The following is a 142500-nucleotide window of genomic DNA, read 5'->3' as shown; positions in this document are numbered from 1 at the left end:
CTTCTCACTGCTCCAACTAGGAATTTTCTAGTCCAACTAGCCCAGCAATTGGGAAATTACAATCAATCACACAGAGTCTAAAAGCAAAGAGCAAAGTTGAAACCTACGTAACAGATGGAGTTCATTAGATGCCACCTAAATACGATCAGTGAAGTAGCCAAACTTCGAGAGTTCAGGATTTCATCCCTATGTCAGGCAGCTTTTCCAGTTATTCACCATCCCTGTCCTCCTATAAGACTTAATCTCCAGTTGCTAGGATTGATGGCCTCAACGTTCACCCAAGATATTATATGAGAGTTTTTCATTGGACCCTCATGTCATACACACTACATAATCAACTTCTAACACATATTTGCAGGACTTATAATAGTTGATGGTTAATCTCCCCAGCACTGTTAGAATATCAACTGTTCTCCTCACCACCTCCAGTGACTGACTACAGTAACCACAGATGCTTCCCTCCTGGGTTGAGGGGGTGGTCATTTCAAAAGGTCGATGGTGTAAGGTTCTTAGTCACCCACAGTGGCTAGTCTTCATATCAGTATCTTGGAGATGAGGGCAGTCCATACACTATAGGCTTTTCAAGACTCCCTCCTTGAGGATGTAATCCCCATGTAGATGGAGAACATAGCAGTTGTCTGTTACATCAACAAGCGGGGGGGGGGGGGCTGCTCTTATGTGCTTTGCTGGGAAGCCATGTGGGTGTGGCAATGGACATAATCTTCCCATCACTTTCTTATAGCAAGGCATATTCCAGGGACTTCCAATGTTCTAACAGGCAAACTGAACAGGTCCATTCTCCTGCCTTACAAGCGGTCCCTCGGTCAGACAGTGGTAACGCAAATCTTCAGTCACCGGGGCCAACCTTGCTGCAGTCTTTTTGCTTCATACCTAAACCCCAAGGGCAGCAGTTATTTTGCCCTGATCCCTCCACAGAGCCAATCACTGGACGGTCTAGTCCATAACTGGCTTCCACGTCTTCTGTGTGCCTTTCCCCTCATACCCTTGATGACAGAATTTATTCAAAAGGGCAGAAGGTGGAAGGCCAGCATAATCCTCATTGTCTCCTTTTGGCAATGGCAAGTTTTGTTCCCTTTCCTTTGGCCTCATCTAATACATCCTCCCTGGATGTTGGACTACCATCCAGACCTCCTAAATCACCCATCCAGGCAGGCCCACTCAGATCTAACACCTTGAAGCTAACTGCATGATTCCTCCAATTCTAACAGTGGTCAGGGATGCCAGGCTGTCTTGTTCAGTGGTTCACATCTGATGAGTGTCACAAAAGTTATATACTAGAAATGCATATCTTAGTAAATGGAAAGGGTTTACTATTTAGGTATCTTCTAAATGATTAGATCCCTTTTCAGTACCTCTTCCATCTATCCTGGATTTTTTTGTCAGATCTTTTCCGAAAAGGCTGTGGCTTTTCAACAGTCAAGGTTCAGTTAGCATCCATTTCCAATTTCCACTTGGGATGCAAACACCCATTGCTTCTCTAAAAATTTCTGAAGCCTTTTTGAAGGGAACCTTCCTTTTAAGGCCTTCTGTTAGGGATCTGGTTCCTCCATGGGACATTACTGTCTTGCTTCATGCCTTAACTCAAGCCCTTTATCTTTCTTGGAAAAATCCTTTTGCTGTTGGAAGTTACTTCCACAAGGAGGATTTCAGAATTGCAAGCATTGTCCAGGAGGAATTGTTGTTCCAGGAGGCTTTTGGGTCTGGCTGAGGGTGACCCACCCCCCAACTGGCATGCTGATAAACCTTATTTCATGCCATGCATGGAAGGAGGAAGGTACCGTGAAGCCTGTCCCCAAGTGACCTGATGTAAGTTTAGCCTCCCCAAAGGACAGAGCACACAGGAACAAGGGGTTCTAAGTAGATGCCATGGTTATGGCAGCAACCACTAAGAAAGAGCTCACAGAGCTTATCTGTCCATCCTCCAACAAGGGAGTCTAGGGCTTTGGACAGATTTGGAAAGTGCGTTTATGCCTCAATTACCTTTGTCCTGCAATCATTGAGTTATTTGGCATGCTTAACTAAGTTGCAAAGAGATTTGACAAAAGAGATGTCCAAATCTCTTCCTGGGTCTATGTCTGTGGAGGACCAGAACAAGATTTCTTCACAACTGGCCACCCCTCAGTTCATATGTAATGTGTCCATGAAGCTGATATCCCATGCTACAGAAGGTACCTCATGGGTGGCAAGTTGATGCATAGGCATCAGGAGACAGGCTTGGTAGTGGTTGTGCCTGTGTGATTTTGGGAAGCCCTACAAGTCTATGCTCATGCTCCCTTTGATGGATCATCTTTTTTCTTCCCAAAGGTAAAGGAAATGCTCTCCAGGAGTGAGGAAAATGGAAAGACCTTGTCTGCCATTGGGATCTTTTTTCTACTCTTGAGACACTTTTCTCAGAATCAATGAGGAGGTACAAAGTTGTGATTTGCAAGTCCCAAGGTCCTTTCCAAAACTTATGAGATGCTTCCTTCAGAGGCAGAAGGGGGAATTCTAATTGAAGATGCTGCTCTCATGGCATAGTGGCCCACAGAACTATGGTTTTAGAGATTCTTTCTCAGATAAACCCTTTCTGCAATTCTGAAAGGTTGCCTGGCTGATATTTTCTGGAGGCAGGCTGGGGGGCACTTCTCTGCACCCAGAAGCCTAGGCATCCATCACAAGAGATACCTAGGTGCAGAGGATCATTTCCATAGGTCATTTCATACCATTTTCCCAACCCCCCCCCAAAAAAAAAAATAACAAGGAAGATACCCAGTGTACCACCCTGGTCACAGGGAGGTAGCAACTCTGGGAGTAAGAAAGCTTACTGGAAAAAAGAGTGCTTGCTAGATCTTCAGGATGCATACTATCACAGCAAAATGAGCAGGTGCTCTAGAATATATCTGCAATTCTGGCCAGGAGGCAGACAGTACCAGTTCAGAGCACTGCCCTTTGGCCTCACCAAAGCCTTCAGGATGTTCACCAAATGCATGACAGTGGTAGCAGCTCACTTAAGACTGCTAGGATTCTGAGTGTCTAGACTTGCCTGTGACTGCTCCTACCAGGCATTTTCTTGTACAAACAAGGGACTACTTGTTCCAGTTAGGTAACCATCTAGGTATCGCAGTCAACTACAACAAGTCACTACTCTCACTTGCACAGTATCTGGAGTTCATAGGTGCTTGTCTGGACACAGTCAGTCAGAAAGTCTCTTCCTTCATCTGGAGTACAAACCCTCAGATCCCAGGTAAGGGAAGTGATCTTGCATTCCACTCCACCTGCACAACTAGTCTTGAAAGCCTTAGGATCCAGGACAGCAGCAGTAACTCCAGTTCCATTAGCCAGATTTCAAATGTGTATTCTACAGTGGCCTCTGTCAGTACAGTGGTCTATTCTTATACACTCCAGGCAGGATTATACAAATATGCAAGGAACACCTCTGGTGGATCCTTTCAGATGAAGTTTCTCATGGACATCCATTTGTTCTCCCTCTGCCGGTAGCCATAGTAATCACAGACTTCTTCCAACTGGGATGGGGGGGACATTTTTTGGGAAGACAGTCCAAGGTATGTAGTCCTGGTCCCAGCAAGAGGCCAATTCATATATCAGTATGCTGGAGATAAAAGCCATGCTCCTAGCATTGCAGGCCTTTCATGATGCATTCCTGTCCAGAACAATTGCAGTCCAAATGTACATCTGTAGTCTAGTCTAGCACTTCAAACGGGGAAACCATATCTTAACCTCTATGTCACAAGGCAATAAAAGTGTGACAATGGGCGATCTCTTCCAGTCACTTTTTCATTGCAGATATATACTGGGGAAAACCACTGTGCTTGCAGACAAACTAAGCAGGTCCATTCTGATGCTTCATGAGTGGCCTCTCAATGTCAAAGTGGCAGAGAAAATTTTCTGTTGATGGCGCCAGCCATGCTGTAGTCTCTTCTCTTTCCCTGCAATAACAAGTGCAGCAAGTTCTTTGTCCTGATCCCTCCTCTGGGGGAGTTGCCAAAAGATGCTCTAGTTCACAGCTGGCCCTCTGGTCTCCTGTATGCTTATCCCTGATTAACTCTACTTCCCAAATTCCTACAGAAAGCTTACTAGTTGAAAAGCAGAGTTATCCTTATTGCATTTTTTGGCTTCATCAAATTTGTTTTTCCTTCCTGTGGCCTCATTTTCAATATCTGTCCTGGATACTGGACTCCAATCCAGACCTCCTGTGTTATCAGATGGGGATGACCCATCACGACATAACAGGACTCAAGTTAACCACATGGTTTCTCCAGTTCCAGCAATGACTAGACAGCCCAGGCTTTCCTCCCCTGTCCGATATATTGCCGTGTCTTTTCAAAAGGCTTCTACTAGGAAAATCTAGAAAAGTAAGCAAAAGAGATTTTCTATGTGGGCCCTTTTGAAGGATTTGGACAATTTTTCCGCCCCAGTCTCTGCTGTCCTAGAATTTTTAGCATCTCTCTTCATTGAAGGAATTAGTTTCCCAGCTATCACAGTTCAGTTGGCTGCCATTTCCAATTTTCATTCAGGTAAAAATTACTCTTCTTTGGCTTCTAAGTTGTGCAGGACTTTTCTGAAAGGCATCTTTTCACTTAAGTTCCCAGTCAGTGACCTTACTCCTCCACAGGATGTAACTACCTTACTTCAAAGTCTGACACAAAGTCCATTTGAACATTCAGCCAAGTCAGACCTTAAATTTTTGTCCTGGAAGACCTTCTTTCTAGTTGCTATTATGTCAGCTGGACAAGTATCTAAACTTGTTTCTTTCCTATTACGGATAGGGTTTCTTTATGTACAGATCCACCTTTTGTTTACCTAAGGTGGCTTCTGTGCCAAACATTAATCAGGTCATTAATCTCCTGGGTTTCTTCCCAAAATTTTCCATTAAAGGTGAATACATACTGCATATTTTGGATCTGCGCAGGCAACTTAAACTTTATCTTCATAGAACCAAACATTTTAGGAAATCTGAGCAATTGTGTGTAACCTTTTCACATAACAGATTCAGCATGGCAGTTTCCAAAGTGACTCTAGCCAAATGGTTGAGGTTTGTCTTTGCCTGAACCCACAAAAGCACATTCCATGAGGTTATGGCCACTTCTTCAGCTTTTTAATCAAGAGTTTTGATAGATGGCATTTGTGCAGCTGCCTCTTGGTCCAAAGCCCATACTTTTATTGCTCATTACAAATTGGATTTGATTTCTAGGAACAGAGCTGCTTTTGGCTCCACGGTACTCTGAAATATCTTTCAGTGAAGACCACACAAGGTTCATCTATCTTGGGACTCTGTCCCATCAGCTGAGGAATGAACAAAAATGACAACCTGAGATACAAATGTTATGTACTCACTATAACGATACATCTGTGTTGTCCATTTTCATCCTTCTTCAACTTCTCACCATCCTAACCTCCTTCCCTTTCTTCCTGGAGAATACCTAAGGGACATTTCTTGGGAACCAATTGTTTCTTCTTTATTTTGGAAATGGCCAGGGGCAATTACCACAAGCTTCCTCACAGACTGGATTTACTCATACAAGACCAGGGTTATTTGTTACATCCTGACCCCAAACAACTGCAACTGACTGCCTGGATGATAGTGTTAATACCTTTTAGGAACACTTTTTCTAAGAGTGTGCAGCAGGTATTAATAGAGGCAAGAAAATTTTCTTCTAGAAAATCATACATTAGTAAATGGGAAATGTTTTCTAGTTGGTGCCAAGAAAAGAATCAGCACTCATTCAGGGCTAGTGTTTCTCTTTTTTTTTGTGAATTACTGTCCTATGGTCTTACTCTTCATTCAGGTTTCATTTTTTGGCCATTTTAGCATGTCTGCCCACAGATCCCCTTTTTTAATGCAATCCCATGTGAAAATGTTTTTGAAAGGGCTGTTGCATGCAAAGCCTCATAGAAAACAGGTGGCTTCTCCTTGGGATCTTCTTGTGTTAGAAAAAATAATAACTGTGCCATCTGAAGCAGCTCATCAGGCTGACTTGAGATTCTTGACATGGAAAGTCTTACTTATTGCTCTGACCTCTGTAAGAAGAGTGTCTTAGTTGCAAGCTCTTATGTGAGGTTAGTTTCCACAAAGATAGGATTTATTTGAGAACTAATCATTCTTTTATGCCTAAGGTGGTATCCATCTCCCCATCTTCTGCCTAGAACCTAAAATGAGGGTGAAAGAATACTTCATATCTTGGATGTCCATGGACAACTTGGGTAGCTGACAGAACAAAATCTTTCAGAACTGTTGATCAATTTCTTATGAACTTAAGAATAAAGGACAACCAGTGTCAAAACAGACTATATGAAAATGGTTAACTCATGCTGTTACTTTGTTACTCCCACCACAACAAAACCATTCCAGGCAGGATCAAAGCTCATTCTACCTGGAACTTGGCTTCAGTTGTGGCTTTTGGAAAGGGTTGGATTCTAGAAGTACTCTAGAAGCAACAGTTTGGTCCTCTGTATCCTTCTCCAGATGTAGGACAGGCCGGGTCAGATGGAGGACCATTCTCCTGAGGCTTCTGGACCCTCATACTTCCTCCTTCTCCAAGTCCTCCAGAACCCTTATCCTTCCTCCTCCCAATCTATCTAAGCTATGGTAATCTACCCATATAGCTTAGTTTACTGCAACAGTGACCAATATGAAGAACACAGTATAGTTGTGCAAGTAACTTACCATAACAATAGACGTTTGAATGATCATTGCTGCAGTAGCTGCTTCCTTCCTCCACCCCCCCATTTGTATATGTTTTTATGCCAGGATTTTGATATTTATTTTTCTTTCCTTAGCATTGCCCTTCACATGGCTTTACCCTCCCTTTCTCTGGTGCCATGAAAGCTCTTAAGAGCTTGCCTGCAAACCTGACTTTTTGACTGCTCAACTTGAGCAAATTATTTGGGTTTGTGGAAGGTAGCCTGAAGCTGGCTTTCCTTTGTATGATATAACCCATATAGCTTAGGCTGCTTCAGTAGTATTCATTTGCGCATCTACTGTTATGGTAAGTTTACTTACACACAGCTATAAGGCAGCAAATCTTTGATTTTTACTTCCATCGATGCAGTTGTCTTCAGTACAGTGTAGAATTCTTCCAAGGTCGGGGGTGTATTTGAATTCCACTTTCTGGTTATGCATTTCCTAGATATAACAAATATTGTCCATAACAAATACATATTTGTCTTATTCAGGTAGGGACCTTCATTTACATTTAGTATAATCAATATTTTAGTTAAGGTAAAGGATTCATTAAATAAAGTTTGTAAAAAATGATTGATTCCATTCCAATATGATTTAATTTTATTACACTCATAAAAAATATGAATCCAGTCTGCTTTATTTGACTTTTCACACCTCCAGCAAAAACCATTTGTAGTAGTACTGATCTTTTTAATTCTATCTGGTCTTAAAAATGCTCTATGTAAGTATTTCCAGTTAAATATTTCCAGTACTGTGTGTTAGAGGTATAATTAACTGATAGTAAGATGTTAGTTTTAATTTCTTCTGTTAACTGCAATTGACCTTTTGTTAAGAACTGCCAGTATGATGGTTTGGGAATTGTTTTATATGTTATTAACTCTTTATATAGATTTGAAATGGAATTTTTCTTTTCACAACTATTATATATAAATTCATACAGAAAACTTCAGAGTTGGAATATCTTTAAATGAGGAATTATTAATTAATCTGCATAAATCTTGTGTACATCAAAATGTTTTGTAAGGTTAACCAGTCCTGTGTTGGAATATTGTAAGCAGTTTTTATCATATGTATATCTAAAACATTTAATTTATTTACACCACTGAAACCAGCATAAGAATCCATTTTGTTCCCAGGAGGTTATTGTTTCCCTATATATTGTGTGAGGAATGTTCTTAGTGATGGTAAATGGGTTTAAAAGGTCAAACCAAAGTTTTAGATCTATGCATTGATAAGTTTCCTAAAGGAATTGATGTAATGATTAATCAGTGTTGTTTTAGAAGGTTTTGTTATATTATATTGTATACTTATGTATAATATGTACCAGGGTTTGTTTGATTTGTCTACTATTAAATTGTTTTTAACAGATTAAATTCAATTGTTAATATAGCCATTGTTAATTCTTTCCAGTTGGCAAAATAATTTGGGTTTATCCAGTCTATTGTAGTTTTAAGCACAGATGCTTTTATATATGTTTCTATTTCTGGGAAGTTCAATCCTCCTTGTTTCCTGAGTCTAATGTGATGAGTTAGAGCTACTCTATTCTTTTTGGGATACCATAAAAATGTTATTAAACATGAGTTTATTTCTTTAAGAATGCATCTTTCAGAAATTAACTGTATTGCTAATGCTACATATAGTATTTTGGCAATAAGACCATTTTTATTAATTGCAATCTGTCTTCAAAAGTTAATATCATTTTGTTCCACTTTTCTATATATATTTTTATTGTTTCAATAATGTTTTTATAATTTATTAATATAGTTTTGTTTATATTTTTGCATAACACTATTCCTAAATGATTTAGCTTAAGTTCTTGTTTTCCTATGATGGATTTATCTGTAACTTGTAGTTCTTTTTTCTTATTTAAAAATAGAAATTTTGATTTTGATCTATTAAAGTGTAGACCTGAAATCTTATAAAATGTTTCCATTACTTCTAGCTCTCCTAATGACTCTCTGGAGTTTGATAGGGTTAATAAAATATCATCAGCAAAAAGCATTATTTTAGATATGTACTGGTCATAGACTTCTATTCCTTTTATTCTTTGATTATTGTGTATTATTTCTGCAAGTATTTCTATAGCCAAAGCAAATAAAATAGGACAAAGGGTGCATCATTTTTAGTACCTTTCGTTATATGGATAGATTCTGAGGTGAAAGGACCTACTTTAATGTAGGCTAGTTATTGATATATATGTTTTTTAGTAATAAGATGAAGGGAGGAGGAAATTCAAATAATGCTAAAGGTTTAAACAGATATTCCCAGTTGAGGGAATCAAAGGCTTTTTCTATGTCTAATCTGGTTACAAGTGTTTCTCTATCTTCTTTATTCACATAATCTATAAGAGTAAGTATCCTTTTAATATTATCATGTGTGCACCTGTTATATAAAAATCCAGTTTGATCATTATTAATTGTCTTTGAAAGTGGGATTTACATTCTGTTAGCTAGGATTGACATGAATATTTTGTAATCATTATTCAGTAATGATATAAGTCTGGATGAGGTGCAAAGGTCTGATGGTTTATTATATTTTAGAATTGGAGTTATGACAGAATATTTCCATGAGGGTGGTGTTTTTGTTTCTGACTGGACTTCTAGCAAAGTTTTATGAAAAAGGGAGATTACTGTTGAAAGGAAGAGTTTATAAATTTCTGTAATTATACCATCCATCCCTGGAGCTTTGTTATATTTACTTTCTTTTATCTTGTCAACAATTTCTTTGTAGGATATAGGTTTTTGTAGGTCTAGTTTTAAGTTTTCGGGATTTTTTTTTTATATTGATAAGGTTTGTATCTAAGTTTATTTGGTTGGTATCTAAATCTTCTTTTTTGAAGTGTTCCATATAATGGAACCAAAGTGCTTCAAGGATGTCTCCTATATCCGGTACTTTTTCCCTTTCTTTTCATGATATTTACTACTAATGTTATTTGCTTTACACTGTATTTTAATTCTTGTAGATAAGTTATGTAGATATCTGGGGGAGGTGGCTAATGAGTTTATTTTTAATTTTTCCAAGGCTAGACAAGTTTTGTGTATTAGAATTTCATTATATTTTTTATTTAATTCCTCTATTTCTTTTTTGACTTCTAGACAATTCTGATTTTTTTTAGATTTTGCTGTCAAGAGTCTGGTTTGCAAGTCTAATGATTCAGATTCCCACTCTCTAACTTGGTTTTTGTACCAGCTAAGGGTCTTGCCAAATAAATACACTTTTAATGAGTCCCAAACCATGACTGTACTGATTTCTGTTGTATTATTAATTTCAAGAAATACAAATTTCAAGAAAGAATTGTAGTTCTGACAACATCCAGGGTCTGAATTCATTTTCGTGATATATGATGGAATTCTAGTTGAGAGGATTAATGCTTCATTATCAGAAAGTCATGATCTGAGAAGGGGCATGGAAATATTGAGAAGTTGAAGATTTTTGTTTGTAAATCTTGGACTACGAATAATTTGTCTATTCTGGTTTGTGTTCCAAATCTATAGTCTTTGTGGGAAAATAATAAGGATTTATCATCTTTTACTTTAAAAGTGTCTACTAAATGAATTTAATCAGTCCATCTTTTTAAGGATTTTGAAATAGTTGGTGGTTTCAGAAGCTTCTAAGGTACAATTAAAAGTCTCCTCCCAATATAAGATTTCCTTTATAATCGGAAATAAAATATAGGTGTTTTTAACCGTTGCTGCTCCAGTTTCTGTGAACCAATATAGATTAGCTTAGGTCCATATTCTGTTATTAAATTTAATTATAACAAATGCTAGTAGACCTTCTTTGTCTTCATATTTATAAATAACTTTTAGAGTGATTATGTTTTTCTTCCAGAGAATTGATACTCCTTTTGTCTTTGTTCTATAGGAGGATTGAGCTAAGACTGTATAGTCCTTAGGGTTCCAAATAAAGCTATCATTATCATTAGTCTTAAAATGCATTTCCTAGAGAAATACTACTTGTGCCTTATTTAGATTTAAATATTTTAGTAAATTTGATCTTTTATTTGCATTATTTAAGCCATTAGTATTTAATGATAAGAATGTTAAATCCATTTCAAGTTATTGTTGGAAGAAACTTTTTGCTTCTTTTTTTTATTTTGATTATAGTAGTTATACCATATTCTCTGATAACACAATGTTATTTTTATGTGTGTAAACTTGGGAGTGTAATGTAATGTTCTTTCTTCTTTATATACAAGTAGGATAAAATTCTGGTCAGGCTTTAAAAAAGTACTTCTATAAAACATTAATTCTAAAGTATCAAATACAAGTAAATATGAATTTCCCATTAAACATGGAATGAAAGTCATTCTTAATCCAATAGATAAAGATAGATCTATTGGATTATCACTCATACCTTTAACCAACAATATCAACTGAGCTCCATATGTTAAATTATTATATGGAGATTTTTTTTAAAAGAGATATGAAATTCTATATTATTCTATTATTGTTCTTTAGTATTTTATATATACGATGGAATGTTAGTAGTGTAAACAGTTATTATGTTGAATTAGAAAATATCCAATATTTAGTTACCCTTAAGAGATCCCAAACATGTCAGATATGTCATTTTGGATAGATTAAATGCAACAGAGAAGCATACACTAATAAGCTAACAACAAACAGATTACTAAGATAATTTGACTAAAAGGACTCTACAGGAGACAATGAGTGATTACTAATGAAATATGAATTTACTGTAGGTGTACTATCTTCCTTTACTTTCCCACTCTTCAGCTCACCAACTTCAACTTACACTTATGAAAAGACATGGCTTATCAGTGGTATCCTGACTCTGAGTAGAGGTGCCCAACATTCTAGTGTGCAGTGCTTTTACATATTTATAGATTTACAAAGCAGAGTCTAAGAATGAACTATGATCACTCTGACAATTCCCATCCTGCATAGGGCACATCCTGCTTCCAGCATGGGTAATCACATCAGGTCTAGAATTAATGTGAAAGTACCTATATGGTAATCAAGACTTACCTTAGGTAAGTATTAATCAAATAATATTTAGAGCATCTTAGAGAGTTCTCGGGGCAGTTAGAATACTCTTAAGCCTCTAATCCCTTGACTAAAAAATAGAGATTTCCCTTCCCTTTCTTTCCTTTGTTTTAAATCAGTACTAATAAAAGAAATTCAGCAAACATAGGTAAACAGAAATAACATTCAGTAGTCTGTCTTGTACATGACTCGCAATCCAATAAACAAGCCAGTGACAAACATCACTTTAGTAAACATTATAAAGACAAATTAGAAATAATTTCCTAGATCTTTAAATTTTCTGATAAAGCAAAGTTAACAATAAGCTATTTTAACTAAAAGTATAAAGTATTTCAAATTTTCCTTGCATGTATACATTTCTACTTATATTGTAGAGTCAATAGCTGTCTTTGAAATATGTACAATACTTAACTTCTTCAAATCATTCCTTTTTCAATTTGGGTTTTGTTTTGTGAAAACAGCAACAATATTTCAAGGGCACAATTAATATTTAGACTGATGTTTCAAATAAATAACTTGTCAGTTGCCAACTGAGTTAGTTTAGAATGTATGGTTAGTGCAAATATAGCATGTTGCAAAAATATGTTTTTTTTTTTTGTGTGTGCAAGTGACATATATAATGTAGCAAATATAGATCAGATAGTGTATGGATTCAGGTTGTTAAAGTAAATTATGCTTATTAATGAGGCAGTTTCATTTAAATTCACAAGTAATTTGGGGACATTTCAGTTGAGTTTCCAGGAATGTGTAGTCCAATGTGAGTAATTGAGTCCACTTTCCCTCATAAACATATGTCACAATTCATTAAACTAAGCAGAGTCTAACATCTGTCTAATAATCATTATAAAGACAAAGAATAGTAATTTCCTAGCTCTTCAAACTTCCTGATATCGCAAAATGTTGACAGTAAGCTATTTTAACTGGAAGACTAAAACATTTCAATACTTCATTGTGAATATATATTTTTACTTTTACTGCAGTGTCAAGAACTGTCTTTGAAATCTATGCATTACTTCACTTCTTTCAAGTCATTCATTTTACAGTTCAGATTATATTTTGTCAAAATGTCAATAGCATTTCAAGGGCACATTTAATATTTAAACTGATATTTTAAATGAATAAGCTATCAGTTACCAAGTGAGTTTGTACAGAGTGTGAGGTAACTGCAAAGATAACATGCTGCAAAAAGTAATATGTATCTGTTCATATGCTCTAGAGACTGCCAATTTCAAGTAACATATAAAATGTAACTTTTACAGTGCAGATAGCTTGTAAAATCAGCATGTTAAACTGAGTATTATACCATGACCACCCCCAAAACGTGCACGCTGATTGGCCAGCGTGCCCATTGTAAATCGAGTTATACTAATGGAAAAAGGTCCGGTCGCCCGGACTTTTTTCCATTAGTATAAATCGTTTTTTTAAAACACTGTCTCGCTATGTTAAACCCATTTAACATAGCGAGACAGTGTTTTAAAAAAAAGCAATGGAGAAAGCAAGATCTCCGTTGCTTTTTTTAGTGTTTCGCTATGTTAAATGAGTTTAACATGGCGAGACAGTTTAAAATAAGCAACGGACATCTCCGTTGCTTATTTTAAAACTGTCTCGCTATGTTAAACTCATTTAACATAGCTATAAAAGCAACGGAGATCTTGCTTTCTCCGTTGCTTTGCCCACAGCTCTGATGTACTGCGCGGATGCCAGACATCTGCGGAAGGGCAGTAAACAGGCATTATACTATGCCATTATTTAAGAAAAGTAACAGTTTCTTTTCTTAAATAATGTCATATAATAGCAATAACCACTTCTGGGTGTGGGTAATGCTAAATTTACCCACGGTTGGCTTTGTTTGGTTCCTCGGGCATCGCCCTCGGGACCAAACCACGCCAACCGTGGGTAAATTTAGCATTACCCACACCCAGGCGTGGGTTATTGCTATAATATTTTTAATCAAACAGCTACATTTAAGTGCACATGTAGTTTGGGAACATTCCAGAAATATGTAATCTTATGAGGATAAATCATAAAATATTTACAAATAGTCCTATTATGTATTTATTTTGCCTTGCTTAGGTTGTTTTTCATTTAAATAACTAAACAACATTATTTTTTCTTATTATTTGTTGTCTGTGAGGCTAAATGCACTTCGCAGGTTCACAGTGTCCTTAGAAACTACAGCAGTTGTTTATTGTTGCTATGGCAACGCAAATAGAATGTGAAGAAAGCTTCACTTCTCTTAACCAAAAGTACATTTTTCCCTCTTTTTTATGTATTTTTTAATACTAAAAGGAAATAATTCAAAGGACATATGTACATGAGTGGAACATTTCAGAGTTAATCACGAACATGTCCCCAATCCCAATAAGCATAACAGTGACTATCATTAATCTAATAAATATTGTAATAACAATTAAGTTCACTATTCCAATTAGTCTACCTTAAAACTAGATTATTTTAGACTATTATTTATCTATGTATAGATAGTGAGTTATTAAATATATACAGACTATATTAGTATAGTAAATAGGAGAGAATTTAGAAAGGGAGACAAGATGCAGTTAAAATAAACAATGAGAAAAGAGAAAAGAGAGAAAGAAAAGAGAAAATTAAGAGAAAATACACATATATTATGTATGTTGATTTACAGTATAAATATTTTATGTGCTATATAACCCTCCTTCTGTGAAAGAAAAGTACCCTGTTTTACATACCTGAGGTAATGTGAAAACTCTCACGTGTCACCTATTTTCAAAAAATATAGATAAAGATTCCAGTAGTTAGTTACCTTTGTTTTAAAATTCCAAGCAGTAAAATTGGTCCTTTAAAATAATGTTAAAACAATTCATATCATAGTAGATGCTTTGAGAGATTTGGCTGTAACAGTATCAGACTTTTGCTTCTTCTTTTTGACATCTGTCCAGACATTTGTTTCTTTTGTTCTCTTAAGAGAAGGTGACATCCAATCCATATCTTCTGGTAAAGTAATCACATTATTAGTTTTAATAAATGAAGAGGCTTGCTCTAAGTCAATAAAAGTCCTCATCTCGTTGGCATACAGTATTCTTATCTTAGCTGGATATGCAAGTTGTGCCTTGATGTTATTTTGTTTCAGAAACTTTATCATTGGCCACACTTTTTTCCTTTGTCCCATTATTCTAGATGAATAGTCATTATCAAATCTTATTAGGCTCTGTTTATATTTTAGAGGTGCCTTCCTCCAAGCAGATCTTAAAATCAGTTCCTTGCCCAAGTATGAAAGAAATTTGATAATTATTGACCTAGGAGGAGAGTGTGAGTTAGTGGCAGGTTTCCCAGGAGCACTGTGTGCCCTTTCAATGCCAAAGGAAAGTCCTTTTAAATTTAAAAAGTCAGGGATCCAGTTTGATAAAAAAGAAATAATATCCTCAACTTCTGTGTTTTTAGGTAATCCGAAAATCCAGATGTTATTATTTCTCCTCTCCCTATTTTCCAAGTCATCTACTTTATTAACCAACCAAGTGTTTTGTTTAAGAAGCAGTTCTTTCTGTGTTTCCTCTTCCTTAAGTCTGCTTTCTAAGTCATTTAGAGAAACCTCTATTTCTGTTATCTTTGTCTGGTATCGTAGCATTTCCTTGAGGGTGTCAGTCTGTTTTTGACTGCTTGTTTTAAGATTTTCTAGGTTCTCTTTAAAATCATCCATCTTCAAAGACAACTCGTGCAGGGCAGATGCCATCTGTTGTAGTTCCTTCTTTAAGGCAGCATCGTGGTGAGAATTCTTTGAGTTGCTCATTTTAACAAGTGAATATATCTCCAAACTTTTTAGGTTCATAGGTTGGTACTGGGCTATCTGCCCGAAGGCATATATTAGCCCAGCCACATTGTGCAGTATTCATCGTCCCTTTAGTAGTTACCTAGACCCTTGTACTAGCAGCTAGTACCCTTGGCCCTTATCTAGTAGTGCTATTGGTGTGATCCCTGGTGTGAACTTTCTGTTACCCATCCACACATCAAGGTTCCTCTTGAAGAGTGATAGTGAGGGACTCTGTCTTATGTAGATCAGGACCCTGTTCCATAGTAAGGGAAGTCTCTGCAAAGGGAATCTATCCCTCCAGCATGTTCTATTCATTGTTGTGTTGAGGTTTATATCCCTAGAACGTGTAGCTTGAGTAGATTTGGTTTTGCTAAGATGGAACATGTTCAACAATTCTGGGTTGGACATGGCTCTGTACGTTAGACAGAGATTGCGTCTGAGAAAGCGGTATGCAACAGAGAACAGTCTTAGCTTTTTCAGTCGTGCTGCATAGGCAACTGTTTGAGGCCAGTAATACTCTTGGTTAGGTACCTCTGTGTTCTCTCCAGCTGCTGTAGATGTCTACCCAGATACATTCCAATTGGTGCATTGTACTCAATAATGGGTCTGATGAGGGAAGAGTAGAGGGGCACCATTACATCCTTAGATCTTGATGCGAACCCTTTCGTGATCAGATGGGTCACACAGAAGGATTTTCTAACCACTCTGGCAATATGGTTATCAAAGGAAAGCTGACTATCTACTTGGGTCCCTAGATCCCTTATTTCTTCTTCAGATTTCAGGGGATTACCTCCTATGTTGAATTTTGCGGGTACTCTGTTTTTTCCAAAGGGGATTACTATGCATTTTTTTGCATTTAGCTTGAGACCATGGCTTTGACACCATGCATCAGTCTCATTTAGGCCCTTCTGGAAGATCTCCATGTCGGCCGGAGACTCTATTATAGCACCCATTTTTTAGTCGTTCGCAAACTTAGTCAGCCACAGCCCTTCCGTGCTTGCCTGTACTTCTGAGAAGTATATGCCAAACAGGAGGGGCCCCAGGACAGGAAATTATTTGTAAAACTTCACCAAAGTTTCTAATTATGTAAATTAGTCCTTTATCTATAAGATTTTATACTTTGAAGAAAAAAAAAATAATATTTTTCCTGTCTTATTTAACTAGTTATATGGAGCTCTAAAATACTGCTGCTTTCAGTTAGCCATTCAGGCTCTGCCCTCATGTGATCTTATTTTAATGTTCAAAGTTACCCTTTTACAGATAGTTGTAGCCTTAGCTGTATTGCCTTTATCTAATGCCATGACTGCTCTATCAGTGTAAAAGGACCACAAAACTCTGTGACTTACATCATCCTTCACAGACTAACAAGAAACATCAGTAAATAAAACTGTAATAAGCAACTTTTCCGTATACATGACTTCTGTTCTTATGGTTTGCAGATAAACTTCAGTGTTGAATAGATATGTGGACTACAGAATAAAATTGCCTCCTCTTATCCGACTATTTGTTTGTGACAGAAAACTTTCAAATCAATTGTTTGTAATGAAAGGTAGATATTTAATCAGTAAATATGTAGACTTACTATTAATACACTTAGAGTGAAATAGTACAAGTGTCACTTTAGGAGCTTAGAATGATAAAAACAACTATATCTGAGTGCTGTAAAGCACTGACATCACTATGCTTCTTTACTTTCATTTTAGTGCCTCTATTTGACTGTGGGAAAACCCAGGCTTCAGAATTGCTTCATGAAGCTAGGTGAAGAGTTCTAAAACAGAAAACAGTGTAATCAGCTTGCGATTCAGGTGGGAAACTAGAGAATGCAAGTGTGGTGTTTTTGATTCTCTGTGTGTTAACTCGAGCTTCCTGGCTTACTCTGTTCACTTTTATGAAATGTATTACCACAGATTTAAAAAAAACTTTCTTTAAGAAAACTATCATAAATACTGCAAAAATTACTGTACATCTTATAACAAAACAATTTGTGTGTAAATCATGTACTCTAAAAACTATTTATCTATATTAAACACATTATTAAAGCTTTGTTAGAAGAGAAGCAAGGCTATCAAGTATAAATATAAGTAAAGAGTCAATGCAACCAACATTCAAATGACACTTAGTATAATCTCCAACCCAACCCAAACACAACTATCTCCAGTTGTCATTCAATTTCTTAGTGTATATTAGGTAACCCATAAGCATTGTTAACAGGAATAACAGTTCCTATACTTATGACTGTATTGTATATTTGATTTAAGTATTAATGTTATTTATAAATTCAAAGTAGTAAAGATAAATTAATATGAGTTACCCTTCCCTGATGGTGTAGAGTACTGAAGATTTATGTTTCCCTATCCATAAACTGCAGGTGCTTAATAATGCAAAAACATTTTAACAAGAAAATAATGGAAGTCATTTGTCCTTCATTTTTTTTTTACTTTTCTTTCCTGTTGTCTCTCAATTATTCTTCTCAGCTTGACATTTGAAGCTAGGTCCCAAACAATCCATTTCTTCTGTTTGATCAAGGAAGTTGTTTTTAGAAAGGAAAGAAAAGAAATTGTAGTATCCAGGGTTTCAAAGCCTCTGGCGCCTTCCGGGAAAAAATGGAAAGTCTGGCTAGAAATAAAAGATGAAGTTTTAGTTGTTGTTGTTTAAGTTTCTTAATTTGTTGTAAACATTCCTTCCTTTTTGCTGCCACTGTAGAAGAGTAGCCATTATCAAACCTAATAAATGTTGTCATATTTAATTGGGGAATTGGTCCAAGCTGACTTCAGAACCAGTTATTTGTCCTGTGAAAAGAAACAATGAACTATGACAGATCTTGGTTTGGTTTTGTCCTTGTTGTACATGGTTGATTTAGTCAAAGACCGATGTGCCCTATCAATTCCATATGAAAAGGCTTCTTGCAGATTTAAAGCTTTGGGAAGCCAGGTTGTGAGGAAATTGGTCATGTTTTGAGCCTCCACATTTTTAGGTAAATCATAAATCCAAAGATTATTCCTGCTGGATCTGTTCTTGAGATCATCCACTTTATTTATTAAAGATGTATTTTGCTTCAAAAGAAATTCCACTTGTAGTTCTTGTTCTGTTAATCTCCCATCCAGGTCATTTAATGAGTTTTTCATCCTGGTTATTTGGATCTTTTTTTGCTGCATCATTTCTTTTAAAATCTCTATTTGTCTGGAGGTTTCTTCTTTGTACAAATCCAGTTTACTGTCCATTTTATCAAATTTTTTGGTTAGTTCAAGCATGTTGACTAATAAGGTTTGCAGGTCCTTCTTTCAAGACTGGTCTTGAAAGTGGTATTTTGAATTGCTCATCTTGTGACAGTATCAGTAGTCTTTCTGATGAAGTTTTTGGCAGAAATTTTGTTAAACACCTGCAATTTTTTCCACTAAAACAAAGCAGCGACATTTAAATATTATATCCTGTAATTTTTGTGAAGCAATTAGTCCTGGTTTTCAATTTTTCCTGTCAGTAAACAAAAAAGACTGTCAGAGCTCAAGAAAAGTGCTGCTAACTAGCCTGCATCTTGGCCATGCCCCCAGTTTGGTTTTATTCTTGAACATTATAAGGAAAATCGCTATTTTCACTTATCAAGTACAGAGTGGAAAAATCTCTGAGAATACATACATAAAGCTAGACTAACCAATGACATAATTGTGATTCCATCAACAGTGTATGCAGTCATTATTTTATAAAGTACAAAAACTAGAGTTTGACAGATTAGTTTTGTATGTTTTTAACAAGATGAGCTAATCTGTACATAAAATAACGCCAAATGAAAACCCTGTTTGTACATTAAAAAAATCCACACTGTAACCTTTACTCAAATTATGTTCATTTTAAATTCTATAATATTAAACTATTATTTGACTTAAACACACATATTGTATTGTGCCCATATTAATTTTTATTCTTTCCACAAGACCTTAGATATTGCATTGTGGGGGGATATCAGTGCTTTACTTATGGCAGTACTACTTGTTCTCTACTTCTTCTTTTACAGACTTGTCTAGGGTCCTCTGCCTTAGAGGTCTCATTCTCAATGACCTGTGAAGCAACTACTGGTCTCCACAGTGTTACCTTCCCCTCTCTGCAAGTTGAAAGTTGTTAGGGAGTCTTTGGGTATCAGGCCAGATTCTCTTGTGATTCAGCCTCTTCTGGGTGACTCTGCTGTGGCTGTTCTTAGTTCCTCTGACTGCTTACCTTCATCCCCAGCCCCTCTGGTGTTGGACCTGTAGCTGCTGTGGACTGGGGAGAGCCATGTCCTCTGCAGCTGTTAGGGATACCTTTGGTGGATAAGGAATAGACACTCTTGCCAGCCTCAGGGAAAGGGATGTGTGAAGACTGTCCACTGAGCAAGGATAGGGAACCTGAATCTAGGATGGTATGCCTTCTATGGATTTGTAATTTTCCTGGGAATTTCCAAGAAAAGGTAAATATAACGTAATATTACCTTCCCCTAATTCTATGCACAGGGAAGATTTGTTAAGGAGCTCATTTATGCATTTTTCTTGCATGGTATTTATTCAAGAAAGAAAGAAAAAAACATTTGCTCTCTTTCTGACTTGGATTTTCAGTCAGAAGAGCGGACATTGCAGGGAGAAGGTTATACTTCAGGAATTTCTTTTCAGTCTGAACAGTCCAATTCTGAGGAAAACATTGCTTCAGATTTCCATTTTGAAGATTTTATCTTTTTTCTGAGATTAAGAAGAAAAAGTTTTTCATTTGGAGCCGAATGACATTTCCTATTGCACATAAAATGTATTATAATTTGTTACACTCGGATATGCCTAAATCTGCAGCTGTTCCTCTTGTTTTGCCTGCTTTAGAGAATGTTGGTCTCACTGCTTCTGGTTTACCTAATAGTTAACCTTCTGCCCAAGAAAGACAGGATCCTATTCATTCAGCACATCCTATCTGAAATGTGGATCACCAAGCCACCACTCAGATAATCTCTGGCAGAATTAAAGCTCCAAACTTGACGGTCCTTTTAAGAATTCTTCCTTCCCATAATGCACCTGTCCCCTAGTTAGCTCAAATCTAGTTTGCTGCATTTGCAGTCTACTTCAGATCACACTGCTGATAATTCAGTTTTACGAGTTGGATTGCTTATGTACCTTCTTTTTTTAACAGAGCCATTTCTCTAGTTAGAATATACTTTTATTTCTCTCTCTACTCTTATTCTTTTATTTTCTCTCTCTTCTCTTATTATTTGTCTCCTTTATTTACATTTTTTCTGTTATGGCATTTGTAACAAAAGAAGGTACTGCCAGCACAGCTAGCTGGAATTTTGTAAATAATTACATGTCATTCTAGAACTGTATGTCATGTGTATATCAAACTGCTTTGTACAGATGTTTGTGTTGAAAATGTATTTGTAAAGTACTTGTGTTTGAAATGCATCCACAGTGTGCTCTACTGGAGAGAACAGAAATGTACATGCACTACTGTAACCGGTTAGATGCATGTTTTAACAGTGGAAATTGGAATACAGGAGTTTAACCTGAGTCCAGCAAGGTTTAGAAAAATATCAGAAATTAAATTACTTTATAGGCTAGGCCATAAATATGCTATCTCACAGATTCCAATGCAGCCAGAGACACAAAGTCTGTACTAGGAAGCTTTCTATATTGTCTTTGGGGTGAACCAATCACTACAGTGGAAGAATAGAGGTATGCAATTGTTTTATAATTTCCAGCACCTGGCAAAGATCTGACTGAAAGCCCTTGTGTGTGTATTTTTATGGATAGGTGCTAAATACTTCCAGCAATGGGAGTTTGCATGAGAACCAGAAGTCAGATGACCAGAAATTATGTCATTCTGCAGGCTATCCCAGCAGTAATATTTTAGATATTATTTTGAGAAGTCTCTTAGGGAGACAGAGCATTCTGTATTCTGTCTTGGACCTGACAATAAGAACCATTCACCACATCATCTGCCTTGCTCTATTGGTAAGTTATTAGGGTATCGTAATTCTCTTAGATACATTCAAGAACATAGTGAAGCTTAGTTTAGATATTGTTTTTCTTTATCTGATCCTGTTCTGCAATGTTGTTTTAAATATTTCCTGTGGTTTTGAACTCTGATGTCACTGTGAATATATACTTAGTATTTTCTTATTTATTATTAAATATATTTAAACCTTTCATTGTGACTGATCTTTGTAGAGATATTTAAGATTTTAGAGTACTTGCATATTTATTTGGTGACACTGGGTGGGCCACTCCTAACAGTCTTCCTATTTCTCAAAATACCATTTGTATTAATATTAATTTCACTCAGTGTATTGGGTACACTTGTAAGGGCCTTCAGGTAGCTGGCAGAAGTGTCTGGTGGCAGCCATAACTACCTTATAGTCTGGGAAGAAGGGGCATAGCTAGTAAACATGTGCCAGTCTTCCCATGTGTTTGTGTGTATATGCAAATCAAATCTCTAAGTGTGTGTGTGTCAGCTACTTGAGCAGAGATACAAAGCACTGGTTGGACAGAGAGAGTGCTGGAGGCCTTGTCTTGGACACTCAGCTGAGAACTCAACTTTATAGCTGTGCCAGTGGGCAGTCTTATTGGGGATCTGGAGAAAGAGGGAGGAACCAGCATGGGACTGACTATGGGGTGTGTGTGTGTGTGTGTGTGTGTGTGTGTGTGTGTGTGTGTGTGTGTGTGTGTGTGTGTGTGTGCTCTTAAGGGAAATTGCACTTGATACAGAGAGCTGCGTCTGGAAGTACTGTGTGTGTACCTGTTATTCTCCCAGTGAACGTCCCACCACAGGTGCCAGTGGTAAGGATTGAGGCTCCTTGATTACTGGCCCAGAGGTGGGATATCCACATCACATAGTGGTGGGTTGTCACAGCGTTCATCTTCATTTACCTTCTCATTCTTTTACTAAAGTTTTAGATAGTTAGCTAGTATGCACTTGTTAGTGTTATTTCAGAGTGTTAGTTATTAGATGCCAGTTAAAAGTTTGCTGTGCTGTTTAATCTTCAGTTTTTTTTTTCTGTTTCCAGTGTTGGATTCTTATATCTGTATGTATGTATATATATATATATATATATATATATATATATATATATGAGAGAGAAAGAGATTTTGCTTAGTATTCAGCATGTATTGCTGTGTTGTTGGCTTAAAGTTTCTATTCTGATATGGAGAAGCAGACATTTTCTTAAAAAGTATACTAAATGTGGGCATAAGATCCTACCTCAGTATCTTCTTGGTTTGTGTGTTCCATGCCTTGGATTTCCTCACCTCTCTATTTCCTGTGAGATCTGTACTTCTTTTGGACCCAGGGCATTAGCAGATCAGAGGAATAAGGTAATTGTTAAAGGCCTCTTCCTGCTGGATGCCGAGCCTTAAAAAACTAAAAAGTCCACAAACAAAATTTCAAAAAGTGAGGAGTCTGATCCAAAAAATAGGTCAGGCGAGTTTTGACTCTAGCTCCAAAGGTTCCTAGGCTCATGGAGCATAGGACAAACTTGCACCTACACTCTTCCTCTGGATCCAAAAGTGATGTGCGCAATTACAATTCAGTACACTCCTAAAAACCTGACATGACAAATTGGACTGTCCTTCTTCCAGACCTTTATCTGCCCTTCCAGTGTGATCATTCAGGGATTACAGGAGCACATCTACAGTGGATTTGGATTGCCGGATGCAGATGTTTCTCAAGACTCAGCTTGAGCTGGGATTTCCAAAATGGCTGCACACTGAGCAACAGCTTCATTTCAGCTCTCAACAGAAACTAAGAAATAAGGCCCAGTGGAACTGTCAGCTTGGGTAAAATTCAGTTACTAGCTAGTTAAGTACACTGTCTAGATGGTCAGCAAAGAATAAATTCAAAGAACCTGAAAGAAAATCAGCCAGAAAAGGTGAAGAGAGAACATTGGCTGAGAAGAATCCTGTATCTGTTAAGGAAAAAAGCAGTTTGTTCTTCGTATTTGGTACAAAATATAGCTTCCAGTAATTTAGAGGAAAGGAATAAGTCAAATGTATTCAATAAGTGATTAAAATAAATGAAACAGTGAAGGAATGTATAAACTGAAATAGCAAAACCCTGGAAATAGAAGATGGTTTAAGTAGCTATGCAGATGAGCTTTAAAAACTGCAAAAATCTGGAGCTAAAATGAATAAAAAGGCTGACTGAGTATGAGGCTTCTCAAAAAGAGCTGCTTAAAAAAAATCATAAATCAGAAGATAGCACACACACAGAGAAAAACTGATATTTTTTGCTATACCAGAGAAACTGGAAGGAACAGACTGCATTCACTTTATGAATGTACAAATAAGCAACTGGATTGGTGCTCCACAGCAAGATCTGTTAAGTGATCGGGAGCAATTGTGTATGTGCTTCAAATCTTGCAATGAGGAAGCAGCCAATATCTCCAAATTAGTAAATATGCAATCATGCCAGCAGAAAGAGTTGCTCCTGACAAAATTATGACAGAAGGGAAAATATTAAAAACTGGGGACAGCAGAGTGTTTGCGGAAAATGATTTACCAGACAGAACAGAAGTTTATCTATTTAATTTTTTTGCTTGTTTTCATTGAAGCAAAAAAAAAAGCCTTGAAAGATATGACATTAGTGTGAATGGAAATAAGAAGCAACTGCGTAATATATCAATCTACCAAACATTAATGTCTGCGTCCAAGCTAAAAGTTAGAAATATACAATCAAAAACACTACCATGTATAATAGTAGCAGCTTTCTGTTATAATGGTTAAGTTGTCCATATGATCATGGAATATTAAATGGCCTTACAGGAAGAGAAAGAGAGTACTGAATTATATTAAGAGATGTAGGGTACAAATAATGCTGCAGGAGCCAATCTGGAGATGTAGATTGCAAACCGCAATGTTTCAGAAGCCACATTTGGGTGGACATGAGCATGTTAATTGAATTTGACAATGCAATGATTTCAAGGTGGACATTCAACAGAATATCAGGAACAAAAGAAAATGGAGTAATAACACTGATTACTAGAGGGGCTCTAGCAATGACAGAAGGGGGGCAATGGTAGATTTCTAATAGCAAAGGGTTATTGGCAAGGGAGGAAGATGGCACTGGTAAGTATTTATGTTCCTGCTAAATCTAGTATTATGCAGGTTAAGAAAATTTTGGCAGAAGTAATCAGGTTTTAGTATGGAATATTTACATGTGAGGACCGGGATCTGATTTAAAATAGTGGGATGTGTCTGGGACCAGAAAAAGGAAAATATAACAAAAGGTTAGATTTCTGAAGAAATATATAAAAATGTTTGGTATGGAAGATGTGAATTCAGTAGTTGGAGCTTGGACAGAATTTACACATTATTCCCAAGGTGCAAGGAATGAGCTAGACTGGCACATATGTATTTAACTGAAAGCTTTGTCACATCCAGTAACTGTAGATCATGCACCAATAAAAATTAATATAAAGATGCAGAATAATGAAATAAAAATGGGACACTGGCACTTTCCCCACTTACCTGTCAAAAAACGAGAAATTTATGGAACAGTTAGTGGAAGTGATTTGAGAGCTATTCGGGAAGATAGAAATTGCTTCAGATGGAATAGCTAGTGACTGGGATAATGAAGTGTAATACATGATAGAAATTAGACAAAGAGATCTGGTTAAGGAGTAAATAGAATTACTTGGAGGGGCTGACAAAGATTAAAGTACTACCGAATTAAGGGAAGTTCACATAATACGATGCACAAATGCAGAGTAATAAAGAAAAATAATAAGGGAATATCTATATAATATGTATGAGTTTAGAAAGATTGCTGTTAAGCAATTATTTGTGATAACTCTAGAGCACAAAAACATTTAGCAGAATGACTTAGACAACAGAAAGTTAAAATGGTTGTTGGTAAACTTAGAGAGCCTATAACAAGAAAAAATAACCAGAGATTTTGTAAAGATACTAGAGATATTTCGGAAATTTTATGAAAATGTATATACCACAGAAAAATGTGTAAATAAATAATGAGCACAAATGGAAGCATTTATAGAACACTTAAGCCAAGGTTTGATGTAGATGAGGCTTGACAACTAGCAGTTAAGATAGGAGGGGATGAAATGATGAAATAAAAAACGGTGATGTATACTCAGTCTACAGGAAAGTTCCCAGGAATGGATGATATTCTTGTGAAAGTTTAGAAGTTGGGGCAAGAAATTGATAAAGATCTGGAATGCTTTGACAGTCTTTTAAAAAGGGGGTACCAATATATTTGGGGAAAATGTGGTTGCTGTATTACCCAAACATGGTAAAGATCATTTAGATCAAGGATCATATAGACACATTTCTATTTTAAACAGTGATTATACAATCTGTATGCCTAAAATGTGTATGCCTGTAATAAGAGAATGGCAAAGTGTTGCCAAAATAGTGTGTAGTGAAAATGTGGTTTTGTGGAGGGGAGGTAAACATTTGACAACACTAACAGAACAGTGATGATCCAGAGGGAATCAGAGAGTAAGGCATTCAGTACAGTCCACTTTGATTTAATGAGTAGGGCAATGGTAGTATTTATTTTCCCTGGTAAATTCAGAGGTCTTATGAAGGTTCAGATGCAAGAATAAGAGGGGGAGGGGCATTCTCTCTGAAAAGCTGTGTTTGTACAGAGGCACAAGGCATAGATTGATGTCTTCTTTCCCTTTTATTTTGCTATTACCAAGAATATATATGACTCATAAATTCAAGGATATAATCGGTATGGTAATCAAAGGTTAGTTTTATTCATAGATGACAACATTTTGTAAAAGGATTTCAGTGATATGGAATAATATTCTGAAGCAGTTTTAGGTCTTTTCAGGATACAAAATAAATGAGGATAAAGCAAATAATACAAAAGAAAAATATGAATCCACACAAGAATTGGTATGGTATTGCATATATTTATGGGGACATGACATGATATACTTAGATGCATGGATTAAAAAGGACTCTACTATGACAGTTATGGATATGCAGGAAGAGATTAAACAAAAGATAATACAAAAATCGTGAAACAGGAAAGCTACTGATTATGGATAGTAAGATACAGTCAGTGAAAACCTTGCCAGTCTATTTAGTTTTATGCACAGGTCAGGCATATTTTTATCAACCAGAGGGGAATTTGTGAACCACAATTAATAAGGAATTTAATTTATTTGCTAAAGAAAGATAGCAAGAGATGAGTGGGATAAGCTGATTTTCCCAATAGAATAAGGTGAGTTAGTATTACCTTATTTAAATGGATATTTTAGAGCTACATAATTAAGCCTCATATAACTTTCTGCTTCGGTTATGCGCAAGTCATGGTGGAAAAAGATGATGATAATGAAACATTGGTTGAGTTTGAGAAGTAAGGAGAGAGCAGGAGTTTGGATGTGGAGCTTTAAGCAGAATATCACCAGCTATACAAAATATTATATTCATAAAGGAGCAGAAGGTAATCTAAGAACTAGGCTGACACAGGAATGGAGAAATGAAATTTTACCAGTAGGGATGACTGCAAGTAGGGCTATGGAAAATAGGCAAGACAGTCTGGTATTTACTGGAAAAAATTAACAAAGGAACCAAGGTGTTAGGAGTAATGTTGATGGAAAGTTAACATAGTGGGAAGAAATTAAGCCAAAGTTTGTACTGCAGGTTAGATACTACTTTCCCTACTAGGGTTTGATAACAGAGCATAAGCAAAGAGAAAAGAGTGGGATTGTTAAATAAAAGACGCGTTCTGGTAGTATTTTCAGTTAAGTCTAGAACAGAAGTTGCTGTTAAAAAAGGAGAATTAGTAGGGCATACAAAACATTGCATGATAACTACAAGAATCAGTCAGAGGAGATTGGGAGGACAAAGCACAACACAAAGGAACAATGGAAGAGCATCTGTGTAGCTCCCAAGTATGCAACAAAGGTCACAAGTTTTACAATTTTTGCTTGGAAGTATCTGCATAGGTATTTTTATATCCCAAGCAGACTTAACATAATTTTCCTCCGGTAGTAAATGCTGCAGGTTCAATGGGAAAGAGAAAGGTAATTGCAATGAAGTTAAAAATTCAATCCAACAAACTCTCTTCAGGAACATCTAAAATTATGGTATGCATGGGACAACAAATAAATCCAAAGGAAAACAAATCCAGCATATCATTCAAATGAACAATAAATTACTTTATTCAAAACTCATAAACACAATGCTACTACCATAATGTCATAATGTATACCCCACAGAATATTTTGTCAGCAATGGGGGAGCAAAGGTAAGTAGTGAAATTATTCTTCCGAGCTGGGATACAGAATCTGATGCTCAGACATAGTAAGGCTTTATTAGGTTTAATGCTATTGGGTGCAAAAATAGCAATTACTAAAAATGGAAATAAAAAAAATAAACTGACTGTAACATACGTACTGAATATTGTAAAAAAAAAAGAAAAGAACGGAAGTGGGATTTTTAGAAAATGGAAGGAACAAATTACATAGAAATAACTGGAATTTATGGGAACAAAGCATGCAGAAAGTGTTCAGGAGGAGCAGAATTTAAGGAAAGATAGGAATTGAGCAACTTTTGCAATGTTGAAGTGAATGAAAATTGTTAAAATGTGTAATGCATGAAAATAATAAAATAACTACTGGTTCATAGGTCAGTACTACTTTAGGTGCCTTTGCAGGCCATTTGAAGCCTAGCCAATTTCCCTCTCAAATGTGAGAATCAAACCCTGTACTTTGTATCTGGGAGGTAAACATCTTAATCATTATGGTTTGTTTTCTGTTACTGTATGTGTACCAATGTCACCTTTTAATGTCATATTCAATAAAGATATGTAAAAAAAAAACTACCACCAGATCAAAGCAATGTGATACATGCCTCTTCAATGTAATATTAGTATTTACAGAAAGGTCATTATTAGTTTCCTTTTGTTTGCTAGAGCTGTCGGCTAGTTTTACGATGCATTCTTACCCATTCTTAACAAACAGGCTTCAGTCTATTAAATGTGAATAAAAGAATGCCCTCAGTCTTGAAATAAACATGATGACATCAACAAAGAGAATGCTTCTGAAAAAAATTACCAAGACAATAAATGTGCTGCATTCCGGGGAAATTTAACAAGCCACTATACTTACTATCAAAAGGTACTTCAGCAAACTCCAGACTTAACTCATTGGTTACCTAGGAGGTTTTGAAAGTGTACTGTTTAGTTTAGTCACCTTGGAAACCATTCCCTGTCTATTTTTAAATGTCACTGAAAAGTTCTCAATATTTTCAGCATGATTTTTCCATCCACCAATAAAAACTAATGCTATGTGGCAAGCGCATCCCCTTTACACTATAAATCACCTGTAGTGAAATTCACAATCATTATCTGTGCCACATATCCTGTTCTGTCACATCTGATGGCATTCCACAACAGTTTTTGATGACTGCCACTTCCTTATGCCAGCCTGTTACAGTTTTTTCAAAAATGTACAAAAGAATATTGTGGAAAGATCTGAGGTAAACTACAGACCTACTACCATTCTCTGTCTACTTTCAAGGATTTTGGAGAAAATCATCTGCAACTTAAATACCTAAGAATATAATTACTAGCACCACAGAGCATGACTGTAGAGTGTACCATGGGAAGTGCCCCTCTTATCACCACTATCGTTCTCTATTGTAAACCTTAACTCTGGAAACTTTACATGCGTTCTCTACCTGGATAATTCTATAAAGTCTTCAAAATTATTTATACCAACCTCTTAACAAAACAAACTGGAATCATGGTCTCACATTCTTTTGTGCATGTCTGAACTACTTCCCTCACAGAGTTCTGTTTCTGTGCTCTACCTTCTATATCCTCTGTGACCATGGGTGTGCCAACAAATGTGCTTTAAGATCTTTAATGTTAACAACCTTTGTTAATGACCTAACCAACAACTGTGACCCTTACGAATTAATAGATGATAACCACACTTCATTGCAAATACAATTTCCAGTGCTCAAACTTGCAAACAAGTTTCAACTTTTTAATTAAATGGCCCCATAATCCAAGCCTTTTCTTTAATAAACGCACACACATTAAAAAAATTTACAGTCACTCTTACTAATCGTGAAATAACATTGTTCACCATCAAAGTAGCTTTAAATCTATACTGATGACCTGGACAACAAAAAAATCATTGGGCTAATCCTGGACAATACATTTAATCTAGGCATACATATACACAAAAAACGCAATCTAATCAAAAGTTAAATATGCTTTACAGGGCTACCTCCTACAAGACACCAAAAAACAAGGCTAAAAAAACACTCATGATCAGCATTTACATCTCTCATTAGATCTTTTATTTATTTTTTTTTTTTGTAATTTCCACATAAATACCTTCAACAAGCATGAGTCCACTTGTAAAAGGCAACAACAACAACAACAAAAAACCTTATCACTGCTCATTTCTGGAATAGTTGGGTTGATTCATGCTAATGAGCACTCTCCCACTTCCAGCTAAAGTCTGCACACCTACCAAACTCAAACTCACTGATCTCTACCAGTTGTTTAAGTTGGTATGCACCTAAATGCTGTCCATGATTCTGCAATTTTGCCATGTTTAATGTCACAGAATTAATACATATATATTATCTATTCCATGATGTCAAACTCTGAAATTCTATCAATAGTAGGTCAAGAATACAATCTACTCAAAGTTCAAGGGGAGTTAAAAAAATAACATTTCTCAGTCATCCAGGACTTGCAGTACATTATAGCCTCTAACGATAAACTATGCAGTTCACCTTTAACAGATCAAAATATCTGTACAATACTAAGAGAAGGCTACATATTCTACTCCTCTATTATAAATAAAATTCTGTCCCTTTTCCTACTCATGCAGTCTATCCATTTCTTCCTTCTAGTGCATTTTGCATCACTCCACACTACCTTTCAGCTCAACTGCCTGTAAGTTCACATGTACTACATTCAATCTCTTTTTCTAATCATTTTACATCCCCTACAAGAAACACTAACCTTTATGAATACTATATTAGCCTCTTCATGCTTTTTCGTATACATTGCCAAGTTAGTTTCCTCATTGTTTTTCTACTACCAATATTCAAAAATATGTTATTTGTGGGGAAGCTTATGTTCTCATATGTTGCTGTCATCATCATCAACCTTTTCTTTCCTGATTGCCCTTAAACACCTGATATTCTATTACTGGTATTTAGTCAGCACCATTCCCATGTCATTCACTGCACTACTGTGCCTTACATTCTGTTTCTTTCTGGTACTTTAGTATGGAAAGTGAACATAGAAAGTTGGTGCAGCCATCATTACTGCAAAACAGCTGAAACTGTGATAATGGTTGTAACAGTAATCTTCATGGTATCATCATGATTTCATCATTACTGCACAACAGATGATATTTGTCAGAAAGATCTTGCTGAATGCAGATATGGTCCCACCTGCCAAAGCCCTATAAAATATTATGTTCTGTGTCACTGTAGTGTATAAATGCAAACTGATATAACTTCAGAATATTTTTATTTTCTCCCTGGGTCTTGAGTATTTAACTGTATGCTACTACAGCTATACATGCATCTTTAAGTCTGAAGTGCTTCTTAAATCCACACAGTATGTAGATCAGGTGTACTAGACATACTCCATCTTCATATGTGTGATCATCTACTACCTATTACGCTAGTGTCTTTTATACACATTTTAGCTTTTCACAACTAACACAGCTAACAGCCATGAACCTGATGTCATCCATTGTCATACATAACTACTTTATAGGTATTCTTGAATTTTTGTTTTAACCTGGGCCTCAAATAAAAATTGCCCCACTCTGACTTCCCCAGTCAACACACAAATTAAATAAAGGTGCTGTTCTTACCCAAAGCTTTGTCTATTGTAGTACCTAGCTTGTCTAAGTAGCTGCATAAGAGGGTGTGAAACCTGGTCAGCAATTTAGTTTTCCATCTGTGTTTACTTTCCTATAACCAGAAGACTACTTTTTTATTGCAGGTCAGCCAAATAGAGCTATCTTTGCAAATGGTGAATCTTGAGGAATACTGGTACAGGTTAGTGTACCTATGTTCTTGTTTTATTGATTCTAGCTAGGTATGACACCATCCTTCTGAGCAGAATACAGTAATTTAGAAGGGAAAATAGTAATGTAACTGAGTATAGAAAATGGCTACCACTTTTGTCACTTTGTGTTTCCTAGCCTAACTGAAGATAGGATTTATGAGTGTATGATATGAGGATGCATTAACAGTTCATTTACACCAAGCAAGTCAGGGTATATCCACCTTTGTACACCCTATGAAGTTTAAAGCATAGGCTATCTACATTCATTTGTGCAATTTGTAAGCCATGTGGGGTGTGGCCAAAAAATAGTGGGCTTTGTCAGCAGGTATAGTCTAGGTTTGAATGGATCTCTCCAGTTAATGGACAGGTGCAACTAAATAATCTATAGTAATTTTCTAGCAATACATTTTTGAGTGCACAAGGAAACTGTGGACTGTGTGAAAAGTGTAAGAGCTCAAAAGAATAATGATAATTGTAGTCACAAGGACACCTAAAGTATGGAAGAATGAAATGTGTCCAACTTTAGATATGTAGATCATGAAACAAACAAGAGTCGAGTCAGTAATGATAAACAGGAAGAGGAAATTAATTACTTTAAGTATTATGATAATGTTACTGATGACTGAATGAGTGGAAGGACATTGCTGCTGCACTGAGATGTCACTGTGACCAGTCATATCAGGTTACTGGGCAGAGCTGAGCAGCAGACACAGTTTTGGGTGGGATGAACGATCCTTATGTGCAATTTTTTAAGCCCATACTAAGAGCCCAGTGGCAATGACTTGGTCCCTAGAGAAATTACAGCCAGCAGGTAAGTAAACTATACAGTGGAGAGTAATCAATGTACATATTCCCTACTTGGGGTACCAACAGTCTTCAGGTAGGTCTTTAGATCACAAAGGGACTTCTAGGAACTTCCAGTCTAGGCTGGTAATGGTGTAAATGCAAAGTCTACACTCTCCACTGGTTGACTAAAAAGTTAAGTGCAAATCCTTGGGTACTCACCATATCTTGATTAGGGGCATTGTCTTGATTAGAGGCATTGGAATTAACTTTTCTAGAGTTGCCTGGGTCACTCTTGCTCACATGAGAAAGAAGAAAAAGTCTGGAGTTAAAAACTCAAACATGGTGAGAACCAGACTCCTGGGGCAGACAGATTTTGGAAGATGGCAGTCTGCTGCAGCATTGGTAATATAAGACAGTGTGAATAGTATTACTGAGAACACCTCTCAATTTCAGGAGATCATGTCACAGCTTGAGAAATCAAATTTATACCTTTGATTAATTTATGTAGACAACACACAACTTGATCTTGAAGGATTTGTCCTGTGGAGCTTTACATATCTTGACTTGGAGGCCAGTAACTTTTTCTACTCTTGAAGAAGCAAGAGACAAGATTAAGGGGGTGCTTCTGATTAACTCTGTAGAAGATGTAGAACATGCTGAGTAGTCTGTTTCATTGACCCTGCTATGTAGATGAAATTAAGTCTTTTGAGTGTCATTCTGATATATATACCCTTATCCACTGTTTAGAGGGAGGCTAAACAAGAGAGCTGCATCATCACCTAACACTGTCCACTGATAAAGATGACAAAGGGAACTATGCTTGTTGCAGACCAATATGTATAAATGCTAATTACCATTGGGGACTCTAGTTGACGTTTGGTGTTAATAGTAAAGGACTGATGCAACATAAAAGAGGTCAGGGGTTTTCTCCTGGTATATGTTAGTAAATAATTTATATGCTTATTTTGTACCGCAGCTAATATGCTGTTAATGTTTAGTTGTATTACTGTTATTGTAATTATTTCTGAAGACCCTGATATATGGTATTTTTAAATACAGATTGTCTATGTTTTACCAAAGTTTACTATACTGAGAATGCTTAGCTCTGTTGGTGTTGCTATTGAAATTACTTATGGTGACCTTAGCATTTGTGGAGGTCTACTCATGGGTCTCTACTGGGTTGTTGCTTAAAGATACGGAAAGGTCTTACTGATTTTTGATTGTATCCAATATAGAAATGGATTGTATTGGACTATATCTGCATCTATTAGATTACTGCTTTGACAGACTGGAAACTCACATTATTTTTATTTCTTTAAAGAAGCATTTACGTAATTGTCTAAAAGTGATTGTAAGAGCACAGATGCACTGAAAATCTAGGTGGAGTTTACAAACAAGTACTATATTAGCCACCATATTCTTCTCTCTCTCATTTCTGGTTTTGACTGAGAGGCAAGGAGTACATCTAACACAACAGACAGCTAGATGAGAGCCACCCTTACCTTTAGATGTTATTAAAAGGACAGTGAACCCACTGAAGTTTGTATCTTCATGGCCGTTTTTGTGGTAATTTCCTGTTAGATAATAGCTCTGCAATCTTAGCACAAGTGAGATATACCTCCTCTGTGGTAGTCTAATAGATGTTTATATAACTGGCAATATTTTGCAATTAATCTGTTGCCATAGCTATGTTCCACACAGAGTGATTGGTAAGTACTGGACAATCGGTTTCAGACCATTACAAGTCTAGCTAAAATCTCATATTCAGAAGTTCCCAGTCTCAAGGAAGGCAAAACAAGATAGACTAGGGGAGACTTTCAAGCTATCTATTCAGTTAACTAGGTTTTACCTTAAAGGTGGCAAAGGTACTATGCTGTGTGACATGTTGTGGAAGTTAGTTCCAGAAGTGAGGGATATGAATCTAGTTAGCTCCAGAAGTGAGGGATATGAATCTGTCATGCCAATGTGTCTTATTTATCTATTGAAACTATACATATTTAAAGTACCATTTGGAATGTGAAGGAATAAAAAGTCATTGAGGTTAGATCTTTCATTGCTTGAAATGCTAGACATGTCTCCAAAGAGGACTCTCTAAGTGACCGAGTACAAATATATTGTCCCATATACAGCTGTCCATTTTGCGCACGTGTCTTCTTGACAAACCTGATTTGGTCCAATTGGCTATACAACACGATAGCATTATTTTCACCCCTCTTTGTAGAAGTGATTATCCAAATTCAGTTAATATTCTGTACATATTTCATTTTACAGTGTTGAAGGAACAGGATAGCTATTGTTCTTTTCTACCGCCCTCCCACACATTCCTATATTTTCTCTTTGTTTTTCTTCCTGCCCCCCCTCCCCCCATTTCACCACATTCATATCTACCCCGTTTTAACACCTTAAATCTGGTCAAAAAATAGAACTGCACACAACACACATAAGTACCAATAATACCAGTGGAGCCCTTCACTTTTTGGCCTCTATGTTTGCGTGGAGTTTGGCATCGTGCATCAATGCCAAGCAAGGGTGAATGGTTCTTCTGTGATGTAGTTACCTCCGTGCAATGCTGCTTAAACATGCTGTGCTATGTCAACACACAGTGAATGTAGTGTGTAGTGTAAAGTATAATTTCATTGCATTATCACTACTTATGAAAAAGTATTAGATACGCCTGGATTCAAATCCTATATCATCTGAGCTCAAAAGGAAATGTGTTAATGCACTTACACCTGCTGCGACAAAGTCAGCTAAGCAGCAGGTGTGTTTCATACCCTCAATACTGAGAACTCTCAGAATTTTAGCAATGAGGTTTGCTTTTGCTCACTACTTAACTATGTGCAAACAGGGAAAGCAGTAGAAATGTGTATCTCGCATAAATGTCTTGTATACCATGCAAATCTTTAGAATGACAATACACATTCAAATTTTCCAGTACTTGTAGTAATGTGGACACCTGTATGCATACAGTTTGTAAAGCTGTCTCAAAGTATATCTGTATATTGGAAACACAACCACCAAATACTACACATCACGTACTCATCAATCTGTTAAAATGCAGAACTTTAATATTTTGACAGTTGGACATGGCTACCTATCTATTTCATGCAAGCCTCCTAACATCAATTCTCCAACATCCACTATAAGCTGTCCTGCAGCCTTGTAAAAGCCAGACTTGTGCTATAACACTTGTGTAAAGTACTGAGTTCTGTGTACTTGGATAGATAGGTGTTCTGTTCTCACTGCAGTCAGCTGGGAGGTGTGTGTGTGTGTGTGTGTCTGTGTAGTCAGAAGAGCATAAGTGTGTATCCTACAGTTACCACTTCAGTCCCACAATTTGCCAATAATTTGACACTTGCACATGCCTACACATCCACTTCATGCAGGCCTCCCAACATCTCTCCAACATCCACTGCTGATGTCATCTACCATAAGTTGTCCTGCAGCCTTGTAAAAGTCAGGCTTGTGCCATGGCCTTTGTGTAAAATACAGAGTTTTGTAGTCTGTGTACTTAGGTAGGGCTTCTGTTCTCACTGCAGTCAACTAGTGTGTGTGTGTGTGTGTGTGTGTGTGTGTGTGTGTGTGTGTCTGTACACTTGCTTGACACTAGAGAGAGCATTTTACACCAGCAAGTGGGACACTGCTATTACTATTTTCTCCTCACCAGACACTTCTATCATCATCATCATCATCATCATCACATATAAACAGTTGTCTGACACTCTCCAAGTCAGACTTGACCCGTGGTGCTTGCCTTAAATACAGAGTTCTGTAGTCTGTGTACTTAGATAGGTAGACGTTTCATTCTCACTGCAGTGAACTAGGATGTGTATATGTTTGTGCACTTGTTTGACATTAGAGGCAGCATTTTACATCAGCATCTGTGACACTCTCATTACCATTTTCCCCTCACCAGACACGCTGATGCCATCACCTATAAACTGTTGTCTGACAGTCTTCAAGTCAGACTTCAGCTGTGCTGCTTGCCTTAAATGCAGAGTTCTGTAGTCTGTCTATTTAGATAGGTAAGTGTTCTGTTCTCACTGCAGTTAACCGGTGTGTGTGTTTGTGCACTTGCTTTGACATTAGAGAGAGCATTTTACACCAGAATATGGGATACTGCTATTGCCATCTTCCTCACAACAGACTCTACTGATGTCATCAACTATAGCTGATTTGGGGATGTGCGGTATTCCCATCAGGGCAGGGTCAGAGACTGGCTTGTAAGCCAAGTACAAGTCACCTCATCCTATATGATTCAAATTACAGTGACAAGGTTTTCAGTCTATCCACATACATCATGGCATTGTTTGTAGGCCCTTTATTTTCTTGGAGAGAAACCATGTGGTCTCTCCAGCTGCTGCAGGTGTCTGGTGAGGTACATGCAAAAGGTAGCATTATACTCAGTGTTTTGATGAGGTTTGAGTACAGTGCTGTTATATCATCCTCAGATCTGGTTACGATGGCCTGACTTATGAGGTACATGATGTAGCCTTTCCATATCACCGTGGACAGTTGGTAGTCGTAGTTCAGATTGCTGTTTGTGTTCCCAGGTCTTCCACCACTGGGTTTCAGCATAGGGGGAGTGTTATCAATGATGTAAGTATCAGGGAATTCCACTTTGCAGAAGGCCAAAATAATGACACATTTTTGTGCTTGAGACCATGTGGCATTGGCACCAGTCATTTGTCTGTGTTATCTCCTCCTGTAGTATGTTAACATCATTGGTGGACTCGATGATTGCACCCAATATGCAAGAATCAGCAAACTTGGCCATATACTTTAGCCTGGCCTGCTGAGAAATAGATTCCAAATAGTAAAGGGCCCAGCACAGATCCTTGGGGTACGCCAATGGTGACAGCTCTACTGGTAGAGGGGTTCCTATTACCACATCGAAAACTGTAAATGTCGAACGGCCTAAAGGCTGAAAATGCTGAACCTCGATATGCTTTTTCTGAGATCACAGTACAGTGAAGATCGGAATATTTGCCCTTTCCTCACTGTAGTGCGATCTTGGAGTTGGTATATATATTTAGAGGGTGCAGCCCCTCCCCCATAATTGTGAGTTTGAGGACCGGCATTATCAGCCTTTAGGTCATTCAATATTTGCAGTTTCCGCTGTTGTAATATAGACCCTGGTAGAGGTTAATTCACCAACCTTCACAGTATGTGTTCTGTCCGTGAGCCAATCGGTTAACCACCTAATGATGTAAGGGTTAATACCCAGCTGGGAGAGTGTCCAAACTTTAGCCCAGATCAAGACAGGCAATATGCACTGTCTTACCTTCATCCAGGCCTATCACACAGAATCAGTAGGCTATGACAACATCGCAGCTTGCCTATAGCGTGAATCAGAACATACACCTACCCGACACAATTGGTTACACACTTCAACACATCCTCCAGATGGACTATGTTCCAGTTGAAGGATGTACATCAACATGCATCCATCTGAGTTGGGGGGGGGCAGTATCTGATGCATGCATGTATAGACATGTCCTCACTTTACTCATTTGTGAAGCAGACCAACATGTCATCATGTATGTTTTCTAAATGGACACTAATAATATCCCGTCTGTGTGCAACACACATGTGAGTTGTTAATGCTACATCCACCACACCAAGAATGGAGTACAATGCACCCTTTTTCATGTATCTCCCTACACATCTTCCAGTGATGTGTAACTGAAGTGTACCACCTTTGCCACAGTGAGCTGTCAAACATCTTATTGCTCATACCTAGGTATTCTTTTTGCTGCATAAACATTACTGTCTGATGGTGTGGAACCCCCCATCAAGGTGGTATACCAGATGCGTGTGTGATACCTTTTCTGGTGATGCACACAGTACATACATAGCTTGACGACATGGGTTACATTTGTGACAGTGTGAATCGTGCGCTCTCTCATATATATGCCATGCAAACCAGTCAACTAGCTTGTATTGATCATAATGTCACATACAAGTATAGCAGTGTCCCTCCCAACACCTCCAGCAGACGTTAGTGTCAGGAAGGTGTCCTTGATTACTTTCAGATTGCTGACATATCGTAATAGTTGTACAAGTGTGTTCATCCAGAGCAATCTATGATCACTAAGAATCACATATGTCAGAGGCATGGGATTACTGGTGGTGGTATTCTGATATTGTCCAGGAGTGTGTATGCTTCTTTTACTGTTGTCCATGAGCCTGTAACTGTGTCCCACTTGTTGGAGAACTCTGCTGACATTACAGTCATATTCAGGCAAAACAGTTTACACAGCTTCACCATATGCACCCAACCCCAATTGTATACAACATCCCTTTATAAATGTCCTCTCCATTGTTCATATCAGGATGCTTATATCACAAAGACATCTTACACATTATGTCACCTTGTCTAACAGTCACATAATATACATTTTCATTGTGCAATCTGTACTGTACCATGTAGATGTGTGATTAGTATTCCTGCTACAGCTGTCTTCCATTTAAATGCCCTCATCTGCTGTACATTACAATGTTTCACCTGTGCTATTTCCCTGTGTTCATTCCTGCAATTCATCCATGTGCCCCTATTCAATACACACACTTCCCCTGACTGTTTATTTTAAATGACAGTCTATGTACCCTTACAGATCAATTACACAACTTTTACAGAATGCCTGGAATGGGATTCCACAATACTCTGCCCTGTATATACTGTTCTGTACTGTGTTTGGGCCATATACATTGCTATATCATAAACTCTGGTAATCATTGTGGCATTCTGTCCAATCCTGCTAACCCAGTGTGCCGAGGTACACAAGTTTGCTACCCATGTTGCATTAAACGGTTTCCTGGCCAGCCATGAAACCTCGCTTGTTTATGTTTAAATACAGTGCTCTGCACGAATGCGTAATCACTGCTGTTGCTCACCCTGCAAACACGTAAACTCTGTGTAGGCTTCTCGCAAAGCCTCCACTGAGTTTGAGTCCTACTGTCTTTCTTTTTAAATGCATGTTACCGAGAGCCCTGTTTTTGGCTACTGCTCTTATGAGAACAGAAAGGGAAACACAGGATTCTGTTCAGGTTCGCTTTCTTCTGTTAGTAAGTTAACTGTTATAGGTATTTTCATCTCCCGTTTCCACAGTCATCCTTCATTACTTAGTGGCTAAAATCTTCTGACAGGATTCCATAGCATGCACTAAGTGTTATTTCATTCTAATTTCTACACACAGATTTCTTTTAACTTAATGGTGTTTTTCTGGCAAGATTCCATAATAGGTTACCTTTCTTCTTCTTCTTTTTTAATGTTCATTAAATCACATTTTAAACAATGACATAGGTACACTTATATTAATAGCAAAAATAAACCATAGTAACATTTTTTCATACAGTATACATTTTCTTTTTAATAATTATTCACTCCAACATTACATACACTGTGCAGCTTCTGCCTTCTCCTTAAGTCTTACTCCTCCTCCTGAACATTATTTTGCTTATATTGTTCCCACAAAGTCCAGTTATATATTTATTTTTTTTTGCTCTCCCTCCCACACATCATAGTTACCAGTCTGGCCCTCGTGCCCCTTCCCCACTGGGTCTGCCAGCTACTCCTTGCCCCCCCCCCAAGACTTAACTCTAGTAATTGCTGGGGGGGTTTACTTATTGACATAACCTTTGTTCTCCCCTTCCCTTATTTAGTGACTTGGTGGTCCAATCCAAGGTAGGCATGTGGTATATTGTCCAGGCTTCACAGTAGCTCAGACAAGCCTACTGCTACCCCATTGACCATTCCTCCTGGTGATGTCTCCAGTCTTCACTGGAGAGCATCAGCCAGAGGCACACCTATTTCCCCCTGCTGCTCTGTCAGTCACCCAAGACGCTAGTCGAAACCGGGTCATAATCAGGGTTTTGTCTCTGTACTCCACTGGAGCGGTATACAAATTCTATTTATTTTTGTAGTTCTCTCCCTCCCATTTCTGAAGATCATACCTTCAGTTCTTTTATCTCCATTAAAATATTCAGTATTTCAGTTGCAGTTGGTTTAGGTTTTGATTTCCATTTCCAAGTAATTGTAAACTTTCCAGTAATTTATGTCAGTGTAGTGATTCAACAGGTATCACGCTCACTGTTGTGCTGGGGGACAGGCTGTGGGTCCTATTCCCACTACAGGTGATTTGATTAATTTTCAAATTGCTGAGGCTGCAGTGCAGTAGTTGGGGGGGGGGGGTCTACTACTTTCCTGAGTGTGTCGACCTTCCAATGAGACATTAAGCAGATGTCTCATCTGCTTGAGTTGGTGGTTGCTCAACTAGATGTAAAAAGTTCCCATAGCACCTACTGAAGATAGTAACAGAAATTATCTAATGCCCAGCTAAACTTCCTCTAGTACTATGTCACTTCAAGTTTCCAATGAAAAAGGTTACTGGAACTAACAATCTATTCAGACACTGTGTCCCAGTTCAAAACATAAATAGATAAATAAATTAATGTTGTTTTTCTTTCGGCTTTTTCCGGTTGGGGGTCGCCACAACAGAACTCTGATCCGCTAATGATTGGCAGTAGATTTTTTACAAAGGCATGCTCATTCACGCATGTCTTTTGAACGCTACTCGACCATTGGGAGGTCATGCAGAATCCACACAGAAGGCGCTCCAGACGAGAATCGAGCGGGAGAACCTCTTGCTGTGAGGCGACAACACTACCGCTGCACCACCGTGGCTTAAATAAATTAATAATAACAAATAAATGAATAAAATTCCTTAATTAAAACATTTTGCTCCAGTGACACAAGAGTTCTTCTATCCCTTCTAGTCAAAGCCATACTTTTGTCCATTTTAAGTCTATTCACCAGTCCTTCCTCGGTGTCACAAATTGGTATTTTTTAACAATGTGCCAGGCTCGACCAGTTAACACTAAGAAATCTGGAGGAACAAAGGGCCACAGAAATATTAATTTTAGAAATTTGTTAGAATAACAAGTTTTGCATTATTATGCATTTACTGAAATATTTGAAGCCTGAAACACCAGTTAATTTGTGACTTCACTGCCCAGTGATTACCCAGAAAACCACATATTATATTCAAACTGACCAAAAATCTAGACATTTAAGAAGTATGGCCAGGCTGTTTTATCCCACAATTTTATAAGGTGTATATTCTGGGCAGACATTTTCTGACCAGCAGTGAAAAAAATAGTTAAAAATACGACAACATGCACCACAGAATACCTAAACCCTCGAGTTTCTGTCGGGTGACACTCAGACCCTCAACTACATAAAAGCTGTTTGACCCAGGCTCTGTAGGTTGACCAGTCTCAATCTGTGACCTGGTTCTCACCTAGTGAGAAGCCATAGAATGGGTCACAAACATGTATATTACAGCTACCAACTTTTCAGATCCCTTACCTGGGACATTTTTATGGAAACATGACATTCTGCAGGACAATCCATACTCACAACTAATCTAAATCCCATGGACTTCACCTTGTTGCCAGTAAATAAATAATCATCACTCTTATAGAATTTACGACATCTTTGATGTTCTCTCTCATATTAAGGTGTGCCATTGTCAAGTACAAACTATTTGTGTTATAGTATTAGAGGAAATGTGGGATTCACAGGACAGTTGCCATTTTATGTCTGCCTCCTTCCCCATCCCTATGCAAAAATAGAGACTGTCATGCAAAAAGAGGGAAGGCACTACCCAGGCATAGATGTGAAATTATACATTTCCTTACCACGATAGCTCTCGATTTCTTTGGTCAAGTATTCCAGATAGTGTCAGTGTCAAAATTAAGGGGGTACAAGCCCAAAAATCACTAAGTTTTAAATACTATTTCAATTCAATTAAAATGTTTTGCAATCAAAATGCAACTATGCAGAACAAAAGTATGAAACTCTGACGTCTAGTCTTGTTGACGAAACGATTTACCCGGAAAAAAAAATCAACATTTTAGAAAATAATTAAGACTGGTTAAAGGACAGTTGAGAGATTTGTCTCTTGCATAATCGCAGACTGGGTTAGTCTACTATTAAATGCTTACATTTCTTTTCGCTGTTAAAATCTCGTTTCTCCGCGTTGTCTTCCGGACGAGACGTAATGTGTACATAATGCTATCTAAAAGGGAGGAATCGGTGTGCCTTATTAAGAAAATTAATAACGTACACAACATGCTCCCTCCCACTAACACCTAACATGGCTAGAGTTGGGTAAAGTCCCACTAAGCAAAATAAACGTACAACTCCCCCCTTTCCCCCACCCACTTATAAAACTATTAACGCTTTTAAACTATAGCTTTGCTCATAAATCTTTCGATCCGTGTTGCTAAATAAACCAATGCACAAAAACTTTAAATAGTAGAGAAAACGGTGCATGTAAGGCCATTACATCATCAAACCTTCCTAGAGGGGGATATACTAATTTTAAGAATCAAATGGTGTGAATTTCCCAAGTCCTACGGACAACAAAAACTTACTGTGCTTGTTAATTATCATTCAGACCACCGAAATTGAAACATATACTACAAAGAAGATATCTAGTGATTTTCCCCACACAAATTTGATTGTGAAGTCCCCATACCGCTGCTTGAACTCGTCTGGTACGCCCCTTGGCCATGACGTTGTTCGTTCTACTGCTGAATGTCAGGAGCTGGGATTCGGAATCAGCTGAGTTGGTAACTTTTAGGACGTTTAATCTTAGTGGCTTGTTATTAGTATTTATCCAAAATCTCTTGTTTGATGTAGAAAATGGGCGAAGACCAATGAATGCAAACTATGTCTGAAAGGACGAACTGAAAGTCTGTGTTTTGTTGCTGAACTCTTCGACGGGCGGCTGTAGCAAATCGTAATTAATCGTCTGAGAAACATCGTAGTTTGAGCCCAATAGAACGATTAGGTTTACTGCCTGTGGGACCGTTTGAAAATCTTGCTCTTTATCCTTTTTTTTTTTTGCATTGGATCAGTTTGGACTGCAGGTGAGCTGATTTTGTTTTCCCAGCCCTTTTACTTCGCTGGTTGTTACCTTGTTATTTCTGATTTCGGTGACCTATTGTATTCCTACTGTTAAAGTTCAACACTTACAGTTTTTTTGGTAATATTGATTTTTTTTTCCCGGTGTGTTGAATCAGTGTAACTAAAAATGTGAAGTATTAGTGTAGTCCATAACCTAACTTGATAAAATAAATTGTTTATTTCAGTATTCTTTAATGCATTTTGTTTGGGTACAAAGTGGTGCCAAAGCGTAGCACAACGTTTTTCCTTTCTGCATTTTGATTCCGATAAAGCGTTAAGTTATGTACATAGTATGCACATGCTTAAAGTTGCATCTACACATTTAATGGCTTCGTTTCGTTAATTGCGACATAGAGCAGACGCATCTCGGTAGTTACCCCTTTCCATCATCAGCCTCAATTTAAAGACGTAGAAAGTTTATTTTTTTTTTCTCATTTTAAACGTTTGTTTTATTTTATTTCTAGGTTCCACCGTGGACGTAATGGCTTCGATGTCGGAGGTAAATAGTAAGAATTTTCCAACTTTTGTTATATCTGGTAATGGGGGAGGGGTCTTGAGTATGGATTTTTATGAAGAGAAATGGAGACGCCGATAATTTTTTCTGTTGGTCAGTTAGAAAGCAAATTAGAATATAGCCGTTTTAGCTCCTGTGTTGTGTTAAGGAGAGTAATTGTGTGGATTTACTTATTCGTTAGCTTAACACGAGGAGAGGGCTCCCTTGAAAGGAAAGCTTAACTGTCGGTAAAGAGGAAAGCAGTGGGTTTGAGGGTTCTGTAGAGTATGCTGTTTGTGTGCGCGTGTGTATGTATGTGTATATATAATAAACTATATTTTACACATATATATATATATTGCTTTTGCTGTAGTGTAAATGTGTGATGGGTTGTTCGGGTCGACAGTGGTTGGGGATTTTTTTTTCGTTTTCTTCGATCAGTGTTATGTTGTGAAGACGGTGTTTATTTTTCCTTTTAATACAATTTTATGTTCTGCTTTCCCCTGTTCGTTGGTGGAATCGTTGCCTCGTTATTGCATCCGGCCTTTTGGTACCAGCGATGGCTTGTTCGGTATTTTGCTCCTCTTGGAGGCCATCTTGGTGAGGGGAACGTCAGGAGGAATTGACTTATTTTCTGTTATTGTGAATGCCAGCAAGTTTGTAAACTAATAATTTATACTCCTAGGTATCAAATTGGAGAAGGCCGGTTTTTGACGGCGATTATAAAATACCTGCATATTGGTGCTTAATCTATGCGCGTTCGTGATAGCCCGCATTTATTTATGCGTAATTGTAGTTTGAGTTCACATTTATTACCTTTCTCGGTTTTGGCTGATTTCAGACCATCTTTCTTGACCACAACTCGGGTTATTTGCAAGTGTGGTATGTTACTATAAGAGAAAAGTGCTTGCGCAAATTAGTCCTCCCTTTTTGGACTGAGGGCAGCTGAGGTTGTAGAGAGTTTAACTGGGTCGGACAGGATCCTCCTTCTCTAATATTCCTATCCTGGAAGGGTGGACAGATCCTGAACGGATTTGAAAAAAAAAGATCCTGAACGGATATGTGTTCAGGAGCATACATTAACCTGTCATGCTGCGTGTGTGCTGACTGTATGGAGAAGTAGAGGCTTAATAACAGAACCTGAAAACTGCACTTAACATTACTTCTGGTGGCCCTTTCTCAAAGACGCACCACCCTGGATTACCCAGCTGATACAAGTCATAGTGACGCTATAGCTGTACTTGTCCAATTCCATGGTGGGATGATTAAAGCCTAGCAGGTGTAAAGTAAGAGCAGGATTTAAACATAGGCGTGTGTGGTTAAGTCTATATTATGTAGATGGATGGGCGTGCGTGTGTGAGGTACAGAAGACTTTTTATGTTTTTTTTTTCTTTTCTAACTTTTTTATGACAGCTTGCAGTATCTTGGTAAGCAGAGAAGAGTTTGGGGTGAATTCTGGAGTATGTATTGGGAAAACTTCTTACCAGGGACATTTCTTATGTTGGGGGGGGTGCAAACCCCACAAGTTGTTGCTACTGTCGAGTGTTGTATTTAGGTATGTGGTCTACGCAGTTGAGTAGAAACTATAGTGAAGGGGGAGCAAAGTCACTGTTTCCTCTTTGTAAACCCAAATCGGGAAAAAAGTTGTTTGCATTTTGTTAGTGGGATCCCAGTGTGCCCGTTTTAAGAGGGCGCTAGAGACAACAGACTTTAGTGTATGCTATGACAGTAAATGTAGTTTTTGAAGTTGCAGAATGGCTGTAGTACAGTGCCATGTTTTCCTCAGAACCACGACTGGGTCAGCCTCTAATCAAACTAATCTCTTATGTGGGGGCAATCCACAACACCTATGATTTCAGTGGTCATGAGGGTTTCTGTACTCTAAGAAATGCAGTGACTTGTGAAGTCACATGGACAAAATGTAGATTTGATTCACTGAAAATGTATGCGGTGAGTCAAAGTATTGACTGAACATTTATCTTTGTTTTAGTAAAGGGTAAATACAATGAAAATATTTAGTGCTGTAATTTATTTTACTGTAACAATAACTGCTATTTAATTAGAATACATGCCATCTTAGATGGCACAGATGTGAGTACTGTATGTACTGTTCATCAGGAACTATGCTTGCATTAACCTTATTTTATACGTACAACTACATCTATTTCTTGTAATCATTTACTTTAATTTTTATTGTGGAGCTTTTCTCCCCGGGCCTCTGCTGAAAAAGGTTGTCCACGTCAGATTTTCATGGTCCACAAATATAAGTTAAAAAAAAATAGTGATGCATTTTATATTCAGAATAGTACTCAACGACTCTTCCTGAGGACCCAAACTGCTCCATGGACAGCCTGACTCTCTGCTTGCAAGTATTCCTGGTTCTGCTCTAGAACCTTGCCCCCAAAAGTTTATTCTTGGGTACCCCATAGAAGACACCTTGGTTTGCACCAGGAGCCTCCCTTCTAGAGCTTGGTATTGCGTAGAAGACATTAGACATCTGAACCACATGACATTGCTCTACATTGAGGGGAGCGTCAGTTGCACTCGGGTTGCTAAAATTCCCCATGCCACCCTGTTAATCTTTGTTTACTTTTTGGGTACGGGAAAAAAAAAAAGTGTAATCCATAGGACAACACACTTCAGTGCCATTCCTGCACCTGTCCAGTGGGGCAGTCTTCTGTCCTGCACCCTTACTAATGAACCAAAACCCCAGAATACATCAACTCCTTCAGTTGAGGTATGTGCTCCCATATTCTCTTCAAGGACTAGTCCATTCCCTTTTTCTGGGAGAGGTATTCATATCAGAGTTGTGGTTTTTATTTTTCTCTCCCGTGTGCTTCATGCACAGCAACAACATTGTTTCCTTGCATGCTGGATTTTGATCACCAAATCTGAGGCCAAGGTGATGTCTTAATTTGCAGGCAGCAAAGATGGCAGCTGTTTGGTCCCCTAATTAGGGGCTTCCTTGATGTCTGCTTTACATCCGTATCTTGGTCCATCAACAGAAGGGGACAAGGCAACTCTGTTAATGAATCTGGTAATGAAATCTTGGTGGGGGGCCTCTCTATTTCTTATTTAATCCTGACACAAGTCTTAACTGAAAATACGGAGTCCAGATGACAGTATTGCACTGGGACCCTGTACTGTATTAGCACTTTCACAAGACATTCAGGGATGTACAGTATGCACCTGTCACCCCGGGGATTCCGGATATTGGCTAAGGCTCTTGCCACCCCCATAGTGCCTTTTTTAGGCAAGGCTCAAATTCTAAACCTACCACCCTAGAAAACAAAAATGGGAAGAAACTGAGGGTAATGCTGCTCAATGCCAGAAGTCTAAATCTCAAAATGCATGCACTCGAGGCCCTTCTCGGTATGGAGAACATCTATGTCTGTGCTGTAACTGAAACCTGGTTCAAGGCTCCTGAGAGCACCCCGGCACTATTAGGTTTTACCTCATATCATGCGTTCCGGCCCCAAAACCCGGACCACACCACAAAAGGAGGGTGTATCCATATTCATAAAGGATACCCACACCTCCAGGTTGGTGGCAACGCACAAGCTTGGAAACCATCCAGGTGCAACTAACCATAGGCAAAACTGCTCTACAAATTGTAGCATGCTACAGGCCACCCTCTCAAACTCAGGAACCCCACACAGCCTTCCTGAAGACACTGGAGGGTATAAATGTATCTCCAAGCACCATCATATTGGGTGACTTCAACTACCCGAATATAGACTGGGAACATTACTCAAGCCCTAACTTTCTAGCCCAATGGTTCCTGGAGTTCATTAATTCAAATGCCATGGAACAGCTAGTCACTGTTCCCACGAGAGGAGAAAATATACTAGATCTCATCACAAACATGTGGACAAAATGCTCCACACAGGAAGTATTTCCCTCATTGGTGAGATCTGATCATAAACTAATCTCACTGGAAATCCACATCCCGCACCCACCCCAAACAAAAAAGACCACAGTGAAGAACTTCTCTAAAGCAAACTTCACACTAGTCAAGACTGGTTTGGTATCCTTCAAGGCCCCTGAGCCAGTGGAAACCACAACCCAAGCTGCGGAAGCCCTTACAAATGCCTTCTATGAACACCTCCAGGACTGCATGGATCAGGCAATCCCAAATAAAACCAAGACTCTTTCCACAAAGGGCAAACGTCCAGTCTGGTGGACCCCAGCCATTAACAAACTTTACAATAAGAGGAGAAAGCTATTGCATGATGGAACAAAATTCATAAAAGGGAAGTCGCCCCTGATCATTATTAGTAAAAAAAAAAAAAATACGAGCACTCATAAAATCAACTATGGCCAATTTTGAGAGAAAATTGCCATGGATTCCAAGGACAATCATAAGGCCTTTTTCAGCTATGTTAGGAACCTGGGTGGAAACTCCCAGATATGCTCAGAATTATTCCAAAATGATACAAAAATCACTGAACCCACAGACATTGCCAACATACTGGCAGACAGGTTCAGTGCAAACTTCCCCCCCCAAAGGAGAGATAACTATCCCAGCGGAGTGTAGCCTCCCAGACATCTCAATTGCGCAGGTGAAAGCTGCTCTCTCTAAAGCTAAAAACACAGCATCAATGGGACCGGATGGTGTCCCCAGCTGTGTGCTACACGAGCTAAATGAGGAATTAAACCCGCACATAAGGCAGCTGTTTAATCTCAGCCTTACCACAGGATACGTGCCCAAGGAGTGGTGTACGGCAACTGTGGTCCCACTCCACAAAGGCGGTGCCTCTACGGACCCTGGTAATTACCGCCCCATAAGCTTAACAAGTCTAGTCTGCAAAGCTATGGAGAGGATCATAATGGAGCTCATAAACAAAGATATAGGGGACTTGCAGACATTGGACCCGACCCAGTTCTGCTTCGTCAGGGGCATATCATGCCTTTTGAACTTGGTCGACTTCTTCGAAACAGTCACCAAGGCCATTGATGAGGGAAAGGCAGTCCATACAGCCTACCTTGACCTTGCAAAGGCTTTCGACACAATACCCCACTTGGGTATTGTAGAAAAACATACCAGCTTAAATGTAAACCCATATGTCACAAGATGGGTTGCAAACTGGCTTAAGGACAGAACCCACAGGGTTAGAGTTGCTGGCGCTTTGCAGACGACTGCAAACTGGGTGCCATAGTGGAAAGTGCATCGGACACGGATATCCTTCAGAAGGGACTCGCGGAAACGGATAGCTGGTGCCAGAGCCATGGCCTGAAGTTAAACGCCAAAAAAGGTATAGTAATAAACAAGGTAACCCCAAGCTACCATATAGGTGGCAATCCACTAAGCACAGAAGAGGTTATCAGGGACCTGGGGACCCAGGTTGACAGTGGCCTTTCTTTTGATACTCTCGTTGCTAAAGTGGTTAGAAAGACCTTCTACATTGCCCACCTGATCATGAAGGGATTCACATCCAGATCTAGTGAGGTCATTGTTCCCCTGTCCTCTTCACTTATCAGACCAATGATAGAGTACAATGCCCCATTCGGGATGTATCTCACCTGACATCTGCAGCAATTGGAGAGACCCCAAAAGGATAAAAGGACTCAAATCTGTCATATGCTGCCAGATTGAAGAAACTCCAGCTCTATTCAGTCGCATACCGTCTGCTCAGAGGTGACATGTGCCTGACATACAAGGCCATGTCCAACCCGGAATTAATGGACATGCTCCACCTCAAAAAATCCAAATCCACCAAAACCACTAGAGCAAACGACTTAAACCTTAGCACGGATATAAATAGGACGTGCTGGAGTGATAGATTTATCACTCGGAGACTCCCTATGCCGTGAAATAAAATCCCGGTCCATGTGAGGCAGAGCACCTCGCTGGCTCTGTTCAAGAGAAATCTTGACCTGTGGATGGGAGATCGTAGGTTTACCCCGGGGAATCATCTCTGTGTCACTGCTGGACAGAGGCACAACAAACTAATGGGTACAGTATTTTTTCATATAAGGGGTGACGTAATCCACAAAACTTTGGGCTAGGCTTATAAATGCCTTAGGGCAGATAGCCTAGTATAAACCTATGAACCTATGTACCTTTTAGATCAGTGAAGCACAACCATACTGAACGAGTACTCCCATGGTCCCTCCAGTATCTGTGCAAGGGCAGGTGGGTGTCCAGGAAAGAAATTGCTTTGTATGTTGTATCAAGTTTTCAGTTGTCATAACATTTCTCCTTCTTGGTACTGTGGTTTAGGCTTTCCTCAAGAGGCACAGGGGTGTGATCCCTCTAACTGGGAAACGCCTGGGACCAATACCTCGCTTTGTCAAGCTAGCTGTACAATTTCCACTTTAAAAATTGACTGTAAAACAGTATTCATTGTATTCATTCATTCATTATGGTTGATCTCTTCGGTTCTAGTGGCCTTGCCTCTACCAGATTGTGGTTTCTTCGTTGACCTAATATTCAGAAATGGACCCAGTTCTGTCAGTTTTTGGCACTGACCCCCCCCCCCCCCCCCCCAAATGAGAACTAGTTTCAGGAATTAACACTTTTTTTGTATTCACCACTTGACCTGTTAAGGTCAGCATTTCTGCGCCCTTATTTTACTTCATCTTTGTAACGCCATTTTTAAAATTCTCCTTAGACTTGCTAGGTTGTTCTCGTACACCTGTTTGCTTTGGTGGTTGACACAGTTGCTGCCTGTCTTGAGACTCTGCAGCTGTGGCATTACACAAAGCCTCTTAACTTGACTGCCTCTCTCATTGCTGGTGTCTACTAGTGGGTTCTTCTGGTACAGTTCTAGTGCATTGTGAACCTTTTGTTTCACAGCTCCTTGGTATTGAAACATTCGTTGTGGACTGCATTCCCTCCTTTCACCAGTATGTAGCTGATTTGTTGTTTGTGGCTGGTGTTTGCAGGATGCCATCACATATTTGGATTTCTGTTCTGTCCAGCTGCTGCCTCTGCTTTATACCATGTGTGGTGATAACTCTGCATTTTTGTTGACCTGCATCTAGATAATATGGATTAGGATCTTATGGCTGAGCCAATGAGTCAGTTATCAGCCTCTGGTTCAAATGCTTTGGTTAAATTTTATGAGCAGCCTGTGCATTATCATTGTTCATTACACCATGAACAGCACAGCATATAATGTAGAAGTTTATCAATGGCTTTTATTACCTGGTTCAGACAGTCTGCATCCATCTGTGTTTCTCCCATTGTCCAGGGAGGGGGGGCAAACCTGTATGTGTCTGTCAGTCTCCAAAATGTATTTGTTTTATTTCTTTATTTTACTTTTGATAACCGCGTTAGTCTGGCTGAGCTTTGGCTCATTTTCAGCAGAGACCCAGCGGGGGGGGAAGCTCCTCGGGGCTAGAAAACAATTTATTACATTTTTAGTAACATAGTAACAGTCAGCTTTAGGATCTTACAAGCAGATCCCTGGAGAGAGAAAAAGCTCTTCAGGCAATTCAGTTATACAGGGTATTGACAATTGGCAGACAAGTATGTGAGTTGTTACAAACAAGGTTTTAAACAATTAGAAGAAAATGTGACTAGTTACAATAAATTTAAGCTGCTTGGAGCAAAATGAGTTGGTAGTTAGGCAGATGCTTATTTAAAGTGGGTAGGATCTGGTTGTATAAGAGTTTGGAAACCAAGGAAAGTAAGACTGACTAGTAGGAGATGTAGGGGAGGTAGAGTATAGGGTACTTTTCCGTTAACTGGGCAACAGCTGTTTTCATCTAGTTACCAGTTTTGTCATAAGGGAAGTTGTCCATTGCCAATATTAGCAGAAATATCTAGTGTCAAAAGAGTCAACAGAACTGCAAATGAGACAGCATACAATTTTGGGGACGTCTGGGTTTTATGTTTTGTTTAAGCTTAGGCTTCCGGTTTCGCCTTCCACAGCCTGCAAATATAATTGTTTGTCTCGAAAAATTCATATATTGCTACGATGACATAGCTGTGAAGTTGTCCTCCCCAAAACGGGATGCAGTACATCTTATGGCGTGGAAAAAAAGCTATGGGCAAAAAGTGGGACACATTTTTTAAAATTATCGGGGCAACAAGTACTTCCTGGTTTGGTCTCCTTTACAGATGAGACATACCTCAGAACTCTCTGCTTTCAGCTCAAACCCCTCCCCATTCTCTACAACTGGCGGTTTTAGGAGAAAAGTGTGGTATTTCACATTTTATAAATAATGGCAAGCATTGCAGTTATACATTTGCTTTTTCTTCCGAATAATGCCTGGTAATTCACTTCGTATTAAACCCTGTTTGCATGCATTATTCCGAGTAAGACAAGTGTGTAAGTGAAATGATTGCAGTTTATTAAATGTGAATGTGATCGACCACACTTACTAAATTTCACATCAAAATAACTGTGCGTGTGGTACCCATTTCCGCAACAGCTGAACGAACAATGTTATAATGAGTGGTAGGATTCCAAACTATCATTATGACTGTTGCCCCGATAACGGAAAAGTACCGAGTATAGGAGACTAGACGGGTAGGTTGTTTTGAGACTAAGAATTAAGTGGTTGGAAATAGAGGAAGGGAAGAGGTAGATGAGGCAGGGGAGTAGTGTTAGAGATTGAGGTGGAGAAATAGGTGAAAGGATGGTGGTTTCAGGGTGCTTGGCTACAGTGGCAAGACCACTTTGTTTTTAGCTATTTCCTTGTGGCTAATTTGAAACCTTTGCTATGCTGGAGAGATTTTATTTCCAAAAGACTAGTTATTTGGCAGATTTAGGAGTATCTTGTACAGTGCTACCTCATCGACTCCAAGGTGGTGTACTCTTGACTGTGAATGTACATCACGCTCTTGTCAAAGTTTTTCTTTCATTTATGTATTATGTTCCTGTTTAAATACTAAGGTAGCTGTCTTCATGAGCCATTTTAATCCTAACATCATACCAACCCCAGTAAGTAGCAAGGGTGTGAATGGTGTAGTTAACTGTACATGCTGATAGAGGCTAACAGCCCTTGTGGGTCATAACTGATTTCCCTCAAAGATGAGATTTTCACCCTGTTAACTTCTGTGAGTTAAATGTCTTAACCACTATGCCACCCCATTTAATTTAATATCCATTGTACTGCTAAAGGTTTAGTGGTACTATTTCTGTCCCGAATTTACTTAATGCTTTAGTCATCTTTTACTTTCTGTTGCAAGTAACTTGTCCATTTTCAGCCATGCTTTTTTGAGAGAAAAAATAGCCTAATTGCCCCTTTATTGTTTTCAGTTGTGGGGTCTGCACCAGCAACTTTCTTATTTTACATATGTTTTTCCAGCTTTGTGTAGTAGGAATGTAGTCTTTTAATAAAAGTATGTTTTGATTCTTTTATACGGTTTCTAGAATACTTGTGTATTCTCCCCCTTTTCGAAGCTTTGCATTTTTTATACAGTTTGTGGTGGTGCCACGGTAGCGTTGTCGCCTCACAGTAAGACATTGTCCTGTTTGATTCTGAGCGTCTTCTGTGTGGAGACGTGTGTGAATGGGTGTACCTTCGTTGAAGGTTGTGCGTCAGAGCTGGCAAGTCTGCACGTAAAAAATCTGCTGCCAGTCATTAGTGGACCAAAGTTCTGCTGTGGCGACCCCTAACCGGGAACAGTTGAAAGATGCAACAACAGGTATAGGCTGCGCTTGCATTTTATTTTCCAAGCTTGCTTTTACTGTCTCCTAAGGTAACTGAATTTAATTTGTGCGTAATTTGATTTTTATTTTTTTGGGGAGGGGGGCATATCTTCAACCAGAGCTCTGTTGTACTTGTGTATTAGAATATCCCCATTTATCAAACTGTATTTTTGATCTCTTATCGGAGTGTTATTTTGTATGTTTGCAGTGTTCAGTACTTCATTTACGTCTAGTTTAATCTTTGATTTCCATGTTATGTAATTGCTGTTTTTCTCTGCTGATAATGGTAAACGCAAGGCTTTACTATTTCTTGATAATTCTAAAAGTAGACACCCGCTCCATAGTAATGTTCCTCCAGCAAATGTCAGGACAATTCTGCAGTGAGTTGTTTAAGCTCAGTTAACTCAAAATACTCCAAGAAAATGTTTCACTTCACATCTGCATTATCTGCCCTTCACTTAAGGAAATATCCTGTGAAATTTAATATGCTTGAAGTATATAAAAGTACTAGTCTTTACATTTCCATGCGAATACGTCAATATTCATGACTCATACCTAGTTTGACACATTCGTATTTTTGTTAGCCTCACCTCCCCTACAGAGTCTGAACATTTCCTTTGATTGCTCTTTTTATAGTTGTGTAACATTTTACGACCTTGTTAATTTTTCCTTCTCATTCCTTCTTTCTCTTGTGTGTATTCTGCCCATATGCCCAATATGGATGGTGTTCCTTGACTTTTTAGTTTCTGTAATCTCTTGCTTGTTTTCTGTACCCTTTGATTTTTTTTTTGTCAATTGGAGTACATACAGGATGATGCCACAGTGTGTGCAAAACATGATTAACTTTTAATAATTGGCTTAGTTTCTGGCGTTGATCTTAGGGCTTTCAAAATCTCAGCTTGGGGTACATGATCAATAGACCATGTTGCTTTGCCAAAGATGGCCTGCACCTGTCCCTTCTGGTCTTCTAGATTTTGGGCAAATCTTTGTACATCCCATTAGACTAGAGCCTTTTTTAGGCAATGCAAAAGTGCAAATCTACTGATTTGGCAAATACAACTCAAAGGAACCTAAAATGTGTTACTGCTCAGTCCTATGAGCCTTAACAGGAAACTCTACATTTTCTTCTTACTGTGGAAATTGTAGACGTCTGTGCCTTTATTGAGACATGGTTTAAAGCCGCAGAAAGTACTCTAGCACTGCCAGGCCACAGTACTTTTCATGCACTTAGACCATGAGCCCCACCGACTGAGACTAAAGGTGGAGGTGTCTCTTTACATTAACCAGTATTGAGATACATTTGAACAAGATGATGCCCTAAATGGTAACACTATTGCTTGCTAAGGTATGGAAGGGTACTATGTCACAAGACTCCCTCTTATCTAGATCTACTGGAGGCAGTCTCCATCCAGCCAGACACACTGTTTATTGGAGGCTTTTATTTACCCCTCTGTAGACTGTATACGATGCAGGCGCAATGTTTCCTTGTAAGCTCAAAGGCTTCCAGACAAGCGGGGAGGAGGGGGGCATAAAGAGGGCCCCTTTGGCTTTGCCTGCTGTATGAAAACAGTTTGTGTGCAAGCCTTTTATGGTGGTGGTGGTTGAGAACGAGAGTTTGCTTGCAGGTGATGTAACTTAACCCCCTCCTTACATTGTTTGTTTCAGACAGACTTTTCACAGTGTTGGATCTTGTATTGGGATGCAAGAGTCAAGGTAGTTTGACACTAAGCCATAGGATATTTGTGACTGACATTTGGGCCCATTGCTTTTACAACAGTGGATGCATACTGGGTATTTCCTGTTTGTCCCCCCCCCCCCCCCCCCCCCATTGATACAAGCTCGAACTGAAAGACGTACCTCTGTATGGCTTTCTGAATTTCATTGTGTCTGAATTTAATTCCTTATGTATTCTGTGTCTGGCTGCCAGGTTCTTAGTGCTGTGCAGCTCTTCTGTCATATAACTGATGTAGCCAGCTGATCCTTGGACTGCTTTTGGCTATGTAGCCAGCTGATCCTTGGACTGCTTTTGGCTATGAACTAAGCTGTAGTGCTTGGACAATATGTGTAGTCTATGCTCACTTCATTTGGAGTCATGGGAATTTGAGCAGTTTGTGTGCTGTTCATAGGTTCATACTAGGCTATCTGCCCGAGGGCATTTACAAGCCTAGCCCATAGTTTTGTGGCTTATGCCACCCCTTTAGTATGGGGAACTATACCCATTATTTTGCTGTGCCTCTGTCGAGCAGTGACACTGAGGTAATCCCTGGGGTATATCTGCGATCTCCCATCCATTGGTCAAGATTTCTCTTTAACAAGGCCAGCGAGGTGCTCTCCCTCACATATACCGGGATTTTATTCCACAGCATAGGGAGTCTTTGGGTGATGAATCTATCCCTCCAGCACGTCCTATTAATAGCCGTGTCGAGGTTTGTCTCCCGCCCTTGTGGCTCTGACGGATCTAGATTTTTTGAGGTGAAGCATATTCATCAAATCTGGGTTTGACATGGCCTTGTATGTTAGGCAAAGGTCACCTCTGAGCAAGCGTGCGACTGAATAGAGCTGGAGTTCTTTCAGTCGGGCAGCATAGGACAGATGTTTGAGACCCTTTATCCTTTTGGTGAGGAACTTTTGTGGCCTCTCCAGCTGCTGCAAGTGTCGGGTCAGATACATTCGAATGGGGCATTGTACTCAATCATTGGTCTGATGAGTGATGAGTATAGGGAGACTATGACCTCCCTTGATGTAGATGAGAATCCCTTCATGATAAGGTGGGCAATGTAGAAGGTCTTCCTAACTACTTTAGCTACATGGGTGTCGAATGACAGACTGCTATCAACCTGGGTCCCCAGGTCCCTGATAACTTCTTCTGTGCTCAGTGGATTGCCACCTATTTGGTAGCTAGGGGTAACCTTGTTTTTCCCGAAGGGTATGACTATGCATTTTTTGGCATTTAACTTTAGGCCATGGCTCTGGCACCAGTTATCCGTTTCTGTGAGACCCTTCTGAAGGATATCTGTGTCAGATGTGTTTTCTACTATGGCACCCAGTTTGCAGTCATCTGCAAACTTTGTCAGTCATAACCCTCCTGTGTTTGCTTGTACTTCGGAAAAGTAGATGCCAAACGAGAGTGGGCCCAGGACTGAGCCCTGTGGTACACCACTTGTGACAGGCTTTGAGTCTGACATGGCGCCAGCAACTCTGACCCTGTGGGTTCTGTCACTCAGCCAGTTTGCAACCCATCTTGTGATGTATGGGTTAACATTTAAGCTGATGAGTTTTTCAATGATACCCGAGTGGGGTATTGTATCACAGGCCTTCGCCAGATCGAGGTAGGCTGTATGGACTGCCTTTCCCTCATCAATGGCTTTGGTGACTGTTTCGAAAAAGTCAACCAAGTTTAGAAGGCATGATCTGCCTCTGACAAAGCCAAACTGGGATGGATCCAAAGTCTGCAAATTCCCTATGTCTTTATTTATGAGGTCCATTATGATCCTCTCCATGGCTTTGCAGATAAGGCTTGTCAAGCTAATGGGCCGGTAATTTCCAGGGTCTGTGGAGGCACCGCCTTTGTGAAGTGGGACCACAGTTGCAGTGCGCCACTCCCTGGGTACGTATCCAGAGGTAAGACTATGATTAAACAGTTGTCCTAGCTGTGAGTTTAATTCCTCGTTGAGTTTGTGGAGCACACAGCTGGGGACACCATCAGGTCCCATGGATGCTGTGTTTTTTTGCTTTGGAGAGAGCAGTTCTCACTTGGGCGTTGGAGATGTTTGGGGGGCTGCAATCGCTTGGTATAGATATCTCTCCTTTTGGGGGGGGGGAGAAGTTTGCACTGAACCTGTCAGCCAGTATGTTGGCAATGTCTGTAGGATCAGTAATCTTCACATCATTTTGAATTAGTTCTGAGCATATCTGGGAGTTTCCTCCCAGGTTTCTAACATAGCTAAAGAAGGCCTTATGATTGTCTTTTGAGTCTTTAGCTATTTTTCTCTCAAAATTTGCTTTGGATGATTTTATGAGAGCTCTTAGTTTTTACTTATAGTGATCAAGGGTGTCTTACCTTTTAAGGATTTTGCTCTATCTTGTAGTAGCTTCCTCCTTTTGTTGTAGAGTTTGTTTATGGCTGGGGTCCACCAGACTGGACGCTTGCCTTTGGTACAAAGAGTCTTTGTTTTGCTTGGGATTGCCTTATCCATGCAGTCCTGCAGGTGCTGGTAGAAGGCATTTGTAAGTGATTCAGCGGCTTGAGTACTGTTTTCCGCCGGCTTGGGGCCTTAAAGGAGACCACACTAGTCTTTAGAAGTGTGAAGTCGGCTTTCAAGAAGTTCTTTACTGTGGTCTTTTTTATTTCAGGTGGGGGTGGGATGAGGACCTCCAGCGAGATTAGTTTGTGATCTGATTTCACCAGTGAGGGGTATACTTCCGGTGTTGAACATTGTGCTCCCATGTTCGTGATGATGAGATCAAGTATGTTTTCTCCTCTTGTGGGGATGGTGACTAGTTGTTCCATGGCATTTGAGTTTATGAATTCCAGGAACTTTTGGGCTAGGGTGTTTGGGCTTGAGTAGTGTTCCCAGTCTATATTAGGGTAATTGAAGTCACCTAGTATGATGGTGTTTGGTGATACATTTATCCCCTCTAGTGTTTTCAGGAAGGCCATGTGAGGTTCCTGAGTTTGTGAGGGTGGCCTGTAACATGCTACAATTTGCAGAGCAGTTTTGCCAATGGTTAATTGCACCTGGATGGTCTCCGATGCATCGTGCGTTGCCACCAGTCTTGAGGTGTGGGTGTCCTTGATGAATATGGATATCCCCCCTCCTTTCTTGGTATTGTCCAGATTTTGGGGCCGGAACGCATGATAAGAGGTAAAACCTGATAGTGCTGGGGTGCTCTCAGGAGCCTTGAACCAGGTTTCTGTCACTGCACAGACATTGATGTTCTCCATACTGAGAAGGGCCTCGAGTGCGTGCATTTTGAGATTTAGACTTCTGGCATTGAGCAGCATTACCCTTAGTTTTTTTCCTGTTTTGTGTTCTAGGGTGGTAGGTTTAGAATTTGAGCCTTGCCTAAAAAAGGCACTATGGGGGTTGAAGAGCCTTTGCCAATATCCGGAATCCCAGGGGTGACAGGTGCAAGCCGTCCCTTGCGAAGCAGCGTGGCTTGTCCAGCATGTCATCCCAGGCAGACAGACATTGGATCCCCTTTGAATGACACCAGAGTTTAAGCCAATTGTTAAAGCTGATCATCTTATCTCTGTATTGTGGCATCATTCTTGGTGAAGGGTAGGATACTGCTCAAGGTCAGGGTCATACCTGCCTGGGCTACATAATCAGAGAGCTCCTCAATGTCTCTTTTCATGTAGTCCAAGGAGGTACGTCTCAGGTCATTTACACCAGCGTGGACAATGACTGAGTCATATTTGTACCTGCTGTTGAGAGACCTGAGTGCTTGCGTTATGTGGCGGATTCTAGCGCCAGACAGGCAGCTTACTGTGACCTTCTCCTTACTCAGTCTGGTGAGCGGGACGTCAGTGTGTCTGACTATGGAGTCACCAATGACTAGTGTGTCTGGCATTGTGTTCGGCCTTAAGGGCTGTGACTGTTTGACACTCTGACTGTGAGGTCTATGTGTTGCAGGTGTTGTGTTCTGACGTGGTTGTTGTTTGGGTGTCTGCTTTGGTGGCCTCTGCTGTTTTGGTAGATTTTTGATCAGAGCCGCCGAGTATGTCTTTGTGTGTTTATGTGTATGATTTGAGGTTGTGATGGTACTATGTGAGACTGGGTCTATAGTGTGTGTGGTAACCTTCTCCTCCTGACTGGTCTTGCCAGTCCTATGTTGAGAGAGCTCAGCCTCCAGTTTGGCCGTATAGTTGCATCTCTCGCATGTATTTGTGTTTTGTGGGAGGAGGAGAGGGTTGTCTGTGTACATGAGGCAATTGTAACATTGCCTCAATATACCCAGGTTCACCAGCTGAGCAGGAGAGGACACTAGCAACTGATCCCTTGACATGCTAGAAGGACTAGACAAAAAAAGATTCCGGGGGATGTGGGTGACCGAGAAATGGGGGTTTGCCTTTTTGGGGTGCTATCTATAAGAGTGCCATATCAAGGTAATAAGTACTGTAGGAGCAAGTGCTAGGTTTAACAGATAGAGTAAAGTCTACTTGGAGTCAAGTAGAGATGATCTTGGGTATTAGAGAAAGTGCTAGTAACAGGGATGCTTAAAGGTGAGATTGAAAAGAATGCACTCTGCAGTGTGCACTAGAGAAGTTAGATATGAAAGTAGGTAACTTGAGTTTTACCTGTTTAAAAAGTTAAGGTTTAGTGGAGAGTTACTATTTTTAAAACAGCAAGATGGACTGAAAGGGGTGGTTACTTTTGTATTTTGGTAGTATGAAATACTGTAGGATGGCCAATAAATTTAAATAATTGAAGGGGTGGGATTTCAAAAGTGATGGTTTTGTGATTACTCACATAAGCCAGTGAAAGTAGAGATTTTCTCTTCTGAATCTTGCATTTGAAGCACTGTATATTTTCCATTTGATAAACTGCCTTTTCGGCCATGTTTTCCCTTGCCTAGCTTTTTTTTTTTTTTTTTTGTCTGTGCACTGTGACTAGGAGAGCACTTGTGTTTTTGGGATTTTAGCAGTGTGTAGTAAATACTTGCTGCAGTTTAGTCTAGGTGTCTTTATTTAGGTATTCATTGAAATTTTCAGCCAGCATGAGGGTGTTCACTGATTTGTATGCCATGTTGGTTTTTAGTGCCTGTGTTTAGGTACACAACTTAGACTTCTGCAGCTACTATTTATTCAGAGGGACAGACTCCGGTTCTCTGTCACCAACCATGGTCAAGGCCACCATCTGCATTGTTGGCTAGCTGTGGTCATCGTGTTGTCTGTTTGATCCCTGCCTATCCTAGGAGGGAAGAAGCTGTGGCAGAGTATCCAGTTTGTTAGTTGGGCATCAGGTGGTGGACACTGCAGCAGTGTTCCTTGTTGGCATGTTTGCACTCTGAGCAGGTAGCTTAGGTGCATAAATGACCATGTTGCATTTTGCAGGGTTTGACGAGGCAACCTGACTGTCCACAGCATCCTTTTGCCTAAGATGGAAAGAATAGAAAGGGTGCCTGGTGGTACGAGTGTGAAAATAGCCAGGTTTCTCTTCAGTAACCCAGTGAAACAACTGTTTGCTTCAGAAATAATAGCCAAAAGGCCTTAAAATAGCTTTTGTCCAATTATTTTTACTGCTTGATGTTCATTCTGAATTTTTTTTTCAATGTGCTACCAATGTGTGTCTTTTTTTTTTTTTTTTCCCCAAATGCAGAACTATTGCGACTCAAATTTATGTGGGGAATAATATAGCAGAAGTGGTGCAGCACTTAACACTGCTGTTTTCCAGTTAGTTCACAACTGAGATGTCGTCTTGATAGTTTTCACTACCTTTAGCTTTTCCCGTTCTGAGATGCGTGTAAATTGGTTAATATTGATCAGTGTGTTTATATGTGGCTGGGGGGGGGGGTGCTGTGGTGGGTTGGTGTCTTTTTCTGTTTTTCCTGCCTTACACCCTTGGCTTGCATGAATAATTGTTTTCCTGCTATATCAAATGGATAAACCTGTTCGTCTGGATAGTTTTTTAATGTAATGGTCAAATTATTTGTTAGTGGGGAGAGCAAGTTAAAGTGGCATGCTGAGCCCCCCCTTTTTTGGTGGTGGGGCTCTTAAACTGCTTAGTCAGCAGTTTGTGTAAATGGGTGACAAGTTGCTACAAATTACTCTGGCACCATTTACCGCAGGATCTGTGGATTATCTTTAAGGCCAGGTACTTTCATATTGGGTGCATCTGCTAGGCAGATGGTGTACTAGAAAGTGGTGTTATGGCAACACAAGATTGTGGAAGACTACCAGATTTGTACAACCTCATATTCATCTGCAACCATGGTTTCACACGTGTGTTCAAGATGTCACCATGGAAAGAATGAGCTGTAGTCTTGGTTTATTTTTCTTCGTAGATGATTACCTTTTATTAATCAAGGAATTGCTTTATAGTAGTCTATCTTGAGTGCCTAATGTCGTGCATGATTTTGTGGGGTAACATCAGTAAGTTGAGAGTGAAAAATTGTTTGCAACACTGATAACACATGTCAGGCAGTTAATATAGTTATGCACGTTGCAACTGGCTTGAGCTAGCTACATCAGCAAATTTAACTTTGCTGTTTTTTCATAAATATTTTTTCTTGTTTTACTGAATGGCTAGTTGGTAGTATGCAACTTCTCATTGCATTGATTTTCAAAAATTGTGTTCTGTATTTAAGCTACTTTTCTGTTAATGTATTCTGCAGCCTAAAAGAAGTCGAACAGTGGAAGATTTCAATCAGTTTTGTACTTTTGTATTGGCATATGCAGGGTGCTCCTACCCTGATGAGCTGAGACAGGTAAGTGAATTTGCATTTACTTTCCCCATGTTCATTGGTATTAGAATCATTGTACTACTTTATATGTTGCAAGGTGGAACTGTCTGGAAATACAGTGCCTGTCACGTATGCACATAGGGATGCATCTACAAAGTTGTGGAAATTTTTGATGGCACTTTCTGTGGGGCCTGATTTGATACCTGTGGCTTTTGTAGTAAAACTTTTTTTCCCAGTGAGCAGGTTTTAGCAAGTGCTGTTTAAGCCAGTGTCCAGCGGTTGTGCTTTTATGAAGCGACATGCAAGACTGGTTCGGATCATGTTGCCCATGGTAATGCCAGGTGTTTGTAGCTGTTGATAATGTAACCTTGACAGAGGGATTGTATGTGGCACATCGAGTACGCCAGTCAAGGATGTTGGCATAAAAATGGCACACCTAATACTTGTCATTTTGCTAATTTACTTTGTTTGGTTTTCTTACACAAGTTTGCATTGGGTATCTAATAAAATGATTTTGGCTGTGGGTGACCCCCGAGAATTTCTTTGGCATTGTCTTCACCATACTGTTTTCTACTGCATCCTCTTTGCCTTGTGGTTCAGGTGGGATATTATGGTAAGGGCCGAGCATTTCCTTTTTGGAGTGGCATTTTGCAGTAAATGTGTTAATCGTCCCAACTTCCTTTAAGTAGCACTGTCTGGTATGACATTAGCATTCTGGTTGTTGTTTGGGCTTATCCTGCTTACTCTAGGCTTGCTGTCAAACCTGGGTGTGTTATTCTGAAGATGCATTGTCTTCAGTCTACCTTTCTGACATTTTAGTTTTTCCTGTTCCTTTTTTATTTTAACTCCGGTTTCATTTTTTTTTTTCAATTTATTTTGCATAAATATTCATGCCTGAACATGAAGTATTTTGATTTTTACGACTTTTGGAGGGGAACTGACAGCTACACAGGTGGAGGGAGATTGGGATGTTTCTGCAGTAGTGCCTCAAATCTAGAGATGGTGACTTTAACTGCCCAAGAAGCTGCAATGTCAGCAGCAAGATGCTTGGGGAAACTAGCAAGTACTTTTTGATGACTTGTAGCACATTTACTAATCCAGTGGATTTGATGGAAGTTTGTGGACTGGTCTGTAGTGGCATCAGCTGTCCAGTACTGCAGTTGCAACAAAGCATGGAACTGCCATCCACGCAGAGGGAATTCTAGGGTTTTTAGCTTACTGTTCCCCTTGCTCACTTGTTTGAGGTGTGTGTAATGGGCTTTTAAAAGGTATAGTCATTCCACAGTTTGAGATGCACTCGAGGCCCATTCCCCTCCTGAGGCGGCACTTCTGACATGATCCCTGGTCTGGATTCTCCCTGGTCTGGATTCTCCCTCTGAACACTTTCCTGCTTTTGCACTATACCCCTCCCAAAAGTCAAAGCCTCTTAATTCCTTCCCTCAGGTGTCTGAGTCACCTTTCCAGGATGCCTTGTACTGAATAGGGGAGACAGTCATATTTTTATACCTTCAGGACTCGCCCCTGGTTTCTTTGCAGACCTGCTTGCCCCTTCAGGGCATGATTCATTTGACCTAGTCATTCGTTTGGGTGAGAGTTGGGTTTATTTGTTGCATGGAGCCATCGTCCACATTGACTGGGGTTTTATTTAAAACTTTCATTCCCCATGAGCACATATTCATAGCACTTCAGTGAAGGATGTGCAGTGAGCGGCCTTCTGTAAGATGTCATGCTGTGTCATAGGCACTTGTCCATAGAAAGGGGGAATTTTTTCTGGACTGAAAGGGGTGGTTACTTTTGTATTTTGGTAGTATGAAATACTGTAGGATGGCCAATAAATTTAAATAATTGAAGGGGTGGGATTTCAAAAGTGATGGTTTTGTGATTACTCACATAAGCCAGTGAAAGTAGAGATTTTCTCTTCTGAATCTTGCATTTGAAGCACTGTATATTTTCCATTTGATAAACTGCCTTTTCGGCCATGTTTTCCCTTGCCTAGCTTTTTTTTTTTTTTTTTTGTCTGTGCACTGTGACTAGGAGAGCACTTGTGTTTTTGGGATTTTAGCAGTGTATAGTAAATACTTGCTGCAGTTTAGTCTAGGTGTCTTTATTTAGGTATTCATTGAAATTTTCAGCCAGCATGAGGGTGTTCACTGATTTGTATGCCATGTTGGTTTTTAGTGCCTGTGTTTAGGTACACAACTTAGACTTCTGCAGCTACTATTTATTCAGAGGGACAGACTCGGTTCTCTGTCACCAACCATGGTCAAGGCCACCATCTGCATTGTTGGCTAGCTGTGGTCATCGTGTTGTCTGTTTGATCCCTGCCTATCCTAGGAGGGAAGAAGCTGTGGCAGAGTATCCAGTTTGTTAGTTGGGCATCAGGTGGTGGACACTGCAGCAGTGTTCCTTGTTGGCATGTTTGCACTCTGAGCAGGTAGCTTAGGTGCATAAATGACCATGTTGCATTTTGCAGGGTTTGACGAGGCAACCTGACTGTCCACAGCATCCTTTTGCCTAAGATGGAAAGAATAGAAAGGGTGCCTGGTGGTGCAGTGTGAAAATAGCCAGGTTTCTCTTCAGTAACCCAGTGAAACAACTGTTTGCTTCAGAAATAATAGCCAAAAGGCCTTAAAATAGCTTTTGTCCAATTATTTTTACTGCTTGATGTTCATTCTGAATTTTTTTTTCAATGTGCTACCAATGTGTGTCTTTTTTTTTTTTTTTCCCCAAATGCAGAACTATTGCGACTCAAATTTATGTGGGGAATAATATAGCAGAAGTGGTGCAGCACTTAACACTGCTGTTTTCCAGTTAGTTCACAACTGAGATGTCGTCTTGATAGTTTTCACTACCTTTAGCTTTTCCCGTTCTGAGATGCGTGTAAATTGGTTAATATTGATCAGTGTGTTTATATGTGGCTGGGGGGGGGGGGTGCTGTGGTGGGTTGGTGTCTTTTTCTGTTTTTCCTGCCTTACACCCTTGGCTTGCATGAATAATTGTTTTCCTGCTATATCAAATGGATAAACCTGTTCGTCTGGATAGTTTTTTAATGTAATGGTCAAATTATTTGTTAGTGGGGAGAGCAAGTTAAAGTGGCATGCTGAGCCCCCCCTTTTTTGGTGGTGGGGCTCTTAAACTGCTTAGTCAGCAGTTTGTGTAAATGGGTGACAAGTTGCTACAAATTACTCTGGCACCATTTACCGCAGGATCTGTGGATTATCTTTAAGGCCAGGTACTTTCATATTGGGTGCATCTGCTAGGCAGATGGTGTACTAGAAAGTGGTGTTATGGCAACACAAGATTGTGGAAGACTACCAGATTTGTACAACCTCATATTCATCTGCAACCATGGTTTCACACGTGTGTTCAAGATGTCACCATGGAAAGAATGAGCTGTAGTCTTGGTTTATTTTTCTTCGTAGATGATTACCTTTTATTAATCAAGGAATTGCTTTATAGTAGTCTATCTTGAGTGCCTAATGTCGTGCATGATTTTGTGGGGTAACATCAGTAAGTTGAGAGTGAAAAATTGTTTGCAACACTGATAACACATGTCAGGCAGTTAATATAGTTATGCACGTTGCAACTGGCTTGAGCTAGCTACATCAGCAAATTTAACTTTGCTGTTTTTTCATAAATATTTTTTCTTGTTTTACTGAATGGCTAGTTGGTAGTATGCAACTTCTCATTGCATTGATTTTCAAAAATTGTGTTCTGTATTTAAGCTACTTTTCTGTTAATGTATTCTGCAGCCTAAAAGAAGTCGAACAGTGGAAGATTTCAATCAGTTTTGTACTTTTGTATTGGCATATGCAGGGTACGTTCCCTACCCTGATGAGCTGAGACAGGTAAGTGAATTTGCATTTACTTTCCCCATGTTCATTGGTATTAGAATCATTGTACTACTTTATATGTTGCAAGGTGGAACTGTCTGGAAATACAGTGCCTGTCACGTATGCACATAGGGATGCATCTACAAAGTTGTGGAAATTTTTGATGGCACTTTCTGTGGGGCCTGATTTGATACCTGTGGCTTTTGTAGTAAAACTTTTTTTCCCAGTGAGCAGGTTTTAGCAAGTGCTGTTTAAGCCAGTGTCCAGCGGTTGTGCTTTTATGAAGCGACATGCAAGACTGGTTCGGATCATGTTGCCCATGGTAATGCCAGGTGTTTGTAGCTGTTGATAATGTAACCTTGACAGAGGGATTGTATGTGGCACATCGAGTACGCCAGTCAAGGATGTTGGCATAAAAATGGCACACCTAATACTTGTCATTTTGCTAATTTACTTTGTTTGGTTTTCTTACACAAGTTTGCATTGGGTATCTAATAAAATGATTTTGGCTGTGGGTGACCCCCGAGAATTTCTTTGGCATTGTCTTCACCATACTGTTTTCTACTGCATCCTCTTTGCCTTGTGGTTCAGGTGGGATATTATGGTAAGGGCCGAGCATTTCCTTTTTGGAGTGGCATTTTGCAGTAAATGTGTTAATCGTCCCAACTTCCTTTAAGTAGCACTGTCTGGTATGACATTAGCATTCTGGTTGTTGTTTGGGCTTATCCTGCTTACTCTAGGCTTGCTGTCAAACCTGGGTGTGTTATTCTGAAGATGCATTGTCTTCAGTCTACCTTTCTGACATTTTAGTTTTTCCTGTTCCTTTTTTATTTTAACTCCGGTTTCATTTTTTTTTTTCAATTTATTTTGCATAAATATTCATGCCTGAACATGAAGTATTTTGATTTTTACGACTTTTGGAGGGGAACTGACAGCTACACAGGTGGAGGGAGATTGGGATGTTTCTGCAGTAGTGCCTCAAATCTAGAGATGGTGACTTTAACTGCCCAAGAAGCTGCAATGTCAGCAGCAAGATGCTTGGGGAAACTAGCAAGTACTTTTTGATGACTTGTAGCACATTTACTAATCCAGTGGATTTGATGGAAGTTTGTGGACTGGTCTGTAGTGGCATCAGCTGTCCAGTACTGCAGTTGCAACAAAGCATGGAACTGCCATCCACGCAGAGGGAATTCTAGGGTTTTTAGCTTACTGTTCCCCTTGCTCACTTGTTTGAGGTGTGTGTAATGGGCTTTTAAAAGGTATAGTCATTCCACAGTTTGAGATGCACTCGAGGCCCATTCCCCTCCTGAGGCGGCACTTCTGACATGATCCCTGGTCTGGATTCTCCTGGTCTGGATTCTCCTCTGAACACTTTCCTGCTTTTGCACTATACCCCTCCCAAAAGTCAAAGCCTCTTAATTCCTTCCCTCAGGTGTCTGAGTCACCTTTCCAGGATGCCTTGTACTGAATAGGGGAGACAGTCATATTTTTATACCTTCAGGACTCGCCCCTGGTTTCTTTGCAGACCTGCTTGCCCCTTCAGGGCATGATTCATTTGACCTAGTCATTCGTTTGGGTGAGAGTTGGGTTTATTTGTTGCATGGAGCCATCGTCCACATTGACTGGGGTTTTATTTAAAACTTTCATTCCCCATGAGCACATATTCATAGCACTTCAGTGAAGGATGTGCAGTGAGCGGCCTTCTGTAAGATGTCATGCTGTGTCATAGGCACTTGTCAGCCATTTGGGATGGTACATTCCATGCAATTTCATCTGTTCATTGGGAGTTGTAGTGCCAGATGTGTCCTAAAAGACAAACACCACTTCAAGCTTTTTATCATATACTTTGTCTAAGCTGTGGTAAGAGCTTTGTCCCCCAGTATTAGTGGAGCTGGTACAGGTTGCCCTAGTAAAGGATGTCTCTATTTCATTAAGCATGAGCTGTGCTGGTAAAGTGGAAGCATTTTCCACATCGGCTTTTGCTTTACAAACATTCTTTCTTTTTCTCTGCTGTAGCTGACTATCTCTTCTGGAGTCCCCCACAATCATCTCTTTTGTTGGTCACTTTCAGGTAGCCATATATGCATCTCCCTAGCATGGTTCCTTACCCTTCCCCAACTTTTGGAATTAGCATTTTGCTGAAAAAAATCACTAAGCTTGCATAATCTACAAAATTCATGGTAAAAGTCTTCCTTTCACCATGATGGTATATGTACACTCTGAATCTTGACTTTCAGGCATTGCCCATATCTGCTACTTTTGTGGTTTTCCCTAAAGATATGATGTCCTTACCTCAGGTAAGACCTCAGTATCATTGCCACTGAAGGGTGGCAACCCCATGGCAAAGGTAAGTAAAGTTCCAGTACCTCTGAGGGTCTGCAGCACCGTGGAGGTTGTATGTAGTGTCATACAAACTATAAAGCTAAACTATGCTGGTGGTGACATGGAAACCAAAAAATATCGAAGGCTCTTTATTCTAATCCAACATTACAGAGCTGGTGTGTGTAAATATATTTATAGAATCTTATTCAGAACAGTTTGGCTCCACAGATGGATGATAAATTGGCTTAAATTTAAGTTAAATTATTTTGAAAACCAAGCTATCCAACCAGGCACAGGGAGACGGATTTAGTAGTAATGACCAGCAAACACTTGAGTATGAACGTTTGCAGTACCATAGTCTATAGGTATTTTAAGTATAGTGCGAGTGCTCAAGATAAACCTCTCAAGGAAAAAGAGACTAGGACAAAGCCAGAGTCTAATAGATCCAAAAGTCCATTGGAAAATAATGGTGACTGTTACTTTGAATAAATTGTCATAACTGGAAAGGTTGGGACTTGAAACATGCCCCATCTGTAAACCTGCATGTGTTAACTACCTTTAACATGGTGATCAGCCTTCAATAGGGTTGTAAACAAAACCCTGATCAGTAAATTAGAACTAGGTATTGAACCCTGATCAGTAAATTAGAACTAGGTATTGATGTAATCCATCTTGATAAGATGGACAGTTGCATATCTTACAAATAGGATATTGCAAATATCGTACGACAGTTGAACAGGTGAAATTCTTGCACTGCAGTTGGGGTGTCCCACAGGGCTGTGTCTTAGGCCTGCACTTGTTTAGGTTGTATCTTTCAGGTCTAACTTTATCTCAGGTGTTTTACAGCGTGTATGCAGATGACTTAAAAATGGTAGGCTGATTACGTGTGTTTACAGATGGGGCATGTCTGGAGAAGAACTTTGCTGAATTGACCGTTTGGACACAAGGGTAATAATATGCTGACTTCTGAGTTATAATCAGATAATATTTGAACCTTTCTAGAACTTCCTTACTGTAAAATCTTCTGTTCTCATTTCCGTACAGCTTTTTATATGCTTCAGTATTTCTCAAATGCCATTGTTGGTATTCCTTTTTCATGTACTTGGTGGTACTTTTGCCATTGGGCCCATTGGTATTTTTTTTCTAGTGTTAAAATATTTAAAAAAGAAGCTTTTCATTTTTAATAATTGGACATAATTAGGAGGATACAAATATCAGAGAAACCTGATATCTCAGAGAAACCTATCAAAAAGTGTGTGTCCTTTGGCCATAAAATTTCAATTTTGGATGCTTACTCTGTATCTGTTGGTTAGGCCCATCTCGCCTAGATTTTGACTGAGGTATGCAAGGCCTTCAGTTCGCAGGCCTTAATAAACAGGAAGAAGTTGATTTTAAGATGTTTGCTACCCTCTAAAACTGCATTGACTTTTGGCTTGAAGGAGAATTTTGGTTACTATGGACTAAAAAAAAAGATCCCTTGATTGTCTAGTACTTTAGCTCGGGTAGCTGAATTTCCCCCTAAAAGTGGCTACAATTTTGGATCTGATATATTCAGATCTGAGTCATACGTAGGAGAAATCTTCTCATTGGATCCAATCACCTCCACTGCTTCCAGATTCAGTCTTCTCCCCTTTCTATCACCCTTTGTTTTGGGGGGGGGGGTGTGCTTTATTTATTTTTTAAATATTCACCAAGACGACACTCCAGATCATCTACAGCATCGGGTGTTTGATCTTTCCAAGAGTCTTGACAGGATGGTGAGGAAGTTTCTCTAAGCAGATTCAAATGCGAGTTCTTCCGGCTCAGACCACATCGGGTCTGGAGACCCTTGTCAGTAACATTATCCTGTTTATTGGCTCTTTCGATCTGACCTTTGGTTTTGGAGACATCTGGTCGGAAGATGCTGTTATCTTTGACTCCGGTGGTATCTCTTGAGTGGACCAATGCTGGGTAATTCGGAGCTGGATGACTGAGCCATAGCACTGGGTCTGGAGTGTTGGAGTTGACTCCTAAGCTCTTATAGCATCAGCCCTAGGTAGCTTTGCTTTGATTCCTTCCTCAAGTAGTCTCTCTGGGGTGGAGGAAGCTTACGGTCCATAAACATGCCTTATCGGTTCTATTGGTTTCTTCTCCGAAGCATTCTAAATTCTTCATCAGCCATGTTTCTTTTGACTGTATCCATAGGGCATGCCAATTAAAGACCAGTGTTTTGTCCTATTTAATTTTACTGCAGGTATTGCTCAGATGTAATGGAGTTGTGAAGGGGAGGTTTTGTACCATTCCTTCTGCTTGTCATACTGTCTGGCTTTTTCTTTTCTACTTCTATGGGGGGTACTTCAGAGTGCCAGGGAGTGTCTTGACAGTGCACTGCATTTGTATGCACCATTTGTCCTAGATTTGTCTGCTTCCTGCTTCATATGTAGTTTAGACATGTGGCCCTGCAAACCATTGAAAAGCCTAACCTAATATTTCATTTGCCTATGTGCACTCTTATTGAGTTACATAACCATAGGCAAAGGGAGACTGATGTAATAGAGTCCTGGAATGCAGACAACTGTTAATCTCTGTGCTAAATGCTAGAATGGTACAAGTGTTTCCTGCAGGTAGAGGCGAATTTTACAACCTGCAGGCATTGCACATTTCACAAAGTTTTGTTAAGACTCTTGTAGAGACGTGATTTGTGTATCAAAGTATAAATTCTGAGTTGCTTTGGAACGTAAAAGAATGGATGCGAACTGTTTGCGTGTAAGAAGACTGCAAGAGGCTAGAGGTTGCGTCATAAGATAATTGAACTTAACTGCCTTTCAAGAAGCCAGCTGCTCAAATAAATTTCTGGATTAGGTAGGTTTTTTTTTTTTTTTTTTTTCTCCTTGAGTAGCAGTTATACATGCAGCTCTACTCAAAGCATTTAATAAAATACAAACTTGGAACTAAATCATAAATATGAGGGCCTCTTGTTTTCAAGGCACTGTTTTCTGGGCTATAGCAAGGTGTTGGAAGTGTTTGGACAGATTTCCCCTGCATTTAAGGTGCATCATCTTAACCTTGGCACCCCTCTGCCCCAAGCAGTCTATGATCCCATTTGCTCCTCACTGGGGTGAAAACCATCACTGTCCCATTTATCCCTGTGCGCACCTCTCAACTGTTCAGATTTTTGCACCTCATTTTTGTTCTGTTCTGTGACCAGTACTCTAGGATGTTTATAAGGGCTTAGTGCCCTAAACCAACAAAATCCATAGCCTTAGTTTTCTGGCAAGTCAGAGGATTAAGTTACTAAATAATGATTGCCATTTGAGTTTCAGGTTTCACGTCATTCCGAAAATGTGTAATGGCAAATCTGTCAATCTAGCAAAGTTCTAAGTTTATAGGAGCAGTATTTTAAGTCTATCCCTTTTTTTGGCTTTGCCCTGATTTCTTGTGTTGAGATGTTTGTCCCTGTGAGGTGAGATCCAAATGCAGGGCAGTCTGTCCCTTTTTTTGGCTTTGCCCTGATTTCTTGTGTTGAGATGTTTGTCCCTGTGAGGTGAGATCCAAATGCAGGGCAGTCATCTGGTCCCTCCTGACCGTGAGAGCTCCTAACAGCCATTGGCTTCTTCCAAGGAATGCGGTCACTGCTGGTCTATGGGGAAAAGCACACAAGCTTCTCCTTTTGACTCTTCCTGACCCATGTGGCTGAGCCACTGCAGCATGATACTGTGTCCTCCTCAACTTCATGGGTTGCATTTCCTAATGCTCCCACTGGGTGTCATGAAGTGGTAGGTGGTTTTTGTGGCACACAATTTTGATAAGGTTGTCTTAAGTCTGGGTCTCATTAGCAGTTTGTAGTCTTAAACAGAGATTTACATATACCAGAAGGAAAGTATTTGAAGCCATGTCAGTGTTTTCCTTGACTTTGGCTAGAAGTGCTAGGCATATCCATGTCCAATGAGTAATGATGTGAAAGAGATGTGTAGATAATTGTTAGGTTTTATAATCTGGTTTTAATGTAAATGTGGACATAACTCAGCTGCATGAAGTCCTTAAAACAAGGTGGTGGCTTCTCAGTGCCATTCATATTTTTATTAAATTGTAGTCTGTAAAGTATGGGAATTTAATTGGCCTATCTGTTGTGGAGTTTTAAATGGTCCTTTCTAAAATTTTGTAGAGTACTTTTTTTTTTTTTTCCTGACTGTTTTTCTGTACTTCGAAGTTAAGTCTATATTTACTTTCAGAAGGCTTTTCACATCTATCTACGCTTTAGTAAGATTGCCAAACTCTCTCATTCTACATTAGTCACATCCATAATTGGCAGTTTTTTGGGGCCAAGTGCTGCTATGGCCAAGCAAAGTTGTGAAGTAATTCCTATAAATGCACCAGTTTCCGGACATTGGAGATAAAGGCTTAATGGAGTATGTTTTTTGAATTAAATGGCTTGTGCTTTTGACTAAAATGATAGCTTTCTGGCTGCACACAATTCAAAACTTGGTTTTAAAAGCATTTTTAAATCTGTAATTTTAAGAACTACAGTGCATGTCTACTTTTCATGTTTAATATGGGCTAATTATATGTCCTCAGTTTGCACAAAACTTGAACTGGGCCTTGTCCAGTTCCTTGCCATCCCTGGCTTGGTTTTGTTTTTAATAGCTTGTCACCTTCTCTGCATAGCATGAACCGTGGCCTCGCGCCAACCTCAGTCCTCGCAACAGTACTGGCAGCACACTCGATAGTGACAGTTGGGAGTCATCCCACTCTGTGGATTCTCATGGCTTGCACTGTGGGAAGAAAGTGAAAATCATCAAGCACAAAGCGGGAACAACACAAGGGAGGTCAAACAATCTGATAGGATGCCATAGTTTTCCTACTATGCCTCGTATACCCAAGAAGGACAAGAAAAATAAAAAGCAGTGTCTTAAAAGGCTGATCTTGCAAGCAGAAAAGAAAAAGAAGTCATCACTTTCTCACAGTTTTACGGAGTCAGGAGAGATGGTAAAACTTCCAAGTTTCCAGTTAGATCCCAAAGTGAGGATACCATCAGAACGGTTAGTGAGTACTCCCATCGATGTTTCTGTTGAAGCGAACTTTGGGTTGCACAGTTACAAAAATCCCCTGGTGGACTTTCAGCCTAGGTCACTGCTGGAGGACTTTACCAAGGTAGAGCAGTCGACAAGGACGGAGTTTAACACCACCGTGGATTTTACTGTGCAAGACTTGCCTGGTACTATACATGGTGATCAGCTGGAAGAAGAGTTGCGACAAGTAGTCAAGGGTGATATTCCTGTGAAGAAAGAAGAAAGGCTAGCAGATAGCTATAGTGAGCCATGGGAGATGGCAGAAAATTTAAGTCTAAGTCCAGGTAAGTGTGTGTGTGGTTGTTTTTATTTATTTTTTTTGTCTCCAAACCCTTCTCTGCTTGAAGTAGTTTGCAAATAAATGATATATTAATAAAATATGATACTGTAAACATGCTGCCAGTTGCTATTCAAGCCCTAAACTGGTGGCATTGGTATTGGGATGGGTTTTATACTGTATATTGTGATTGCTTTATTTTTATTTTATTTTTGAAAATTGACACACCCCTTTTAAAACGGCTTTTTGACTTCACTGGAAGCAGTCTTGTATTTAATATTAATTCTCTGTTATATCTTCAGATGGGGTGAAGGCAACAAAAGTGGTTAAAGATTATTTATTTTTTTAGCACATAAATTTGATACATCTCACACTAACTAAATAAAGCTTTTCTCATTTTCCCAAAAATCTGTGTATATGATGACCCATTTGCCTGAATCCATTTCCAAAGGGGTAGCAGTTTGTTTTTTTTGTCTAGTTAATGGTGTCTTGGCAAGCTGAACAGTAAAATGCATTTTGCTTGTGCATTTCTGTAACATTTTTGAAGGTTATATGCAGGTTTCTTTTACGAATGCATTGTGGCCGACAAGATGTGGAATTGGGGTCCTGCATCTTTAACTCAAGTTTTTGCACTTTTAGGTTTGACTAGAGAAGGTGTGCCACTGGCATTAGGCCTGCTTTCCCAGGCTGCCTTTTTTTTTTTGCCTGAAGGATTTGGTACAGAAAGAAAATCTGCCGCACTCTGCTTGTGGTGATTTAGAGTTTTGTTATGCCAATAATTTTCTTCAGCCTCCAAAAAAATTATATGCATCTTTCTTCCCATTCTTAAATTCTCTTTCTTCAGCCTGTTTCAGGTTTGCCTGATAGGCAAATTCTACTTGCTGCTGCTTAATGCTTCTGTTTGGAACTCCAGCTGGACACCTCATAGTGTTGGATTTGTTAGATTCTGTGACACAACCGGTGATTCCAAGAGTATTTTGCTTGCCCCAAAAAACTTTCAACTCCCCATGAAGCTGAGGAACATCATTCTGTCCCCTACCCCCATTAGTGCTACAACTTCTATGAGAGGTATGGATCGCATTTGTATTTAAAAAGAAAACTGTCTTCAGAATTGAATTTTTTTTGGAAAAGTTATGCACTTCTCAAATGCAGTCTCTCATTTAAGGGAAGGAAGGCCTATGAGAAAAGAGCTGTCTGATCGTTTTGATTTTAACCCCTCCCCATCTGTCATAATGAAGTGTTTTGAGTGAGTGCACCTCCTTTTTCTCCCCATTCCTGTTCTCCCATCCATTGATCACATAATCTTAGTCAATCTTGCATTCATTGCAGGGTGCCTACCCCTATTCTCCAGGCTTGTATGGCTGTGAGGGTCACTTGTTTCCACCTTGTACTTTAGCTGGAAAGGAGTATGCATCACCAGTGCCACTTCAAAGTGTTAGCCTTTTAGCTTCTTGCAAGCTTTGAGCTTGTTTGTACAAATATTGTTTCAGCTAACAAAGTCTCTGTGGTCAGTCCTACTTGTGTTAGCCTTACCAGTGGGCTGGGGGTTTCTGGACAATATGCACATTCCTTTGTCTGCCAGTGTTTGCCTACCAGGTCTTTTTTTTTTTATTCTAGCATCTCCCTGCAGGTGTTGAGAGAACAGAACCTGTTCTGAGTGTCTGGTGCCCCTCTTTTCCAGAGCACCCTTTGGGTATCTTGAGGTTGGTAGTTGGGGTAGGTCCAGTTATTTCGGCTGCTTTGAGTACTATTCCCATCCTGCTACCCCCCCCCCCCCCTCATGACAGCTGCTGGAATTTCCTGAGGTTGAACTTTGAGACATAGAAAGTGATTGTGTGAGAGGTGTGCACTATATTGCCTCAAGGTGTTTTTTTTTTTTTTCTTTTTCCTGTCCTGATGACTAAAACTGTGCTGCCTATCCTGTAGTCCCCCCCCCCCCCTCCCCTTCTGTAATGATCCTATGTATGACTTCTTAGTGAAGGCTTATGGTCTTCATCTTGGTGGTCCTGGTTTTATTTCTCCTGTGGGTGATGTCTTCAAAAACCTCAGCTGAAATAGCTTGGGAAATGACAGATTTTGTGACTTCAGTCAACTTTAAAAAAAAAATAATTTGGGAATACAAAGGCTGCCTTTTAGACCGTTCTTTCAGAGGGTGTTTCCTACTTGGTTCCGAACATATCTTTTAACCTCCAGAGGGGAAGAATCTAGTGCATTTGGGTAAAAATCATGGATACCCAAATGGAGTGAATTGTATATTTCGTGGGAGAGGTAGTTGTAATTACAATGGTAAGCAAGGGACAGTTAAGGACTACTTTCTTGCACCTAAAATGAATACTCAATGTGCCAGTTTGCTTATTCATTTTTGTGTTTGTTTTTTTAAATTTTTTTTCCCCGTGTTAAAACCTGAATAAAACCCTTGCAAAAGGGGACGGCAAAAAAGTCACCATTTTGCTCTCCTGCAGCATTTACTGTCTCTTGTTGATTGGGAGTTTCCATCTTGATCCAGAAACTAGTGTGCAAAGAGTTCATGTGAGCAAGTAAAAGAAGCTGCTAACATGCACTGGGAAATAATCAGAAGGCAAACTCTCTTTCAGTTATGGATTAAAAAAAAAAATCAAAGTGGGTGTCCTATTGGGTGCTAGAAAACAATGTGAAATTGAGAATTAGGGCCCTCAGCCTGCAATTTTATAGATATTTCTAGGCAGTTTAGTGTTGGGAGACTCAGTACCCATCCTGAGGCTTTGTACCCCCTTTCTCAAGGAGGACCAGGCAAATCGATCTTTAACTGTGTTGGGGACTCATTCAGACTTCCAGCTTCCATTTAAAGTATATTGGTAGTAGTTTGATCCACTGGCACCAAGGCACTGTATGATAAACCTGTCTCCCTTGTTTTACTGATCTGCTTGATTAAAGGGTTTGGTCTCGTTTCCATTGTTAATGCAAGTGTTAGACTTGTGAGGATACAGGAGAAACCTAGTCTCCTTGGTGTGGTAGCCTAAAGGCATAGGTCTCCAAGTCTGTAAGGCACTGAATAAAGGGGATATTGTCTCCAGTAGCCTTGTGTATTCAGGCCTGCAGTCCTAGTCTAGGATAGGAACCTCTGGCCTTTCTAATTTGATATGGCTAGTGAGTTACTTCTGAAAGTGGGCATTTTACTCAGACTGGCCTAATCCTTGCTGATTATGGGGGATTGATAACATTAGATCTAAATCTAAATTTTGTTAGGGTTTATTTGTAAGTAGGATTTCCTGAATTTGTAAGTAGGATTTCCTGAATGTTCTCACATGATCAAAATGTAGGGAGTTGTCAACCCAAGTTCCAAAGTCTCTGGATTTTTATTTTGTGGTGTCGTTGTAGTAGTACTGTATGCCAAGGGGAAGGGTTTCTTTCAGATGCAGTTGCACTGCATTTTTTTTTTTTTTTTTTTTTTTTAGGATGCCAAGACAGCATACATTTTGCAGTATTTGGCATTTAAATTGGAATATCCTAGCCTGGTATAAGACACTTGAGTGTTTGATTCTGAAGTTTTATTTGAGCATTTTAAAGGGCAGGCTAGAAATGAGTTAATCACAGAGGCTTAGTCTCCAGTTTTTATTCTCTGTAATATTCCTATGTTAGAATGCAGAGGCAGTGCCAAGTGTGTGTTTTGGCTCAACTCAGTGCAGCCAGAGGAAGCAGAGATCTGCCACTTATACTGGCTGAGGACATAGCAAGGTGAACTATTGCCCCCCAGTATATGCAGTCTGGTGCAATCTCTTTCAGCCAAGTTGTACAGTTAGTCATGGCCATTATAGCTGAAAGTTTTGGTCTGCTGTCTTATCCTTGTTCAGGTCTTTCTTTAGTCAGATGCTCTTTACTGGTAGAGTTGTTAAGCAAAGAAAGAGGAGCTTGGAATTCTCTGCAAAAATTCTCTGCAAAAGTAGCCATATGAAGTCCTTTAGAAAGGTGTAGTTTAGGCTATCTTCAGTGCCCCAGTTCTAAAGGGATAGGATCAGTCCTGAGTATTGTCATTTCTAAAGTCTTGAAGTGGTCACTGTAAAGGCCATGTTACTGTCTTTCCCATACTTTGGATAGGCTTTTAAAATGTGTAAGTAGCTGACCTTTGCATCAGGATTGCCAGGGGGTTACTCTGTATCCAATGTGTTAAGTTCATGTTCATTGTGTCAGCGGGTATTGGTATTTCTTTCCTTGGACAGGCTTGTAACTATTCTGATCCAATAATACCTTCCTGCAGTTTGTTCCTTTGCATGGTGGCGAATCTTGCAAAAACATGCCCTCTCCCACCTTTGGTTCTGGAGCACATTTGCTGTTCCTTTTAATACTAAGATTTGTTAGTGTCTTCCTCAGACCAGTTATAATTTTCTGAACTGGGGAGTCTGTGTTCTTTTATCCTCTCAACCCTGGTGGACTAAATGTCTCAAAGCCCTAAGGATGATGGCAGCATCATATGGTTTCATGTATCAACATGTTCTTCTCCAGCCTGTTTCTTTCCATGGTGTATTCTGTTTGTCTGGAGGGCTAGATCTTTCCTGTTGTAAAAAGTAGGGAAACCCTTTTCATGATTTGGGCTGATCAGGTGACCGTAATAACTGTCAGCTGTGGATTGAGAGTGACATTGCACTGTAAAAGGCTGGCCAAGGCACCAATCTCATTTCCTTAGGTTTCTGGGAAAATAGCGGTTCTGCTTATCCATGCAGGACTCGGCCAGGGAAAAAGCAGTAGATACATGAAACTGCATGCAGAAGACAAAATGCAGTATATACGTAGTATTTACAAAGTGAATGTCCTAGTTGGCTTGAGGATATAGAGGCAGTTAAATAACATTATGTACATTAGCGTGGCATGCTGAAAGAATCCAATCAAAAATTGCAAGGTATTCTGGCAAGAATAAGTTGTATGACCAGAATGATACCTGCTGTTAGAAGTCTTGCTTTTATTTGTGAATGGAAATTAAGTAAGAGGAATAGTAATTCCATGTGCTGTTTGGGATTTTGCACAGACTGCATGATGTCTAAATGAGGCATATGTAGTATGTATTGCATGAAACCTGTTACCCTTGGTATATTCAACTCAAAACAGCATTTTATACAGATACAGATGTGTTGAGTTCATATGTTTTTAAAACTTGAAAAGGATAGTTGCTCTTTGTCCTGCATCCTTTAGAGCTGGATTGACATTAAAGTCTGAAGATATTTCCTGATTAGGTGGAGTTTTGATTCAACGATGCTTGAACAAATAGATGTCTCAAGTAAAGGTAAATTCTAATTCTGGTAAATCAAGTAAGGGGAGGAGGGAGAGACGTTTTGGTCCTTGTGTCACAAGGCCATGCAGGTGTGACAGTGGGCAGCCCTGTCTGAGAGCTGCTTAGTGGTGAGACTCTCCTTGAGAGACCTGTTAGGGGGTGGGTCATGCCTTGCCAGCCTTCTGACTAGGAGGGACTTCTGGTACATAATTGCTTGTGACCAATACAGAGTGCTCAATATTCACTCTTAAGGCCTCCCTGTATTATCAGCAGAGGAATGTATCAGCTTGTCAGTGCCTCTTGTATCCTTTTTGCCTTGCTTCCTCTGATATGGTTTAGTCTAAAAAGCATTCACTTGAATGTGATTTTGTTACCAGTATGGGGGTTACACTCGTGTTCTCTGCTCTCTCTGTGCTGTCAGAAATTATTCTTGTGCCAGTTCTGTTAATGGTGCTTTTTGATGCTGCCCTTTTGTCTTGGTAGATTTTACTTGGTCATTTCTACCAAGATTTTTGGGATTCCAGGCTCTGTCAAACATCCCTACTGTTCTCCCACCACCACATGTTCACAAGACTAGTCTCTCGTGTTTTTGTTTGTTTTTTAGTTTTGTGACTGTACTTACTAAAAGTAAAGCAGTCTAGGCACTTCCAGGCCTCTTCTAACAGAGTTGAAATGTACGGTCTTTGGAAAATGTTTTGGTGTCCATTTTCCAAACCCACTTAATGGCAAGGTACCCAACAGTTCCTTTCTCTTGTTTTCTCAACTCTATCATCCTCCGAGGAGTGCTCAACAGTCCTTTGCACTTTCTGCTAGTGTATTGACCGGTGCACAGCTGCCTTCTATAAGAACACGTTTGTGTGATGGCAGTCTGGTCTTCAGTCAGCACCTTTGATGCTTCATTCTGAAAATTTCACCAGGTCATCTCTTGGAATGATTGTCAGATGTATGTTCTTGTAAAGTATCTACCGATGAGGGTTGGGTAGGGCTTTATCTTGAGATGCTGTTTGTGCGGTAGTTCTATTGCACCCACCTGAGGTTTACAGGGTCTGTCATTAAGTAAGTACCCATAGTTATTCTAGTTTTTACATCTCTAGACAGAGTTCTTGCATGTAGTGTGTGTGCTTGTTCCACAGTAATAAGAAAATAAAAACATGACATTGCAGTGTTGTACTTCATTTTTAAGCTTTTGTTTAATTTTGTAATTTACTCAAGGGCATCTTTAACTTTTACTTCTAGGAAAGTTTTGTCACTATTGCAGTATATGGGGCAGTGTTTTGTATCTTGTCTTAAAATGTTTATTTTAAGGGCATTTGTTTAAGTAGTTATACTTCAACATACAGTGACACATCATTCATCCCTTTATGCTGATGGCATTGCAAGGTGCAATTTCAACAGCTGAGAAACAGAACTGCCACTTCATTTACCACAAAATTTGAGTGGTGGGTTTGCGGGTGTTTACATGTTTACACACACCTGGATGATGGTGTTCTCTCTTCCAGTTTTATCTTCAGCCATGATGTGGGCCAAAGGCAAGCCAGACAGTGGCTGTGTTTATATTGGGTATGCACAAGGCTCACTTGTATTAATTTTTTTTATATAGGGTGTGTAGGTGTATTTATGGTGAACTGTTGGTAAAGCTAGTTCTAGTGTTTTGTACAGCATTATCTGATTTAGCATAATTGCTGATCAGATAACGTGCATAATCGTTGCTTAACCATACAACGTACACTTACCGGGTGCAGAAGTGGAGGTGGTAGTTAAATGGATCTTAAATATTACGCTGAGTAGACTCTAATAGCTAGACATGTTGTGAGGCTCTGAAGTTAAAATTTTGCTGACCTTATTTAACATGGCAAGGATTAATTTTGCTGAAACTGATGTCAGTAGTGGTGACTGTAAAGGGGGGAGAGGTTTGTAGCGTGTGTGCTTTGCTTTGGAGTTGGTATTCTAAAAGAGTTCAGTTTTAATGTTAAGATTTAGACGAAGGGGACAAGTTCAAATGGTTATAAAAAAAAATCCTTGGATTTTGGGTAGATTATAAGGGCTGGAAGATTGCGGTGATTTGGCAAAAGTGTATTCTATGCAGTGTTCGTTGCCTGGTTTAACACTTACTAATACATCAAGACAACAGCTTTTGACAAACTGACTATCTTTATGGATGTTGAAAGAGGCAGTGTACTTTCCCCAAGTACTATGAGTTGAGTTCTGCCAGGTCATAAATGATTTAAATTCTTGTGGAAGCAGAGAGATGCCAAAAGTCATGGATTTTTTGTCCTGAAGGCATTGACCATTAGTTGGTTGGCAAAAAAAAAGGGAGAGCAAGTACTATTTAAGACTTTCCTGTAGAATAATTGTTTAGGTTGGTTGAGGTGCTTGATAAAATTAGGTCAGCTGTGTAGAGTAGCATGTTTTTGAGGACAGTTGCATGGCATTGAGTTGATAAATTGTATGTTTGCATTTACCTTTTCAGTTTAACCAGGATAGCCTGAGCAATTACCCCTCCCTCTTCGGCAGAGTCCCAGGGAGAAAAGCAACATTGTGAAGTACAAGAATTGATATCTCATTGAATAATTTTACATTGTTTACATGCAACAGTTTTTGCTAATTGAGCAGCTGGCTTCTGATATTTGCTGAACATAGTGTACAAGATGAATATTGTGTAATTTCTGTATATATTTTAGTGAATGTGAAGACCAACTTTTTTTTTTTTTTTTTTTTATAATCCTGTATTTGGAAACTAAACAAAGTTAAGTGTGCAGAGGTGGTGTTGAAGATTATAGTAAGATGTTGAGTGGATAGGGTGTGCAAAGTGAAATCTGAAATTCATCAGACCTGTAGGGTGTGCAAAGTGAAATCTGAAATTCATCAGACCTGAAGGGGGTACAAGGATAAGAGACTAACAAGTATCACTTGTTTATCCTTTAAAAATCTAAAGCGTTTCATCCAGATGTCATGGGGGCGGTCCGTGTTTTGGTTATTGTAGGTAGAGCAGAAAGTGTGCCGTAGTGGTGGTTGGGGACTGAAGGATATTTGATGTAGGTCTGAGGTTTGTTGTCTCAGTGAGAGTATTGAGCAATGATGAGTTAGGCTTGAGCATTTTCTTTGGGGTGGTACATGATATTTGGTGCTGTTTCAAGTTCGGTGTAGTTGACTTGTGGATCATGCTGTTTCAGAAGCTGAAGGGCGGGTAGTAGGCCCTTTATGGTAAACTGTCTGCAAAGTTAGTGCTATTACAGGTTTGTTGTACCTTTTGCAGATTTTTTGATAGGTGCACCTTGAACCAAGGTGCTCTTTGCAAGAGTCTGGGGAGTAGAAATTACCGATTTTTAGTTAACTGACAAGTGTCTTGTTATATGTAAAGGATCAGTCTTTCAGTTCTGGCCATATTGTAATTTTTAATTTTGGCAGAATTTGATGTGAGATTTGTTAAGAGTTGGTGCTTGTTTTCACTGTTTAGGACTTGGGTAAGAATAGCATTTCTTTCATGGAATGTACATTATAACCAGCAAATAACTGATTTTAGTAAGCAAAGGTAAGTCTTGCATTCTGGGGTTGGGAGAGGGTGGGTACACTTTGCAGTTGTATGGTAATTTTTCTTCTGTAATGCAAAGTAACTACAGTAGTTTTGTTTCTTTTTTCCCCCCAGCCTCTCTGGATTTGGCACAGCCTTCATTGAACAGCGCTGGATCAGAAGGTAAGCAACTTCAAAGCTACACTTCAGCAGTTCATGTACTTGCAGTTTGTTGAAGGTTCACACCTGTAGGACTTGAACATGTCTTGGGTACTTCATGATCAGCAGTAAAACACGGAGTTTGCTTCCAAAGAATTTCCAGTTCTCCTTTGCAACACTAGCGCTTGAGACGCAGTCTTTGCATCTGGACGGTCTGCTCAATTCCTTGAATTTCGACTCTGAGAAGGGTAGTTAAAGCCCAGATAGTGATGAGCATCCCCCCCTTTAATTCTAGATTACAAAAGAATAGCCCTGATCATTACTCCTGCTTGCTCAGCTGTTTCTCACACACCCTATGTTCAGCACTAGTAGAGTAAAAGTTGATTGGGCTGAATTTTAGTTTCAGCAGTCCAGTCAGTGTTGAGATCAGTGCCTAGTGATTTGTAAATCCATGGTTCTCTGACAGCGGTAAGAATTCAGTGCCCTTATAATTGCTTTAGGTGTCTGCATTATTGGTGCTTTAGGTGTCTGCATTATTGGTGCATCTGGCTTAGTCACAGACCTCATACATCAACACGGGGGGGGGGGGGGTTGCACCAGTGTCATTGATGGGCTTTGCACAGGGAATCTTGATGGTATAGTTAGTACAAATGGAGAGCCCATCCTTTTGTACTCGACTGAACAGTCCCTGGATCAAACATTAAACATAAACTTCTTCCACAGACACCTATGGTGTTCTGGTGCTGTATCCCTTACATTTTCTAGCCAGGCAGAGCAGTAAAGATCACACTGCGTAATATGCACCTAGTTATCAAGTGTATGTACTTGCCTTCCTTTTCCTCGGTACACTTTTTGGGGAGGGGATCTTGAGTTTGACAGAGATACAGGAGGAGGAATTACAGACCCAAATATGGCTGATAAGTCACCCCTGATGTCCTCCTCATGAGATGATTAGGAAGCTATCGCCCTTGGAGAAATTCTGCAGGATGTTTTTTGGTGTCCCCACCTTCACTTTATGGTAGCTGGTGGTGGTTGTCATGCAGAGGATGAAGCAAATGTCTTGTGTAGCTCCCATTCCAAGAACAGCAGACGAGCCCCCACCCACAAAAAATGGAGTGTTGGACAAATACTCATGCCTTGACTGCGCCTCTAGTTGAGAAAAAAAAGGTGGGCAGGGGCATACTGTGGATCAGTGTTACTCAGCCCTTCTGATAAGGGGTCAAGGTGGTAAATCATTTTGGGAAGCACGTTATGCAGCCTCTACTTTTTTTCTTCATTTAGAGCAGTAGACTGTGACATGAACATTTTTCAGGATGACTTGGCTGAAGAGAGATGCCTCTTGTTGTAGAGCTGGTTGTACAATCATTTCTCAAAGCTTGAGTCCAACATAACAGCTTCTATGATACTGAACTTTACATGCTACAGGCATACAATGCAGTAGATCACCTATGGTTGTCAGGACTGGCATTTGTGGCCACATGTAGCTGCACCATTGTGATTTTGCTGGGAAATTAAAATGTCACCAGTACCCTCCTTTGTTGGTATTTGCCTTTTTGGTCCACAGGTGAAAAGCTGGAGCAAAGTGGACAGGAATGTAAGGTGGTCAAAGTAATTGGTATCATGTTTTCCACTTTGCAGTCCACTTTCTTATGCACTTGGGGGGGGGGGGCTGGTAAATCCATGCAACAAAGACAACAGCAAGGATTAATCCAGTGTTCTGACTAAAGTTAACACTGCTAATAAGGCAGATGGTAGTGGTAACCAGGAGCTTTGCAGCCCCTCCTGGGGGCCAGAGACATTCCCTGAGGGATTGCTAGACTATGCCACTCTGTAGGCAGTCTGATGTTGAATATTGCTTTTCTGTGCTGTAGAATATTGCTTTTCTGTGCTGCGGAAAGTGCTATACTTGTGGATTTGCTCCTGTGCAGTTGGCACATCTGGCAATGAGCACTTTTCAGTAGATATGAGTTTTACGGGATCAGGGTGGTAGCCTGAGGCCCCACCCTCCTCAGAGGGTGCACCACACTCGCATGCGCACACACACCTAGAGCCAGTTTAGTGTGTCCAATCCACCACCTGCGTGTCTTTGGAATGTGGAGGAAATTCACACGAATGTAGGGAGGACATGCAGACTCCACACAGAAGGCACCCCCAGTCGAGAATTGAACTGGCGGACCTCTTGCTGTGAGGTGACTACACTAACTGCTACACCACTGTGCTGCCCACTTTTCTAAGTTATGCACAGTTAATGATAGCAGTTTTATCAGGAATAGTAACTGCTAATGTTAAGCTGTAGTCCATTTAAATTGTTCCTGAAAGTATACCAGTGGAGCGTGTGAATTCTGAATTGGCTTTTAGAAGCATCTGATCCGAATTCTGTCTTTTGATAGCTTCCGCAAACTTATGAAATGTGGTGTAGTAGACCAGAAATTTTGCTAGTATTGTATTTAGGAAGCATGATTATATTGGTTAAAACAGAATTTGCAAACTAGTAACAGAAGATTGAAATATGTATGTGAAAATGTGGACATAACTGTGATGCAGAAAGAACTGCATTCTGTTATGTCCTGTAGCTCTGGGACCCTGTTTGTCATGGTGTAATCATTGACTAATGTTTTCAAGTTTAAAGAAATATGGGAGTTATGAGGGGGTGAAGGTTTAGCAAAGTATTCCTAATGTGGGGGTGAAGGTTTAGCCAGGTATTCCTAATAGAGGAAAAGACAAGGTTAACAAGAAGCTAGTGTTTCCCTGTGGTTGGAAGGGTTGGTTAAATTTTAAGTCGTCCTGCATTTTTTTTTTTTTTAAACCAGATGATGTTCGTGTTTCACTATTGCAGTCATCACACTTGGGTTATCTGCTTGCAGTAGCCCTCAGTTGGCCTGATTAACAAAGTCTTGGGTCCTGCGTTGGTTGCTGTCCCTCCTTCGTGACGTCAGGTCGTCTGGTATAAAACATGCAGCCGACGCCATTACTTCAGTCTTTCTTGCCGTGAGGTGGCCGAGGCAGAAGCAGTTTGCAAGTGCCAGTCAGCAGACTCCTGAAGTTTTCGAGTTTCGGAACCGAAGTCTTCGCTAAGTACCCCGTTGGAGAAACCTTTTCTTGATCTTAACCGATGTCAGTAAAAGTAAATAATTGCATTACTTGTGGAAAGCAAATACATCAAGGATTTTCATTAGTACTGTATTCCTTGCCTAGGCCCTGACCATGACGTACATCGCTGTCAATTTTGTGCCTTATTTAAACCACGAACTATCAGTCAGTATATTTTCGCTTCTAAATATTTTGGTGCTCTATTCACTTATCCTGATATGTCTTCGGTAAGCCATCCGACTACCGACGTTCTGAGAAAACACAAAGATAACGACAAGCCGCCTAGGTCCAAAGCTGCCGACGACAGTCGCCAGTTAGGTAGTCAGTGAGGTGCTTTAGCAGCCCCTGATACCTGCTACTTCAGATTTGCAGGCCTCTACTGAGACCCATTCGGACTCCGGTATGCCACAAGATGCTTCAACTATGGAACCTGTGGATGTCCATCCCTTGGATGGGTCCGGAGCCGCTGTGCAGGCACCAGCTTCTGAGTCTGTATTCAGGCCTAAAGACTTGCGTATTAAACAGACGCCATCTTCAAGGCCTAAAACTCGAACCATACCTAGAAAACTGATTCCAAGACCACATGGTCAGGCCTCTATGCCTAAAAAAAAAAAAAAAAAAACAAATAATGGCTGAGGACCTTATTACTTTTTAATCTGGGGAAGCCAGCCTTCCCCCTCTGAGACCTAGGACTGGGTTTGCTTATACTTTTGACTAGGATTCTGAATTTTCTGTTTCCTCTGACCAGGATTTACCTTTGTCTATTTATGAGAATTCTGATGCTAAGGACTCTATTCTCTCTGCTTCTCCCCGCAGAGGATTTCTCTTTTGGTGAAACCTTGCATACTCTCGGAGCATTTTCGTTGGGAAAGTCTGGATTTCTCTGATTCTAAAAAGTGGCTTAGAGATTTCTTACTCCTGCCCCAGCACAGGCCTTTAGCCAGACCTCCTGTACTAGACATTGTTGATGATGCCTTTTCGGAGTCTAGCTTGGCCCCTGGCGCTCTACCTCCTGCTCCCAGCAAACCTGATAAATATTATAGGGTAGTAAAGTCAGAACAAACCTCTGAACCGATAAAGGAACTAATGTAGCAAACGGCAAAATAGTGAAGAAAAAGGCAAACTGGTTCCAACACAGCACACACTCTAATAGCAACACAACAATGTAAGTGCTTTCACAGATTACATCCGCTTCCTCAGACCAAAATATTAAAACTCACGTCACATCTGTAAACATTCTAGCAGCCAATGAGGCACACTAATCACTGAACCAATTTAACACATTCATTGCCTTGTCTAAGCGGTGAAGAAACTAACATCAGTGTGTAAATCAGCACTATAAAACATACATTGCAACTCAAAAATTGCTGAGTACATAATTAAAACTGACTTGGTCCATCACATAAACATATATAAAAAAACTTTATGGTTTTTATTTTTTATATATATATGTATGTATGTGTGTGTGTGTGTGTGTATATATGTATATATGTATGTGTATATATATATATATATATATATATATATATATATATATATATATATATATATATATATATATATACACACACACACACACACACACACACACACACACACACACACACACACACGAAACCAAGGACATAAGCCTGGTACTACTTGGTCAATGTTTCAGTGCTCTAGCTTTTAAAAAGGGCTTCAGAGACACCTTGCTATTGAGACCTGGTGGTTTGTCAGCTTGATAATGTATAATCCACTTCTGTTCTACTGATTTCTGTCTCATTGATGTCACTACCTCGAATACTATCGTGTATGACTTCTTCTAGAACAAAAAAATTAAAATTATGTGCAGTGCCTTCTTCGCAACCTGCATGGCCAACGCACTTGTTTCCTTAGCATTCGTAATTTCTCTTAGGGGTTCTAAAATTCTCTCCTTGAAGGCTCCATTTGTTTAGCCTATATAGAATAAAAAAACAGTACAGAAACAAAAATATACAACATGCTCGGTATGGCAATCGGCATATAGAAATATATAAATGTTGATACATTTTAGAATTTATAATTGTTTGTGATAGACCAAAGTCAGTTTTAATTATGTACTCTGCCATTTTTGAGCTGCAGTGTATGTTTTTTATAGTTTTGCTGACTTGCACACTGACGTTGGTTTCTTCACTGCTTGGACAAGGCAATGAATGTGTTAAATTGGTTCAGTGATTTGTGTGCCTCATTGCTGCTAGAATGTTTAAAGATGTGACTTGAATTTTAATATTTTGGTGTCAGGAAGCAGATGTAATCTGTGAAAGCGCTTATCTTGTGTTGCTATTAAAGATTGCTGTGTTGGAACCAGTTTGCCTTTTTCTTCACTATTCAGATATTACAGGGTCCCTGACTCTCCAAGTTCCTTTTTAAAAATCTTATTGTGGATCCTGAGACCATTTCACAGGGACCCAAGGGCATTAAAGCTACTACTGCCAAAAATCCTACCCCCTCTGATAACGACTCCAGGGCGATGGATAGATGGGGTAAGAAGGTATACACTTCTGCAACTTATTAGGGCCTTAAACTGCCAGTTTCATATGTTACAGTATCAGCAGCGTTTTATTGGATTGTTTAAACAGAAAATGATTCCTGATTGTGCTGAAAATAAGGATTTACAGGATTTGTTACATTCAGCTAAACAGTTTGGAAAACATACTTTGCTGTGTGGTTTTGATTCACTAGAGGCATCTTGCAGGGCTGCTGCAACTGGGTCTGTACTTGTAAGGCATGCTTGGCTTAAGGAGCAATCCTTGCCAGTTCATGTTAATGCAAAATTACTGGATGCTCCCTTAAACCCAGGACCGCCTGTTTGGCAACAAGGCAGAAGTTCTTAATATGGAGGAAAAAGCTAAATCTATGCAAACTGTTAAAGATTTTTTACAAGTACAACCTCTCGGGTTTAGTAGGCATTGGCCTTCCAAGAATCTGTCCTTTCCTGCCTCTTTCTGACCTTCAGTCCAAACCCAGATCCAGCAGAGCTCCCAGGCTTCAGTCCCAGGGTATGCACAGGACTAAGTGGGGGGGCCTCCACCTCCAAATCTGGGAGTAATAAGACCCCCCCCCTATGGTAAACTGTCTCAATGACAATGACTTTTTAAAACTTCCAAGCACTTCTCAACTGACTGCCCCTTTGGGGGGAAAAGATTGCTCTTCATGCCAAGAACTGGGAACTCATTACCCAGGGCAAATGGGTTTTAAGTAGTGTCCCAGGTATACAGATTTCAGTTCCACGCGTTACCAACATCAAGCGGGTGGCCAGATTTGCCCCCCAAATCAATGGGCAGAGGCCCAAAAAAGTATTTTCTTTCTTGAGCATGGGGGCTATTCATTTGGTACCAGAAGAGGAAAAGGGAAAAGGTTTCTGCTCATGAATTTTCCTGGTACCCAGAAAAGACCATTCATGGCATCCTATCTTGGACCTGTCTAAACACCTTTTTGGTGATCCAAAATTCAAGATGCTGACTCTTCGCCAGTTGCTCCTTATGCTAGGCAAAGACGCTTGGTTGACAACACTGGATTTAAAGGAAGCATACCTGCACATCCCAATCAGGGAATCTTGCAGAAGATACCTACGCTTCAAAGCAGGCTTCGCACAGTATCAGTTCTCTGCACTCTGCCCTCCCCATAGGCTTATCTTCTGCACCCAGGGTATTCATAAAGTGCCTAGCTCCTGTCCTTGCATTGTGCAGGCAGAGAAATATTCATATATACCCATACCTGGATGATTGTCTAATTCAGGCAGAAAGCCAGGACATGCATTTGAATAATCTGGCCTTTTTACAAAGGGTAGTAACTTGCCTGGGGTACACCATAAATGAAAAGAAATCGCACCTGGTACCCTGTCAACAAATTAGATTCATGGGAGCAAGCTTGACTACAACTTCCCAGATGGCTTTCCTCACTCTGCAGAAACATTGATTTGACAACCTAGTTCAAACAAATGGCCATGAAAAAAACTGCTATCTGCAAGGCAGATACTACAAGCCTTGGGGTTCATGGCCTCCTGCATTCTTCTAATTCCATATGCAAGACTGCATATGAGGAAACTGCAGTGGTATGTAAAAAGCCTATGGTGTCATCATTCTCAGGATCTAGAAACTATGATTCCTGTCATACCTTGCCTACGCCTAGAGTTCCTTTGTTGGGGAGAGGCCTGCCACCAAAACAAGGGACTACCATTCACACTACCCCCTGCCGCCCTAACAGACGCATCAGACTATGCATGGGGGGGGGGGGGCTCACCTTGTAGGGAAGTGCATTCAGGGCAAATGGAACCCAAGTCAAATGCACCTGCATATCAATCAAAAAGAAATGTTAGCTGTACAGAATGCTCTAACTGCCTTCAAGGACCACATTCTTCCAGGACAGTTAATGGTAAAGACTGATAACACCACTGTTATGTGGTACATCAAGCAGGGGGGTATGCTTTCTTACCCCCTCTGCAGATTAGCCATGGCATTGTGGAACACAAGCCTGAGCTACCAAGTGAATCTACAAGCTCAATTCCTGCCAGGAAAACTAAATACACTAGCAGACGAACTAAGCAGAAACCTCCTGGACCCACATGAGTGGAAACTGGAACCAAGGATTTTCAACATGTTGACAAGCAAATGGGGGGAGCCCAGATATAGACCTGTTTGCCTCCTCCCAGAACTGTCAGTTGGACAAATTTTGCACAATAACTCCCCCACAGACAAGCATGGATAGTAGATGCTCTGTCCTTCAGCTGGAAATACCCATCCGTTTATGCCTTTTCTCCTCTGCCTCTGCTCTCTAAAGTACTACTAAAGATCAAACGAGACAAAGGATGATTTTGATTGCTCCAGTCTGGCCACGCCAACACTGGTACCCTCTCTTGCGCAGTGTCACTGTTGGCACCTGCATCAGACTCCTACCCTATCCTCTCAGCAGGAGAACCAGATTCTGCACCCTCAGCTTCAAACACTGAACCTATCAGCCTGGCTAATTTCCTAATCTCTCCTTTACCATCCCTCGGCAAACCAGTGATAGATATAATTTTAGAAGCTAGGAGGCCTTGTACTAGAAAATCTTATGCTGAAAAATGGATTCTGTGCCTGGAACTAATCCTAAGGGATGGGCACAGCAGTGCCCAATTTTCCTCCGATTTTCTAATACTTAACTGAGATACCTCACAAGAGCTTGTCTTTCTCCTCCAAAATTCACACCTCAGCCATTTCAGCTCATAACACAGAACCTCCCCTCTTTTTTTTTTTTTCTCCTCCACTGCTCAAGCAGTTCCTCAGAGGGGCCAAAAATTTACGACCGCACAGGAGAGCTCCTACTCCAGCCTGGGACCTTTAACTTTGTATTGGAGAAACTCACCCTTCCTCCCTTCGAGCCAGCTGCTACTGCAGACTTAAAATTCCTTTCTTGGAAAACAGCTTTCCTTTTAGCAATCACTTCAGCAAGAAAGGGTATCTGAATTAACAGGCCCTTATGGCAGTCCATTCATTTGCCAACCTTCTTTCCTTATCCACAGAACCAAAGGGGAACTGATACTGCATTCCTTAGATGTGCACAGACAGCTTAGATTCTACTTGGACAGACTAAAGGACTAAACCTCAAAGGAAATCTGAACAACTGCTGGTGGCATTTGCTGCAGGGGCAGAGGGAAAGGCTATTTCAAATCAAACCATTTCGAAATGGATAAGCCGTTGTATTAATTTCTGCTACAAGCACCATGGAAAACCTATCCCACAGGGGGATCAGACCCCACTCAACCAGGGCTGCATCTACCTCTACAGCCTTTCTGAGGCGTCCCTACCAGGGACATCCTAGAAGCTGCTACCTGGAGTTTTGTACATACTTTCACTAAGCATTTAACGTATGCCAATTTTCTCTAAATCCAGAGCTGGGTTTGCCAATGCAGTCTTGCAGGGCTTTATAGCTGGTCCTAATGCTATCTAAATTCCTCCTCCCATCCTTAGCTCTGGGAATCTACCCAAATGTCATGACTGCAACAGTGAAACATTAAGAACATAGTACAGTTGTGTACACTTACCATAAATGTAGATGTTCGAGTGTGTTTACTGTTGCAGTCCTGGTTACCCTCCCTCCAGCCCCCTTACTACTTTTGACTGTACCTCTACTCTACTATGCTCAAAAGCTTTTTGGTGTATTTGCTTTTTTGTTGGAGGTATAGCCTTGTATATTTGTAGATTTAATTGCTTCCCATTAGGGGGGCATCTGACGTCTGGGGCAAGAATAACTGATGTAATGGTGTCTGCTGCATGTTTTATACTCCTGACGTCACGGAAGAAGGGACAGCAACTGATGCAGGGCCCAAGACTTTTGTTAATCAGGTCGACTGAGGGCTACTGCAAGCAGAAAACCCAAATGTGATGACTGTAACAGTGAATGCACTCTAACATCTACATTTATGGTTAGTGTACACAACTGTACTTGTTAAAGTGCTGAAGGAAGTAGTCATTATAGAAACTGGATAGGGAGTGTGAGTTTAATCAAAAGGCAGCCAGCAAAGTGATAGTATGGAGAGACTTTGAGGCCAACTTCTGGTTAAGAATATGGTATGATAAATAGGAAAGTAATTTGCAGAAGGGATAGTTGGACCTCTTACTTGAATGGGTAAGAAAGAGGAACCTGAACAGTCTTAAGCTTGGTTGTTCCACTGTTGCAGTCATCACACTTGGTTATCTGCCTGCAGGTAGCCCTCAGTCAGTCTGAATACCAGAGTCTTGGATTTCTGTGTCAGTTGGCGCCTCTTCATGATGTCAGGGGTATAAAAACATGCAGCCGATGCCAATATCTCAGCTTTTCTTGCCATGCGGGTGCCCGAAGCAGAAGCAGTTTGCAAGTGCCGGTTGGCCACTACCTGAATTTTTCATTTTTAGAGTTTAAAACTTGAAGTCTTCTAAAGCTAAGTATCCCGTTGGGGATTCTCTCTTCTTGCTCTAACCGATGTCAGAAAAATGAACGATTGTCTTGCATGTGGAAAGCAAATACCTCACAGATTTTCATTCGTAATGCGTCACCTGTTTAGGCCCAGATCACGACGTTCCTCACTTGTCAGTTTTGTGTCTTGTTTAACTCCCGAACTATTCATTGTCGGGCTATGTTTGTCGCTAAATTCTTTTGCGCTCTTTCTCTGTATTCTGAAATGACTTCGATAAGCCATCTGACTACCGATCTTCCGAAAAAACGTAAGGATAAAGACAGAGACCGCATAGGTCCAAAACTGCCAATGATGCTTCAAGCTAGTCGCCAGTCCGCTGGTACTCGGTGAGGTGCCTTCATACCCCCTGATACCTGCTTCTACAGATTCACAGGCCTCTGCTGAGACCCATTCGGAGTCCTATATGCCATGAAATGCTTAGACTATGGAACCCTGCGGATGTCTCTACCTTGGATGGGTTTGGAGTTGCTGTGCAGGGACAGACTTCTTCGGGGTGTATACCGACCTTCCGATGTTCATATTAAACAGACTACTTTTGTTTCTGACCAAAACTACCGAGTTTCTCAGACCCAGAGTTCGCACTACGCTCCGAAAACTGACCAAAGCACATGTTCAAGCTCCCATGCCACAGAAACAAATGCTTAGAATGGCTGAAGACCTTATAACTCTGGAGGAAGCCAGCCTTCCCCCTCTAAAAGACAAATACTTTATTTCCCTTCTGATTCTACAGACCATGAGTCCGATTACTCTGATCCCTCTGATTACCAGGACATACCCTTATCTACCTATGGGATTCAGATGCAGAGGATTCCATTCCCTCTGCCTCCCTTGCAGAGTACTTTTTTCTTTTGGTGAAACCTTGCATACCTTAAGAGCATTTCTGCTGGGAATGCCAAGACTACCCACAGTCCAAAAAAGTGACTGAGAATTTTGACTTGCCTCAGCACAGGCCTCTAGCTATACCTCCTGTCCTGGATATTGTAGATGTCTTCATGGAATCAAGTCTTACTCATGATACTTTTTTACCACCAGCTCCTAGAAAGCCTGACTGGGTACTACAGGGTACCGGACTCTCTCAAATTTCTCTTTAAGAATCCCACTGTGGATCCAGAGACCATTTCCCAGGGACCTAAAGATATTAAGGCTACTACAGGCAAAAACCCTACCCCTTTGGACAGGGATTCTAGAGCTTTAGACAGATGGGGTAAGAAGGTATATACCTTTGCAGCTCTTGCAAGCCGGGCTCTAAATTGCCAGCTTCACATGTTGAAGTACCAGTGGCATACTATGGAACTAATTAAACAAAAAAAATGTTGTTGCTTCCAGATTTTGCAGAAAATAAAGATTTAAGAGTTAATGCGTTCTGCAAATCAGGTCAGTAAACATACTTTGCAGTGTATGGTTTTGATGCCTTGGAAGCATCTTGCAGGGCTGCTATCACTGGGTCTGTACTGAGAAGGCATGCTTGGCTGAAGGAACAAATCTTGCCAGACCATGTCAAAGCAAAATTACTAGGTGTTCCATTAAACCAGGAACATTTGTTTGGCACAAAAGCAGAAGTAGTTCTTAAAAAGATGGAGGAAAAAGCTAAATCATAAACTGTTAAAGATTTCTTACAGGTACAGCCACCTAGATTCAGTAGCATTGGCCTTCTAAAAACTGGTCCTTTCCAATCTCTCCCAGGCCTTCTCATTCAAAGTCCAGGGGAAACGGACTAACAAGGCTACAGTCTCTGGGTATGCAGAGATCTAAACAATGGAGTGCACCCCCCTCAAGAACAGGGAGTGGTAAGCCATCCCCTTATGGAGAAAGTTCACAATGACTTCCTTCCCAGCCATACCCAAATACTTGCACCCCTAGGAGGAAAACTCGCCCTGTATGCAAAAAACTGGATGTCCATTACCCAGGACCAATGGATTCTAAACATTGTATCCCAGGGATACAGATTCTATTTCCACTCACTGCCAACCCCAAGCGGGTTGCCAGACCTTCCTCCAAACTAGTGAGCAGAGGCTCAAAAGCAAGTACTTTCTCTTCTCATTATCAGGGCAATTCAACCTGTTCCAGTAGAGCAAAGGGGATGGTGTTTCTACTCCAGACTGTTCCTGGTGCTCAGAAAACAGTGCTCTTGGTGCCCTATCCTGTGTCTGCCCATTCTCTGCCCTATCCTGTGTCTGTCCATTCTCTGAAAACCTACTGGTTGGTCCCAAAATTCAGAATGCTTCCACTACAACATCTGCTTCCTGTGCTAACCAAGGACTCCTGACTAATCACCCTAGACTTAAAAGAAGCTTATCTTCACATCCCCATAAGGGAAACTTGCAGGAAATATCAACGTTTCAGGGCAGGCTCTATGCACAGTCAGTTCTCTGCACTTCCCTTTGGCTTATCTACTGCGCCCAGGGTATTCCCAAGTGCCTGGCTCAAGCCATTCCATACTGCAGGCAGAGAAATATTCAAATTTACCCATGCTTGGACTATTGCCTGATTCAGGCAGGCAGCCAGGAAATGCTACTTCAGCACCTGGCATTTGTAAAGAGTAACTTCTATGGGAGGTACACCATCAATGAAAAGAAATCGTATCTGGTGCCCAGCTGCCAAGCTATTGTATTCCTGGGAGCAAGCTTGACCACAACTTCCCAGATGGCATTCCTTACTCCAGAAAAGCAGGTTTATTTGACTGACTACTTTAAACTAATGGCCACCAAACCACAGCTATCTGCAAGAAAAATACTGCAAACCCTAGGGTTCATGGCCTTCTACTAATTCTATGTAAGGCTGCATATGAGGAAATGTCAATGGTACGTAGTCTCTCTGGTGCCAACATTCTTAGGACCTGGAAACATTTTCATTCTTTGTCTAAGGGCAGAGTTTATTTGGTGGGCAGAGTCTTGCAACCACAACAGGGGACTCCCTCTTACTCAACCCCTTGCCACCCAAAACCCTGACAACAGATGCATCAGACTATGCATGAGGGGCTCACATGGCAGGCAAATGGATCCCAGGACAAAGTCATCTGCATACCAATCAAAAAGAAATGTTAGCTGTGCAGAATGCTCTGACAGCCTTCAAATACCTTATCCTTCCAGGACAACTCTTGATAAAGACAGCACCACAGGTATTTGGTACATAAGCAGGGGGGAACTCATTCCTACCCACTCTGCAGGTTAGCCATTGCCCTGTGGAACACAGCCTTGAGCAACCAAGTGCACCTGCAAGCTCAGTTCCTGCCAGGCAAACAAAATTCACTGGCAGACTACTTAAGCAGAAATCTTCTGGACCCACACTAGTGGAAACGGGGAACCCAACTCCTTCAAACTTGTAACCCACAGGCACCAGAGGTGGACCTCTTTGCCTCCCTCCAAAACCGTCAACTGAGCAAATTCTGCACCAGAAATCCCCACAACCAAGCATGGAAAGTGGATGCCCTATCCTTTACATGGGAGAACCCCTCAATTTATGCCTTTCCCCTGTGCCTCTCCTCCAAAAGTACTACTCAAGATCAAACAGGACAGACCAAGGACAATCCTTATTGCATCAAACTGGCCATACCAGCACTGGTTCTCACTCCTATGCAGTCTGACAGCAGTGCCACCCTGGCACCTATATCAGACCCCCTGCCTGCTGTCCCAGCAGGAGGGACATTTTGCATCCTCAGCTGAAAACCCTGAACCTTGCAGCCTGGCTTATTCCCTGAATACTCCACCAGCAACCCTCTGCAAACAGGTGCTGGACATCATCCTTGAGGCCAGAAGGCCTAGTACTAGGATATCCTATTCAGAAAAGTGAAAAGATACTGTTCTTGGAGCCAGTCTCAAGGAAAGGATACAGCCATGCCCACCTTACCTCAAATGCTAGATTACCTAGCAGAGCTGCTTCACAAAGGCCTATCCTCATAAATTAAGATTCATGCCTCTGCCATCTCGGCTCATTATAATATTGAGCCACCTCTTTGTTCTCACCCTCTGGTCAAACAGTTCCTGAGGAGGAATGAACAATTTAAGACCCTCAAGGAGAGCTCCCACCCCTGCCTGGGATCTTAACTTTGTACTTGAAGCTCGCGCTCCCCCCTTTGAGCTTGCTGCTACAGCAGAGTTAAGATTCCTCTCTTGGAAAACAGCCTTATTTCTAGTTATCACTTCAGCAAGAAGAGTGTCGAGATACAGGCACTAATGGCTGTGGAACCCTTCATTATTTTCCATGCTGACAGGGTTTCTCTCCAGGAGTAACGCATCATTTATGCCCAAGGTAGTATCCAGTGTGGCTCTAAACCAATCCATCCATTTACCAAACTTTTTCCCTAATCCTCAGAATAAAGGGGAAAGGATCCTGCACTCCTTGGACGTGCACAGACAGCTCAGGTTCTACCTTGACTGAACTAAGCCTTTCAGAAAATCTGACCAGCTGGTAGTCAGCTTTGCTACAGGGGCAGAGGGGCAAGGCCATTTCAAAGCAAACCATTTCCAAATGGATAGCACACTGCATCCATTTCGGTTACAAACACCAGGAAAACCTACCCCACAGGGGATCAGAACTCCTTCCACTAGGGCTACTTAAGCCTCTACAGCATTTCTCTGGGTAGTCTCTACCAGGGACCTCCTGGAAGCTGCAACCTAGAGTTTTGTACACGCCTTCACGAAGCATTACCACTTGCCTGTCTTTTCTAAGTCCAAATCTGGATTTGCCACAGCAGTCTTACAAGGCCTGCTAGGCAGCCCTATTACTTCTTGACTACCTCCGCCCTTCCTCAGCTTTGGGAATCAACCCAAGTGTGATAACTGCAACAGTTAAATGCTAAGAACATAGTACAGTTGTGTACACTTACCCTAAATGTAGATGTTAGTGCATTAATTGTAGTCTTGGTTACCCTTCCTCCAGCCCCCTGACTTTTCTATGCTTTCTACCTATCCTCTTTTTAGCCATATCTTATGACTGTGGTATTTACTTTTTACTGGAGGTGTTCCACACCATGTAATTGCTTCCTATTTTGGGGGCTCGACATCTGGGGCAAGAAAAACTGATGTAATGGTGTCTGCTGCATGTTTTGTACCCCCTGACAATCTGATGTCATGGAAGAGGCGACGGTATCTGATGCAGAAATACCAAGACTCTGGTTTTCGTGCCAACTGAGGGCTACTTGCAGGCAGATGACCCAAGTGTGATGACTGCAACAGTGAATACACTCTAACCTCTACATTTATGGTAAGTGTACACAACTGTACTTTCCTGGTATATCACTGCCGAGAGAAAGTCCAAAATAGCAAGAATTTGAGGGAAAATGGTAAAACGACCAGTAAGGAAAAGAAAACCACCTTTACCTCTTATGAGAGAAAATTCCCCTAAATAGAGTGCAGTGGTCATCCTATTAATCAAGTAGGCCCACTAAAGGGCACAGTCCCTTTTCATGGTTGACCCAGGAGCATATGTTTTAACCTGTTAGTGCAAGCAGTCTGGCAAAGCCTAAAATGCGGGGACAAAGACCCAAAATTTAAGTATAGCTTTTATAAACTTAGAAAGTTGCTAGAATAATGCTTGTATTGGTGTGCATCTGAAACTTATGAAGTCTGTAACTCCTAAGTAGTTTGATTTCAGTGATTTGTCACATGTTGAACTAAAAATAAGGCAAAAATCTGGAGAGTTGGGTATTTTTGTGAGCAACGTCTAAATGACTTGCTGAAGGTCACACAGGCATACGTGGGCTGAAGGAATCAAACCCTGTAGCCTCAGCGTCCTTCGCAACTAATAAGATGGAGTGTAAAGCCTGTGCCGCATTGTGGGAGATGAAATCATGGCCTCCACTTAGTATCAGAATACTAAAGGAAAATGTTGCCTTGTGTGACCTCCAAATAAGCAATGTCCGTTTACAGACGGCTTAGTGGGAAGATGCTATCATTAAGTAGTGTTACTGAGAGCATAAGAGTAGAGATGAGTGAAAAGAATGCACCAGGCTCACTACTCATCCCTGCTTTGAGATTATAAGTTAGCTGCTATATAGGGTAGCCAAGGAGATGCAACTTAATATTGAGCCAGTTGTTTGCTCCAACAAGAAGACTTAAAATTAGCAGACAGCCACATACTGCACTGGTTGGTCTTTTAGGAATGAACAAGGGAAAAGCTTTTGCTAGATTTTATTGGTCTGGTAGCATGCCTTCAGACATTTTGCACAGCCTAACTGACAAGTGCCTCATTCCTGCCCAGATTGATTCCTGAGCTTTGGTGCTTTCATTTGAAACTGCTAGGGACATATGTATGTTGCCCTCAGACAGACTCGATTAATGCTTTACCTTAATTTTAATGTCTGTGTTACAAGAGTTAGAAGGAAAAGTCTGGGATCAGCTGCTGCTGTAACTTTTCTTTGCTGCAAGATGAACACCTCAAGTTTACACCATTTTTTTGCTGCATGACAGGCCTCTGAGGCTTGCAGGATAAAGCAGAACCACTACGTGAAGACTGAAATACTGTTGGTGAGCTAGGGCATTTTATAGTTCTGAGACCCTGTAAGAACTGCAACGCCTGTAATATGAATGTGCAACAGGAAATGATTCTTATAGTTCAGGCCAGCAGATAAAATACCTGCATTAGGACCCATTGCTAAAAAAAATAAAATCTCCTTGCACCTTCCAAGGCCCTTTTAAGTAAAGTGAATAAGCTGACAGCTGGGAAAATGGAAGCCAGAACAGTTGTACAGTGTGTGCTGTGAAACCATGGAAAAAGACATCCCATGGTGTGTGTTAGATGGGAAGTTATGGTTTCCATAGCATGTACTGAAATCAAGATGGGGAGGCACTGTCACAGAAATAAGAGAAAAAAATTGTGCTCAAGAATCAACTTTATCAGAGTTGCCTTGTACAGCCAATTTAATTCAGCACAACATAGAAACTAACTTTGAAAGTACAGTAAAACCATACCAGTTACCAGGATCCCAATACCAAGCAGTTAGGAATGAGGTACAAAACAATGGAACTTTTCAGGTTGTACAAGAAGTTCAGATTTAATACAATAGTCCCATTGTAGTGTTCCCAACCTGATGTGGGCTGTAAGGTTATGCAGTGCCCTTCAGGGAGTTGTAAGGTTATGCAGTGCCCTTCAGGGGGTAAACAGTATAGCTGTATTTGACTCCTGTTTGTCTTATTTTCTGCTTCAAGCAGGGATGACTGCTAACTAAGTGCAGGTTGGGTGTGGCAGAAGCCAGCTGTCAAGGTTTTTGTAGTAGTCCAAGGAATGATTACAGGTGAAGAAGCAGTGTAAAACTTGCCCATGCCAACCTCAGTCTTTTTTTTGGTGCCTGGCTAGTTATCAGTTTATTCCCAACTTTACATTTAAAACTTGCCAGCCACATACCTAACTGCCTAAAGGTAAGGCTCTGCTGATGGTGAAATGAACAAATAGAGGTAAAGCAGCTATTGAATATGCTGTGCTCAGACTCAGTAGTCTTTAGCATATGCAAATCATTCTGAGAAGGGTACAAATGAGTCTTGCTGTAGGTTTTAAATGGGGAGGAATATTTCATCTGCTGTGTTGGCAGAATATTGCTCAGACACAGCTCCACGTCGTCCTGTTCTGTCTTCCTGGCTACAGAGAACTGGAAAAAAGCGACTGCTTTCCTGATTAAGTATCCTGCTGTTTTTTTATATTTGTTTTACCTTCTACTGCTTACCTAGAGCAAGCTTTAACTGTTTTCATAGTTATTTACTGCATTTTTTATTATCTGAACTTAAAAGTACATTTTAGTCGAAATTAGTCTAATTCAAGTCAAAGTGTTTGTTTGCTGTTTAGTGGGCAGCCAAACAATTAAATTAAAGTGTGCTAGCCTGTACTACTGACTTATTGCCTTTTCCTGCATTTAGCGCGGAGTTGCCACTAGAGCACCATCGGGCAGTGTCGGTTAAACTATTTCTGGCTCCGTAAAGTCTGCTCTTCATTTTTTCCCTTAACTGCTATACTTGTAATCTAAACAGTCTATTCTCTATCTGTAAAGCTCAGCACTTGTTACTAAAGCATTTTTAGTCAGGTAAAGCACTTCTATATTATACAAAGTACTTCACTAGCTTAAAACCCCCTTGAGTACCCACTTCCCTATAGGTCCTTTCTGACTCTGCTACACAGCAAACATTTTCATTTCTTCTAGCATGTCAAAGGGTCAGTTGCTAGCATCCTCTCCTGCTCAGCTGGTGAATCTGGGAATATTGAGGCCATGTTACAATTGCCTCATGTACACAGACAACCCTCTCCTCCTCCCACAAAACACAAATACATGCGAGAGATGCAACTATATAGCCAAACTGGAGGCTGAGCTCTCTCAACTCAGGACTGGCAAAACCAGACAGAAGGAGAAGGTAACCACACACACCATAAACCCAGTCTCACACAGAACTATCAAAACTACAAATCAAACACATAAACACACAAAGACTCTGAGGCACTGATCAAAAATCTACCAAAACAGCAGAGGCTTCCAAAGCAGACTGCATTTTCGCCTGTTTATACAGTTCTGCATTCTATTTAAACTGTTTTTGTGTTGATTAACTGTTTTGCACTTTTAAAAAAGTTATTTGTTGCTTAATTTTACCTGTAGGCTAACACACTCAAGTGCGCTAGCCGTTTAAAAGCATTTATAGCATTTACTGTCTGTTTTTCCTCTGTTTTCTGCAAAAAAAAAAAAAAAAAAATCTTGTTTTCCCGCCTTACTGAACTAGAATAGTCCAGTCTTCAGAGTTTGCTGATCTCTGGGCTTTGGCTTTGTTCTTGTGCTATTCCATATCCTTATTTGGATAAAGGGAAGCTTCTTTGTTCACCAGTGGGAGTGGGGAGCACTGAGCAGCCTATTTGTCCCTAGAGCAGTGGTTCCAGCCAGAAACTTGTAGTCTATTGGCCATTTTGGGTCAATTCCTAGCTCTTTTCAACCCCCTGCTGTAAAGCCCGCTTTAGCATGGTTTGGCGCAGAGTTGCCCATAGAGCACCATCGGGCAGCGCCGGTTAAACTATTTCTGGCTCCGTAAAGTCTGCTCTTCAATTTTTCCCTTAGAACTTCTCTACTTGCTATCTAAACAGTCTATTCTCTATCTCAAAAGCTCAGCACTTGCTCCTAAAGCATTTTTATATAGGTAAAGTACTTGTATACTAAACAAAGTACTACATTAGCCTAGAATCCCCTTGAGTACCCATTTCCCTATAGGTCCCTTCTGACTCAGTTACACAGCAAACTTTTTCACTTTTTCTAGCATGTCGAAGGGTCAGTTGCTAGCGTCCTCTCCTGTTCAGCTGATGAATCTGGGCATCTTGAGGCAATGTTACAATTGCTTCATGTACACAAGACAACCCACTACTCCTCCCACAAAACACAAATACATGTGAGAGATGCAACTATATAGCCAAACTGGAGGCTGAGCTCTCAACTCAGGACTGGCAAGACCAGACAGGAGGAGAAGGAAACCACGCACACCACAAACCCAGTTTCACATAGAACTATCACAACTGCAAAACAAACACATAAACACACAAAGACATACTCGGAGGCACTGATCAAAAATCTACCAAAACTACAGAGGCCTCCAAAGCCGACACCCAAGCAACTGCCACCTCAAGACATAAGACATGCAACACACAGTTCTCAAAGTCAGTGTGCTAAACAGTCACAGCCCTTAAGGCCAAACACAATGCCAGACACACTTGTTATAGGTGACTCCATAGTCAGACACACTGACGTCCCACTCACCAGACTGAACAAGGAAAAGATCACAGTAAGCTGCCTGTCGGGCGCTAGAATCCGCCACATAACACAAGCACTCGGGTCACTCCACAGCAAGTACAAGTATGACTCAGTCATTGTCCATGCTGGTGTGAACGACCTGAGACGTACCTCCCTGGACTACATGAAGAGACCTAGAGGAGCTCTCAGATTATGTAGCCCAGGCCGGTATGACCCTGACCCTGAGCAGTATCCTACCCTCACCAAGAATGATGCCACAATACAGAGACAAAATGATCAGCTTTAATAATTGGCTTAATTACTGGTGTCATTCTAAGGGGATCCAATGCCTGGGATGACATGCTTGACGAGCCACGCTGCTTCGCAAGGGACGGCTTGCACCTGTCACCCCTGGGCTTCCGGATATTGGCAAAGGCTCTTGCCACCCCCATAGTGCCTTTTTTAGGCAAGGCTCAAATGATAACCCTACCACCCTAGAAAACAAAAATGGAGAAAAACTAAGGGTAATACTGCTCAATGCCAGTAGTCTAAACCTCAAGATGCATGCCCTTGAAGCCCTCCTCAGTATGGAGAACATCGATGTCTGTGCTGTGACTGAAACCTGGTTCAAGGCTCCTGAGAGCACCCCAGCACTATCAGGTTATACCTCATATCATGCGTTCTGGCCCCAAAATCCGGACCGAACCACAAAAGGAGGGGGGAGTATCCATATTCATAAAGGATACCCACACCTCCAGCTTAGTGGCAACACACGAAGCATCGGAGACCATCCAGGTGCAATTTACCATAGGTAAAACTGCCCTACAGTTTGTAACATGCTACAGACCACCTTCTCAAACTCAGGAAACCCACACAGCCTTCCTGAAGACACTGGAGAGTATGAATGTCTCTCCAAACACCATCATATTGGGTGACTTCAACTACCCAAACATAGACTGGGAACATTACTCAAGCCCCAACACCCTAGCCCAAAGGTTCCTTGAGTTCATAAACTCAAATGCTATGGAACAACTAGTCACCATTCCCACAAGAGGAGAAAATATACTAGACCTGATGATCACAAACATGGGGACAAAATGCTCCACACCGGAAGTATATCCCTCATTGGTGAGATCAGACCATAAATTAATCTCACTGGAGATCCACATCCCGCCCCCACCCCAGCAAAAAGACCACAGTGAAGAACTTCTCAAAAGCAAACTTCACACTTCTTAAGACTGGAGTGGTATCCTTAAAGGCCCCTGAGCCAGTGGAAACCACAACCCACGCTGCTGAAACCCTTACAAATGCCTTTTATGAGCACCTCCAGGAATGTATGGATCAAGCAATCCCTAATAAAATCAAGACCCTTTCCACCAAAGGCAGGCGCCCAGTCTGGTGGACCCCAGCCATAAACGAACCCTACAACAAGAGGAGAAAGCTACTACATGACAGAGCAAAATCCCTAAAAGGGAAGGCATCTCTGATCAATACTAGCAAAAAACTATGATCACTCATAAAATCATCCAAGGCCAACTTTGAGAGAAAAATCGCTAATGACACAAAAGACAATCGTAAAGCCATCTTTAGCTATGTTAGAAACCTGGGTGGAAACTCCCAGATATGCTCAGAATTAGTCCAAAATGATAAAAAAATCACTGAACCCACAGACATTGCCAACATACTGGCAGACAGGTTCAGTGCAAATTTCTCCCCTCCCTCCCCCCCCCCCCCAAAAGGAGAAATATCTATCTCACCAGAGTCTAGCCTCCCAAACATCTCAGATGCCCAGGTGAGAGCTGCGCTCTCTGAAGCAAAAAACACAGCATCAATGGGACCGGACTGTGTCCCCGGCTGTGTGCTACACAAACTCTATGAGGAACTAAACCCACACAAGGCTGCTGTTTAATCTTAGCCTTACTACAGGATACGTACCCAAAGAATGGTGTACGGCAACTGTGGTCCCACTCCACAAAGGTGGTGCTTCTACGGACCCTGGAAATTACAGCCCCATAAGCTTGACGAGCCTTGTCTGCAAAGCTATGGAGAGGATCATAATGGAACTCCTAAATAAAGACATTGGGGACCTACAGACACTGGATCCTACCCAATTTGGCTTTGTCAAGGGCAGATCCTGCCTTTTGAACTTGGTCGACTTTTTCGAAACTGTCACTAAGGCCGTTGAAGGTAGGGCAGTTCACACGGCCTACCTTGACCTAGCAAAAGCGTTAGACACACTACCCCACTCGGGCATCATAGAAAAGCTCACCAGCTTAGATGTAAACCCATATGTCACAAGATGGGTTGCAAACTGGCTCAAGGACAGAACACACAGGGTTAGAGTTGCTGAAAAACAAGGTAACCCCTAATTACCACATAGGTGGTAATCCATCAGGGACCTGGGGACCCAAGTTGACAGTAACCTCTCTTGACACTCACATTGCCAAAGTGGTTAGAAAGACCTTCTACATTGCCCACCTGATCATGAAAGGATTCACATCCAGATCAGGAGAGGTCATTGTACCCCTGTACTCTTCACTTATCAGACCAATGATTGAGTACAACGCCCCATTCGGAATGCACCTTACCCGACACCTGCAGCAGTTGGAAAGACCCCAAAAGTTCCTCACCAAAAGGATAAAGGGGCTCAAACATATGTCATACGATGCCCGACTGAAGAAACTCCAGCTCTATTCAGTCGCATACCGTCTGCTCAGAGGTGATCTGTGCCTGACATACAAGGCCATGTCCAACCCGGAATTAGTGGACATGCTTCACCTCAAAAAAATCCAAATCCACCAGAGCCACGAGAGCAAGAGACTTAAACCTCAACACGGATATAAATAGAACGTGCTGGAGGGACAGATTAATCACCCAGAGACTCCCTACACTATGGAACAGAATCCCAGTCCATGTGAGGCAGAGCCCCTCACTGACTCTGTTCAAGAGAAATCTTGAGTGGATGGGAGATCGTAGGTTTACCCCGGGAATCATCTCTGTATCACTGCTGGACAGAGGCACAGCAAACTAATGGGTATAGTATTCTCATCCTAAGGGGTGGGGAAAGCCACACACACACTCTGGCTAGGCTTATAAATGCCCTAGGGCAGATAGCCTAGTATGAACCTATGAACACCCAAACAACTGACACCTCATGACATAACACAAGCAACACATAGATCACAAAGTCTGTGTGCAAATCAGTCACAGCCCTTAAGGCCAAACACAATGCCAGACACACTTGTCATAGGTGACTCCATAGTCAGACACACTGACGTCCCACTCACCAGACTGAGCAAGGAGAGGGTCACAGTAAGCTGCCTGTTGGGTGCTAGAGTCCGCCACATAACACAAGCACTCAGGTCACTCCACAGCAAGTACAAGTATGACTCGGTCCTTGTCCATGCCGGTGTGAATGACCTGAGACGTACCTCCCTGGACTACATGAAGGAGCTCTGATTATGTAGCCCAGGCTGGTATGACCTGACCCTGAGCAGTATCCTACCTTCACAAAGAATGCCACAATACAGAGACAAAATGATCAGTTTTAATAATTGGCTTAATTTCTGGTGTCATTCTAAGGGGATCCAATGTCTGTCTGCCTGGAATGACATGCTTGACAAGCCACGCTGCTTCACAAGGGACTGCTTGCACCTGTCAACCCTGGGTTTCCGGATATTGGCAAAGGCTCTTGCCACCCCCATAGTGCCTTTTTTAGACAAGGCTTAAATTCTAAACCCACCGCTCTAGCAAACAATAATGGAAAAAAACTAAGGGTAATGCTGCTCAATGCCAGAAGTCTAAATCTCAAGATGCACGCCCTCGAAGCCCTCCTCAGTATGGAGAACATCGATGTCTGTGCTGTGACTGAAACCTGGTTCAAGGCTCCTGAGAGCACCCCGGCACTATCAGGTTTTACCTCATATCGTGCGTTCCGGCCCCAAAACCCAGACCATACCACAAAAGGAGGGGGTGTATCCATATTCATCAAGGATACCCACACCTCCAGGCTGGTGGCAACTCACGAAGCATCAGAAACCATTCAGGTGCAATTAACCATAGGCAAAACTGCTCTACAGTTTGTAGCATGTTACAGGCCACCCCCTCAAACTCGGGAACCCCACACAGCCTTCCTGAAGACACTGGAGAGTATAAATGTCTCTCCAAACACCATCATATTGGGTGACTTCAACTACCCAAACATAGACTGGGAACATTACTCAAGCCCCAGTACCCTAGCCCAAAGGTTCCTGGAGTTCATAAACTCATTCTATGGAACAACTTGTCACCATTCCCACAAGAGGTGAAAATATACTAGACCTGATCATCACAAACATGGGGACAAAATGCTCCACACCGGAAGTATATCCCTCATTGGTGAGATCAGACCATAAACTAATCTCACTGGAGATCCACATCCCGCCCCCACCCCCAAAAGACCACAGTGAAGAACTTCTCAAAAGCCAACTTCACACTAAGACTGGTGTGGTATCCTTCAAGGCCCCTGAGCCATTGGAAACCACAACCCACGCTGCTGAATCCCTTACAAATGCTTTCTACGAGCACCTCCAGGATTGCATGGATCAAGCAATCCCAAATAAAATCAAGACCCTTTCCAACAAAGGCAAGCGCCCGATCTGGTGGACCCCAGCCATAAACGAACTTTACAACAAGAGGAGAAAGCTACTACAAGATAGAGCAAAATCCCTAAAAGGGAAGACATCTCTGATCAATACTAGTAAAAAAAACTACGATCGCTCATAAAATCATCAAAGGCCAACTTTGAGAGAAAAATCGCCAAGGACTCAAAAGACAATCATAAGGCCTTAGAAATCTGGGTGGAAACTCCCAGATATGCTCAGAATTAGTCCAAAATGATATAAAAATCACTGAACCCACAGACATTGCAAACATACTGGCAGAGACAGGTTCAGTGAAAATTTCTCCCCCCCCCCAAAAGGAGAAATATCTATCCCAGCAGAGTGTAGCCTCCCAATCATCTCAAATGCCCAGGTGAGAGCTGCTCTCTAAAGCTAAAAACACAGCATCAATGGGACCGGATGGTGTCCCCGGCTGTGTGCTACACGAACTCGATGAGGAACTAAACCCACACATAAGGCTGCTGTTTAATCTTAGCCTTACCACAGGATACATACCCAAAGAGTGGCGTACGGCAGCTGTGGTCCCACTCCACAAAAGCGGTGCTTCTACGGACCCTGGTAATTGCCGCCCCATTAACAAGCCTGGTCTGCAAAGCTATGGAGAGGATCATAATGGAACTCGTATATAAAGACATAGGAGACCTACAGACATTGGATCCTACCCAATTCGGCTTTGTCAAGGGCAGATCATGCCTCTTGAACTTGGTCGACTTTTTTGAAACTGTCACCAAGGCCATTGATGAGGGTAAGGCAGTTCACACAGCCTACCTTGACCTTGCAAAAGCTTTCGACACAATACCCCACTCGGGTATCATAGAAAAGCTCACCAGCTTAAATGTAAACCCATATGTCACAAGATGGGTTGCAAACTGGCTCAAGGACAGAACCCACAGGGTTAGAGTTGCTGGTGCCATGTCAGACTCCAAGCCGGTCACAAGCGGTGTCCCACAGGGCTCAGTCCTGGGCCCCCTCTTGTTCGGCATCTACTTTTCAGAAGTGCAGGCAAACATAGGAGGATTGTGGCTGACAAAGTTTGCAGATGACTGCAAACTGGGCGCCATAGTTGAAAATCCATCAGACACAGATATCCTTCAGAGAGGTCTCATAGAAACGGATAACTGGTGCCAGAGCCATGGCCTTAAGCTAAACGCCAAAAAATGTATAGTCATACCCTTTGGTAAAAACAAGGTAACCCCAAGTTACCACATAGGTGGCAATCCATTAAGCACAGAAGAGGTGATCAGGGACCTGGGGACCCAAGTTGACAGTAACCTTTCTTTTGACACTCACATTGCCAAAGTGGTTAGGAGGACCTTCTACATTGCCCACCTGATTTATGAAGGGATTCACATCCCCAGATCAAGGGAGGTCATTGTTCCCCTGTACTCTTCACTTATCAGACCAATGTTTGAGTACAATGCCCCATTCGGAATGTATCTTACCTGACACCTGCAGCAATTGGAAAGACCCCAAAAGTTCCTCACCAAAAGGATAAAGGGGCTCAAAAATATGCCATATGCTGCCCGACTGAAGAAACTCCAGCTCTATTCAGTCGCATACCGTCTGCTCAGAGGTGACCTGTGCCTGACATAGAAGGCCATGTCCAACCCGGAATTAATGGACATGCTCCACCTCAAAAAATCCAAATCCACCAGAGCCACAAGAGCAAGAGACTTAAACCTCAACACGGATATAAATTGGACGTGCTGGAGGGACAGATTCATCACCCAGAGACTCCCTATGCTGTGGAACAGAATCCCGGTCCATGTGAGACAGAGCACCTCGCTGGCTCTGTTCAAGAGGAATCTTGACCAGTGGATGGGAGATCGTAGGTTTACCCCGGGGATCATCTCTGTATCACTGCTGGACAGAGGCACGGCAAACTAATGGGTATAGTATTCTTCAACCTAAGGGGTGGGGAAAGCCACACAACTCTGGCTAGGCTTATAAATGCCCTAGGGCAGATAGCTTAGTATGAACCTATGAGTATAGTGCTAAGAAGTGGTGCTTTGCTTTTGAAAGTATGTAGCCTTCTAAGTGGGCCTTCAGCATCCTTAAAATGCTACCTGTTGGACGGTGGTTTTACTGTACTTTGAGTTTGTATCTTTGAGCACTCCCACCTTCAGTTTACGTTTTATGCATTAGCTAGGCCACAGCAAACTGAAAAAAAGATGGTGTGTTTAGGCATACAAGCTATCTGCAAAGGCTTGAACAGATTCTGTGCAATGTAGGGGGCATCGAAGTGTAGAGGTGGGTTAGTCTCTAAATTTGGTAGCACCAAGATAGACAGCAAACATTTAACCAGAGGCAGCTAAAAACTGGCATAGTTGAGACCCAGTGCCATGCTGCTACTCAGATTTGTGACCTGCATATGTGAAGAGGGTCCTGGGAGAATCCTAGGGGTTGACATGTACCAAAGGAAGGCTGTGAGGGGAAGAAAATGAAAAGGCCACATGCCCACCCTAGTGGAACTACGAGGAGGTAGTTTGCTTATGAAGGAAGTGGAGAGAAGCCTACTGGAGAGACTTTTCCTTGAGGTCTGTGTAAATGCTGTTTGTTTTAGGCAGCGACTTTGCTAGATTCTACTGTGATGGGGATGCTGCAACTAATTGTAAAACATCGCATGCATTTTAAGCTTGTGTAAAGCTTGGAGTGTTGACCTATAGTGTGAGACTGAAACTGAATTATAAACTGCTTTGTCTGTTTTGTTCCTCTGTAGTGAGCAGTACTTCAAGCTGGTGAAAGCTGGCCCCGTTTTGTTTCAATTACAAAAGAATGCTGCAGCATGAGTTCTGTGATGTAAAAGTACAATCAGATGCTTGCATACATGTGTATAACCTGTAATGTGTATTATGTGCACACTTGCACGTGTGTGGATATATGCGTAATACATGCTCGTATGCATAGCTTTACTAAACTGAATAAGCCTAATTTGTGAAAGTGTCCTTCAGGAGTGACTTCAGAGCTCTGTCTGGTCAAATAATTTGCTCAAATTCATACAAGTCTAAGTGGAAATTAATGACATCAAACCTAGGCAGGGTGTGGCTTGCTAATGACATTTATATGCAGGCGTAAATTAGTATGTGTAAATTAATACGTGCACATGCAGGAACTGTTCATTTTAAGGGACAAGGGGTATTTCTGCTGCTTGTGAACACTACTTTTGTTGTGGGACATGGGTATGTGTGTAGGCAGTACTCAGTTTGAGAGAACTGGCGATGTTGGATCTTTGTGCAGACACACTCTTGTCATGGGATATGGAGAATTTGCACTGTTGTACATACTCTTTGAGGGCCATGGGAATATGCGCTACTTTGATGCCAGAGGGGAATTGCAGTCACAAGAGCTGCATGGCTTGGGAATAGTCCATGTGCTGATTACAGTTCCAATAGCTAGCATTAAGGCAGTGATGGGACGTATCTTGTTAAGAGGCCACTAGCCTAGTGGGACTAATCCAGTCAAATTAATTACCTGTGACTAGCTGTATTGGATGGACATGCTTCAAACTGTGCAGTTCTTTAATTTATGAATTTACATCATTCCTTAAGAACATTAACCAAAGTATGAAATGTATACAGATAAGTCTGGGGATTGTTTAATTGCATCAACAGGGTCTCGCATTTTGTCTGTAAGGCTGTATGTCTGCATCTAATGCAGAATGAGATTGGAGAAGCTAATGTGATTACTACAAGAGATCTGGAGGGGAACCCTTTAATACTGGGCTCAATACCTCCTTAGGTTGTGCAGTCAGCCTTGTACTTGTTTTGATGTACCTGTACTTGACACCATGTCATAACTTAAAAATAGCCCCTCTTTCAAGCCCACATTGTAAAAGCATTCGGTCCTACATCCTGAGCACCATGCCACTTGCCACTGGTATGCTAATGAAATAATTGACCATGGGTATGTGGTCTCTCTGGAATTTTAAAGCTTTGGCTAAGTCAGATTTGCTGTCTTAAGATGTCGCAGATGCCAAGAATCCCAAAATGTCGCAGATGCCAAGAATCCCAAAATGTCGCAGATGCCAAGAATCCCAAAATGTCGCAGATGCCAAGAATCCCGAAATGTCGCAGATGCCAATCACGAAATGTCACAGATGCCAAGAATCACAAAAAGTTAGCAAGTCTTTCTCTGAGTCCATAACAGTTCTTGTGTTATCTCATTAAACATTATGTACTGCTAGTTGGGGTGCAAGAAGGGAGTGGGAATTGTTGCAATTTCCTAGTCTTTCGACACCTCCCAGCACCACTAGATTACCTTTTGAAATTAATGACTTGGTCAGGTGGGGCTAAGTGCACCACTGCATTTTGTATAGTAATGTATTGCCCCACAGACTCCAAAGTACCTTGTCACTTCTGCAGTCTGCTCTTCCTCATGAGGCTGTAACATAAGCCATATTTGTCAGGTTAAGTAAAATAATGAATACTTGTTTTTCACTGTCCTCCTGTAACTCATGTTATGTGGGTTTAACTTGGAAAAAAACTCTATTCTAAACTGGATGTCTTACAGAAAATGAGTTGAAAGGTAGTTGACGTCCATTAATGTGCAGTCTGTAGGTAATGGACATTGCGCCTAGCTGAGCATTGCTATCTTTTTAGTTACTAAAGATTAATCAGGGGTCATTTTATATAGGACTGCTGCGCTGTTTAAGATTACTTTAGCATTGCTAATGTTACTAAAACAAAATAAAAGCAAGCAAGAACAGCTTGTGCCCTGCTGTGATTTACTGTAAAGGATAAATCCTTATGTACTGCCCTTTTTCAGTGTTTTTTGTCCTTAAGAGAAGGCTGTACTTTTTTGTGCTTTGTTTTGGGTTATTGGGTTCATTCTGTTGACATCACTGCAAAGTCTTTATAAAGTATTTCCTCCCACAGAGGCTTGCAAAGCTGGGGATGTTGACAGTGATTATCAGTTCATTACAAATTTTCAAAAATACAAAACATTTGTACAAGGCAGTGTAGAGAGGCTGCCCATGAAACCAGATCTTGTAGTAGCATATGTACTTTTTGCAGTATCTTCCAATTTTCTCATTGTACCCCACTCGTCTTTCAGTGCACTGTCTTATTCATGTCTCATAACTGCTGTCTGTAGTGGTGGCTTTTTATACAGTTCTGCCTTCTGCTGGTCATCTTGTATTTCTTGATGCAGCCTTTTAACTCCTCTGTTCATGCCATCCAGTACAATAAAATCGGTCATATTGTAACTGTTCTTTTGACACTTAGTTATTGGCCCTCCCTTCAGATGCTGTCCATGTCCTGTGCATTAGTGTGGAATGGGAGGTGGTCTGGTCAATGACTAAGCCAAAGACCAATTTTTGCCAAAGCTAAGCTGCTTTCCCTACCCCTCATCTTTTGTTCTGTAAACTAAACTGAGTTTTTGTGAATTCCGTAATGAGAAGGAAGACCTTGACCACAGTGCTGCTGAATCGCATATTAAATGTGATCTAGTTTATAAATTTTGTGCTGCAGTTAAAACTTGAACCAGGTGGTCTGTAATGGTAAAGGCAGTTTAGTACTGAAACTGCAAAATTTGAATTATGGTGGAAGGATTATAACAGTAGAAACGGCACCCTGAATTGTCACCAAATGTAGAAGAGTACCTTAAAGGTCGTAACTGATCTCTGGTATGACTTTGCAAAGAGCAGACAAATTTTGAGAACCTTCTTATAGGAGGGGATGAGTCCACTATATTTGGAGAAGGGTACACACTTAGTTTCATTCATTCTGAGCTGAATGGTGGTGGTGATCTTCGTGTTTCACTGTTGTAGTTATTACATTTGGGTAATCTGTTGGCAGGTTGCCCTCAAGTCGGCCTGAATATTAAAGTCTTGGGTCATGCGTCGGTTGCTGTCTCCTCTTCCATGACGTCAGGGGTATAAAACATGCAGCCGACACCAATTTCTTTACTCTTTCTTGGTGCCCGAAGCAGAAGCAGTTCGTAAGTGCCGGTCGTCAGACTCCTGAAATTTTTGCATTTTTTTTTTTGCATTAGTTTCAGAACCGAAGTCTTCAATTAAAGCTAAGTACCCATTGGGGAAACTTTTTTTCTTGCTCCTTACCGATGTCAGTAAAAGTTGTTAATTGCATTACTTGTGGGGAAGCAAATACCTCCATAAGGATTTTCATTTGTACTGTATTCCTTGCCTAGGCCCAGATCACAACATGCCTTGCTGTCAGTTTTGCGCTAGATTTAACCAATGCACTATTAAGTGTCTATCTTTGCACCAAAATATTTTGCAAACCGATTTAATTACCCTGAAATGTCATCCGATAGCAATCAGACTCCTGGAGTTCACAAAAAACGCAAAGAAAAGGACAGACAGACCGTTGAGGTCCAAAACCGATGAATAAGCTTCTCCTAAGTCAGTTGCTGGTTCACCAGTACTCTGTGAGGAATTTTGCAGCCCCTGATACCTGCTACCTTCGAGCCGCAGGCCTCTACCGAGACCTATGTGGAGTCCGGCATGCTGTGAGATTGAGTATTGTACCCGCGGATGTCTGTTCCCTCTGGGTCTGGAGCGGCTGAGCAGGCACTGGCTGCTGAGGGTATTTTCAGGCCTCAGCATTTATATATATATATATATATATATATATATATATATATATATATATATATATATATATATATATATATATATATATATATATATGTGTGTGTGTGTATATATATATATATATATATATATATATATATATATATATATATATATATATATATATATATATATATATATATATACACGCCAGCTTCAAAGACCAAAGCAACTTCTAAAGCTAAAATCTGAGGTATGAGCCATGTGTTCAGGCCTCTCTGCCCAAAAAATGATTATCAAAGTGGCTGAAGACTTAATTACCTTGATTTAGGGGTTCTCAACCCCCCCCCCCCCATAAGAGGCCTAGGCAAGACACTGATTATGAATCTTCAGGTCAAGTTTCTATTTCTTCTGATTCCTCTTCTGATCAAGATTTTTCTATACCACCCTATGAGGATTCAGATGCAGAGGAATCCATCCCATCTGCGTCTCCTCCTGAAGATTATTCTTTTGGCAAAACCTTGCATACTTTGGGTACATTTTCATTGGGAGAGTCAGGATCTCTCAGAATCAAAAAAAAGACTTGGGGATTTCCTTTTTCCACAGCATAGGCCTTTGGCCATACCTCCTGTATTAGACATTGTTGATTGTGTTTTCGGAATCGAGCATGGCTCCAGATTCCCTACCTCTGGGTCCTAGTAATTCAGACCGATATTACAGGGTTCCTGACTCCCAAAAATGTTTATTCAAAATCCTGTTGCTAACCCTGAAACTATCTCACAGGTCCCAAAGGTGTAAAGGCCTCAACAGCTAAGAATCCTACCCCCTCTGATAGAGATTACAGGGCGCTGGATAGATGGGGAAAGAAGGTTTATACGTCTACAACCTTGGCAATTAGGGCTTTAAACTGCCAGTTTCATATGCTTAAATATCAACAGCATGTTATGGGATTGTTGAAACAGAAAATGATGATTTCTGAATGTGTGGAAAAATTAAAGAATTACAGGAATTATTGCATGCAGCAGAACAGGTTGGAAAGCATACTTTGCAATGTGGTTTTGATTCCTTGGAGGCCTCCTACAGGGCCGCAGTTACTGGATCTGTGATTAGAAGGCATGCCTGGCTCAAGGAGCAAAATCTGCCTGATCATGTTAAAGCTAAATTGTTGGATGCACCTTTACAGCATGATACTCTGGTAATAAGGCAGAAGAGGTTTTAAAGAAAATGGAATACTAAGCTAAGTCTATGCAAACTATAAGACTTCTTACAAGTGTAGCCACCAAGATTCAGTAGACACTGGCCTACATAAAACTGGTCCTTTCCTGTGTCCGACAGAGCCGCATGGGGCAAATCCAGGCACTCAAAAGGCTCTAGATACCAATTCACAGGGTTCTTACAGGTCAAAGCAATGAGGTGCCTCTACCTCCAAATCGGGAGGAAACAAAGCACAACCCTACAGTAAACAGTCTCAATGACTTCCCTCTGCCATCACCAAGCACTTATCTTTTGGCAGCCCCCTTAGGTGCAAAATTAGTACTTCATGCTCAAAACTGGCAGTTAATAAACCAGTACAAGTGGGTATTAAACATAGTATCACAGGGATGCAGATTTCATTTCCATACCTTGCCACTTCCAAGCGGTTGGCCAGATTTGCCACAAAATCAATGGGCAGAGGCACAGAAACAAGTTACGTCCCCCATGGATATGGGGGCTATTCAACCAGTACCAGAAGAGGAAAAAGGGCAAGGGTTTTACTCTTACTGTTACTTGTACCCAGAAAAGACTCTGCCTGATGCCCAATACTGGATTTATCGATTTTTGAACACCACCTTGGACATCCCAAAATTCAAAATGCTGACTTTGCAACAGCTTCTGCCCATGCTGGGCAAGAGCGCTTGGGTAGTGACTCTAGACTTAAGAGGCATACCTGCATATCCCAATAAGGGAATTGTGCAGAAGATACCTCTGCTTCAAGGCTGGTTTTATGCATTACCAATTATCTGCACTGCCTTTCTGGCTTATCTACTTGCGCCCAGGGTCTTTGCAAAGTGCCTGGCACCAGTAATTGCATTTTGCAGACCAAGAAGCATACAAATATATCCTTACTTGGACGACTGTCTCACTCTCAAGCAGAAAACAAGGGCATTCTTCAACCTCTGGCGTTTGTAAAAAAAAAAAAAAAAAAAAAAAAAAGCTTCTAACATGCCTAGGGTACACAAACAAAAATATCACAACTGGTACCCTCTCAAAAGATTACATTCCTGGGTGCAAGCTTGAACACAACTGCCCAGATGGCTGGTAATATCTTTTGCCAGACAAACAAAGGCAACTGACTATTTATTTACTTCAAACAGATGGCAACAAAACCCAGTTATCTGCAAGACAAATTCTGCAGGCTTAGGGGTTCAAGGCATCCTGCATTCTAATTCCATATGCAAGGCTGCATATGAGGAAACTACAGTGGTATCTGAAAAGCTTATGGAGTCAGCATTGTCAGTCTGGAAACAATGATTCATCTCATTCCCTGCCTACAACGAGAGTTTCTTTGGTGGGCAGAGACATGTCACCAGAACATGGGACGGCCTTTCACTCTACCCCCTGCCACCCATACCCTAACTACAGACGCATCAGACTATGCTTGCGGGGGCCCACCTGGCTGGGAGATGCCTTCAGGGCATTTGGAGCCCAAAACAAATGCATCTGCATATCAACCAGAAAGAGATGTTGGTTGTTCAGAATGCCCTGACGGCCTTCAAGGACTTACTTCGTCCAGGACAACTACTGATAGACTGACAATACCACAGTTATGCGGTACATAAGCAGGGGGGTACACATTCCTACCCCCTTTGCAGACTAGCCATGGCATTGTGGGACACGTTGACTTACCAAGTACATCTTCAAGCTCAATTCCTGCCAGGAAAAGAAAATACTCTGGCAGATGACCTGAGCAGAAATCTTATGGACCCTCAAAGTGGAAACTGGATCCACAATTCTTCAGCATGATAATGGAGAAATGGGGAAGTCCGGACATAGATCTATTTGCCTCTCCCCAGAATTATCAACTGGACAAATTCTGCACAAGGACTGATCACAGACAAGCATGGAAAGTGGATGCCCTAGCCTCTTCTTCCCAAGGTCTTACTGAAGGTCAGACAAGAAAAAACAAAATGATCCTAATTGCCCTGGACTGGCCTCGCCAGCACTGGTGCCCAGTTCTAAGGAATAGGTCTCAACTCTCTCCTTGGTACTTGCATCAAATACCTCATCTACTGTCTCAGCGGAGCAGTCAAATTCTGCACAATCTGCTCCAAACCCTGAACCTGGCAGCATGGCTGATCATGTAATTATTCAAACACCTCTCAGTAAATTTGTGATGTCATTTTGGAAGCCAGAAGGCCTAGTACTAGAAAATATTATGCTGATAAAATGGAAGAGATTCTGTGCTTGGAACCAAGCACGAGGGATGGACACAGCAAAGCCAAATATTCCTCTAATTTTACAGTACTTGACTGAGTTGCTTGACAAGGGCCTATCTTTTCATCAATAAAAATCCATGCCACTGCCATCTCTGCTCATTACAACATAGAGGGCCAAAAATTTAAGGCCTCCCAGAAGATCACCAACTCTTGCATGGGACCTCAATTTTGTGTTGTAAAAGCTCATCCTGCCTCCATTTGAACCGGCAGTTACTGCGGATATAAAAGTTTTATCTTGGAAAATGGCTTTCCTTCTGGCAATCACTTCAGCAAGAAGGATTTCAGAACTACAGGCCCTCATGGCTGTGGAACCTTTTATTACATTTTACCCGGACAGGTTGTCCCTCGGGACCAATTCTTCTTTTATGTCTAAGGTGGTATCCAGTGTGGCTCTTAACCAAACTGTTCACCTGCCAACTTTTTACCCAAATCCGCAGAACAAGGGGGAGTGGATTCTGCATTCCTTGGACGTACACAGACAACTAAGATTCTACTTAAACAGGACCAAATCTCTAAGTCTGAGCAGCTACTGGTGGCATTTGTTGCAGGATCAGAGGGGAGGGCTATTTCAAAGCAGATCATTTAAAAGTGGATAAGCCACTGCATTCATTTCTATTTGCATCATGGTAAACCGGTGTCCAAGGGAATAGGATCACATTCCGCCAGGGCTGCATCTACCTCAGCAGCTTTTCTCAGAGGGGTGCCAACCAAAGACATTCTAGAAGCTGCTACTTGGAGCTCTTTTCATACTTTTACAAAGCATTATCATTTGCATCTCTAGTCCAGGGCAGGCTTTGCCACTGCAGTTCTGCAGGGCCTTGTAGCTGCTCCTAATGCTATTTAGTTCCAGCCACCCATCCATAGCTTTGGGATTCTTCCCAAATGTAATCACTGCAACAGTGAAACACGAAGAACATAGTACAGTTGTGTACACACAAATGTAGGTGTTAAGAGTGTGTTCACTGTTGCAGTCCGGGTTACCCACCTGCCATCCCCCTTTTTTCTAGAACTTCTCTTTCCTTCACTATATTCTACAGCCTTTGTGGTGTATTTGCTTTTAGATGAACATATTGTTCGTTACAATTTCAATTGCTTTTATTTATTTAATATATATATATTTTTTTCTCCCGTTTGGGGGGCACCTGACACCTGGAGCAAGAAAAAGTAAACAAAATGGCGTCGGCTGCATGTTTTATACCTCTGATGACCTGACGTCATGGAAGAGGAGACAGCAACCGACGCAGGACCCACAACTTTGATATTCAGGCCGACTGAGGGCAACCTGCCAGCAGATTACCTGAATGTAATGACTGCAACAGTGAATTAACATCTACATTTATGGTAAGTGTACACAACTGTAATTTTCTTACTTTCCACCACCCCCAGGACTATGCTTGATGGTTCTTCTACTAGGAGACCAACCTTCTTGAGCTAGGCAAGAGGCCTCGCATCACTTCCCTCCTGCCCAAGAATCTGTCTCCTCTCCATTCACTGCTAAGAGTTGGTGGCAGGGAGTACCCATTCAGTAGCTCCTCCCAAATCTTGCTAGCCCTGTTTCCCAAGGGAAAAGCATTGCCTGTGTATGCCTATCTTCTCTTGGCTACGTAGTGGATGCACTGACAGTGTAGGCTTAATCTCCACTAGGTTGAGTACCTAGTGTATCTGTGTACCATCTTTGTGGTGAGCTAGAGCTGCTTCCTACCATCCTCCCGAGTCAGCTCAAGGCAGCTAAGCAATTCACACTAGCTTTGCTTGTGCTACAAGTCAGGGCTCCTTCCTTCTCTGTCATAGGGCTGTTAACTGTTGGTAATGCTTTTACTGTTTAATTTTGAGAATATAGAAAGTGTTATGTGGCTAAGAAAAATCTTCATAGTTATAATACTAGCAGGTATTTTGAAGTTTAGTGTAAAGTTATGTAGATTTATTATCTTGGGTTATATGAGAGGTTTGTAAAGACTTAATTGTTCCTGTTTAGCCATGAGAAGTTCACAGTCTTCTCTGATAAGAGGGGCATCTTGAGTTGTAGGCTTGTTTTGCTGATAGTAAATGTGTAGCCAGTAAGCAGTAGTATAGTTTATGTAACTTCACTTAACTTTTGATCCCTACAACCTCTTCACATCCTTAAGATATACTGCTATCATTTTTCAGCATTTTCTCACCTCTTATGTTTCTGTCCACAGATTCGTGGGATTTGATCACTTGTTTTTGCATGAAGCCCTTCGCAGGACGTCCTATGATTGAATGCAATGAGTGTGAAACATGGATCCACTTGTCTTGTGCCAAGATCCGCAAGACCAATGTGCCAGATGTGTTTGTTTGCCAAAGGTGCAAGGACTCTAGGCAGGAGGTCCGAAGGTCAAATAGAGCACGTACAGGGCCTCATAAACGTTTCAGTGAATAGGGATGGTACTACTCTTAGAGGGAGGAATGGTACCCTAGAACTGGAAGAACAGAGTATTTGTCTGCCTTTGGTAAAAGTTGTATATAGTAAAACTGAGGAGCTTTGTAAATTATATTTCTAGAATTCTGTGTGTTGAAGGCTTCTGGAGGTTTCCTGGAGAAATTTGTTATTGCAACAGTTTTACTTTGCTCATTCAGACCTGTATGAATGGCTCGCATTTATGGATGTCATGTGACACTTGGTTGGATGCCTCTCCTACACCATTTTACTACATGTAAGCACAACCACAGTCCTCATTTTTCCAGCAGTGCAGGAGTTCTTTACTTAATGTAAGCTAGCTCAGTGTATATTAAGCCTGCAACTTTTGTTTCTGTTTTAAGTACATATCTTGATCTTTGAGTACTTCTCGTCCTCTCTGGTTTGACTGTATTGCAGTTTCTGGAAAAAAAAACTTTTTGAAGGCCAGTTCAGGCATTTTTAATTTAAATTGGGGTCTAAACAGCTTGTGTCCATTGCTGTGAACTGGAGTTGTTGTGGAAGTGTTTTGAATAACAGCTGAGCTCTGGTTAGGTAAGGCAACAACTTTGTTAGCCTCAAGACCGACTGCTTAGTGCCGTATAGGTTTTATGTCTGGCTAGCCTCTGCAGTTAGACTGAATGGTAAATGGCAATGTTTAATCACGTTTGAGCAAGGAGGGCAGTTTCATAAAAGCCTTCTGGAGAGTTTACCTCCCCCCGTTCCAGAATTCATTGACTTGATACATTGTAGCTTATAGTGTGAAAGGACTTAAGTTTGTGTCATGGGAAGGTGATGCTTTAACCTGTTTTTGTCTGGCTTCCATAAGGGCTGACCGAAACGAATGGCTGTTTTAATAAGTCATTTAAAAAGTGCCTTTGTTTGTTTTTACATCTTTGATAGTGCTTGCAGACTGGAAGTTAAAAGAATTTCTGTTGGTGCTCTGCATATTTGACTTCAGTACACACTCCTCTTTGTAAACAAATTAAATTTTTTTTTCGTAATTTAATGAATAAACCACTTTTGATGATAGGTGAGCAGCTTGTACTGTGGCAGTGTTTTAAATTGTTCAGTCGGAGGGGAATTTTGAGTTAAGTACCCCTTATTCTGCCTTCATCTTTGCCTCGTATTTTCCAAAAGTGTACACTCTGTAGCTGCTTCAATATTTTCAAGGTGTACTTTGTTGTATAAATTATTTTTGTTGCATTTGATCATTTTAGTATTGTAACCTGTTCAGCCATTGCACATTTGTAGTTCTGCTGCCATTTTGCGTTGTTGGGTTTTGTGAAATTAATTAGTGATGGACTTTCTAACCCATTTTTTAGCTCAGAATGTTTTATTCTAATGGAAAATGTTTTAGTGGGATTTGAAAATGTGGTTAAGATGCAGAATTCCTTAAATTATAATATAGCCTTTCAGCTTTGTGCTCTTTAAAGGTAGATTCTGCAGTCTAGCCAACATGACTGTGGCTGTCCAACTTGTACAGCAGCTCACTTTGCTGTCAGATTTTCCCTCCCTTAATCTTCATAGGAGGGTTCTAGGCTATTGGACCTAGGGCCTATATAAGCCTAGCCAAAAATGTACCCTGACTTGCACCACCCAAGAAAATTATTTTCCTGTGTGCCCCTGTCGAGCAGAGCCACAGAAGTGATCCCCGGGGTGCATTTCCTATCTCCCATCCAATCATCAAGATTTTTCTTGAGTGCTTATGAGGAGCTCTGTTTGACATAGGTAGTCTTTTCCAGAGTATGGGAAGTCTCTGGGACAAGAATCTATCCTTCCAGCATGTTCTGTTGTGGTGGCAAGGTTTAGGTCCCTAGAGCGTGTAGCTCGGAGGGATTGGAATTTAAGTGGAGCATGTCCAACAGCTCTGGGTTTGAGACTGCTTTGTATGTTGGGCAGAGATCGCCTCTGAGTAGGGGATATGCGACTGAGTAAAGCTGGAGTTTTTTGAGAAGGTCTGCATAGGGCATCTGTATGAGGCCAGTAATCCTCCTTTTGTGGGGTTTCTGTGGCCTTTCCAGTTGTAGATGTCTTGTGAGGTACATACCAAAAGGAGCGTTTTACTCTATAATGGGTCTATTGAGTGATGAGTAGAGGGGAACCATAAGCTCTTTTTTTTTTTTTTTTTTTTTTTTTTTTTTTTATGAGAAACTTTTTGTGATGGTGTGCCATGTAGAAGGATTGCCTCAACACTGTGGTGATGTGATTATCAAAGGAGAGACTGTTGTCCACCTGTCCCAAGGTGTCATCACATTTCCGGCGTTAAGTAGACTACCAGCTGTGTGGTAGTTCATGGGTACATAGTTTTTACCAAAGGGGATGACAATACACTTTTTGGCATTGAGCTTCAGGCCATGGCTTTGACACCAGGCATCTGTCTCAGTGAGGCCCTTTTGTAGTATGTCCACATCGTTGGGAGTTTCGATTACTGCTCCTAGTTTGCAGTCATCTGCAAACTGTTAGCCAAATACCTTCTGTGTTAGCCTGTACTTCAGAGAAGTAGATACCAAACAGGAGAGTACCCAGGACTGAACAGTGTGGTACTCCACTTGTCACTGGTTTGAAGTCTGATTTGGAGTCTGCTACTTTCACAGTGTGGGTTCTGTCTGTGAGCCAGTTGGCAACCCATCTTGTGACATACATATAGGGATTTATACCTAGTTTAGTGAGCTTATCTATAATTCCACAGTTGGGGGATGGTGTCGAAAGCCTTGGTGAGAGCTAGATAAGCTCTGTGAACCATCTTACCCTCATCTATGGCTTTGACTGCTTCATCAGGTTTAGGAGACATGATCTGCCTTTTACAAATCCGAAATGGGTAGGGTCCAGAGTTTGGAGATTACCAATGTCTTTGTTTGAGTTCCATAATTATACGTTCCATGGCCTTGCAGACCAGGCTCGTCAGGCTAATGGGGGGGAGGGGTGGTAGTTCTTGGGGTCCGTTGTGGCTCCCTCTTTGTGGAGTAGGATAACCGTCGCGGAGCGCCATTCAGTGGGCACACAGCCTGAGGTGAGGCTATGACTGAACATGGTACTTTGGCAGGGTGCCAGTTCATTCTGTTCGTGTAGAATGCAGCCTGGGATATTGTTAGGTCCCATGGATGCTGTGTTCTTGGCTTTGGAGAGTTGTTTTTTTTACCTGTGCAGCCATGATTACAGGAACTTTGCATTTTTCCGGTATAGAGATGGACCCTGTAGGGGGGGGGGGGTGAGAGGGGGGGTAGAGGGGGTAAAGTTAGCACTGAACTATCTGCCAGGATGTTGGCAATATCAGTTGGTGCTGTATATTTAGTGCCATTGTGCTGTAACTCGGAGCAGATCTGAGTGTTGCCATTGAGATTCTTGACATAGCTATATGTGGTTGTGTCTACTTTTTTTTTTTTAAGTTTCTTTCTTGTGTTGAGTTTGGCAGAGGACCACCAGATCTGCTACCTTTTTTTTGGAGGATAGCATCTTGGTTCCATTAGGGGGATAGCATGATCCATGCACTCGTGTAAGTGCTTATAAAGTGCATTTGTGTAGGATTCGTCAGTCGTACCTCTACTGTCTGTCTGCATGGGTGTCATGAAGTTTGCCACTTAAGTGAAGTTGGCCTTTAGAGTAGTTTTTTACAGTGGTTTCCCTAATTGGGGGTGGGGGCAGGATGTGGATGTCTAGGGTGATTAGCTTGTGGTCGTATCTGACCAATGAGAAATTGACCTCTGGTGTTGAGCATGTTGGTAATGACCAGGTCTAGGATATTGCTGCCCCTGGTGGGGGTGTAAATAAGTTGATCCAAGGCGTTGGAATTTGTGAATTCCAGAAAATGAGCAAAAGAGTTGGTGCATGAGTAGTTTTCCCAGTTAATGGTGGGGTAGTTGAAATCACCAATTATTAGGGTGTTAGGTTGTACCTTAATACTTTCCAGTGTATCAAGAAATGAGGGGTGGGAATCCTGGGTCATGGTGGGGGGGTCTGTAGCAAGCTACAATGTTAGTTGCACTTAGATAATCTGGGATGCATTATGCTGTGCAACTAGCCTGGAGGTGTGGCTATCCTTAATGAATATGGACACGCCTCCACCTTTAGTGCTTTGTTCCGGGTTAGGTGGCAGAAAGATGTGGAATGAATTATAGCCTGGAAATGCAGGGGTGCTCTCTGGAGCTTTGAACCAGGTCTCTGTCACGGCACATATGTCTTGTTCTCCATTTTAAGAAGTGCCTCGTGAGTGCATTTTGAGGTTTAGACTTCTAGCATTGAGTAGCATTACCCTCCGATTTTGCTTGCTTGCTTGTACCTGTTAGTGGTCAATCTGTCATTTGCACCTTGCCTAAAAAAGGCACTATAGGGGTGGCAAGAGTCTTAGCCAGTATCCGGAATACCAAGGACAACAGGTTTAAGCCATCTCTGGCAAAGCATCGTGGTCTGTCGATCATGTTGCCCCAGGCAGACAAATACTGGATCCCTTTAAAATGACACCAGAAGCTTAGCCAATTGTTGAAGTCTATCATTTTGTCCTTGTACTGTGGCATCATTCTGGGTGATGGCAGGATACTACTCAGGGCCAGGCACTTGTTTTCCTTTGGTTATGAAGGACTTGCATTTGTGGGTGTACATTTTAGTTTTGAGTAATTGCTTTAATAGTTTTTCACAAAGCAGTTTCCTCCCCCTGCTATATTTATATATGCTAAAATTATCCACATCTCCTATATTAAAGTGTACTTAAGGCAAGCAGCTTCTTTGTTGTAAAATAACCATTTAATTTTTCCATCTTTACATATGATGCAAACTGGTTTCATTTTTTGAAAGAAAGTAATGGCAAGGATTTTTGTGTATTTTATATATAGGCACATGTCCATCCTTGGGTGTTGAATTTTGTAAGTGCAAGTTTACAAATTGAAGCACAGTACAGTTTGGGATCCTTACCATCTTTTAAAAAAATGATTGATTTGTCTGAAAAGGGATCACTTGTCATTGATTCATATTGGTAGCATCTTTCAAGTTTCCCTTTTTGTGAAGAGGGATAGTATCAGTGTGGAGTCTATTCAGACTGGCTGTAGTGTCATTTAGGCTGTATTCCTCTGTATTATGAGACTCACATTTTTAACAAAGTGATTGCCCTCAACTTTGCATGTCGCAAAAGAAAACTTGGGAGAGGTTTTCTTCAAGAAAAAGGGCAGACTATTGTGAATGTGTCTAAGCATCTGCTGTATTCTCCAGTGTTTCTCTATATCGTAGGTTGTGGTAGTTGTTGGGTCATTCTTATTTTCTCAATCCTTTTTCACTTTTCTGGTCTTTTTACACACACTCTTTGAGCACTTTTCCCCCCTGTGCCTCTTCAGTTTTAGGTACCTGCGAATAAATTAAGAAGCTTAGTCTCTCACCTACCCCCAAAGCCAAGATTGTTTTGGCACCGTGATTTGTATTGCTGCTTCACAGCAAATGATTCTGCTTTGGTTCTTGGCTGGGGTGCCTTCTGCATGGAGTCAGCATGGTTTTTCTGTGGGTACTCTGGTTTCCTCCCACCTTCCAAGGATAATGCAGTAAGTGACCTACTATATTCCACATTGCTAGAGATATATGCGTGATCTGTGAGTGGGCTTTGTCATGATCCAATTTCAGTGCCTTGTGTTCAGTTTGCCCGTTTAGGCTCCAGAAGCCCTACAGCCCTTTCAACTGGAATGTCTATCATGTGATCATAGCTGCAACTTTTAGTTGTATCCTGCCCAGGATATAACAGCTGGCCAATTTCTGGAGTTTATGGGCACCTTCCAATCACCTAGCCAGACTGGGATGCCCTTCTCTAGGTCTGCTGCTTTAGAAATTTATTTTAAAAAAAATAAAGGCAAAAAGTTGGACCTTCCTTCATCTGTCTCTCTCTTTGACAGGAATGATTTATTGATCTTTTCTTAATGTTAAGTTCATGCTCTTAGACCTACAAGTTCTAATGTTACTGGTAACGGAAAAAGGAACTTCAGATTCTGAGGGTGTTTAAGACCATGCACAGAAACTGATTGTTAGGGGACAACAACTTATGTTTCACTGTTGCAGTCCTGACATGTGGGATTTCCTGCTGTGGAAGTCCTTGGCAAGCCCGACTACCAGAGTAAAAATATCCCTCCTCCAAAGGCTGGCAGACTCCCTACCCTGACATCTGTACGCTTTGGTGTAAATGATGCCTACTGGCACCATAACATAAGTAGTTTCTTACTGTCTGCACCCAAAGCAAAGCAATGTTTGTGTCGGTCCGCACCCGAGAGAAGTCTTCTTAAAGCTAAATACCCCGTCTGAGAGTGCTTTCTTGCTTTAATTTGTCCCAGATAAGGTTAACAACGGTCTTCCCTGTGGTAAGCAAATCCCACACAGACTTTTTTTTACGTTGTCACCTGTCTAGGTCCAGATCATGACATCCCTAGTTGCTGTTTTTTGCCAATTTCATTTCAAGGATAATCTGGTGTAGGGCCGAAATCTTAGCTAGGTATCTTAGTCTGAGGTTAAGCTCCTTAAGTGTAGGAAAAACAAGGAAAAAGACCCCAGGCTGAGGGCCTGGATGGCATTCACCATCTGTCAGTCCCCTAAGGCTCATTATCTCTGAGGAAGGCGAAGCAGTTATGCAGATCCATTCTGTGGCCAAGGTGGTGGCTTGTGGCCCTGAGACAGTTACGGAGTCTGACATGCTGTCTGGTCCCTCAACTTCTATACATGCATTGATTTTCAGTTCATCAGCCTGGTCTGGAGTCACTCAGCAGACTTTGGCTTTTGACGAGCAATCTTGTACCAGCGGCATTCCTTTGAGGAGTCGGCCTGCATCAATTCTGACTTGCAGAGAGACTGATATCAGGATTGCAGATGTACCTAGGCCCAAAGCCCCTGCTAAGAAGGGTTCTACCTCTGGTCCTGTGCCTAGGCTTACAGGCAGGTTATCAGCAAGACCTGGACAGGTTAGCTGAGGACCTTATCTCCTTAGAGCTAGGCAATGCCCTTGGAGTATTCCTCAGGAGTAAAGGAAGAGGAATCCTGCTCTTGAAGCTTTCTCTGAACATCCTGATTTGGATGAGGATTCTGACCAGGCAGATTAAGTCCTTCCTTACTACTTTTGAAAATTTAGATTCTGAGAAGCCTTCAGCTGCACCTCCTGAAGACATCACTTTTTGGGAAATGCACTATGCTATTAGGGAATATTGCCAGTGGGAGGCATAGGAATACCCACAATCTAAAGAGGGTTAGGGGGATGTTCATTGTGTTTCACTGTTGCAGTCATTACACTTGGGTTATCCTGCTGGCAGGCTACCCGCAGTCTGCCTGAATTCCAAAGTCCTGGTCTGGCATCGGTTGCTGTTGCCTCTTCTGTTGTCAGTGCGCCAGGGGTATACAAGATGCAGCCGACGCCATTTTCTTCAGTCGTTCTTGTCGTGCGGTGCCCGAAGCAAAAACAGTTAGTGCTGGTCGGCTGACTCCTGAGATTTTTGAATTTGAATTTCAGATCCGAAGTCTTCAATAAAGCCAAGTACCCCGTTGGGGAAACTTTTTCTTGCTCCAGACCGATGTCAGTAAAAGTTAACAATTGTATATCTTGAAAACAAATGCCTCATAAGGATTTTCATTCTTACTGTATTCCTTGGCTAGGCCCTGAACACGACGTTGCTAGTTGTCTGTTTTGTGCTAGATTCAACCAACGCACTAAGCGTCTGTTCGATTTTGCTTTACGTTACTTTGACCGAAGGTTTAACTGTCATGCCGTCGGAACAACTGACTACGAGTCCATAAAAAGCACATGGACAAAGAAAGGCTGGCATCAGAGGTCCAAAACTGACTAAGCCTCTTATAGGCCAGTCGCCGGTTTTCAGTGAGGCGCTTTCGCAGCCCCTGACACCCGCTACCTCAGAGCCCCAGGCCGCCTCCAACTTCCACGAGGAGACTGGTAGGCCTCTGGAAACAAGGTATTGGGCCTACGGAATCAATTCCCTCAGATGGTTCCGGAGCCGCTGAGCAGGCATCTGCTTCTGAGGGGTAGTTTCAGACCTACACAGCTTACTATCAAGACCTCTTCAACAGCCAAGGCAAACGCCTTTTAAAAGCAAACAAGTACAGCATTCTCCTGGACAGTCATCCATGTCAAAGAAGCAGATGCTCAAAATGGCAGAGGACCTAATTACTTTGATCAGGGGCTCCCATCCCCCCACTGATAAAAGGCCTAGGCAAGACACTGACTATGACTCCTCTGACCAGGTTTCTATTTCTTCTGACTCCTCTTCAGAACAGGAATAGTCTCTCCCTCCCTATGAGGACTCTGATGCTGAAGAATCTATCCCTTCAGCCTCTCCTCCTGAGGACTATTCTTTTGGGGAAACCCTGCACACCATGCGGTAACATTTCCATTGGGAGAGCCAGGATTATTCAGAATCCAAGAAAAGGCTCAGAGACTTTCTTTTATTGCCTCAGCACAGGCCTCTTGCTATCCCCCCCCCCCTGTACTAGATATTGTTGATGTTTTTTCTGAATCCAGTTTGACTCCTGATTCTGTACCCCCTGCATCAGTTAAGCCAGATAGGTAGTACAGGGTTCCAGATTCTCATAAATTTCTTTATAAAAAAAAATCCTGCTGCTGATCCAGAAACTATTTCTCAGGGTCCCAAAGGCATCAAGGCTTCCACTGCAAAAAAACCCTGTCCCCTCTGATAGGGATTCCAGAGCTCTGGACAGATGGAGGAAAAAAGTTTACACCTCTGCTACTTAGCTGTAAGGGCTTTAAACTGCCAGATGTCCTTCATGGATGCATCTGCAGTCATAACAAGTGGGTTGTCCTGTCGTCAGGCAGCCCTGCAGTCGGCCGGATTCCAAAGTCCGGGTCCGGCTTCGACTGATGTCGCACTCCACCCGACGTCATCTCTGTTGGTCTTCGGGTATAAAAGCATCAGCCGACGCCATTTTCCTCAGTCTTTCTTGCCGCGTGGCGCCCGAAGCAGAAGCTGTTCGCAAGTGCCGGTCGGTCGGATCCAGAGATTACTTCTACCGAATACTACTTCGAAGACTTCTAAAGCTAAGTACCCCGTTGGGGACTCTTTCTTGCCTCAGCCGATGTCAGAAAAAGTTAACAATTGTTTAACCTGTGGGAAACAAATACCTCATAAAGATTTCCACTCTTACTGTCTGCCTTGTTTAGGCCCAGCCCACGACGTAGCAGCCTGTTCGGCCTGTGCCTCCTTCAACCGACGAACGCTTAGACGTCGGTCGGAGTTTGCAGAACAGTTTTTCGGTACTGATTTTGCGTACATTATGCCGTCGGATCCTCCGACTACCCAAAAAACGCAAAGATAAAGACAGACTCTCGCGGTCCGCGGTTTTGGCCGAAACCACGGTAAAGCAAACCGCGAGTGTCTCGGTTTCGGCCGAAACCGAGAACTGATCAAAGTACAGCTGAACCTATTCTTACAACTGAGGCCCCTGCTACAACTCTTGAATCGACCTCAGAAATGTTACCCACTACGGTGGTTAACTTATCAGACACCATCCCCTTGGATGTCTCTACCCCAGCACGTGGTGCTGCTAGGCCTCCAGCAGCCATGTCCATTAAGGCCTTCGCCAGGGCTAAAGCAGCCAAGACTACTAAATCAGTGCCTGTTAAACCCCCCACATCCAGGCCCTCTTCTAGTTCTCAAATGCTTTCTTTGGCAGAAGATTTAATTTCTTTAATTAGAGGATCTCAATCTCACCCAGACAGGGCCTCTCAGCCCCCAGAGAAGAGACCTAGGGCAGAGCCCCTTGAGCCAGTGTCTTCTGATGATTCTGCTGATGAATCAGACATTACTGACCAGCCAGAGGCTCCCTTCTCCAATTTTGAAGATTCAGATGCTGAAGAATCCATTCCAGCTGCTTCCCCACCAGAAGAATTCTCCTTTGGGGAAACCTTGCATGCCATGAGAACAGTTCCAATGGCAGCAACAGGATTTTTCAGACTCCAGAAAAGACTTAGGACCTTTCTGCACCTCCCACAGCACAGGCCCTTAGCTATACCTCCTGTTCTCTCTGTGGTGGATGATGCTTTCAATGATGTTTGCTCCGCTCCAGATTCTTTACCCCCAGCCCCTGCCAAACCAGACAGATTTTACAGGGTGCCAGATACTCATCGCCACCTTTACAAGGCCCCACTTGCAGACCCAGAAACTATATCCCAGGGTCCCAAGGCAGTAGCCGCGACCACAACTAAAAACCCTATTCCTTCTGAAAGGGAAGCAAGGTCATTAGACAGATGCGGTAAAAAGGTCTACACTTCAGCTACTCTCTCAGCTAGAGCTTTAAACTGTCAGTTTCACATGATACAATACCAAGAGTTTATGCTTGATCAGTTAACTAAAAAACTAACCACTGATGAATCTCTTGATAAGAAATATGTATTAGAGATGGTAAATAACATACAACAGGTTAGCAACCATTCCTTAAAATGTGGCTATGATGCACTGGAGGCTTCATTTAGATCAGCCATGACAGGCACAGTGATAAGAAGGCATGCATGGCTAAAGGAACAAGCTTTACCGGATCATGTTAAAGCTAAGTTGCTAGATGCTCCTATGGACAAGACAAGTTTGGTACACCTGCCCAGCAGGTTATGAAGAAAATGGAAGAAAAGGCAAAATCTGTTCAAACTGTTAAAGATTTCTTGCAGGTTCAACCCCCAAGGTTTAGCAGGAACTGGCCTGCCAAAAATTGGTCCTTTCCTGACTCCACAAAATTTCAAAGGGGCAGGAATAGACGTTCCAGAGACAGAAACCAATCCAGAGGAGGTGCCTACAGAGGATGACAGTGGCAAGGTAACAGAGGCACAGACGCAGCCACTGCCACTACATCAGCACAACCACAGTGACAAAATCCTAACTCCGCCTACCAGGGAACAAATAGCAGCTCCTCTAGGCGGAAAGTTAACCTTATTGCCAAAGAACTGGCACTACATAACAAAAGACAAGTGGATTTTACAAACCATAGATCAAGGTTACCGGTTCCACTTCCACACTTTACCAGTCAAAAGAGGAATGCCAAATCTACCTCCAAATCAAAAAACAGAGGCTCTACGCCAGATAATGGAGTTAGCAAACATGAGAGCTGTGGAAAGAGTGCCAACAGCAGAACAAGGAAAGGGGTTCTATTCCAGACTATTCCTAGTTCCAAGAAAGGAAAAAAGTTGGAGACCAATTCTCGACCTGTCCACCTTAAATACATACATCATTGTCCCAAAATTCAAAATGCTGACCCTACAGCAACTTCTTCCCATGCTGGGCAAGGAGTCTTGGCTGGTAACTCTAGATCTCAAGGAGGCATACCTGCACGTCCCCATTCGACCAATCTGCAGAAGATACCTCAGATTTCTTGCAGGATCAGAGCACTATCAATTCTCAGCATTGCCCTTTGGCTTATCTACTGCGCCCAGAGTATTCACAAAATGCCTGGCATCAGTAATCGCCCATTGCAGACTACAGGGAATTCAGATTTACCCATACCTGGACGACTGCCTACTACAAGGGACAACAAAAGCAAGCTGACAACAGATTTACAAAGGGTCATTTACTTGCTACAAGGACTGGGATACACAGTCAATTTACAAAAGTCAAGGCTGATACCATCCCAAACAAGGACATTCTTGGGCGGAATTGGACACAGTACAACAAATGGCATTCCTGACTACAGAAAAACAAAAGAACTTCCTCTTTACTTCTTGGCACTAACAAAACTGAACAAGTTAACAGCAAGAAAATTTCTGCAGGCCTTGGGCTTCATGGCATCATGCATAATCTTGGTCCCATTTGCCAGACTACATATGAGGAAACTACAGTGGTACCTAAAGAATTTATGGTCCCAACACAGACAGTCTAGAAACAGAAATCCCACTAATTCCATGCTTAAAACAGGAGTTCCTATGGTGGGCTCAGGCATGCCAGTCAAACCCAGGCCTACCCTTTCGCAGATGTCAACCAAGCCAGACCATCACAGACGCTTCAGACCTAGGATGGGGGGCCCACATGCTGGACAAATGCGTGCAAGGATTGTGGACACAGGATCAACTTCACCTGCACATCAATCTAAAAGAAATGCTGGCAGTAAAACTGGCAATCCAAAAGTTCAAACCATTCCTCAGAGGGCCACTTGATGATAAGGACAGACAACACCACAGTCATGTGGTACATCAACAAACAGGGAGGCACTCATTCATACCCCCTATGCAGAATGACCTTGGAGCTGTGGACCCTGGCACTCAGCTACAACATTCAGTTACAGGCAATGTTTGTACCGGGGAAAGACAATACTCTAGCAGACATATTAAGCAGAACCACTTCGGATGCCCACGAATGGAAGCTGCACCCGGACATCTTCAAGACCATCTCAAAGAAATGGGGAATGCCACAGATAGACCTATTCGCATCACCTCTCAATCACCAGCTCAAAAAATTCTGCACAAGGACATTCTACCCACTAGCATGGAAAGTGGACTCACTCTCCTTCAACTGGAAAGGCCTAACAGCATATGCATTCCCACCTCTTCCTTTGATACACAAGGTACTAAAAATCAAGGAAGAACGTCCAAGGATAATCCTGATAGCCCCAAACTGGCCAAGACAACACTGGTACCCACTACTGAAGAGCATGTCTCGGAACAATATGTGGCCAATACCCCTGATGCCTTTGATATTAACTCAGAACAACTACAGCATCATACATCCAAACCTAAAAACGCTGCAACTGACTGCATGGAACATCACATAGCAGCAGCTAATCCAGAACTTTCCCAAAGAGTTAAAGACATTATTCTTGAAGCACGCAGACCTTCAACAAGAAGGAACTATGCTGGAAAATGGAAAAGGTTTGTCATTTGGAGTACGAAAGAGGAAAAGATGTGTCAAACATAGATATGCCTAACATTCTGGAGTATCTGGCGAACTTCTTCATTCAGGCCTGTCCTACTCCTCCATCAAGATACATGCATCAGCTATTTCAGCAGAATACAGCTTTGATCCACCTGTTTTTTCGCACCCTTTGCTCAGGCAGTTCCTCAGAGGAATCAAGAATGTAAAACCTCCAAGGAAACCACCATTACCAGCCTGGGATTTAAACTTTGTGCTAGAAAAGTTGACACTATCACCCTTTGAACCAGCAGCAACAGCAGACCTACAACACCTGTCATGGAAAACTGCTTTCCTACTGGCAATTACTTCAGCAAGGAGGGTTTCAGAACTACAGGCCTTAATGGCAGTGCAACCCTTCCTAATCTTCCACCAAGATAGTGTCCATGAGAACTAATCCTACATTTATGCCCAAGGTGGTATCCAGAGTATCTTTAAACCAGGCAATCCACCTACCTACCTTCTTTCCCAACCCACAAAACAGAGGGGAAAGAATACTGCATACCTTGGATGTACATAAGACAGCTACGCTACTACTTGGACAGAACAAAAAATAGCAGAAAGACTGACCAACTTTTTGTAGCCTATGCAACAGGAAGGGAAGGAAAAGCTATTTCCAAACAGACAATCTCCAAATGGATAGGAAATTGCATACGATACTGTTACTCCTTCCATGGAAAACCAATTCCACAGAACATAAGACCTCATTCTACAAGGGCAACAGCCACTACCACAGCCTTCTTACGAGGAGTGGCAACCAAAGACATTATTGAGGCGGCTACTTGGACCTCCGTGCATACATTTGCCAAGCATTATAATTTGCCTCTATATTCCAGATCCCGAGCAGGGTTTGCCACTGCTGTACTGCAAGGGATCCTAAACACACCATAATCTACTTTTATCCTCCTCCCCTAGTTGGCTATGGTATTCTACCCACTTGTTATGACTGCAGATGCATCCATGAAGGACATAGTACAGTTTTGTACCTACCATAAATGTAGATGTCCGAACTGGATAGCATCTGCAGTCAGGATTACCCTCCCTCCTTCCCCTCTGTGGTACTCCTAGGGTGTTTACCCTCCTAATAGCTAGCTGTTGGGGGGGAGTCTTTATGGTGTATTTGTTTGTATATATGTACATATATGCTTATTGTTGTGTTTACCTCTATCTATTTGGAAACATTGGCATCAATCCAAATTTTAGCCTGCAAGAGGGCTACTGGCATCTGGGGCAAGAAACACTGAGGAAAATGGCGTCGGCTGATGCTTTTATACCCGAAGACCAACAGAGATGACGTCGGGTGGAGTGCGACATCAGCCGAAGCCAGACCCGGACTTTGGAATCCGGCCGACTGCAGGGCTGCCTGACGACAGGACAACCCACTTGTTATGACTGCAGATGCTATCCAGTTCGGACATCTACATTTATGGTAGGTACAAAACTGTACTTTTCACATGCTTAAATATCAACAATACCTAATGTCTTTGCTAAAACAGGAAATGCTTACAAGCTCTGAATGTCCTGAGAACAAGGAAATGCAGGATTTATTGCATGCATCTGAACAAGTGGGAAAGCATACTTTGCAATGTGGTTTTGATTTCATTAGAGGCATCTTGCAGAGCTGCAGTTACAGGTTCTGTCATTAGAAGGCATGCTTGGTTAAAAGAACAGAGTTTACCTGATCATGTTAAAGCAAAATTATTGTATGCTCCATTACAGCATGATACTTTGTTTGGTGTTAAGGCAGAAGAGGTGTTGAAGAAAATGGAGGATAAAGCAAAATCAATGCAGACAGTAAATTATTTCTTACAGGTTCAGCCACCTAGATTTAGCAGGAACTGGCCTTCTAAAAATTGGTCTTTTCCAGTGTCAGGCCACAGAGGCAGATTTCGGCCCCAAGGCTCCTACAGACCCAAACAATGGGGTGCTTCAGCCCCCAAAGGTGGAGAAGACAAATCACAACCTTATAGGAAACTGTCCCAATGACTTTCCTCTACAAATGCCAAGCACTTGCCTTTTGGCAGCACCCTTAGGGGGAAAACTAGTGCTTTTCTCTCAAAATTGGCATACATGATCACCCAGGACAAATGGGTACTGAATATTGTTTCTCAGGTTTACAGGTTTCACTTTCACACCCTACCAAGGTCAAAAGGTATACCAGACCTGCCACAAAATCAATGGGCAGAGGCACAAAAACAAATATTTCTGCTCTCATGGACATGAGGGCTATTCAAAAAGTACCACAGCAAGAACAGGGGAAGGATGGTACTCGAGACTTTTCTTGGTACCTAGAAAGGACAAAGCCTGGAGACCAATACTGGACCGGTCTATTCTAAATACTTTCCTGGATGTTCCAAAATTCAAAATGTCAACTTCTACCCATGCTGGGCAAGAAGGCTTGGTTAGTTACTTTGGACCTCAAAGAAGCAGACCTGCATAATATCCCAGTCAGACAATCTTGCAGAAGATACCACAGATTCATAGCTGGCTCAATGCATTACCAATTCTCTGCACTGCCCTTTGGCTTATCTACTGTGCCCAGGGTCTTCACTAAATGCCTGGCACCAGTAACTGCATTTTGCAGACAAAAAGGAATTCAAATATATCCCTACTTTGACGACTGCCTTATTCAAGCAGAGAGCAAGGACATTCTACTAAAGCATCTGGCATTTGTAAAAAGATGACTAATTTGCCTAGGGTACACAGAAAATGAAAAGAAATCAAAACTGTTTCCCTCACAAGAGATAATATTCCTGGGTGCAAGCTTAATACAACTGCCCAGATAACGCATCTCACGCCAGACAAGCAAAGACAACTGACTCATTACTTTCAAATGATGGCAACAAAGACCCAGCTACCTGCAAGAAAAATTCTGCAGGCTTTGGGCTTCATGGCATCCTGCTAATTCCATATGCAAGACTGCATATGAGGAAGCTACAATGGTATCTAAAAAGTGTTTGGACTCAACATTGCCACAGCCTGGAAACAATGTTGTCTTTTGACTTTTCCCGGTTAGGGGTTGCCACAGCGGAACTCCGGTTCGCTAATGATTGGTAGTTGATTTTTTTATGTGCAGAGTTACCAGCCCTGACGCACAACCTTCAACAAAGGCCTTTCACGCATGTCTTCACACAGAAGATGCTCTAGCTGAGAATCGAACCCGACAGCGTTTTAATGTGAGGTGACAACGCTACCGCAGCACCACCACCACCAATAACTTATTCCCTGCCTGCAACAGGAGTTTCGATGGGCACTGGCCTGTCACCACAACGAGGGACAGCCTTTCACTTTACCCACAGCCAGGCAGACACTAACAGATGCATCGGATTATGCCTGGGGGGCACACATGGCAGTAAAATGTATTCAGGGCACATGGACCAAATAGATATCAAAAAGATGCTAGCTGTACAGAATGCCTTGACAGCCTTCAAGGATCTACTACATGCAGGACAACTATTGCTAAAGACTGACAATACTACATTTATGTGGTACATAAACAAGCAAGGGGGCACACATTCCTACCCCCTCTGGAGGCAAGCCATGACTTTGTGGAACACAGCACTGACCTATCAAGTACATCTGCAGACACAATTCCTGCCAGGAAAGAAAAATACTCTGGCAGATGAACTAAGCAGAAATCTCATGGACCCTCACGAGTGGAAACTAGATCCACAGGTCTTCAGCATAACAAGGAAATGGGGATGCCCAGACATCTTTTTTCCTCCCCTCGCAACTGCCACCTTATTCAGCTGGAAACCCTAACAGTTTATGCCTTTCCACCACTGCCTCTCCTTCCCAAGGTTCTCCTAAAAGTCAGACGAGAAGCCAAAAATTATTCTGATTGCCCCAGACTGGCCACACCAGCACTGGTACCCAATCCTGAAAAGCTTGTCTCCAGGCCCAGCCTGGACCTCAAATTCCTCATCTTCTGACAACAAAACAATCTGATCCTGCACAACCAACTCAGAACCTTAAATCTGGCTGCATAGCTAATAATATAGCCACTCAGAACACACCTCTCTAAAGCTGTTATGGATGTCATTTTGGAAGCCAGGAGGCCCAGCACCAGGAAATCTTATGCAGAAAAGTGGAAGAGATTCTGTGCTTGGAACCAGGCACAAGGGCTCGAACCACTTATTCCAAATATTCCTCAGATTTTACAATACCTAACTGAGATGCTGGACGAAGGCCTATCCCTTCTCATCAGTTAAGATCCATGCCTCTGCCATTTCAGCTCATTACAATACGGAACCTCTTATTTTCTCTCGTCCACTGCTAAACAGTACCTCAGAGGGGCATAAAACATAAGACCCTCAAGGAGAGCACAGATACCTACATGGGACCTCCAACTTTGTCTTGGAAAAGCTTTCACTGCCTCCTTTTGAGCCAGCCAGTACAGCTGGTATAAAATTTTTATCATGGAAAACTGCTCTGCTCCTAGCAATAACCTCAGCAAGAAGAGTCTGAGTTACAGGCATTTAATGGCAGTGGAACCTTTTATCATTTTTCATCCCGACAGGGTTTCTTTAAGGACAAACCCAACATTTATGCCAAAGGTAGTATTCAGTGTGGCTCAACCACACCATTCGTTTACCAACATTTTATCCAACTACCCAGAATAAAGGGGAGAGGCTTCTGCACTCTGGACGTACAGAGGCAGCTACGCTTCTACTTGGACAAAACAAAAGCTTTCAGAAAAACTGAGCAACTGTTTGTAGCATATGCTGCAGGATCACAAGGAGACTATTTCAAAATGGATAGGACACTGCATTTGTTTCTGCTATGCACAGCATGGCAAGTAAGTGCCTAAGACTATTGGGCCACATTCTACCAGGACAGCAGCCACTTCAGCAGCCTTTCTCAGAGGAGTACAAACCAAGGAAATTTTGGAGGCTGCAACTTTGAGTCGGTGCACACTTTTACCAAGCATTGTCACTTGCCTTTTTACTCTAAATCCAGAGCAGGTTTTGCCACTGTAGTTCTGCAGTTCTTCATAGCCACTCCTAATCCTATTTAGCCCCAGCCACCCTACCTCAGCTTTGGGATTCAACCCAAGTGTAATGACTGCAACAGTGAAACACTAACAGTACAGTTGTGTACCTACCATAAATGTAGATGTTGGTGTATTCACTGTTGCAGTCCAGGTTACCCATCCTCCATCCTCCTTTCTTTGCTGGGACTTATCTGTACTTCTCTATCCTATACAACCTATGTGGTGTATTTGCTTGTAGATGGAGGTATTGTTTTATTTTACTGTGTGTTTTTATTATAAGCAATATGTATTGCCTACCTTCTTGGGGGCACCTGACATCTGGGGCAAGAAAAACTAAAGAAAATGGCGTTGGCTGCATCTTGTATACCCCTGGTGCACTGCCATCAGGAAAGAGGTGACAGCAACTGACGCCGGACCAGGACTTTGGAATTCAGGCCGACTGTGGATTGTGTAATGACTGCAACAGTGAATACACTCTGGTAGGTACACAACTGTACTTTCCTTAACCGCCCAGAATGCAAACTTTTGGCTGTTCTTCCTGTATTGGAGGTGAGTAGAGGACTTTGTTTTGAATTTTTCCTAAACTCCAGATTCTTTACCCTCCAGCCCTTCGAAAACCAGACTGGTTTTACAGGTTGCTGGATTCTCGTATATCTCCAAAAACTCCTCTGCTGACCCAGAGGTGGTCACCCCAGGTCCCAAGGGAGCAAGAGCCAACTGTTGAACCCTTTATCTGCTGACAAAGCAGGGCCCTTGATAAGTTTGGTTTAAAAAAAAAAAAAGAAAAATCTACACTTCTGCTAGCTATAAGGGCCCAACTGCCAGTTTCATATGATAAAATGCCAGCAGAATATTTTAGATAAAATGAAGCAAAAAATGTACCCCCCAGGAGGACGAGAAAGTTTCTAATGAATTGTTGTACCTTTGCCATTTCAGTTCCCAGGTGGCTGGACATTACTGCTGCTATGGAGACCTCTAGCCCAGTCTGCTGTATCTGGCTGTATTATTAGAAGGCATGCTTGGCTTTAAGGAACAGACCCTACCAGACCATGTCAAATCCAACCTTCTAGATGCTCCCCTGGATAAGGACTTCCTTTTTAGGCCAAAGGCTGAAGCTGTGCTAAAAAAAAAGATGGAAGATGAGACAAAAATCTATGCAAACTCAAGGACTTCCAAGTTCATCCTCTTGGGTTTAGTAGGAATTTTCCCACTAAACACTGGTCCTTATACCCTCAATCAGAAAGCGGCCAGAGGAAGCCTTGAAGGGAAAGGTCTCAAAGGCAGCATCAATCAGAAAAGCCCAGGCAGTGCTTCTCAGGGGAAACCCCAGGCAGAGGGGTTCTAGGCCACAGGGCTCTAGCAGAGAGCAGCAGTAACCCTCCCCATCCCCAGAAAAGATGGGAGGAAGGCTATCCCTATTCAAGGAAAACTAGTCCCTCATTGCTTCCGATAAGTGGGTTCTCTGAAGGTTACAAGCTCACTTTCATAGAGCCATTAAGATACTCTGGTTACCTAGATGTTCTAGAAAATCAAAGACCAAAGGCCCTTTTTCAGATTCAGTCTGTGCTTACAGGTCTCAATGGAACCCAGTACCAGATCTTCAAATGGGGAAAGGGTTCTATTCTAGCCTGTTCCTGGTTCCCAGAAAGGAATGCTCTTGGGCTCCCATTCTAGACCTGTCACCCTCAGTCAGTCCCTGCTAGTACCAAGTGTTAAAAGGTTGACTCTTAAAAACATCCATGATAGCCACTCCGGCCTTAATGGGTCACCTTGGATCTAAAAAAATGGTTGCTTGCACATTCTTATAGAAGAATCTTTCAGAAGTTTTAATTTCGGAGTCTATACCAGTCACTTTCAGTTCTCTCCAACTGCCCCTTGTGAAGACACAGAGCAGTAGGCAAGTTGGTGTTCAGCTCCTATGATCGCCTTCTGCCGAACAAGAGATCCAGATGTACTCCTATCTAGACAACCACCTCATTTAAGCCACAAGTCGGTCAAAGCTCCTCAAGAATCTGACCTTCACTCCTCTTCAGAAATCCAAGACAAGACCCATCCACCAGGATAGTTTTCTTGGGTATGTTCTGGATATCTCAATTCAGAAGGCCTTTCTCCCTCCAGAAAAGGTCTCCTTGACTCAGTACTTCCAAAACATTATGCAGAGACAGTGCCTCTCTGCTAGGGAATTCCTCAGAGTGTTAGGCTACATGGCATCTTGTGGCCTCATGATCCCTCTGGCCAGGCTACACCTGTGGAAGGTCCAGTGCCAGTTGTCCCTTAATCTGTGGTGTAAGCACTCTGTCCCTGGAGACAAACATTTAGCTGCTCCCTTGCCACAAGGAGGAATTTGCATGATGGACATGGGCATGTGCCTCAAACCTGGGCCTTCCCTTTAGGTTCAGTTCTCAAAGCCAACCTTTAACCACAGATGCTTCAGAGACTGCCTGGGGGCCTCGTTTCCAACACCTTCAGTCCTAGGGCAGATGAAAAGATGAGTTCAGACATAAGCATATCAACTGGAAAGAATTGATGGCAGTGTAAAAGGGCCTAGTGGCTTTAAAAGATTAGCGGAAACCAGGGGTTCTGCTTGTCAAATCAGGCAACCACAGTCATGTGGTACATGAACAAGGGGCACCCACTCTTCGTCTTTGACTAGTGATGCAGGACTGGGGGGTGGCTCACTCTCTGGGGTTACACCTCATGTAACTGTACCTCCTAGGGACTCTAAGCACTCTAGCAGATTATCTCAGCAGGGACTTGATGGAGCCCCATGATTGGCATCAGAATCAGGAAACATTTTTGAGCATAGTGCAGAAACTGGGTTCTCCACAGATAGACCTCTGTAGCACCAAAGAAAATGTTCTATTGAGAAGAATCTGTTCCAGGAGCAAACTATCCACAGCCGGGAGGACATGTGCTTTCTCCATTCTTTGGAGCCACCTGTTCCTGTGAGTTTCCTCCCCTACCCCCTCTTCAAGGGTCTCCTATAAAATCGGGGAAGAAGGCCCATGGCCCCAGGCAGTGCTGGTATCATCTGCTACTAGGTTTAACCAATGAAATACTTGGCAATTAACTCAAAAAAGTGGAAATTCTGACTCTGAACAAGGGGAGGTTTGTTCAACCCAACCTACAGACTCTCAATCTCTCAACCTGGGTAATTCCCCAAAATACTACTGGGCATACCCTAAGCAAACCAGTTCAAAACATTCTCAGAGGTCAGAAGGCCTAGAACAAAGAAATCGTACCAAGTGGAAAGGATTCTCCATTTTGTCAGCAGCAAGGCCTCAATCGTAACTGCCAATATGTGCCATTTTAGATTACCTGGCTACCCTGATGGACAGAGACCTAGCCTTTTCTATCAATTCACACCACTGCCATTTCAGCCCACATCACTACTCTTCCTCCTATCCTTTTCCGACCCTCTGATGAAACAATTACTTAACTCATTCCCTCAAGTACAACTCTCGAGTGTGTACCTTTAACTCCCATTGGGTGTGGCTTGAACCTTTAAAAAATGAAGTTATCGCCTTACAGTTCTAACAAATACTCATTGATATAGGTCAAATATCAATACAATTGTGTTTGCAATCATGTGTGCTTCAAGATAAAATACTCTACCTTGTATGTAGCATGGTTTTGGAATTAATACAAATGTGAACAAGCAATATTTGATGCCTATAGGAGCAGTAGGAGGTAACTGCAGATGCGCCTGGAGGTGTCACTCTGATGTAATGAAGTGGTTCACATCAGACCTCCCAGGAGACGACCCACACCTACATGGCACCTCCGGTTTGTTCTAGAAAAATTGATGCTACCCCCCCTTTGAACAGATGGCTTTTGCTGATTTAAAATTCTTAACCTGTAAGACTGCTGCTTTACTGGCCGTCACCTCAGCAGGGAGGGTTCTGAGCTTCAAGCACTCACAGCAGTGGAAACATTTTTCGTATTCCACTCTGTCATTCGGGACTATTCTATCCTTTGTGCCAAAGGTGGTCATGGACACATCTTGAACCAAGCCGTACATTTGCCCACCTTTCCCAAGCCTCAGAACTCGGGGGGGGGGGGGGGTTGGATGTGCACAGACAGCTTCACTGCTGTCTTGATGGAACTAAATCTTTGAGAAAAATCAGACTGTCATTTGCCATTGTTTGTAAAGGGAAGCCATTCTCCAAACAGACCATCTCCAAGTACATCTCGCTGTATTTCCTTTTGTTACAGCTATCATGGTAAAAAGCCTCCTGAAACTGTAAGGAGAGACTTCTAGGGCCACCTCTACCTCTGCTGCCTTCTGAAAGGATTACCTGCCAAAGGCACTTTGGAAGCTGCTACTTGGTCATTTGTACATACCTTTACCAAACACTGTCACTTATCAGCATGCAAGTCTAGAGCAGGATTTGCCACTGCCATCTTGCAGGGCATCGTTTCTCCTCCATAATTTACTTTTCACCCTAATCTCTGCTTTGGGGATCATCCCACAAGTCAGGACTGCAAAAGTGAAACATGAACATAGTACAGTTTTGTAGACGTACCATAAATATAGATGTTAAAAGTGCATTCACTGCAGTTTCTCCCTCCTTCCCAGTTTTGCCTACAGTAGTAATCTGCTTCTGTTTTCCTCACTAACCAGAGGGACCTCCTAGGTGTTTACCCATCAGGCCCCTTTTTCTGCTTTTGTTCCTTGCTTTATGGTTCATCCTGGGGGCTCCTGCTTTTTAGGGGGCAAGAAAAAACTGATGTCAGGGTATTGGCTGGCTCCTTTATACCCAAGCATAATGACATCTGGGTAGGGCATCTGCCAGCCTTTGGAGGAGGGAGATTTCAGTTTGTTTGGCAAAGGGCTTCCACAGCATGATATTCCATGAGTCAAGACTGCAACAGTGAGTACATGCTAATGTCTACATTTATTGTAAGTGTACACAACTGTACTTTCTCACTTGAGGGTTCTGACTCCGACTTCTGGTAGTCCCTTGGGAAGTAGTCTCCATTTCTGAAGCAGTGTGAAGTGAATCTGTCTCTGTTGGAACATAATCTACTCCCGACATTCAGGAAGTATGATGTATTACAGCTGAATTTCCGGAACCTGCTCCACTTCCTCCAGCAATGGAGGATGCAACTTGTCTGATAGCCGGCTTGTTGCCACAAAGAAAGCAGATGGGTTGTGCACACAAGATTTAAATTTTTTTTTTTTTTTTTTTTTTTAACTACACATTAGACCCAGTAGTGATTTCCTTGGCAAGGCTTCCAGCTGCTGGTAATCACCCCCTATAAATAGATGTTCATCATGTTACACTGCTGCAGTCATTACACTTGGGTTATCCTGCCGTCAGGCGGTTCCCCAGTCGGCCTGAGTTCCAAAGTCTTGGTCTTGTGTCTGTTGCTGTCGCCTCCTCCCTGACATCAGTGCGACGGGTATATAAGATGCAGCCGATGCCATTTTCTTCTTGCTGTGCGGTGCCCGAAGCAAAAGCAGTTCAAGTGCTGGTCGGCCGTCTCTTGAGATTTTCATTCCGAATCCAGAACCAAAGTCTTCTACAAAGCTAAGTACCCCGTTGGGGAAACCTTTTCTTGCCTCAGACCGATGTCAGTAAAAGTTAATAACTGTATTTCTTGTGGGAAGCAAATGCCTCAGACCGAT

At 41.4% G+C, this 142500-nt stretch overlaps 1 protein-coding gene across 1 annotated transcript; it reads left to right on the top strand.

Moving 5' to 3' along the window:
- Positions 1–42625: 42625 nt before the first annotated feature.
- On the top strand, positions 42626–120040 carry LOC122800865 (PHD finger protein 23-like). The gene is made up of 6 exons (XM_044070187.1): positions 42626–43252; positions 43754–43788; positions 65546–65641; positions 72593–73280; positions 82162–82209; positions 118768–120040. Exons 2-6 carry the CDS (start codon positions 43771–43773, stop codon positions 118986–118988), a joined length of 1071 nt encoding a protein of 356 aa, XP_043926122.1. The 5' UTR covers positions 42626–43252; positions 43754–43770; the 3' UTR covers positions 118989–120040.
- Positions 120041–142500: the final 22460 nt, after the last annotated feature.

The sequence above is a fragment of the Protopterus annectens genome, chromosome 4.part1 (genome assembly GCF_019279795.1).
Source record: "Protopterus annectens isolate FY-2018-M chromosome 4.part1, PAN1.0, whole genome shotgun sequence".
NCBI classification, from domain to species: Eukaryota; Metazoa; Chordata; order Ceratodontiformes; family Protopteridae; genus Protopterus; species Protopterus annectens.
Note: the sequence above shows the minus strand (reverse complement) of the source record. Positions and strands in the feature narration are given on the sequence as shown.

What these genes read in the sequence shown, in the direction of transcription:
- LOC122800865 (XM_044070187.1), top strand. An exon ending in ACCCTGATGAGCTGAGACAG is followed by an intron (nt 65,642 to 72,592) that starts GTAAGTGAATTT and finishes TTCTCTGCATAG; the next exon opens with CATGAACCGTGGCCTCGCGC. An exon ending in AAATTTAAGTCTAAGTCCAG is followed by an intron (nt 73,281 to 82,161) that starts GTAAGTGTGTGT and finishes TTTTCCCCCCAG; the next exon opens with CCTCTCTGGATTTGGCACAG.